The sequence below is a fragment of the Leptodactylus fuscus genome, chromosome 5, assembly GCF_031893055.1.
Source record: "Leptodactylus fuscus isolate aLepFus1 chromosome 5, aLepFus1.hap2, whole genome shotgun sequence".
In the NCBI taxonomy this organism is placed as follows: domain Eukaryota; kingdom Metazoa; phylum Chordata; class Amphibia; order Anura; family Leptodactylidae; genus Leptodactylus; species Leptodactylus fuscus.
The window spans coordinates 81816993-81922346 of NC_134269.1; the positions used below are offsets into that span (position 1 = coordinate 81816993).

At 42.0% G+C, this 105354-nt stretch overlaps 1 protein-coding gene across 1 annotated transcript; it reads left to right on the plus strand.

Moving 5' to 3' along the window:
• The first annotated feature begins 40226 nt into the window (after positions 1 to 40226).
• MINDY2 (MINDY lysine 48 deubiquitinase 2) lies at positions 40227 to 101191 on the plus strand. Its single transcript, XM_075273523.1, has 9 exons — positions 40227 to 40956; positions 55605 to 55662; positions 72426 to 72490; positions 79286 to 79444; positions 86027 to 86129; positions 89870 to 90012; positions 95253 to 95426; positions 98648 to 98827; positions 100290 to 101191. The coding sequence occupies exons 1-9, from the start codon at positions 40294 to 40296 to the stop codon at positions 100410 to 100412; spliced, it is 1668 nt and encodes a 555-aa protein (XP_075129624.1). The 5' UTR covers positions 40227 to 40293; the 3' UTR covers positions 100413 to 101191.
• Positions 101192 to 105354: the final 4163 nt, after the last annotated feature.

The window sequence follows — 105354 nt, forward strand, 5'->3', positions numbered from 1 at the left end:
TTCAGACCTGTTACGTGACGTCAAAGACTGCTGACCTCAGTTACAGGCCTTAGTGATCTGTGGCATCATTGAAGAGGCCCAAAGACTCAACCATGAGCCCAGGAGAGGTGATTAACACTGTTAGTTATTTTTAAACCACAGGAAATAGGGAATAATAATTGCAATTTGCTTTCAGACATGTTCAGTCCCAATTAAACCACCAGACAAACCAGATGAGTCTCGCAAGGTTCACCTAACTCAAGTGCCGCAAGAAAGGGTGATCCAGTACGCCGTGGAACTTTCTTGAAGTTAAAAAGTCATGTTTTATTAATGGAGACTTACTCCAATAAAAAATAGGATATACATAGAACTCCGAGTGCAGATATGGGTAGGAAAAAAAAGGCTACGCATTTCGAGGAAACATCCCCTTAATCATGGCTTGGTCTGCTGACTTGTAACCCCAAATATATATACTAATTAAAAACAAGATTAAGAACAAGGGCCCCTCCCATCTGCACTTGGACGGAAGTTCAATTAAATACACATTATACTTCAGCTGTTGCCTCAGCATTGCGATAGGACAGAAAAACATAAGCGAATACAAAAGTGAATCCACACATTAATGAATGTACATAATGAATCATATATCAAGCATAGTCTCTTCTTTGCATACTAATGTAATACACACAATTTCCATTACATTCAGAAAAAACCCTGTTACGTGCATCACAAATTTCCGTTTACAACAATCTAATATTAAAAGAAAAAAAGATGGAGGAATATTGCTTCTTATTTCCTACGGACAAGATGAACACTAATATACTCCCTGATGCGTACGATTGTCCCCTGACCCTGGTCTATAGTCTCTCACTCTGCCAAATCAGTATTCCTACGCTATGCTGAGGATGGCCCAATAGGCCGAAACAGTGCTGTCCATAGCTGGGAATCTGTTCCTTTTGGGATAGAAATACTGATTTGGCAATTAAATCCACATCATGATTAAAAAGACTTTATAACTGAGTCGTTCATGATGTTAGGGATGCTGCCCTCTATAGGGTGGTGTACAGAGTGCACTGTTCTCCTAATTACATCCTGGAAAATAGATTTGCATATTTTTTACCACTAATATAATACTCATGCATTTAATTCAACCCAATCTTTTATGGATCCCCGGATTGGAGATTCCCTTATCAATTATGGCCGAATAAGCTTTGTGCGCATGTGTAGAGAGGTACGCCTAATCTTACAATGGCTCCTCGACGCACTCCACTCAAATTTGCCAAACAAGGATTGGACGCGATTGAGGAAGTCACGAGACAATAGAATGGGGAGTGTCTGAAACAGGTAAAGGAACCGCGGGAGAATGTCCATTTTAAGGCCGTGGATGCGGCCGAACAAGCAGAGTTTTGTTTCATGCTCTTTTGCCTGAAGTTAAGGCTGTATTTCAGTTTGTGCCTGAAGTGAAGGTTTATTTATTTTGCTGGGTTTTTTTCTGAATAAACCTGTTTGCTACAGATTTTGTGTCCCTGTCTCTGGATTGGTTGGGTCCGCACCATTGCTGCAACCAAGCTACTTTCCCCAAATATATTAAAGGGATTTTCCGGGCAGAATTTTTTTTTTTTTTTCTGAAAAGTCTGTTACTGCTAGTAATGGGTTAATAAGTACACCCATATACCTTTAGCAGTGTTTGGAGTGATTTGAATGTCTCTGCCAGCTACTAGCATCTTCTGCCTTTGTTTACTTGTTGTTAGCTTCCTGTATAGCTGCTACACTAGTTCCCTCTCACTCAGCCCCCCCCCCTCTCTCAAACAGAAAGCCACCAGATTATCAGTGTTCCTGGGGTGGTCACATGACCGCTCCAGAGATATAGGTAATTATAGATTTTTTAAAAAATTTACAGTCCTATTAAAAAGTTTGGGCACCCCTATTAATCTTAATCATTTTTAGTTCTAAATATTTTGGTGTTTGCAACAGCCATTTCAGTTTGATATATCTAATAACTGATGGACACAGTAATATTTCAGGATTGAAATGAGGTTTATTGTACTAACAGAAAATGTGCAATATGCATTAAACCAAAATTTGACCAGTGCAAAAGTATGGGCACCTCAACAGAAAAGTAACATTAATCAGGTGGCTCCCTCCAAATCAAGTGTGGTTCTCTGCCCTCCATCACCGGTGTTCTGTTACCACTCTACAGTGGCTTGCCACTTCCACTGGAGGAGGTAATTACTAACCAGTGATAACAAATACTACACTTGATCTTAGCCAAAAGACAAACACTCCTTATTTTGGTAATGAAATTGTGGATTGTTCATCTTTTTTCAGCCACCATTCCAAACTCCTGTAACACATGTTGCACAGATGTCTGTGATCTCAATATCACGAAACATATGATCCAGCTCCACTGCTTGTACCAGAACTGCTAGACCTTGTGATGAGCCAATTTGTTGTCTTCAATATTTTGCCTGGAGAGACTATTATTGATGAGCTGGATGATGCTGTTTCTCTTTTCTTGGGAAACCTTTGCCATGGTTGTTTCTTGATTTTGAACCAGTTACCTTTCATTTGGGATCAACCTAATAACCCACTGAGCTATTAGGGAATGTGAAAACAGTAACAATACAGCTCCATGACAAAAATCTGCATAGCTAATCATATGCTAAATAGTTGCAAGTCAAATTTATGTATGAGATAGCCAAGATGATTGTCTATAAAATGATGGTGGTCTCACATTCAAAGTTGTAGTGAATGGTGAGATGGGGAGTAAAAAGTTCAACACAATGTTTCCCTTTTACTTATCAGTGTGATACAGCTCTATGGAGAAAGGATAGATGGAAAGGGATTTTCTTTCTGGTTACTTAATTGATTTATTGCCTCATTCTGTGTACTAGCAGCCTCTTGTCTACAAACAGAAGTGTTAAAAGTGTACAGAGTAAGGTCTCTTGCAGACGATCGATCGTGGGTTCAGTCTGGAGGTCAGTCTGCCATCTGGGTTTTCCCGGATAGCCTACTGACCTATTAATTTCTATCGGCCCATGTATATGATTGTGTATTACATGAGTCAGTGTGTGGCAAACTCTGGACAGGCCCTATTCCTATCCGCTTTTGCGACCGTGCTTCCACTACTCCCCTTCTACATATATTAATATGTAGAACGTTACTCTGTCTAAAAAGTGGAGAAGAAAACATGTTTCTTTAATGAGATATATTTTAAAGTTTCTTATGTTCACCTGTACTATTCATTTATGCACAGTTGTTTATACCTGGAGGTACGCCTTAACTATCGGAATCCTAAACATTGGAATGTTAGGGGATGGTGGATTCACTTAACACTAAAGGTACATGTAAAATATTATTTTCTTACATTGAAATTAAAGACATACAGTAACCAACTGGTTTTGAGAGTACGTAACCTTACGCTAAAGATAGGAGTGGTCCAGACCAAAAAACACTTTTGAACTCAAAATAAAATTAAAGGAATGTTAATAGATACCTAAGAAAGATATGTGAATTCAGGTTTAAACTTGGTTCACATCTGCACTGGGTGTCTGTCTGGTACAGGTCTATCAGAAATCACCAGATGATTTCAGCTTAAAAAAGAAAAAAAAACGAAAAAAAAAAACAGACATCTGACACCTGACTGATTGGAATCACTCGGACTCCATTTATGCCTGCTATTTTTTAATAGTTCTTCTGGTACTCTGATGAAGGTGCTGATGTGAACCCAACCAACGCAGCACATTCAGAAGTCTTTAGATTTACATCACTAACTACTGAAGAAAAACTCAAGGAAAGGATCAGCTATATTTTATTTTACTAATTAAAACCAAAAGTGAAACATACTACTTTTTACTAATCTGTTTTCACTTTCTGATTGTAGATTTTTTTCCTGTTTTTTATACATGTTTATGGGGGATGCTATCTTGCCTAAGGGCTCGTTCACATCTGCGCCCGGTCTCTGTTCTGCAGGTTTCAGTTTCCTGCACAAAACAGGGCAGGAGACGGAAACCTGCCGGCATCTTTCATACCCATTCATTTGAATGGGTTTGAAAAGTGTTCGGCCGTGAGCGTTTTATGCTCTCCGCGGCAAAACCGTTTTTTTAAAACCAGACACAGAGTCGGACATGAAGTACTCTGTGTCTGGTTTAAAAAAAACGGTTTCGCCGTGGAGAGCATAAAACGCTCACCGGCGCTCATGGCCGGACTTGGCATGACAGGTTTTGGAAACCTGAGAACGGAATGCCGGAAGCTGGTGCAAACCCAGCGTCAGCTGTTATTTTAGGGGTATACTTTATTTTAGGGATATGTTTTAAAGTAGTCGTGTGTACTATAAATATAATAAACTCAAAATGGAATGGTGGAGACTTGAGAAAAAATACCAACTACCCTGGAATCAGTTGAGTAGCCCCTATTCATGGATGGTAAGAACTTATATTGGTGAAGGTAGTTAAAGGTTCTCTTCAAGACTGAGGCCCCACCTTGGGAAACACAGCTTTTTTTGTTGCAGATTTTGCTGCATTTTGGTTTTTGAGCCAAAGACAAGAATATATACACACACACACACACACACACACACACACACACACACACACACACACACACACACACAGAGTATAAGTGGGATGTTTTACATCTTTATTGAATGATATTTGCTAATGAGATCTACAGATGACAATACACATTAAAGAAATGTCATTAAATGGGTATTACATGTGTTTGGAGATTCCACCATCAGTCTTCTATCCATCAGTAGATCTCCTTTTGCTCAGTAGTCAATGCCAAGCTGGTCAGAATGTATAAAAAGGGATAAGGTTATTAAAGGGGATGTCCAGGATTTGGAACAAGCTCTGGGACAGCCCGGGTGGGCTTAATAGAAAAAAAATACCTGCACCCAACGCTCTGTTGTCCAGTCCCCTTTATGTTGCATGCCGTGATTGACAGCATCAGAAGCCATGAGGCTCATATAACAGGTGAGACCAATCAGTTTCAACAATGATCACTGAGAAGGACTGGCAACGTCACTCATGTATGTCTCCGGTTCCTTACCTGTCACCAATTTCAGGCATGAAAACTGTGTGGAGTCACCTTGCATGGAGGGGAGGAGCAAAACTGTGACCATCACCTACTATCAATGGAGGATCGTGTGTGATCTTTGCATTGCTGTTACCTTGCATTATAATCCTGCCTGTGATGCTATAGAGATAACGACTAAAAAGTGATCTCTAGAGAACTAGATCAGTCCATTATGAGACTCAATGGCTAGAGTGAAGATTGCAAGACTTTAGAATGAATAAAAACAATAGGTAGTGACATGGAACTAGAAATTCTTAATGATATGTTTAACATGAAAGTTTGATTTAAACTATAGGTCATTCTCTAAAAACACGTTTCTTTAATTAGAGTGACCTATTTATCCTGTTGAGATGCAGTAACTGTAATATAGCCTGTAGGTGTATGTGGCTAATATGGTTACCTATAATTAACAGCTCTTCACTGCTGGAAAAGATTACATCTAGCTATGAGGCTTCTTAAAATATTGCATACAGTTTAAGGATTAATTTCATAGACTTAATCATTCCCTAAGTATCCGCTCCATGTGAATGGCAGCAAATCCTTAGATCAGACACACCACTATTCAGTTCTCACTGGGACAACCTTAAAGACTTAGCAAATCTTTAAAAATAATTAGTAGATCAGGGTGACAGCAAGGTACTAATTCCCAAATAACATGACATTGCTGCAAAGCTATAAGAAGGTGACTAAGGAAATTCACACCTTTAAAAATCAATTTGAAAACATCAATCTAGCGATCCAGATCACCCTCCGGTCAGTGGGCTCATGCTGCAAGTTTCTGCTCCGTGACGCCTCTGGGGTATTTGTAGGAAACGTCATAGAAACCTTTGAGAAGTAATCATTCTTAAAAAGACAGGTAAGCAATAGGAGGTAAATTGACCATATAAATACACTATGGGGGAATATGTCAGAACTTTGTGCCAGAAAACTGGCTTATAACAGTTGTAAATTTGGGCACAACTCTCACTTGCACAAACATTAGTTACTTTTGGGAGGCGGGGGGGGATTGCCACTCTTTTAATTTTTTTTCTAAAAAGTGGGCAAGAGGGAGAGAGACCTTCCTGAAGTGGATTTGTTTTTCTGGCACAAAGAAAAAGATGCAAGAAATTTATTAAAGGGGTTTTGATACGTTCACTCAATGACCTAAGACTTACATCCTCTATTATCAGAACCTCCCACACTCATATACAAGACTTCTCCCGAGCTGCACCACTTCTCTGGAATGCTCTACCCCGGACAATAAGATTAACTCCCAACTTCTACCGTTTCAAACGCAAACTAAAGACGCATCTTTTCAGACAAGCCTATCACAATTACTAACGTAAACCCTTCCACACTATAATTAGAATCCCCAAAATTTAACCCTCCTCTATCCCCGCTCCCACATTTCCCCACATGATATGATGCCATCTCAGGCTAACATTATAGGTCCAAGCTCCATCCACATGTTAAAGGACACCACTAGTGATGGCTCATAAAGTTTTAAGTTTGTGTAATGACAGTAACCTCTATTACAAAAGTGTCTGACCTCTGCATAAGCAATGCCGCCCCTGCTACCTCTTGTGTCACCCCTTCTACCTCATAGATTGTAAGCTCTTGCGAGCAGGGCCCTCAGTCCCATTGTGTGAAATGACTTTCTTTGTAATGAATCTTTCTGTCTGTATTTGAACCCTACAAATTGTACAGCGCTGCGGAATATGTTGGCGCTATATAAATAAAATGTATTATTATTATTATTATGACTTGTTCTCAAGCCACATTATCAATATCAAATACATGAGGTCCAACATCTGGCAGGGGGGCGTGGCTAGCCGGCGAAGCGAGCGGACGTGTGTGTGTGAGCTCCGCCACCGTTCTTCACAGATCGCTGGATATTAGACACCCAAAGCCACCGAAAACAAGTGTCCCCGTTCCCGGGGTATCCCCCTACACCCTACCATCATCTGAGAGACACTTAGCTTCCACGGACTGTGTGGATGCGACGGAGCCTGTTGCGGCCTACGCGACTAATCCAGGCGCTGCTTCCGACCCGCCTTCCGCAGTCTCCGTGCTACGGCCTACTTACTGGGACACCTTGCTAGCAGCCGACACCCGCAGTATTGCTCCGGACCCACTGGCTACGGCTGAGTCGTGAACCGGACTACGTACATCGCTCCATCTCCCTTGTGGAATTGTAGAGCGGCGGCCATCTTGCGGCCTACCCACCACGCTACCTCTCTCCCGCATCCTCATCACTCCTGCGGAGCGACACACCTGCTGGAGCGAAGGAAGCCATTAACATCAGACGGTAGGATCTCCTTCATTATAGTGGGAGGCTGCACGGAGATTATAGACTGTGGGGACTTCTAGCCTCTTCTCCCTTATCTGCATCTATTTTTCTCAGGAAAGTATTCTGCCTACCTTGTGAAGCTATATTTGACTCCTTAAACGGAACCCTCAGCTCTCACTAGCCATATCATTACCCATGAAAACCCAGACACAGGAGCCAGTGACTTTAGTTCCTATATCTCACAGTGATACTTTCCTTTATACTTTTTTTCGGTATCTCAGAGGGCATATTTTTAGGATTATTTTTAATTCTTTTTGACCTACACCTCAAGTCTGATGATTTGCTAAGAACTGCATAATTTGCAAGTACACCTGTCCTCTCATTAGCGCTGGTAGTTTCTCCCTCATAATGGTTAAAATTGGCAAAGATAGGTCCGGTGAAACCGGGGCCACCTCCAAACTACCAGTCCTACAAGCAGATATGCAGAAGTTCCTTAAAAAGAAAAACACAGGCACCATGTCACCTCTGCCTAAACCAGCACTAGGTGCAGGCAACAGCCCGAGTGATGCCACCATGGACTCTGATGATGACTCTGCTCAACCAGATAAGAGCTCCACAGTAATAACGAGACATTTTTTGTGCAAAACTCTTACCCAAGCTCTGGCCCCATTGAAGCAGGAGATTAGTGATATGCGTGCTGACATGAATGCGATGGGCTCTAGAGTAGACAACCTGGAGCAAGGGCAAAATGGATTGGTGAAAACCAGTAAAATCTTGGCTCGAAAGGCTGATTTACAGATGGAACATCTAAACAAAACCTATCTTCTATTAGAAGATCTGGAAAATAGAAATAGGCGCAGGAATATACGTATAAGAGGCCTTCCAGAGAAGTTTACCACTGACTCCTTGCACTCTGTAGCTGCTGATATCTTCAAAACACTGGTAGGCGAAGATAAAGCTGGAGACATACAGATTGAAAGGATCCATAGAGCGATTAGGCCCAAACCTGATTTGAATGACCCCCCTAGGGATGTGATATGTGCGCTGCTGTCCTCTGCTCACTCCACTGAGATTCTCAGAGCAGCTAGAGATCATAAAGAGTTGTCGCATGACGGAGTACCCTTACAACTGTACCAAGACCTTGCTCCGGCCACTTTGCAGAAACGTCGCACCATGAAACCGCTCCTAGATGCTTTAAAAAAGAATGGTTTACAATACTCATGGTTATTCCCGTTCGGACTTTCCGTTCTGAAAAATGGCAGGAGAATCAATATCTACACTCCTAGAGACCTGGATTCTGCATGGGACACTTTGGGCATTGATCCGATTGACGTACCTTCCTGGCTTCCAGTGGATGAGGAGGCCCCTTCGGCTTCGGTGGCCCGAGCTCTTGATCTACCACATACCCCTGGGCGATTCAAGTCCCCCAAATCCAGAAAGTCAACGCAGAGAACACCGGACGTCAGACGTGGCATACTATAGTGCCTGCACCACATCATCCGGGTGAGCTACCCTTACGTGCAGCTGAGTTATTTTCCTGAGAGACTTTGTTGCATGTGATCGGCAAACTGTGTATCCCAGGAGTATTTACGTGGATGAGGTACTCTGTCCGCGTCTTTACCTACTGTTTTATCTCGTTACATATGTTTTTCAGTTTCTCTTTGGTAAGGCATAGTATAGACTTGATGCTCGCTTTACATATTGATGTTCCTAGATGGTCAATTAAGGGTACGTAATCCAAACCTCTAACAGCTGCCGACAACTAACACTGTTTTGTGTACTCTTAGCTCCGCGGTAGCAGACCCGGAAATTTATTTTCTTTTTCTGTTCTTCCAATGTCTAGTTATTGCAAGCGGATAGGTGTTACTTGCTTGTAGGTTGCTTATACTTTTGAATACCAATTTCGACATCTTGAGTGTAACTAAACCGTTTTCAGATACTGGAACTAAGTGTCATAGTTTAATTGTTGCACTGATATTACTTGTTAACATACGATTTGTTTTAACCGTTTTATAACAACCCATCTACTCCATTTCTTTTTTTTCTTTTCTCTCTTTGTGTATTTGTCGCCCTCCCTACCTCCCCCCCCCCCCCATCACTAACACCACCCCCCTAGCTCACCAGATCCCTGTCCCCCAGGTCAGGAATAGTTGACGTGACAACCTATTGAGACGCATAATGCCCACATCAGACCCAGAGTCTCCAACTTTACTAACTTGTACCACCCTTAGTGTAAAAGGTCTGAATTCGCCCAACAAAAGACACCATATTAGGCTCCTTCTTAACAAGCTGAAATCGAATGTGGTATTCCTTCAAGAAACACATTTTAAAAACACTAAAATACCTAAACTCCCCACAAAGAGCTTCTCACAACATTTCTATAGCACAAACCCTGTAGCTGCGTCGAGAGGAGTGTCCATACTTATAGGTGAAAAAATCCCTTTCAAACCCTCACAACAATGGTCTGACTCAGAAGGTAGAGCCATTTTCATTAAGGGTTCAATCGCTGCAGAACACTTCACTTTTGCGAATGTCTATGCCCCAAACAGAGGCCAAGTATCCTGGCTTATTGACACTCTAAATACGCTGAAACTATTTCGAGAGGGTCATCTGATCTTGGGAGGCGACCTTAACATAGCACTTCATCATGCAATGGATTCGTCCTCCTCTGCGACACCTTTTTCCCAGAGGTCTTTAAGCGCACTCACAAGAACCCTGCAGGAGTTGAATGTGGTAGATATATGGAGAATACAGCATCCTTCTGTTAAGGACTACACTTTTTACTCTCCGACTGGCCTTTCGTACCACAGAATCGACTATGTTTTTGTTTCAACTGAGCTTTTGCCTCTTGTACGCAACTCCTCAATAGGCTCTATAACCGTTACAGACCATGCTCCGGTAATAGCAAATGTAGAACTTAAGCGCGTACCGAAGGGGGTGTGGTCGTGGAGACTGAACGAATCCCTCTTGGGCACAGATGAGAATGTTGAAACACTGTCCAAACAGCTCACGGAATTTTTTCAGATAAACTCCGATCCTGAGATCTCGCCATCTATCATATGGGAATCACACAAAGCATATATGCGAGGTATATTGATCGCGATGGCCTCCAGAATCAAACGAACCAAACAAAAACACCTGGATGATCTTCTCACTCGCATTGCCGCCTTAGAGAGGACGCACAAGAGAACTAGGACAGCAATGGTCCTGTCAGAATTGACGTCCCTGAGAGAGCAATTACTGGACACTCTGAACACCAGATCGACAAAACTTCACCTTCAATATAGGAAAATATTATACGCGCACGGGAACAAAGGTGGACGCTTGATGTCCTCTTTGATTCATAGAGCCAAAGCCAGATCTTACATATCGACCATAAAGAAGAAAGACGGATCCCTAACCTCAGATGTGAGAGATATAGCTGACGAGTTTGTTTCCTACTACACAGACCTCTATAACCTTCAAGATCATGACCCTGCGGATGCCAGCCAACTCAGGAAAGGACTAATATCAAACTTCCTCTCCAAGTTTACCCTGCCTGCGCTCACTGAGGACCAAGCTAGCACCCTTCTCGAACCAGTGACACTGAAAGAAGTCTTTACCACAATAAATAGCTTCCCACCTGGGAAAAGTCCAGGCCTGGATGGCATGCCATTACTCTACTACAAAAAATTTCAACAAATCCTCGCCCCGCAACTTGTCTCTATGTGCAATGATTTACTCAGAGGTGGGAAGCTCCCAAAACAAACTCAAGAGGCACATATTGTCTTGATACCGAAGGAGGGCAAAGACCCGACAGTTTGTGGGAGTTACAGGCCCATCTCGCTACTGAATCTTGACCTCAAAATTTGGGCGAAGATATTGGCGACAAGAATGCGCACCTTGATTCCCCACCTTCTGGATGCGGAGCAGTCAGGCTTCACAGTAGGAAGAGAGGGGAAGGACAATACCGCTCGCCTTCTCCTTCTGTTGCATCGGGCCCAGTCCACTCGGTCACCTCTCCTACTGCTGGGAATTGATGCTGAAAAGGCATTTGACCGGGTGGACTGGATCTTCATGAGAGCTACGCTGTCCAAGTTTGGTTTTCCTGACCGGTTTATTGATGCAATCTTCTCTCTCTATAGTTGCCCACACGCAGAGATTAAGGTCAACGGCACACTATCCAATACCTTTTTGATAACCAATGGTACGAGACAGGGATGCCCCCTCTCCCCCACCCTGTTTATTTTGGTACTTGAGACCTTGTTGCAATCCGTACGTCAAGATGGCAGGATACGGGGATTGACAGTGGGAGACACCACGACCTTCTCTACTGCATTCGCGGACGATGTCCTGTTTGTAGTCACCAACCCGCATGAAGGCCTACCGGCTATCACCGAATTGCTTCTTCAATTTGGGAAGATCTCCAGGTATAAAGCCAATCTGGGAAAATCAGAAATACTAAATGTTTCTCTACCCGAAAAGGATGTTGAAGCTCTAAAGAAGTCCACCCCGTACCATTGGGCCTCATCGTCCCTGAAGTACTTGGGAGTCAACCTAACTCCTCGAATTGAAGACCTCTATGCCCATAATTTCCTACCTCTCCTTCGAGAACTCAAGAAAGACCTAGACTCGTACCAAAACCTGCCCTTATCCTGGTTCGGCAGGAAGAATCTTTTACAAACCTATATCCTCCCCAAAATTATTTATAAAATGTCCATGTTGCCAATTTACCTTCCTCAATCTTTCTTCTCCTCGCTACATACTATGTTTTCTCGCTTTGTTTGGAAACAAAAACCCCCCAGACTCCCGTGGTCCTTGCTGACCAGATATAGATGTCAGGGAGGTATAGGCTTACCAGATGTACGAAAGTATTACCAAGCGATCCAACTTAGATGGTGGGCTCACTTAACACACCCGATTGGCCCAAAAGTATTTGAACCGTCCCTTACTGAACTTCAGAACCTCTGGCTCCCACCCAAAATCCTCAGGTCAGTGTGTTCTAGAAACCCCTTGCTTAGAGGAGCAATAGAAACCTGGAGGGACTATGGTCGCTCACTTGCCTCGTACCCCTCTCCCTTAATGCCGGCGAGTGTGATTCCAGCTTTGATGGGCACCCCACAGACTCCCTACGACGACATGTGGCTGAAACTACGATCCACATCTCTCAAAGACTTGCCACTCTCCGCATCACCCACTCAAGACAGCTTGGTTCTAGCTTCTGGGATTTCGCATCGAATATTGTTCCTGCATGGGCAACACCTAAAACACTTTCTTGCACGCCTGAGGGAGAGGTTCAAGATTCGACTTGAGTTAACGAATTTTGAGAAGCTTTTGCAGTCTAACACTACAATGCTACGTAAAATAGCGAACCTGCTCAGAAGGTTCATCTCTCCGCTGACACATTACAAACCGGCATTTCTGAGTAGCTGAGAGATCGACCTCAATATCACGTTATCTGAAGAAGACACTCAAAAAGTTCTAACTTCCTCCCAGGGATTCTCCACCTGTATTAGGATTAAAGAAGCTCATTACAAACTTGTTTCCAGGTGGTACAGGACTCCTGAATGGCTATTCCGAAGGGGCCTCGCGGATAATGACAAATGTTGGAGATGCTCTGCACACACAGGGTCTCTGTTGCATATCTGGTGGACGTGTCCACTAATTATCCCATTCTGGGAATCAGTAATAAAAGAGGTGCAGAAAATAACCAGGACATCTCTCAAACTACCTCCAGAGGCGATATTTTTAGCTCTCCCGAATGCAACGTATTCTCCAAGTAAAGATACCCTGGTTACACAAATGTTGGAAGCGGCCAAGCTGATCATCCCCAGATACTGGCTTCAACCTGTCACACCGCCAATTACAGAATGGATAGCCAAGATTCGCGAAATCTCTAGATTTGAGGAGCTGATAGGTTGGTCTAATAGGTCTCTGGACAAATATAAGAAAATTTGGTCCCCGTGGCTGAGGTCCCACAACTCGACCTTGACATAAAGTTGAAGATTATGCCTCGTCTCTATGGATCACGCCAGTCGCCAAACGGCCCCCTAAGTATATATCCTCCTACACCTCATTTTGTTCGGCATCTATTGATTCTTACTCTCTCATATTCTACCCTTTCTATCCCACACATCCCCATCTTTCCCTTCCTATTCCCCTCCCTCATCACTGCTACCTCTTATGCTTCAATCTGTTGTAGCTATATTGATGTTATCGAAGTTTATAAACAGAGGAATTGTTGGTACCAAGCTGTTAACTGTGGTATATTGTAACTCTTGATTTCGATGACAATTTTTCAAAATGTTCTGATGTTTACCCCCCTGTGTGTCTATCCCCCTTTTCTTTCTGTACCCCTTATTTTGAAAACCAATAAAAAAGTTTGAATGAAAAAAAACAAAAAAACATCTGGCACCACCAATGATCAGCAGTTCTCAGCAGCCACTGGTTAAGGCTTGGTCTACTGTGGCTGTGCAGGGTTACTGCAGATCAACTTCCATTTACATACCAGAGATCTTAAAGGGTTATACAGGGAACTAAAAAGTTTGCCAGTGCAATCTGTGCACTGAAAAAAACAATTTAATATATAAGCTATCCAAGTGTACTTACATCTATGGGGGCTCAATTTTCACACTCAGGTGTGATCATGGAGCATTAGTTATTTTGCTATGGAATATTACCTCCTTGTGTCCAAGCGCTACATTCAGACTTTCATGTTTTCTCTACTCTTAGGCACAGTTCACATCAGCATTCAGCTTTCCATTCGGGGAGTCCGCTTAGGGACCCTTGAATGGAAACCTATACGCATTAAAAAGCGATTACCTAAGAAACCAGATAGACCCCATAGATTATAATGGGGTCTGTGTGGTTTCCACTGGGTTTCCTCACGAAACATGCAGAAAGAAAAGTGGTGCTTGCAGTACTTTTCTCTCCGCATGTTTCGTGTGGAAACCACATGGACCTCATTATAGTCTATGGGGTCTGTGTGGTTTCTTAGGTAACCTCTTTTTAATGCGTATAGGTTTCAGTTTGGGGAGGGGTCCCCAAGCGGACTCCCCAAACGGAAACCCTCATGCTGATGTGAACCGGGTCTGTGACCGAGCTGAGTCACCTGGGCCGAGACATGTGACTTACAGTTAAGCATTCACCCACACTGAGCATGTAACTAAGAAAAGACATCCCAAAACTGTGTGAGACTACTGTGACAATAATCACCCTACTACTATAGTTGTCCAGCATGTCTTGTCCATGTCCACTTGTCCATACTATTGAAACCCTTAGGTCACATCTTTCTTATATTTCCAAACAAAGCTATTTGAGACTAAATACTGTTTCCACCATCTAACAGATCTGTCCCTGATATATCCATTGCAGTCTCAGGCCTTACTATAACTCCTAGGCAGCATGCCCGCTGCCTCGGGGTCATATTTGACGCAGACCTTTCCTTCACCCCTCATATTGAATCACTCGCACGTTCATGTCACCTCCACCTCAAAAACATCTCCAGAATACGCCCTTTCCTTACCAGAGATACACTAAAGACACTTACTGTCTCTCTGATTCATTCTCGCCTTGACTACTGTAACTCCTTACTTATCGGTCTTCCCCTCACTAAACTCTCCCCTCTACAATCTATTCTGAATGCAGCGGCCAGGCTCATCTATCAGTCTAGACGCTACAGTGATGCCTCTGGTCTGTGCCAGTCGCTACATTGGCTGCCTATTCATTATAGAATAAAATATAAAGTTATTACTCTCATCCACAAGGCTCTCCATAAAGCCGCACCTCCCTACATTTCTTCCCTCATCTCTGTCTACCGCCCAACCCGTGTTCTCCGCTCACTCAATGATCTAACACTTACATCCTCTATTATCAGAACCTCCCACGCTCGTATACAAGACTTCTCCCGAGCTGCACCACTTCTCTGGAATGCTCTACCCCGGACAATAAGAGTAACTCCCAACTTCTACAGTTTCAAACGCAAACTAAAGACGCATCTTTTCAGACTAGCCTATCACAATTCCTAATGCACAAAATTGTCTGAACACTGTATAAGCAATGCCGCCCCTGCTACCTCTTGTGTCACCCCCTCTACCTCATAGATTGTAAGCTCTTTTGAGCAGGGCCCTCAGTCCCATTGTGTGAAATGACGTTCTTTGTTATGTATGTCTGTCTGTATCTGAACCCTATAAATTGTACAGTGCTGCGGAATATGTTGGCGCTATATAAATAAAATGTATTATTATTATCATTATTATTATTATTATTAAATACGTTTCAGGGTTAGGACACATTCCACCATTTAGTATGGGTTTATTAATACATATTGGGACAGATTTATAAAGACAGGCTTCACATCAGTCTTCATAGCTCCTGAGCCAGTGGAGAGTGTACCTCATATATTTAAAGGTGCACCCTCCACCAGGCTGTGTGCCTCGGGGGAAATTTACATTTTCTGACGTATATTATGGCAAATCTGGTAGGGCCAAAGGCCAAGTGAGTTTGGTGAGTGTGGCACAGAAATTAAAAAGTCACAATGGTGTACAAGGCATAATAAATCTGCCCCATTGTTTACTAATGTGTATTTGGATCGTTACATATGATTTATGTGTACATGTTAAACTGCTATGCAAAACCATCTAGTTTTTATTATGGGATGAAGACTATACCCTCATTTTGTATTGAGTCACACCTGCTCTGTACCCTTTACATATATGGAATTGCTATGGTGAAAGAACATGGATATGTAATTATTTATATCTTTTTATATATAATGTAATGTAAAAGTATATTGGATTGTTTAAATTTATGTTTTTATTAATATTCTGTGCATGTGCTATATCTCTCTGAGTATAGGATTGTAGTCTCATGTGTATAGTCAACTTTAGTAAAAAGAGCTCTGACTCTCCGAAATATGTTACTGCTGCTGTCACAGAAGTGTAGGATGTAATGGGGTAACTTCGGAAACTGTCTATAAGAAATGCTTTGTTGCCACTACAAACCAGTCACTGCTAAAATGTCAGTTTCTGCTCTTGGAAAATTAAAGCTGTGCTGCAATTAGTTGCTATGGGCCACAAAGGTTTTTTTCATAAAATCTTCAGAAATGTGACCCAATGTGAATATATTCTAAAGAGGGTAATAAAACAAAATCAAACTGAGCATCAATCTCTGTGCAATCCAATATCCTGCAGCTGCTTTGTATAATAACAGATATTCGTACACTACTTCAACCCTTAGCTCATTTTGTCGTAATGAAGCAAACCCTACAGTGCTTCATTCTTTTTATACCAGCAAGTTAATGCATTCAGCTCAAAGTGCTCTGCGCCTTTAAGAGACAGTCGGTCCTTCTCATTTTGCGCATGCTCAGTGTCCTTTCTCAACTTCCTGCCAAATAGTGATCCACACTGGGAGGCTCTGCTGACTGCTATGGGCGGGGCTGTTTGGTTTCGGTGACATCACGGGCGTCGACTCCTATAGCGGTTAACCCCCTATTCCCTGGAGTGTTTCGATCTGATGGCTGTCTAGGACAGAGCGGGGGTGCACAGCAGTGACGTCACATGCTGAGATGAGAACAGAGTCCTTGAGATAATGGATGCAGCGCGTTGTCTGCGGCGTATTGTAATGAAGAGAGTGAAGTGCGCCTTCATGGAATGGTAGCCTAGGGCTACATGGAGTGTATAGGACATAGTAAGAGAGGATGTACTGTGTATATGGCACCGTACTGCACACTCATAGACAGGGAAACGATAAGCATGGTCAGAGGTAATTGGGGAAAAAACTAGTCATTTAATCCATTGCTTATTAGGACAAGTTGGGTTTTGAGCACCAGAATTTTTTTGTTTTGTTTTCCGTTTTCCATTCCAGTTGTCAGAACTTTTTATTTTCCAACATGACTGTTATGTGTATACAATAATAATAATTATATATATATATATATATATATATATATATATATATATATATTATAAAAAACAAATTTTTTTACCACCATTTATATTACTATTTTTAAAGGATTTGTACCACAAATTATTCATACCCCCTATCTCTGCAGTTAGACTCCCAACCATCATAAAAACAGGGATCCTGTCCCCGTCCCCTATACTAATTGATTGATGAATGTGACATCATCTGCACAGGGAGGAGGTAGCAGCATTTGCGGGGCTGAAGCCCCACATTGCGGAAAACCTGCTTTTTTTGTTGTGGATAAGCATAAGAACTTTATGTATATCTCCCATTCCTTTTGTAGCCACTCCTGACTTTGGCTAAAAAAAAAAAAAAAAAAATCTGCAACAAAAAAAGTTGCATTTCCGCAACGTGGGGCTTCAGCTTTATGGGGATGGCAAAGAGAAGTATGAGTGAAGCACAGTGTTTTCATCTTCCACACTGCAATGTTAATGCATTTGGGGTTGCTGGAGACAAGTCCTGGAAAAGTTATTAAAGTAGCAAAAGGAAGGAAATTTGATGACAGGTTCCCTTTAAACAATGGAAATCAGAAGGTTCTCTGTTCTCTACCGTTAGAATGGGTCTGTAGCTTTGTGTAACAGCCATTGCCATATCAAAGGACCACACTAGCAGTGCCCATGCGATCAGCTTGTCATCATCAATGTGTTATTACTTATGGCAGGATCACTACAACAATACTGTGAGGATTGGGTATGACATGGACAGTTTGGATGTGAGAAAAGTTTTTAAAATGTCACTAAATGATAATTCACAGACAGTCCATTAACACATGAGGCTTAATTCCAATGTCTGTAATACAAAATAAATGTCACGTTCGAGGTCACACTTGTGATGTTTCATTTGCTGCTGACAGGGGGATAGTAGGTTTGTAAATGAACCATCACAGCAGCATGTGACCTCAGACGTAGGAGTGATTTTGTTAGGGACCTGATGCAATAAATAACGCAGTAAGTCTTAGACAACTAGAATCCCCAAGCACTGGGGCAAAAATGGTCCTGGGTGTGCTACGCTCCCCTAACCGGAATGGAACCAGGCCCCGGAGTTATTCACCAGAGCTCCTGATGGTGGAGTGGGACTTGGTAAAAGTCAGAGGCCCAGATCCGTAACTGACCAAAAAGTGACACACAACCAGCGAACCCCAATTAGGTGGACCCAGAAACCCAGACACTAACCTTAGCATGTAGTCGCAGAGAGCAAGATGGTCTGGAGTCGTGGGTGAACAGGAGGGTAATCCAGGGAATTCACGTAGATACTCAAGGAGCAGATTCGTGGTCAGGCAAGCCGAGACGGTAACTGGAGGTCACGTGGTAGCAGGAGGCAGAGGCAAAGTTAAGGTAGCCAGGTCATACACAGGAGTTAAATGGAGTAGCTAAATCGGGATCCAAATGGGAGGTCAGGTGGAAGCCAAAGGTCATACACAGGAGCTCAGGAAGGTGTCAAATCAGGATCACGGAGAGGAGGTCTGTAAAGCAAGCCGGGTCATACACATCCAGGGAAATCCAGGTACAGGGAAAAAGGCTGGAGGAAGTAGGACAGGAGACAGGGAACTGGAGAGAGGCTCGTCCCTAGGGGAGCTGATACTGCAGGGAAATGAATAACCAGCAACGGTCCGCAACCAAAATGAGGCCTAAATAGCCTCAGGCCCTCCACTGAGCCCGGAAGTGCCAGGCCCGGTGATAGGGGGAAACTAGAACCTCGGCACACTCAAGCAGAGGCTTCTGGCATACCCCAGCGTCAGAACAGGCCATCACAAGGATCAGGTCAGGCACCTCTGTGCAGCACAGCGGAGGCCCCGGCCCGTCCTAACAGATTTATTACATGTGATTTCATTGCAGTAGACAGAGGAGAAGGGAGGGGTACACAGAGAGCGAGAGCAGGAAGATGTATAATGGGAAATGTAGTTTGTCCATAGATTCACTGCATGCAAATGCAAGGAGACTGAAACCTGCAGTCATTTTTCAAACCCATTCATTTGAATGGGTTTGGAAAGTGTACGGCCATGAGCGCCTGTGAGTGTTTTGTGCTCTCCATGGCGAAACCGTTTTTTTATACTGGACACAAAGTCGGACATGCAGAACTTTGTGTCCGGTTAAAAAAAAACAGTTTCGCTGCAGAGAGCACAAAACGCTCACGGCCGGACACGGTCTGTCATGTTTCAGTCTTCTGTTGGCAGAAGACGGAAACCTGAAAACGGAGATAGGGCACTGGTGTGAACCCAGCGTAAGCAATACATGAGTATTTAGCACTACTGTGGATGTATTTGCAGATCATTTTTGGAAGCTGGTTAACTCCTTTAAAATGCAACAATGTGCACCAGAAAAAAATAAGCGAAATAGGTGTTACATATATATGGTAATTTATTATAACAGATTTATTATCAAGGATCAATTGCTGTAATAAATCTGGCTCCAGGCTCCAAAACTGGTTATAGGCTGTACATGAATGAATCGGCTCTATGTACTGGCTATTTAAAGTGAACGACGGGAGTCAGCTCTTGATTGGGACCTGACAGCTCACTTTACTTCACCCATTTTATGATTAAACCCCACCCACATGTGCATAACCACATCCCCTAAACAGCTAACCCCATCTCCAAATGGGTCATTCAGTCTTCTTATAACCTAATATTATGACGTCCTGTTGCCAGTGGGTCATACTATTCAATTAAAAAGTCATGGATGGTGGTTTCTGAGCATCTACATATGGTAGGCAGGAATAATTAATAGGGAGTTGTTTGGCAGCCAAAAGAGCCAACTCTTTTTAGTGAGCCGATCCAAATGATCCAGATTGCTAAAAAGAGCTGAGGTTCCCGTCACTAGAACACCGATCAGGTCAGAATATAAGCACACTTACAGTAATTTAGCATGCTAGAACCTTATTGCTCAGGCTAAAGACACAGGTTGGAGTATACTTAAATTAAGTCAGCAGGGATTGACTGAAGACACAAATGCAGACGAGCATGGGGAGGAGCAGGGCAACAGGGGTAGAGGGGTAAGGTGGCGCATACTGACGCCAGGAGAAGCAGGAGTCCTGCAGTAGTACACAGTTGGCGCTACAGAGCACAAAGCCAAGAGAGTTTGTCTTATCCCTGCTGCTAACGTGCTCATGTCTTTATCTATCTTGAAAACGGTGTCTAGTTCACAGCTGCAGTGAAAGGAGAGAGGCCATGTTTGGATAGCTCATTTACCTGTTTAGGACTTCTGGAAATAGCCACTCTCATTCAAAGCAATTGCTTGTCTATATAATACAGTACAGGTTTGCCACAGCAAGATAGATTCAATTTTTAGCCACTCTCCACTCATTTCTCTAATGGCGTATATTACAAGGGCTTTCAAAACTGGACACTCTGTTTAAAGGGATTAATCAGCTTCCAAAAATAATCTGTAACTACTGTATATCCACATAAGTGCTAAATACTCACTGTTCCCTTATGCAGCCTTTGTTTGGCTTTATTTTACTTGCTTCTCCTTGTATCAGTGTTATTTAATGAGGCTACACATTGGAAGAGTGAGCATGTATTTGCAGATAATATTTGGAAACTGGATAACCTCTTTAACCCCTTCCCACTGTGGTCATTTTTCGATTTTGGTTTTTCGTTTTTGACTCCCCTCCTTCCAAACCCCATAATTTTTTATTTTTCCTTTCTCAGAGCCATATGAGGTCTTAATGTTTGCGGGACACATTTTTCTTCATGATGCTACCATTTATTATTTTGTATAATGTGCTAAGAAGCTGGGAAAAAATCTGAATGGTGTGGATTTGAAGGAAAAGTGCATTTGTGCGACACTGGCTTCGTTTTTACGTCGTTCATTGTTCAGCCAAAATGACATGTCACCTGTATTCTATGTTTAGGTACAATTCCAAGGATACCAAATTTATATGGTTTTATTTACATTTTAACCTCTTAAAGAGGCGCTTTCACGTTCTTGGGGCACATGTGGGGTAATATATCGCTAGAATTCTGACAGTGCGCTAAATTCAGGGCACTATCAGCTTTCCCGTTATGTACCCCCACTGAAGAGCTATCGTGCCGTTACTTACTGCCTAGCGATGACACTAAGTGGTGAGGAATGCCTCCCCTACTCCTGATAGTACTCTTCCATAGACGAGGACTGGGGGGGAGCATTTCTCACCACTCAGTGTCATCAATGGGCAGTAAGGAACACCCCCTCTCACAGTACAGAGCAATAGACGCTACTGTGAGGAGGGGCGTTCCTGACCAGCTATCAGAAACACCCTTCTGACACTGAAGAGCTATGGTAAGAGCGTCAATAGCTCTTCAGTGGGGGCACAGGACGGGAAAGCCGATAGTGCTCACTGTCGGCTTTCTAGCAGTTGTGACAGAGTGAAGGGTGTAGTCTGGGAAGGGGTGTATGGTGAGACCCACACCAGGGAGGTCAGCTGACTAATCAAGGCCTGATAATAGTCTGAGTGTGAAGACTAGGAGTGTGGCACCACACTGACAGAGCTGACTTGTCCAGATCGGACCTCCAAAGCAGGTACTGTGCCACCCGTTGCTGTTGCCAAGGTGGGAGACTGGTAGCCAGTCTCCTGTATAGTCAGGTAAAAGTTTCCTTACGTTTAAGTTAATTTCTCAGCCGAGAAGGGTTTTGTTTTGTTTATTCTGTGCCTTTGCAAAGGCAGTGTATGCGCTACAAGTGAATAAAGCCTGAACGTGTGTGCAATCCAGTGTCTGTGTCCCTGTTTCCTGCACTGCTACAAGCATCTATCTGAGCGATTCCCCACACAGTGTATTACACTGCATATGCCCCAAGGACGTGAAAGGTCCTCTTTAACAAAACTCCAAAACTGTGCGTCTTTTTTTGTGGGGCCAGGTGTACTTTTTAGTTATACCATTTTGGGGAATTTCTATTGCTTTTATCACTTTTTTATTCAAATTTTTATCAGAGGCAAAACAGTGAAAAAACGTTGGTTTGGCACTTTTGACTTTTTTCCTGCTATGGCATTTACCGTACGGGAAAAATATTTTTATAGATTTGTACAGTAGGTGTTTTTGGACACAGGGATACCTAATATGTATGTGTTTCACAGTATTTAAGTAATTTTATATGTGTTCTAGGGAAAGGAGGGTGATTTGAATTTTTTAATACTATTTATTTACTTTTTAAAATTTATTAATTTTTTTTTTTTTTTTTTTTGCATTTATTAGAGCCCCTACGGTTGTTGAACCCCAGGGGGTCTGATCACTAATGCAATGCATTACAATGCTAATGTATTGCAAAAATCCAGCATTTCTATTGCAGGCTACATATAGTGGCCTGCAATAGCAAGTATAGAATGGCAGACCTGAGAGCCTTCACAAGGCTCCCGGCTATCATAGAAATGGGATACCGGCCCTGGAGCTTGCTCCAGATGCCTGTGATCCCTGGGAAGAGGGCTCATTGGTCAGCTTTGACCAAAGCGCCAGAGGGGTTAATGCCTGTGATTGAGGTTATTGCCTTTGCGGGCACCAATCATGGGCAATAGCACCAGGTGGCTGCTGTATAAAGCTCCACAGTAGCCCCTCTCCCCACACAGGTCTAAGTAACCTACCTGGTATTCACCCTTTAACTCCTATAGAAGTATCTGAATTTTCTGTTGTTCTATTGTAGTGGTCAAGAGACACCAGTGCAAAGCATTAGTGGTCAGGCAAGACCAAAAGAATATTCCAGGTATAGGCCAAGGTTTGAGGAAGGCAGAGTGAGGGGAAGTTCACACAGGGTTTTTTGGTCAGGATTTTGAGGCCGTAACAGTCTCAAAATCCTGACCAAAAAGACGACTCCCATTGAAATCAATGGGAGCCGTTCAGTTATTTCTTCCCGGAGCCGTTTCTTCCAGCTCCCAGAAAAAAGAAGCAAGATGCTCATTCTTCAGGCCGTTTCGCCTCGCGATTCGGCCTGAAGACACACCCTCCTCCGGACTAGGCCCATTCATTGGGCCTAATCCGGAGCGGAGTGTGTGACTGGATGCCGGTGCAGTGCACCAGCTTTCAGTCGTGGCTACCCGTTTTTTGGTCCAGAACCTGAGGCAGCCTCCACCTCAGGTTCTGGACCAAAAACCCCCGTGTGAACTTACCCTTAGGGTGAGAGGCACAGGTGCACTGGTCAGGAATGAACCAAGGTCAAGGACAGATTTCAAGCAGGGATAAATGGTAGAAAGCTGTCTGTCAATACAGAGGTGATGAGGTCAACAGAGAGTACATTTTAGGATTAAATATAGCAAACTAGAACCAAGTCTCAAAGGTAGTATTTTCTAAAACTGCATCTATTGTACACACATTGTATGTATGTACTCAGAGGCATGTACTTATATGTAATTTTCTGTGCAGCTGTAACAACCACACTCGTGCACGTACTCCTACAGGACTGTAATAAGTGCCAACTGCATTTCAGATAAAGGAAGGACTCCTTTTGTCCTTTTTTCGCTGTCAGCCCCAGCAATGCCAAAAATTATGACTTGTATTGCAAAAATTCAAATTAGCTTGGTATTTAAAAGGATAGAGAAAAAAAAAATCAAGTTATAAAGGGGTATTCCAGCCATATTACCACATGCAGTATAATTCTTTTCTTAATATAGTGTATGTATTATTGCCTGACCTTATTTAATGTGTAGCTAGCTACTAAAAATATCTAACGTAAATATCTAATAGTTGCCTTATATTCCTTCATACTGTTATATAATGAAGACAGAGGATTTGTATACGTGGAAAGGTGAACAACAAAGCCTAAGGTTTTATTCCAAATTTTGCATTGATGTTTGATAACAGATATTTTGTGCAGTGTTTACAGTACATTTTTTGAGCACTATGTTCTGTAACACATGCTGGTCACATGGTTATACAGCCAGTGGAGGCTACTACACCCTTAGCACTTTGACAGTTTATGCGGAATAAATAACCTAAAAGGCAAAGGGCACTGAAGGAAAGCTTTCTGATAAGGTCTTACACCCCCTTGTGGCTGGACTAGAAAATATACATGGGAATGCAAATAATGATTTAAACATACATAGAACAAATGTATAATATTGCATCTATAAACAACCTTCTTCTGTAGTGCAGATTATTTCTTTACATATACAGAAACCTTTATGATCTGAATAAAATGGATGAACTGGTCTGAATTTGAACAAATGCTAATAAAATTGACTCCACAAATTTACCACTTTCATTTTATTGATGCACTTTTCTTAGAAATTTTACATTTTTTAAAAATAACTAAGAAATATAATTATTTCACTTCTATATATAAAATTCTACATTTCTATACTCATTGCAAAAAAGGATAAGTTTATAGTGCCTTGTTGGGCCTCCTCTAACCTGCATGCAAAATGTTCAACGTGGAGGTTCCACATGGTGTCCTGATGCTGTGCCTATAGATCCTGCACAGTCATAGGTTGCAGAATGTGTGGTCCCAGCTAGTCCATAAATGCTTGATTGTTGATAAATCTGTTGAACAAGTAGGCAACTGAAGTGCTAAAATCTAGTGGAGGTATTCCTAGGAAGCTCATGCTGTGTGTTTGAAGCTCTGCTGTGAGAATAAATATAAGTGGCTACCAGATACCCTGTACATATCGTTGAGATGTTAGTGTTCCTTTCTATCACTACTATGGATGACCAACTGTTGTATATGATGGCTCCCCAGATCATGACATGATCACTTGGATCAGTATGTCTCTCCACATCATTGGCAGGAATGAATTGCTCATCCCTAGGCCTCATACTCAAACCTGACTGTCAGATCCCAAAAAGCCTGGATTCCTGGCTAATGACCATATTGTTCCAGTCCACAGCAGCCCAGGTATGTTGTTCACAACATTACTGCAAACAAATGCGTTGGTGATTGACTGTCAATGACAGGACATTAATAGGAGCTGTGACACCAAAATTTCCTACTGCTAAGCGGAAATGGTTTGGACAGAGACAGGGGTATCTAGTGATGGTGCCATCTTGTGTCTGGATGGTGGTCAAAGAAACGTCAGAGTTGCTTGTGTTTCTTGACAGATCAAATGATCCCTCTCTGTCAGCCAGACAAAATGTCCTCAAACGCATTGCAGTCAATCATCTACCCAAAACTAGCTTTTAATATAGGGCAGCAGGGAAAGCCCTTGTATGGCATGATCCAGTGTCTAACCAGACAACCCCTGTAGTCCTTTACATATCTTCCTGAGACATAACTGCATACTGTGTTTTGCATTACTATCTGGGTGTGTTATTTTTTGTGAATGAGTGTATGTCCCTATTTTGGCATAAACATTAGCCCTGGAGCAGGGAAAAGTATTCTCTGAAGTGATGAATCATTCCTCACCATGTCAGTTTAGTGAACGTTAAGAAAACTTTCCTTGTTCAGATGCCCAGAGACAACTATAAAATTTCCTGGAGGAGGAATAATGGCTGAGCAGGCTTGGCCTGGCCCACCATGATACAAGTGAATCCCCATGTGGGCCCTGTGACTTTGGGGTGGGCAGACTTGGCACCAAAGAGGCCCCCAGGACCTGAAGAAAAAAACTGGTAGAGACAACGGAGCAGCAAAAGAATGCCCAGGAGAAGTACGGCAAGTCGAGTACAAGTGTTTGTTGTTTTCCCTCACCTCCCCTGGGATTCCAATTAATATACTTTGGAGTCTGAAGAAACCATATAAACAGCAAAAGCTACAGATGACAAGGAAACTCAATATCCACAGTAGCAAAGCCACAATTGTATAAGGCCTCACAGAAGAGTGGATAAAACTTAACTTTTAATTCTATTACTGAGAATAAAACCATGTGAACAAAATAATTAATAAAAACACATGGATGTATATGGTACTATCTACTGCATGAACAACTATATGGTTACATATCACATGCAAACTCCTGAGGAAATCATGAACTCAGGAAAAATGTAGCAAGTTCAAAACAGAGGTGTTAACATATAGTTGTATCTGACCATATGATAATAGATACATAATAGATACAAGCTCAGACAGATATATCCACAGTCAAGGCATAACAAGTTACACAACCACACCTCATGTATAGATAAAAGGACCAACATGGAGACCAAACAAATAATGATAATAAAGGTTTGATCTCACCAAGGGCAGGAGCGTTAATCCAAGGTGAAGGCAATGGGATCATCCATCCTTGTATCAGGCAGAGCTGCAGTCTTCCACTGACCCTATAATATGTCTATACAGTCCCTAGCCCCAAGAAACGCTCCTGCCCTTACAAAGGCAGTCCACAGCTGTCTCTCTTCATAATGTCACCTTATTTTCTCACCCTACGCGTTTCGTCACCGGTATACTGTGATTCATCAGGGTATGATCCAAGGAAGGAAACTTGGTTTTAATATAACTAATGCATAACTAGCAAAGATGATAGACCGCTGTAATATCGTAACACCATGACTTGCAGAGTTGATAGACTACTCTACAGCTATCCTTTCAGTGGTCCAAGAGTTCAAAGATGGCGCTGAAGGTATCCCACATGTGATTTATAAGATATGTTCACAAATACTTCCAGGGTGAGAAGGTCGACACCATGACAGCTCACACCCAAACAAATATCCACTTACTGTTTTGAACTTGCATTTTTGCATGTGATATGTAACCAAATAGTTGTCCATGTGGCAGATAGTACCACACACATGCGGTCTGAAGGGACTCCAGAGTATAGCACTGAATGAATGGGAAAACGTCACGAATATTCGTAAAAATTTATTTCAAGGGGATTAGTTTGAAGCAGTGCGAGGCTCTGGGAGTATATCATACTAGTTGGCTCACTGTGGTATGAAAAGAATTGTCTTGGAAATTTTTAAAATGCCAACTACACTTCAAGGCTAAGAGCCCAGCAACATAACTTTCTAAAGCTTCAGGCACACGAGCATATGCTTTGTCATCGTTCTAGAGTGTCTTTAATGGCTAGCACACGACTCCATATTTTCTATGGCCCCATACAAACACTCATGTATTTGTATGGATATGTCTATGGAGGACAAACTGAACAGGGCCTAGACATGTCTGTTTTGCAGCCCAGGCTAATTTCAGGAAAGAAATGGGTCCCTGGAGGGCACTGACAGAGTATTCAAATAAGACTGCTGCTCAGGAGCTGACGTATTCCTGTGTCCAAAAATGCCCAGCTATTAAAATATTTTTCCCATATGTAATGCTGGACTTTTCTCTCTGCATTTTTCAGATGCAAACTGGGCAGAAATCAGGTGGACCCCATCATAGTCTATGGTGTTTGTGGATAACCGCTTTTTTAATCAAATTAGGTCTCAGTTCATGGCGTACCCAAGTGGAACCCACGAACAGAAACCCTAACATAGGTGTGACCCTAGCGTCAGAGAAGTAGCCTGTTTCTGTAACTCCTATGGGGTCAACAGAGAGAACTGGGTGCTTGTGGCTAGCACTCCTTAGTTGACTAATTCACTTTGCATTGACAAAGAGGTGACAGACCACCATGGAGGTGGTGCATGGTATGTGTTTTAAACATTTATTTTTGATTTCTCACATTTCTGACACTTTTTGTTTTTGTATCATACTTTCTGTTTGTTTTAGGGTCAGTGTTTAGTATATCCAGATTAGGGACAGGTTCCAGACAGGGCACACGCTTACTAGGGTGGTGACTCTGGGTAGGATTTAGGGTATTGCTAGCGCTATTCCCTTACAATTAAGGTCTAGGCGTTTTTTCCTCTATACAGCTTTCTTCTATCCCTTTTTCTCCATTAGCATGTCATTCCTGCAGCCTAGTCTGGGATGTCCCTAGCCATACATTTTTGCACTCATTTGGCGCCTCTTCACATTGGAAATGGTAAGACCTACTGGTTTTATTTCTAGGACCGCCGTGTCCTGTTATATACATATTATGTTTTGGGAGGACCATGAGTGTATATGCAATTTTTCTAATACCTGACCCTGGTGGGACACACGTTGTTATTAATGTTTAGAGTGCATGTTTTTTACCCTTGAAATTATTAAAGGTTATGTTTTAGATGCCATTTTGTTGTTCTTGGACCTGCAATATCGCAGAGACAACGTTGGCAGCCACGTAAACCAACACACCGGTCGACCACAAGTGTTCAATGAACAGACGTCACATCACCTCCGCAGAGTCATACAGGGCTCTTGACGGTCTACTGTGGGTCAAATCACTGCCGATTTGAATGTGGGGTGCCAGGACCCCACTTCCACCAGGACTGTACGCCGAGAACTGCACCACATAGGCTTCAACAGTAGGCGCCCGATCCGTGTCTCTTTGTTGACGCAGCAACACAGAGCTTGAAGACTGGAATGGGCCCGTGACCATCGTCATTGGACCATGGAACAGTGGCAGCATGTGGCATGGTCTGATGAATAAGGGTTCTAGTTGTACAGAGCCAATGGGCATGTGAGAGTGTGGTATATGCCCCATGAAGCTATAGATTCTGCATGCCAACAGGGAGGTGGGTCAGTCATGGTCTGGGCCATGTTCACAAGGTCGTAATTGGGTCCCATTGTCTGGGTGCAGGGATCAATGACCGGTGCTCGATATGTGCAACTTATGGCCATCTGCACCCCTTTATGGTGTTGGAGTTCCCTGATGGAGATGCTGTGTACCAACAGCACAATGCAACATGTGATCGCTCGTTGGTGGCACGGGACTTGCTTAATGAACACAGCAGTGACCTCACGACCCTGGATTGGCCTGCCCACTCACCCGACTTCAACCCCACAGAGAACTTATGGGATGCTGTGGATAGCAGTGTCCGCTCCATGGACCCAGTGTCAACTTTACAGGACCAATTTTGGGCTGCAGAGCAGACTGCGTGGATCAATATCCCTCAAGAACTTTTCCAACACCTCGTGGAGTCCATGCCTCGTTGTCTTGCTGCAGTTATCAAGGCTTGCAGAGGGGCGACCCGCTATTAACGATGAATCTGGTACCTTCCCATGACTTTTGCCACTCAGTGTAGCACTCAACCACACAACTACAATCCATGAGAGAGGAAAGTGAGAAAGGGGGATACTTAAATTTCAAATGCACACAGTTAAAACATTTGCAAGGCACTGTCACATGATAATGTGAGGTGTGCAGCACCAAAAAAAAGCCTATTGGTCACGCCCATGTTATTAGATTGGCATTGTAAAATATCCAATACTCGAGTGAAACTTGTGATCACGTGTTGAGAGGCCTTAAGAGATAGGACACATAAGGTAACATGATAGGAAGAGTCAGCTTCTTATAAAAACAATATATAGGTTTATTAATGTCTTCAAGGAAACACAGGAACACAGGGAAAACTTCAAGAATAACAGAAATATCAGTCAATGTCCCATTAGCTTACATCATCAGATAAGCTCTTAGTTAGGTTTCTTCATCTGGATATCTTGTAGAGTTACAGCTTGGTTCATACTTGATCATCATGGACTCTGGGATGGGCACGGTGTCTTGTCCAGTATGACAGAGAGAGAGATAGCAGGCAGACCTGACATAGATCCCCCATGGATGACCACCACCACTGGCCCCCAAGACCACCCAGACGTGTGTCTGTCACTCATTTATGTTCATGAGAGAGGGTGTTGCTCTCCATCTTGTTGCTTTATAAGGACAACTCTAAAATGGTGTACTCTAACCACACCCATGTACCAAAATATAGAAAAGTGAAGTCAGCAGAGTATTAATCCTATGTATGCCATGAATATTGTAATATAATAATATTTAACAGGCATACCTTCCAACTTTCGAAGAACAGAAAGAGGGACAAAATGCGCGGCGCACCGCAGCAAATTGATTTCGGCCCACTTTTATGCTGACTCCACCTATTTTCATTCATTTATCATGTGCCCCCACACAGTATAATCCTCCTACAGTCACCCGTAAATTATATGTCCCCACCAGGGGTGAACCATTTGTTTCTGACGCCTGAAGCAGACGTCAGAAAGCTGCCCCCCCCCCCCGAGGAGGGGGCAGGCCGAGTGGGAGGTGGGGCCTAGCGGAAGGGGTGGGGCCTAGTGGAGCGAGCATCTTAACAGGCAGAGAGCAGGCATGGAGAAGACCTGCTCTCTGCCTGAGCGTGAGGGGCGGCCGCTGGAGCAGCGCTGCTCCAGTGGCCTCCCCAATCCACTGCTCAGTGACGGTGACCCTAAGCCAGTCCAGGACAGCTTGTCCTGGATTGGCTTAGGTCAGCAAAAATGCCGCCCTCCCTGGGGCCCTGGCACAGCACCGCCCGAAGCGGTCGCTTCAGGTCGCCTCATGGGAGGTGCGGCACTGGTCCCCACATTATAATGTTCCCTTCCAACTGCCCCACAGTATTAAGTCCCTCTCCTGGCCCCCCAGTTTAAACTGGGGGAAACTAGAGGGGGACATGAAACTGGAGCAGCTGAAGGGTGACATTAAACAGTGGGGGTATTTGGAGAGGGACAATAAATTAATGGCAGCTGAAGTGGGACATTAATCTGGGGGCAACTAGAGGGGGACATTAGACTCAGGCGTCTGGAACTGGGGGCAAATAGAAGCAGACAGGTCCCCCTCCAACTACTCCCATCATTTAATGTCCCCCTCCAATTGTCCCCAGTTTAATGTCCCTTTTAATATCACCACAGTTTAAGTGCCCCTTCATCTACCCCCAGTACGGCCAGCACTGCTACATCTCAGCATAGGAATGCATTGACGAGTGTTGATTGGCCGAATGCCATACAGAGTACAGCATTTGGCCAATCAACGCTGGTTCTGCTGGAGGAGGCGGATTCTAAGATCGGTCCACAGCAGTCTCCATTCTGGTTTGATCTTAGACTCCGACTCCTCACAGACGAGCCTCCAGCAGAACCAGCGTTGATTGGCCGAATGCTGTACTCTGTATGGCATTCGGCCAATGAACGCTGGTCAATACATTCCTATGGGAAAAAGTCCGCTCACGCGCATCGCAAGCTGCCAGGGATCCTGACGTAATACAGTGACTTGGGCATGTTAGATGCCCCCAGACATGCTTCCCCTGCTGTTCCAGTTGCATTCCAGGGTGATGGCATCATTTCCTGGGGTGTCATAGTGGACTTTGTGACCCTCCTGAGTCGAATATTGGTTTCCCCCTAAACGAGTATTTATTCCTCATAGACTATAATGGGGTTCGATCGAACAGTCGAGTATTGAGTGGCTACTCGAATCGAATTTCGAACATTTCACTGTTCGCTCATCTCTAGACAGCACACCATAACAGAGGATCGGATATAATTGAGAAGGGAATTATAGGAGAGCGAGAGTTCACAGCAGGGCAATCCCACATTTTTTATTTTAAAGAATCATTGTAATGGTCCCATCAAAGCATAACACATGTCATATTTTTGTCTTTTTTCAGTGATCCCTAAATAGACTCATGACTATGTGGAATACATGAAAACAGCCATAAAAAAATTCACTGTTGCATCGGTTTTTCATGGTCATTTTTTTACAACATTCATTTGAATGTAGCATGGCATTAGGTTCACGCTAGCACCATGCTCTCCGTTGTTCAGCTCTGTCAGGATATATGAACAATGGAATGCTGGACCACTACAATAGTTATCACACAAGGAGAACAGCTTGCCTACACACATGAAAAAAAATTGTTGGTACCCCTTGTTTAATGAAAGAAAAACCTACAATGGTTAGAGATGAGCGAACACTAAAATGTTCGAGGTTCGAAATTCGATTCGAACAGCCGCTCACTGTTCGAGTGTTCGAATGGGTTTCGAACCCCATTATAGTCTATGGGGAACATAAACTCGTTAAGGGGGAAACCCAAATTCGTGTCTGGAGGGTCACCAAGTCCACTATGACACCCCAGGAAATGATACCAACACCCTGGAATGACACTGGGACAGCAGGGGAAGCATGTCTGGGGGCATAAAAGTCACTTTATTTCATGGAAATCCCTGTCAGTTTGCGATTTTCGCAAGCTAACTTTTCCCCATAGAAATGCATTGGCCAGTGCTGATTGGCCAGAGTACGGAACTCGACCAATCAGCGCTGGCTCTGCTGGAGGAGGCGGAGTCTAAGATAGCTCCACACCAGTCTCCATTCAGGTCCGACCTTAGACTCCGCCTCCTCCGGCAGAGCCAGCGCTGATTGGCCGAAGGCTGGCCAATGCATTCCTATGCGAATGCAGACTTAGCAGTGCTGAGTCAGTTTTGCTCAACTACACATCTGATGCACACTCGGCACTGCTACATCAGATGTAGCAATCTGATGTAGCAGAGCCGAGGGTGCACTAGAACCCCTGTGCAAACTCAGTTCACGCTAATAGAATGCATTGGCCAGCGCTGATTGGCCAATGCATTCTATTAGCCCGATGAAGTAGAGCTGAATGTGTGTGCTAAGCACACACATTCAGCACTGCTTCATCAAGCCAATACAATGCATTAGCCAGTGCTGATTGGCCAGAGTACGGAATTCGGCCAATCAGCGCTGGCCAATGCATTCTATTAGCCCGATGAAGTAGAGCTGAATGTGTGTGCTAAGCACACACATTCAGCACTGCTTCATCAAGCCAATACAATGCATTAGCCAGTGCTGATTGGCCAGAGTACGGAATTCGGCCAATCAGCGCTGGCTCTGCTGGAGGAGGCGGAGTCTAAGGTCGGACCTGAATGGAGACTGGTGTGGAGCGATCTTAGACTCCGCCTCCTCCAGCAGAGCCAGCGCTGATTGGCCGAATTCCGTACTCTGGCCAATCAGCACTGGCTAATGCATTGTATTGGCGTGATGAAGCAGTGCTGAATGTGTGTGCTTAGCACACACATTCAGCTCTACTTCATCGGGCTAATAGAATGCATTGGCCAGCGCTGATTGGCCGAATTCCGTACTCTGGCCAATCAGTGCTGGCCAATGCATTCTATTAGCTTGATGAAGCAGAGTGTGCACAAGGGTTCAAGCGCACCCTCGGCTCTGATGTAGCAGAGCCGAGGCTGCACAAGGGTTCAAGCGCACCCTCGGCTCTGATGTAGGAGAGCCGAGGGTGCACTTGAACCCTTGTGCAGCCTCGGCTCTGCTACATCAGAGCCGAGGGTGCGCTTGAACCCTTGTGCACACTCTGCTTCATCAAGCTAATAGAATGCATTGGCCAGCGCTGATTGGCCAATGTATTCTATTAGCCTGATGAAGTAGAGCTGAATGTGTGTGCTAAGCACACACATTCAGCTCTACTTCATCGGGCTAATAGAATGCATTGGCCAGCGCTGATTGGCCAGAGTACGGAACTCGACCAATCAGCGCTGGCTCTGCTGGAGGAGGCGGAGTCTAAGATCGCTCCACACCAGTCTCCATTCAGGTCCGACCTTAGACTCCGCCTCCTCCAGCAGAGCCAGCGCTGATTGGCCGAATTCCGTACTCTGGCCAATCAGCACTGGCTAATGCATTGTATTGGCGTGATGAAGCAGTGCTGAATGTGTGTGCTTAGCACACACATTCAGCTCTACTTCATCGGGCTAATAGAATGCATTGGCCAATCAGCGCTGGCCAATGCATTCTATTAGCGTGAACTGAGTTTGCACAGGGGTTCTAGTGCACCCTCGGCTCTGCTACATCAGATTGCTACATCTGATGTAGCAGTGCCGAGTGTGCATCAGATGTGTAGTTGAGCAAAACTGACTCAGCACTGCTAAGTCTCTGCATTCGCATAGGAATGCATTGGCCAGCCTTCGGCCAATCAGCGCTGGCTCTGCCGGAGGAGGCGGAGTCTAAGGTCGGACCTGAATGGAGACTGGTGTGGAGCGATCTTAGACTCCGCCTCCTCCAGCAGAGCCAGCGCTGATTGGTCGAGTTCCATACTCTGGCCAATCAGCGCTGGCCAATGCATTCTATTAGCCCGATGAAGTAGAGCTGAATGTGTGTGCTTAGCACACACATTCAGCTCTACTTCATCAGGCTAATAGAATACATTGGCCAATCAGCGCTGGCCAATGCATTCTATTAGCTTGATGAAGCAGAGTGTGCACAAGGGTTCAAGCGCACCCTCGGCTCTGATGTAGCAGAGCTGAGGGTGCACAAGGGTTCAAGTGCACCCTCGGCTCTCCTACATCAGAGCCGAGGGTGCGCTTGAACCCTTGTGCAGCCTCGGCTCTGCTACATCAGAGCCGAGGGTGCGCTTGAACCCTTGTGCACACTCTGCTTCATCAAGCTAATAGAATGCATTGGCCAGCACTGATTGGCCAGAGTACGGAATTCGGCCAATCAGCGCTGGCCAATGCATCCCTATGGGAAAAAGTTTATCTCACAAAAATCACAATTACACACCCGATAGAGCCCCAAAAAGTTATTTTTAATAACATTCCCCCCTAAATAAAGGTTATCCCTAGCTATCCCTGCCTGTACAGCTATCCCTGTCTCATAGTCACAAAGTTCACATTCTCATATGACCCGGATTTGAAATCCACTATTCGTCTAAAATGGAGGTCACCTGATTTCGGCAGCCAATGACTTTTTCCAATTTTTTTCAATGCCCCCAGTGTCGTAGTTCCTGTCCCACCTCCCCTGCGCTGTTATTGGTGCAAAAAAGGCGCCAGGGAAGGTGGGAGGGGAATCGAATTTTGGCGCACTTTACCACGTGGTGTTCGATTCGATTCGAACATGGCGAACACCCTGATATCCGATCGAACATGTGTTCGATAGAACACTGTTCGCTCATCTCTAACAATGGTCACAAAAATAACAAATGAAAGTCAGACATTTCTTTTTAACCACGCTTCAACAGAATTAAAAAAATAAATAAAACTCATGAAACAGGCCTGGACAGAAATGATGGTTCCCTTAACTTAATGTTTTGTTGCACAACGTTTTGAGGTAATCACTGCAATCAAAAGATTCCTATGAGACTTCTGCACCTCTCAACAGGTATTTTGGCCCACTCCTCATGAGCAAACTGCTCCAGTCGTCTCGGGTTTGAAGGGTACTTTTTCCAGACGACATGTTTCAGCTCCTTCCAAAGATGCTCAATAGGATTTAGGTCAGACCTCATAGAAGGCGACTTCAGAATAGTCCAATGTTTTCCTTGGATGTTTTTAGCTGTGTTTTGAGTCATTATCCTGTTGCACGACCCATGACTGAGACCAAGCTTTCTGACACTGGGCAGCACATTTCTCTCTAGAATCCCTTAATAGACTTGAGATTTCATTGTACCCTGCACAGAGGCAAGACACTCTGCTAGATGCAGCAAAGCAGTCCCAGAACATAACAGAGCCTCCTCCATGTTTCACAGTAGGGACAGTGTTCATTTCAAGATATGCTTTATTTTTCCATCTGTGAACATAGAGCTGATGTGCCATGCCAAAAGGTTTGATTTTTGTCTCATCTGTCCATAGGATATTCTCCCAGGAGCTTTGTGGCTTGTCAACATGTAGTTTAGCAAATTCCAGTCTGGCTTTTTTTATGATTTGTTTTCAACCATAGCGTCCTCCTTGGTCGTCTCCCATGAAGTCCACTTTGGCTCAAACAATGACGGATGGTGCCATATGACACTGATGTCCCTTGAGCTTGATGTTCACCTTTAACCCTATGTCCTCCCTACTAATGCCGATATTTCTGGACTGCATCAACATATCTTGATGCTTTAAAATGCATTTTAAAGAAGAGACTCTCATCTTTAAAATGATACCAGGAACTTGATGATTTTTACTTACAGTTTTGGAGTGATTCACTGTTGAAAACACTATTTGGCATTGAGATCCAACTGCAGATCTCAAATCCCGACAGCATTTCAACAGTGAATCGCTCCAAAACTGTACATCCAATCATCGAGTTCTTGATATCATTTTAAAGATGAGATTCTCCTCTTTAAAATGCAATTGAAAGCATCAAGATATGTTGATGCAGTCCAAAGATATAGAGCTCCAAAGTGTCCCCCCCTCCTGTCTAAGCAAGCAATTTGCGATCTTTAACAAGAAAGGAAGAGGGACACGAGCAGTTCAGCAGAGAGAGAGAGAGACAGAGAAACAATCTGACCCTCTGCATAACTTGTATGTGACAGCAGGAGGGGGGTGGCAGGGACTCTATTGTCCCTATTAACCCTTCTCCTGCCAATCAGAGCGTATACTATACATTTGTCTCTGATTGTCACATACAGTTATAATGTAATTCCCCCCTGAGCTTTACTAGTGGGGTATTCTTATGTTATACCTCCTGAACATAACCAGGAAGTTTATTGGCGCTGTGACCCAGACGTTTACCATTGTTCAGGTCACAGCGCCAAAAAAAAAAAAGTCGCACCAAACACTTACACAACATATACATAAAGTCGCAAATAAAGTTTACATTTCACCCAATCCCTGTCCTGTCTATACCTGAGCTTTCTACAGTAAAATACGTCTCTAGTGATATCCGTTACACACTAAAATAATAGTAATAACGATTATCACTAGAGATGAACATATAGATTGCTAAAATTTTTATAGGGGGATGGAAAATAACATTTTTATGTAAAGTCCTATTTAATTTGCATGCACAAAATGGGATGGCGCATTTCTGCGATTTTGTCGATTCTTTAACACCCGCCCCTGTAAATATATACATGTGTGGTATGTATGAACTCCTCACATATTGCAGTTTTATGTACAGTACATTATGTTTGCAGAAAGGGATTTCTTGAGCCGCACTTTAGTGGCAAATTTGAATTTTTGCGCAATTTTTGCTAGCAATCTCTGTTTGCCGCAAAGTTGAATGAAGGTGCTTGTATATATAAACTATTAAATTGTGTTTTTAGATACGGTATGCTGTGTACTCTGAAAAAAGTTAGATTTTGGTATCACAGTCACCGTTTGGTATGTGCAGTATAGCTTTTTAACATATTAGTGAACAGCAGCAAAATCCTGCTTGTCTTCTGTATTCGTGTTTTTGGGAGTCCGAGCTCTTGTTGTAGTTGATGTTTGCGGTACATATAGTATATTTACACATTGTATACACCATAAGCTATTATTTTAAAAGTATTTTGTATATGAATCTGAGATTGAACATGAGTTTTAGGTACAAATATGTGTTTTAGCGTATTTTTTCAAACAATTATTTGTGTTGGTCGCAAAGTTGCATGAAGGTGGATGTGGCTATCGATGACCCATTAAGACATTTGTAATCTTCAGGTTGTCTACTTTCAAAAAATATATAGGGTTTAGGGGTTCACTTACTTTTCATGGTGTGTAATCCCTACATTTTATAGGATGATACTTTTTTAACATTTCCAGCTTCAAAGCAGATTTTTGTTCCTTCCAGTTCTAGCGATTTTCTGAAGACACGTGCATGCGGGTTCAGGCCATAGTGATATGTATGAACTCTGCACATGTTGAACTCTTATTTTTAGGAGGTTTGGTGCATTTAATTTTTTGTTTGGTTTCCGCTTTTAACAACTAATATATATTTATTTGCATTTTTTCATAAAACATTCACTTTAAATCAAAATTGCATGAAGGTGCCTGTTCGTATAAAGTACCAAGTGGCATTCTGACAATGCTGCAGGTGTCTACTTTAAGAAAATATATAGGTATGGGGGGGGGGGATGCTTTTTTAATGTTGCAATTTAGGTTTGGATTTGTCCATCTCAAAACTGTGAAAATTGCTCTGGCTACTGGAGGTGCAAAATTTCCAGAGACCCTTGGCAGCGAAAAGGTTAAAGGGGCTCTATCAGCAAAATTATGCTAATAGAGCCTCACATATGCGTGAATAGCCTTTAAAAAGGCTATTCAGGCACCGTAAATGTTACATTAAATCCCGGTCCCGTTTTTAAATAAAAGTATTAAAACATATATGCAAAACTTTCCTATCGTGCACCATGGGCGGGGATAAACGATGCGACGTCAGCTTCGGGCACGCCTGCCTCTTCTATCTTCTTGGAGCGACAACCTCTGGTTCTGTGTCTTCCAGCTTCTTCTCTTTAAATCCCGCACCTGTGTAGTAGCGCTTCCCTCCGAAGCGCTACTGCGCAGGCTCACTCGCCATTTTACTTAATGCCAGTTTGCGAGTGAGCCCTGGGTGTTCCCCCAAGCCACCGTGAACCCCCCCACCCTGCATCATCACTTGAAACCGCCCCTTTTTAGTTTATGCTCTGAGAATTCCTCCTCCACTGTCCCTGTAACCACCTCCATCATCTCTAATCTCACTACTGCGCATTGAAATCTCAGCCATGTGCAGTAACGCTCCATATTGAGTGTGGTACACGCCATGTCACCAAACAGCACAGTGAGTATATGTAGCCCTATATACAGGCCACTGACTGATTACAAGATTGTAGACACCTGGGATGTCAATTAGTGGACTAACCTTGATTTAACCTGTCCCTTTGGTTACATTATTTTCAGGCGTCCCATCATTTCTGTCCAGGCCTGTTTCATGAGTTTTATTTTTTTCAAAAATTCTGTTGAAGCACGGTTGAAAAGCAATGGCAGACTTTCATTTGTTCATTTTCATAAACTTTTTATTAATTATTACTTTTGTCAAATTCAAGTTATTTCTGTGACCATTGTGGATTTTTCTTTCATTAAACGAGGGGTACCAACAATTTTGTCCATGTGTGTATAATGGGGTCTGCTGTTTCCAAGCGAAAAGCAGCAGAGAAAAAAAGTCCTCCACTAAAGAGGACCTTTCATCAAATCGGGCACATGCAGTTTTATATACTGCTGGAAAGCTGACAGTGCGCTGAATTCAGCGCACTGTCGGCTTTCCCGATCCGTGCCCGGTGTAAAACGCTATTGGTCCCGGGACCGTAGCGCTTTAGTGTCAGAAGGGCGTTTCTGACTGTTAGCCAGGAACGTCCTTCTGCCTCGCGGCGCCTATCGTCCTGTACTGTGGAGCGGGGAGGAACGCCGACCCCCCCCCCCCCCCCCCCCTGATAACACTTGTCTATGGACGAGCACTGAGAGCAGAGGGAGGGGGAGTCCTCTCTGCTCACACTGTACAGCGCCGCGAGGCAGAAGGACGTTCCTGGCTAACAGTCAGAAATGCCCTTCTGACACTAAAGCGCTATGGTCCCGGGTCCGATAGCGCTTTACACCGGGCACGGATCGGGAAAGCCGACAGTGCGCTGAATTCAGCGCACTGTCAGCTTTCCAGCAGTATATAAAACTGCATGTGCCCGATTTGATGAAAGGTCCTCTTTAAGGACTTTTTCATCTCTGATGTTTGGCAGTCTCTACAACGGAGTCTCCAATGGAGACTCTGACAAAGATGTGAACCCAGCTTTAGACAGTAATGGCACTTGAACTATTTGCCTACTGTTATAGCATATCTGTGCTAAGGAACAAAAGGAATTCAGACATACTGTATGACGCTAGGTTTACACTAGCGTTCAGGTTTCTGTTCTTCTTTAAGTCTGCTTGGGGACCAGAAAGACGAAAACCCTAACCCTATCCGCTCAAAAAGCAGACTTTTCGGGATGGCAGATCTTGAAATATTGCCCCCTGGGTAGTGTAGCATTGATGACCATGGCTTGTACTACATCTCTTAGATTGCTGGATTTTCCCAATGTACTGTGGATTCATAATGAAGCTGATCCATAGAAAACTTGCTCACTTGAATGTATGCTGCACCCTGGGGTCATTGTCTAATTGCCTCTGATAGAGTGGCCAAGCACAGTGACAGTGCACAGCATCACTCACAGCAAGGAGAAGATTTATTAAAGTGTCCACAAGAACTGCATTACTTGTCCATAGCAACCAATCATAAGAACGCTTTCATTTTCAGGCACAAAATGCAAAATGAAAGCTGTGCTGTGATTGGTTGCTATGGGCAACCAAAACAGTTTTGCTTTTCCAGAGCGCTGGTAAACCTGCCCCAGTGCACTTGCATTACACTGACAATTCACCAGCTATACAGTCAACGTCCTATCACATCGCGCCCCCCTTTGCAGCAGCCGCTTGGTTATAGCCCTCGTCAGTCACTGCTCACAAAACTTTATTGATACCGTGCAAACGTGAACACTTCAAACTAGCCTCCTGTATACATCCGGAGATGGGTTTACAGCTGTGACATGACGTCATTAGGGGCGGGGCTGTCATGGCGACTGGGCCAGATGCTGAAGAGCCGCTGTGGTCCCGGTAAACAGTAGGCGACTCCCGGTAATGGAGGTCCCGGGTACGGCGGCGGTGGTGTCCAGCGGGAGTACGCTGGTGGAGACCTGTGACACTGTAGCCCCGGACCCTGTGAAGATAGATGTGCAGGCGGAGAAGCCTCTGTGTCCCGGGGATGACAGCGCCCGGCAGCGAGTACCGGCTCCAAGCAGCGGACAGGCGGCGGCCGCAGCAGCGCAGAAGGAGGCCGTACAGGCCCAGGGCCCGGAGCAGTGTCAGGATGGAGCTCCGGCAATAGGAAAAGCCATGAATGGGAGCAGGGCAGAGAGTGGTGTGCCGCCCGCCCTGGAGACAGGACTCGCTGCCCAGCCCGTGCCCGCTGCCCTCACTCCAGAAGAGCCGAGCAGTAGTGGCCAGAGCATCCCCTTAGGCTCCCAAAGCGTGGACTCTCTGGAGTCCTTCTCCAACCTCATCTCCTGCCCCAGCTCCGAGCTGAACAGCGAAGGGGCAGAGGAGCGACTCATCGGGGCAGAGGAGGAGGACGACAGTGATGCCAAGGAGGCACAGGCTGCCAGGGACAGGTTCCCCGGACAGTCCGTCTATCACATCAAGTGGATCCGGTGGAAGGAGCAGAACACCCCCATAGTCACTCAGAACGAGAATGGACCGTGCCCGCTGCTGGCCATCATGAATGTGCTGCTCCTGGCATGGAAGGTATTCAGCTCTAGGGACGTGGTGCTGTGTAGTCTGGCAGTATTAAGCATAGCTCTCTACATTGTCATGTCCTGCAGGTATATAGCTGTCACCCGTGCTGCCTGACATACCTTATGTACATGCTATGTATCCCAGGGTTGTTTTGGATCTGGTATGAGCACTATCCCAGAATGTCAGGGTTGTGTTCACACATGAATTTCACCAAAATCCACAACACATCTGATGACAGCTCACATCCCATGCATGTGAATGAGGTTTCCACAAGCCTGTCACATTCTATGGAAAGTACTTGTGCCAAAGGAAACATCCTTGATAAATAGCATGCTAAAAGTTCCTATGTATTCAGAATCAAAAAGTTGGTGGGTAAGAGCCATAATCCTTTTGCAGATATGTAGCACATCTGCCTGTCCCTTACTTTATAGTAAAATAGGCAAACATATGGTTATATTTGGTAGAGTACCAAGCCTCAGTAACATCCTACTGTCTTAGGGTGCATCCACACGGAGTAAAATGGAGTGTAATTTGGAGCGTTTACGGAGCGTTTACGTAAACGCTCCAAATTACACTCCATTTTACTCCGTGTGAATGCACCCTTAGAGCTACACGGCACTGTAGTTGTGTAGGGGGAATGATTCTCCAGCTATTGTAAAACTTGCGTTGTTTTACCCACATTGGGGTAGTCACAAGGTCACACAGCAGCCATAATTCCCACAAATCTCTGGTGTGGCCTTTTTAGTAACTAGGCATTCTCCACTTGGTTGTCCCCATATTTAAACTATACTATACAGTACTAAAACCACGTCACAATCCATCCTCATTGGCCTTTATAGGTCCAACAGGTTTATGAATTTGCAGTTCTGTGGACCCGCTATTGACAATACTAGATTATCTGAGTATACATCCAGAAAAATTGTTAGTACACAATAACAGAATACTGCCATGAGGAGCTAGGCGCCACCACCATGTTATCAAGGATGATAACAAGTTTACAACAATGTGCCATCATGCATGAAAAAGACATTGAGTGCTGTATAAGTGAAAATGGTGGGGACTCTGGAGTTTTCATTCTGGCTGACTCGCACATCATGGTTTGATGTCCCTAAAGCAAGGGATATCATCAAGAGTCCCCACCAGACACATCTGGTGCATTTATAATGTACTGCTGATGCTCAGGCCATTACACCTTGCTTTGCTGTGCTTCAGATATGTTTTGTGATGTTGAACCCAACCAAAATACTTCAGACAAACCAGATTGGGGAGCAGCCAGTGCAATTTCTCTAAATTGTAGCTTCACGTGTTAATTTCTATATGCACACATTGAGTGTCATATAAGAATGCATACAGAAGCTGACTTCCAGTCCACATATACGAGTCTATATGATTCAGTGAGTCACAGTCACGTGCACTAAAAGTAAAAACATAACTGAGCTGATAAATCAGCAAAAAAGCCATCGGTGAGAAAATTACATTAGCAACAGTTAGGCTGGGCAATTAATGAGCTCAATTAATGGAAATATATTTGCTGACATAGGTTATTTCAATTATTTTGCATTCATGCCATGCTGTCTGACACTACCATTGGCTAAAGGGTATGTCACTAACTATGCACCATCCATTCAGGATTGCTGATATATGAGTAACCAGAATTCAGTGGCATACAAATTGGAGGAGTGGTATATAAAATGAGGAGTGGTATATAAAATGAGGAGTGTTCTAAAATAGTCATTGAGTAATCGCAGTCAAGGTAAAATGTTCAAATAACTTTGATTTGGGTTATAGTCGTCCAGCCCTAGCAAAAGGGGAAAGGATAAAGGCTTTTCTGGGATTATCTCTTGAAGGCTGGGCCTCATATGGCATAAACGCCGCAATTTGTTTGCAGCGGAAATCCTGTGGACATAATTGCTGTATTTTACAGTCAGAGCAAATTGGATGGGATTCTAGCAAATCCTATGCCCACTTTGTGGTAAAAACCGTGCTGCAGACACGCTGCGATTTCCAAAAACGCCACAGTTTTGGAAATTGCAGCATGTCAATTATACCTACGTTAACACCAGCGGTTTCCCTGTAGGTCTTATTGAAACAGAAAGTCCACAGACGAAACCTCTGCAAACTTTATTTATTTATTTTTTTATTATTATGCTCTGCAAACTTTCTGTCTAAAGCACTGTGGGAAGAACTGTGATGCGTTGCCACTGCATTTTTTCCTACAGCGCTTTTTTTTTCTGCGGGACGCCATGTGGGGCCTTAGCCTAAGGCTGAGGCCCCACGTTGCGGAAATGCAACTTTTTTGTTGCAAATTTTGCTGCGTTTTTTTGAGCCAAAGTCAGGAGTGGATGGAGCAGAAAAGAGAAGTATAAGAACTTACTTTATATTTCCGATTCCTTTTGTAGCCATTCTTGGTTTTGGCTCAAAAGACCGCAGCAAACTCTGCAAGAAAAAAAAGCTGTGTTTCCGCAACGTGGGGCCTCAGCTTAAAGGGGTATTCTGATTATTTTAAGCTTGATCACTAAGTCTTGAGCATATTCTGACTTCACAAGTTCTCCAAAGCCCTGATACCCCCTAATATGGAATAATCAGATTATTCCTTTAAGTTACATGAGTAGTTCATCTAGAGCAGGGGTAGGGAACCTTCAGCTCTCAGACTGCTGTGAAACTACAACTCCCATCATGCTCCATTCACCTCCATGGAAGTTCCAAGAACAGCAGAGCAAGTATGCATGCTGGGAATTGTAGTTTTGCAACAGCTAGAGTCCAAAGGTTCCCTACCACTGATCTAGAGTGTAATATGCTAGAGATTTTTCTTCATATAGTTCTCAATTGTAGCTCAAGACTTGTGACCTACTTTAGCATTCAGGAATAATGTATAGGCTATGACAACATTTTATTTACATGTGCTCCAAAAGAGAGTTGGAGACACTGTCGCTTTTTCTTGCAGAAATTTTGTTAAGCAATATTTTGAAATTTATAGTACTTAATAATAAAGAATAGGGGTTTTTTTACACACAGACCTGCTGACACAACCTTCATCTACTCTCCCATACCTAAACATTTCCCTAAGGCTGAGTTCACATGTGCGCCAGACTCCGTCGCAGAAAGTGCTGAAAATCGTTGGAGAGAAAAGTCTTGCATGGCAGACATTTCTCTCTGACACTTTCAGTTTTGAAACGGCAGACGCCCATGTATAACCAACAGTGTATCTCCTAAGTTTTTTTTCCTTAATTATTTCCCTGTCAGGATATATTGCAGGCTCCAGTTACAACAGTGTATATGATCTCTGTTATAAAAGGAATTATAAGCCCCTTTAAGGCCTCGTTCGCATTGGGCACGGGACTGCGTATTTTGGTCGTGATTCTGATGTGGGAAGCCGTGTCTGAATAGGACCAAAATGTGCCTGCCGCGACTGTCGTGGTTTCCCGCTCCGGAGTAGTTCCAAATGAAAGGGCCTAGTCCGGAGGGTGATGTCGTGAGGCGGACGGCGTGCCTGACTCAGCTACGGAATCTGCCTGAAGAAAATGCAGCTCGTTTGTTTTTTCTGTGAGCCAGAACATGCCATTCTCCTAAAAAAGGAAGCTAGTGGTCTACGTAGACCTCCATTGTGAGGGGACTGATTCTGAGGTGGATTCAGTGGTTGCTTGTAGTACCCACATTACAGTAAAAAACTGCAGCCGCTGGCATGCAGGGCCCTGGCACTGTCAAACAGACTGTAACAACCGAACCAAAATATTGCCTGTTATTTAGGTTGACTTTCTGTTTTTGTTATTATACGATAAATTGCTCATCCCTACAACTCAGTACTGCAGTTCTTGAGTAAAGAAGCCTCATGTAGAAAGTCCATTGGACCTTCTGTTACCCCAGGACTTGGGTACATTGACGACTTCTGCACCCATTATATTTATGCCCCTAGAGCTATGCTAATATAATGTGCAGTAACTGAGTGTGTTCCAAGATATAACTGTAGAATGTGTAAAAAGAAATGAGTCATTTCCATAATAACCTATAAGTGTGGTTGATGGCCTTTCATAACGTAATAGTTTATATCTTTTTCCATGGTTGTTACTAGCAAAGATTGAAAGCAGTGATATTTCTCTTCCGTTTTCTTTGTACATTATCCCCTTTTATATTTGATCTTTTACATTTACTATTACAATGTCATGAATTTTTCAGGAGGGTGTATATACACTGCTCACAGTCTAGTATCATTGATCCCAGTGGAATGTGGTTCAAGGTTAGGCTGTGCAAAACTGTCTTAAATTATTTACCAAGAACATTTCACCAGGTATAGTCATAAGCCATACTACTGAATATCTTGTAACCATTATTCCGCTTTCATATTGTGATTGGAAAACCTATATATTACTTCATCTCAATATGCATTGTAGATACAATCCATGTATGTGGTCTGTGACAAAAAACTCTCCAGGATTTTCTCGCTCGCCAATAGCACTTCCTTGGGTGCAAGGAAGCAGAGTATGACTCCGTAGGGGAGCCGCTGTTGCAGCGTGGTCACCTCCTTCTTTTCCTGTACCTTTCTGGGTCCAGCCTTATGGAGACCTTCGGGTAGGGCCCTGCTGCCTTGATTGGGAAGGGGGGAACTCTGCTTGAGATATCTTATGGTGCAAAGGATAGGGTGTGGCTGCATCACTGCATCTGACTATTGAGGCTCTTTGGTCATGGTCCTACCAGAGAAAGACGATCGCTTTGCCCAGGCCCCAGTTCTTCACCCATGAGCCTCGAAAGGGGGATCTTGAAAAGTGAAGGATTGTTTGAGCAGGTAGTTTCTACCTTTCTGGTTTGTCACTAATCTTTCAAATATACCAGATGATTTGGAAATCTTTCCTTCCCTTTTCTGGCAAACCACTCCACTGTCTTAACCACTCCTGATCTTCCTAATAGACTTCCTTCTAGACCTAGTATGTTAAAAATACAGTTCTCTTCTCTTAGTGCTCTTTTTGACTTCTGCCTGGCGGATTACCCCTGGGTCAAGAGGTTTTATAGAACAGCAGTTAGGCTTTCCTTCTTTTATCAGATCTAGGGTCCCTCTGACCCCCATCCCATTACCACCCTAATCTAAATTTGATTTTTATTGTCCTGGTACAGCCCAAAATTGAGCCCCTGGATGAACTCTCTCCTTTCTTGGAAGATGGCCTTCCTTTTGGTCATTATGTTGGCTAGTAGGTAAGAGAGATTACAGCTGTCTCTGTCAGGTTGTCCCTTCCCACTGCATTCTGTGCCCACTCAACTAGTTCTGCCTGTTTCCTGGGCGGAAAGGGCTAGAGCTTCACTACAATGTATTTGGTAACTTGGTCTTCATCAGCAGACATATATGTTCTGATGCAATATGATTTTCTATCTTTTGGAAGATAGATATTACAGGCAGTGGTCCCTCTCATTATTCTAGCTTATTTTCTCCAGGTGGGCTGTCATTGACTTGGAGGAAAGCCGTAACTACTTACTTGTAATCTACTTTCCTTAAGACAACCACACAACTGATAATTATCCCACCCACATCCAGTCACTTAGATTGCCTGATTAAGGGGGTAAATATATAGTTAAAACAATATTTGGATATGTGTATATGTACAATGTGAAAGCTCCTTGGATCTCGCTAAAAAAAACTGGAGAAGAGAGGTGGCCACCCTATATTTAATGAAATCCCGGTTTCTGTTGGTCTTGTCCTATGGAGGAGGTGATCTCTGCCGGGGTGCGGTTGTTGACTCATTGCAAATAGATTACCAGTAAATAATCATTACTTTCCCAGTGCAATTTCTGGCCTGTGTGAACATACCTGTCTTTTTGCTGGATGGCTAATTATTATGTAGCAAAACTACACGTGATCTCTGCCATCTCTGGTTCTGTTTCACATGCAGAACCTTTGCACACAAAGATAGTATTGCCAATCCATGGTAAAATTTATATGCTTTTGCCTAGCGGAAATGAATGGTACAGTACATGTGTAAACAGCCTGAGGCTGGGTAATTACCAGTAATAAGTGCATGCTATTTGTTAATTGCAGTTATGAGTAGCACATATTCACTATGCCAGTAAATCAGAGGCTTTCAGCTAAGCAGTTATTAATATAGAGGTTAAAAGAATAGTGAGGCCTAATTCACATGTCCATATTTCGCATGTGTATATTTTCTATGATAATCAGATTGTAGATTGAACACTACCCTGCTTATTTTTTTGTATTATGTTCTCTCTATGATTGATCCATTTTTGGCGGACCATCAAAATATAGGTCACGTACAATTTTTGGTTTCCTCCATACCCTCAAAACAGGTCCCCCCCCCCCCATGTGCAAGATGGCCTTGAAAAATGTATATATATTTTTTTTTCATGGAGCTTTTACACCTTGGTTGTCTGAATAGCCTTAGAGATCAAACGGATGTGAATGGGGACTCATGTTGTTCATCACAACAATTAAAAACTTAATACCAGTTTTTTTCCTAGGCTCTCTGATCAGCTGTTGGGAGAGGCGCCATGTTTGGACGAGCGCTGCAGTCTCTTTACTGTTCATTGTTTAGTAGTAGCTATCGTGCATAGTGCATCGTGTTGCAGCTCAATTCTGTACCTTTTAATGGGAATGAGTAGCACCAGGACCCTGAGAACTATTGAACAGGATGTTACTGATCTGAGAAATGGAAATTGTTCGCTGGACGTTCCAATTGTTGGACCCAGACAGTCTGATATTGCTGACCTATCTCAAGTATACATCATAAATATCAAAGTTGTTGAGAAACCTCTATTTGTATAACAGAGCATAATCTCGGATGTGTGTTTAATGGATCTTTGTGTGATCAGTTTTAATTTTCCAAAGACCCTTTCACCTCTATTTATGTTATTGACAGCACAAAAGTTATTTGAAAATCATTCTGTCCTGTGTCTGTCCGGGCAATGGAGCCGGTAGCCCAAATCTTCTACTTCATAAATGGCTGAGAGAAGCCATAAAGCTCCTCTAATACATTAAAAAGCCATTGACTAAATTCCTATGAGAATAAATATGCATCAAACTATGAATGTAATTAATTATACAATATTAATAATTGTATAATATAATGAATCTTCATTTTACTTTGAAGCCGGAGTTGGTAGCATTTTTCTCTTGGTGTTTGTGATGTATGACTGACAATTCAGGCTGGGTTCACACTTGCATTGTGGTATCCATATGGAATCAATTTCTGTGATCCATCTAAAGATTATACAAACTGATTTGGAACAAGTCATTGAAAAAACAATTCATGTCAATGTTGTTTTTTTTTTGTTTTTTTTAAAACAAACCACAGATATGTTTTCAGCTTTTCCACCATTTAGCCACGGAGAAGAAAGTCAGACTTGCTACACTTTTGCTCCATCCAATAAATAAGGATACATGAGGGAGGGGCCGCAACAAATCCTTTTTTTTTTTTTTTTTCCCCCATTTGAATAGGTTTGCAAAGTGTCCGCCCGTGAGCGTCTTCTGGTCTCCGTGACAAAACCGTGTTTTTTGTTCTTTTTTAACCGGACACAATTTGGACATGCAGGACTTTGTATCCGGTTAAAAAAAAAACGATTTTGTCGCGGATACCTCAAAACGCTCACGGGCGGTTTCAGTCTCCTGTCAGGGTTTCTCGGGCAGAAGACGGAAACTCACAAAGCGGAGACCGGGCACTGGTATGAATCCGCCCTCACCAACAGATAGTAACGTGTTTGTTTTACAATCCGTTTTTTCTCTCTTTATTCTTCTCTGCTCATGCTCCGAGTGAAAGGAAAAAAAAAACGGATTGGTCAAAAACTGACATCCATTGACTAGTCCATCAAAAAAGACTGTATGCACAGTGTAACTGTTTGACAATTATTTATTTTTATACAGATTCACAACAGGTGTATACCTGGCGCAGATGTGAACATAGCCTGAGTCAGAGAAAAAATGTAAACTTATCTGAAATCTCATTTACAAAACAATTGAAAAACACACACTTGAGGGCAGAGAACGACGCCAGTAGCTGCTTTGGATTAGATCCCAGTGTTCAGACTCCAACTGATCAACATTTATTGTGTATTTCATCTGCTGTACATGTTTCTGGTGAGAAAACACTTGGCTGGAGATTGCAATATTGGTAACCGTGTCACCATTGGATATCATTTTATGGGCAGTTTTTTGTGATTTAGCTATTGCTGGAGGTTTTGTTGCTAGGAAACCTTGCCAGTTGTTTTAGAATACTGAGGATTGTTTTAGAAGAATAAGATTTTTTTTTAAAAAAAAAAAATTTTTAATTATTCACGTCACTTACCTTACGTGTAAAGATCATAAGAATTCTAAGTAAACTTGAAAACATCTGGTCTTACATGTCTTCTGTGATGTTCGCTTAGTTCCATAATGATCAACCGCACTCAGGAAATCAAAGTGAGACATACTTATATGTAATATTACTGAAGGGATTTCAAAGATTTGTTTAATCTGTTATTAGGAATGCAGGATGTGAAGGCAAGTATAATGACATGTGATATGTTGAGTATTACATATATATCGGTGTTCTGTGTTCTTGATGATTCCATACACTTTAGCGTATGTGTCACCTCTCCTGACATGTCTACCTTATAAGAAAGATGCTACAGAAATATTATTGGTTATTCCTCATTTATTAGTAAACTAACTGTTACCATTCCCTTTGTCAAGGGGCTTGCCATACACCGTGATGGCATCAACTAATGGTCAATTTATTCATAAATTTTCCTAGAAGGAATAACAGAAAAATGACACAGTAAGAAAAGGTGTTCTAGAATTTTTTCATGGAGTATAAACTTTCTTACGAAATTATACATATCAGGGAAGTTGGTCCTCTTTAAACTGGCTGGAACAAGGCAACCATTTGATATGCATGGCAGATGACGGGACGTAAAGATCTGGCTATTGGGTTTCAGCTTGCCATAATCTTTTGTTTTAGTTCAGATACAATCCATTGCTGGAGAAATTACCATGCAGAAGACATGCAAGCTCAGCTAATCATGGGGCAGTAGGGAGGGATGGCAGTTGCTGACCAGGCATTCATGTGACAGCTGTCTGAGCCAGCCTTAGAGTATGTCCACCTCTCAGAACACCAATATATATGTGCACTCTGTTTGGCACAGTGTGCATGCTGCCAGACCCTTCTGGTGTCTGTTTACCTCCTATGAGATCACAGGATTGGACAGGTAGATCGCCAACATTCCCAACCCTTCATTCTTCGACATCTATATTCAGATATTGATAATATAATGCATGTACATTAGTGTCATCTGAAAAGGGGCAAAGTGTTGCGGAACTAGCATGAGTCTGTAGAATGGAAGTGAACAGAATAGAGGCTATAAAACTGAAATTCTCCAATATAAACTTCATAACAGTACCTAAGGTAGATAGTGGCTGTAGTAGCAACTACTGACAGTCAGGTGACCAACATTACCAGATAATTCATCATATTTGTAAAATATGATATATGTATACTGTTTGTGTGTGTATGCATATCTATATCTTATGATGAATTATGCTGGTGTGATGTTTGATGTTGGTATATTTTAATGAGATTTTCCAGCTAGATAAAAATTCACTGATATACATTCAAATTGGGTTTCCTTATGATCATTAATTCCTGCACCACTACAGTTCCTTGCTGTTTTACTTCCTGATGCCTCTATTATGGCCACTGACCAACTGAGCAGGGCATCTCCAGGCATCTCCTGTAGAGATGAGCGAACAGTGTTCTATCGAACTCATGTTCGATCGGATATTAGGCTGTTCGGCATGTTCGAATCGAATCGAACACCGCGTGGTAAAGTGCGCCATTACTCGATTCCCCTCCCACCTTCCCTGGCGCCTTTTTTGCTCCAATAACAGCGCAGGGTAGGTGGGACAGGAACTACGACACCGGTGACGTTGAAAAAAGTAGGCAAAACCCATTGGCTGCCGAAAACATGTGACCCCTAATTTAAAAGAACAGCGACGCCCAGCTTCGCGTCATTCTGAGCTTGCAATTCACCGGGGACGGAGGTTTCCATCCAGTTAGCTAGGGCTTAGATTCTGGGTAGGCAGGGACAGGCTAGGATAGGAAGGAGAAGACAACCAACAGCTCTTGTAAGAGCTAAATTCCAGGGAGAAGCTTGTCAGTGTAACGTGGCACTGATGGGCTCAATCGCCGCAACCCAGCTTTCCCAGGATCCTGAATGGAATACACTGACAGTGTATTCCCGTATACCCCATATATACACCCCAAATCCTCGTTCCAACGGTGTGCCCCCCCACCTTCACCCCAGAAATACCCTGCAAGTCCCCTAGCAATAGAATTGGGGCTATATACACCCACTATTTTTGCTACTGCCATATAGTGCCATTGTCTGACTGGGAATTCAAAGAATATATTGGGGTTATAAATACCCTCATTTCTTGCTACTGGTATATAGTGCCATTGTCTGACTGGGAATTCAAAGAATATATTGGGGTTACAAATACCCTCATTTCTTGCTACTGGTATATAGTGCCATTGTCTGACTGGGAATTCAAAGAATATATTGGGGTTACAAATACCCTCATTTCTTGCTACTGGTATATAGTGCCATTGTCTGACTGGGAATTCAAAGAATATATTGGGGTTACAAATAGCCTCATTTCTTGCTACTGCCATATAGTGCCAGTTTCTGACTGGGAATTCAAAGAATATATTGGGGTTACGTGCACCCACAATTTTTGCTACTGGTATATAGTGCCATTGTCTGACTGGGAATTCAAAGAATATATTGGGGTTACAAATACCCTCATTTCTTGCTACTGGTATATAGTGCCATTGTCTGACTGGGAATTCAAAGAATATATTGGGGTTACAAATACCCTCATTTCTTGCTACTGGTATATAGTGCCATTGTCTGACTGGGAATTCAAAGAATATATTGGGGTTACAAATACCCTCATTTCTTGCGGCGCATGTGCGCCCACTTTCGCAAGTCGACAGTAGCCACTGCTAGCTTAAAATCTCTCCAGCAACGCCTGCATGTGCCTCAACACCGGCTTTTGTGCGACGTCCCCACACGCTGGAACTCAACGTTTCAGATGTTGAATAGAGTGGTTGAGCAGCAGAGACCTTTGATGGAATACCAGCTACAAAACCCTAGGGTGCCACAAAGTCAGCTGCCTCAGTTTCACATCCATGAGTGGCCATGGATGAGAGACCTTTGTGACATCCTACGGGTCTTTGAGGAGTCCACAAGGAGGGTGAGCTCTGAGGATGCGATGGTGAGCCTTACAATCCCGCTCTTGTGTGTTCTGAGAGAATCCCTGATTGACATCAGGGATAACTCAGATCACACAGAGGAGTCGGGGATAGCATCCGATCCGTCACAGCTGGAGAGTAGGTCCACACATCTGTCCGCTTCATCGCGTTTAATGGAGGAGGAGGAGGAAGAAGAGTTGTCCGATGATGTGATGGTGATACAGGAGGCTTCCGGGCAACTTCGAATCGTCCCATTGTTGCAGCGCGGATGGGTAGACATGGAGGATGAGGAGGAAATGGAGATTGAACTTTCCGGTGGGGCCAGAGGAGTCATGCCAACTAACACTGTGGCAGACATGGCTGAGTTCATGTTGGGGTGCTTTACAACCGACAAGCGTATTGTCAAAATCATGGAGGACAACCAGTACTGGATCTTTGCTATCCTTGACCCCCGGTATAAAAACAACATCTCGTCTTTTATTCCGGTAGAGGGGAGGGCCAATCGCATCAATGCTTGCCACAGGCAATTGGTGCAGAATATGATGGAGATGTTTCCAGCATGTGACGTTGGCGGCAGGGAGGGCAGTTCCTCCAGTAGGCAACCAAGTTCTTACCGGTCCACACAAACGAGAGGCACACTGTCTAAGGTCTGGGACACCTTGATGGCACCCCCTCGCCAAAGTGCCGCCACGGAGGGTCCTAGTGTCACCAGGCGTGAGAAGTATAGGCGCATGTTGCGGGAATACCTTTCCGACCACAGCCCTGTCCTCTCCGACCCCTCTGCGCCCTACACGTATTGGGTGTCGAAGTTGGACCTGTGGCTTGAACTTGCCCTATATGCCTTGGAGGTGCTGTCCTGTCCTGCTGCCAGCGTCCTATCTGAGAGGGTGTTCAGTGCAGCCGGTGGCATCATCACTGACAAGCGCACCCGTCTGTCAGCTGAGAGTGCCGACCGGCTCACTTTGATAAAAATGAACCACCACTGGATAGAGCCTTCATTTTTGTGCCCACCTGTGTAAAGCACCCCAACATGAAACTCCATGTCTGTACTCAACCTCTCCAATTCCTCCGCATCCTCATACTCATCCACCATAAGCGTTGCACAATTCTGCTAATACTAGGCTCCCTCCACCCTGATTTCCCCCAACTCTGCTGGTTAGAGGCTCCCTCCACCCTGATTTCCACCAACTCTGCTGGTTAGAGGATCCCTCCACCCTGCTTTCCCACAACTCTGCTGGTTAGAGGCTCCCTCCACCATGCTTTCCCACAACTCTGCTGGTTAGAAGCTCCCTCCACCCTGCTTTCCCACAACTCTGCTGGTTAGAGGCTCCCTCCACCCTGATTTCCACCAACTCTGCTGGTTAGAGGCTCCCTCCACCCTGCTTTCCCACAACTCTGCTGGTTAGAGGCTCCCTCCACCCTGATTTCCACCAACTCTGCTGGTTAGAGGCTCCCTCCACCCTGCTTTCCCACAACTTTGCTGGTTAGAGGCTCCCTACACCATGAATTGGTCCAAACTGGGGGTTTTAGAGGCTCCCTCCACCATGAATTGGTCCAAACTGGGGTTTTTAGAGGCTCCCTCCACCATGAATTGGTCCAAACTGGGGTTTTTAGAGGCTCCCTCCACCATGAATTTGCCCAAACTGGGCTGTTTAGAGGCTCCCTCCATCATGAATTGGTCCAAACTGGGCTGGTTAGAGGCTCCCTCCACCATGAATTTGCCCAAACTGGGCTGGTTAGAGGCTCCCTCCACCATGAATTTGCCCAAACTGGGCTGGTTAGAGGCTCCCTCCACCATGAATTTGCCCAAACTGGGCTGTTTAGAGGCTCCCTCCATCATGAATTGGTCCAAACTGGGGTTTTAGAGGCTCCCTCCACCATGAATTGGTCCAAAATGGGTTTTTTAGAGACTCCCTCCACCATGAATTTGCCCAAACTGGGCTGGTTAGAGGCTCCCTCCACCATGAATTTGCCCAAACTGGGCTGTTTAGAGGCTCCCTCCATCATGAATTGGTCCAAACTGGGCTGGTTAGAGGCTCCCTCCACCATGAATTTGCCCAAACTGGGCTGGTTAGAGGCTCCCTCCATCATGAATTGGTCCAAAATGGGCTTGTTAGAGGCTCCCTCCACCATGAATTGGTCCAAACTGGGCTGGTTAGAGGCTCCCTCCACCATGAATTGGTCCAAACTGGGTTTTTTAGAGGCTCCCTCCACCATGAATTGGTCCAAACTGGGCTGGTTAGAGGCTCCCTCCACCATGAATTGGTCCAAACTGGGGTTTTTAGAGGCTCCCTCCACCATGAATTGGTCCAAACTGGGGTTTTTAGAGGCTCCCTCCACCATGAATTTGCCCAAACTCTGCTGGTTAGAGGCTCAATCCACCCTGATTTTCAAAACAAATGTTGGTGCCAACCTCAACTTACTACAAGGGCCAAATTCACTGCTGGTGACAAGCTCTCCTCACTCCAAGTGCCAAATACACATGTTTCAAGGTGTTTTCCTACTGTCAGAGAGGTGGTATTGAGTGTGTAAAGTGTGTAGTTGTTAGGCTGTGATGTTGGGGTAATAGAGGGTCTTTGGTGTGTTAGATGCCCCCAGACATGCTTCCCCTGCTGTCCCAGTGTCATTCCAGAGGTGTTGGCATCATTTCCTGGGGTGTCATAGTGGACTTGGTGACCCTCCAGACACGGATTTGGGTTTCCCCCTTAACGAGTATCTGTTCCCCATAGACTATAATGGGGTTTGAAACCCGTTCGAACACATGAACAGTGAGCGGCTGTTCGATTCGAATTTCGAACCTCGAACATTTTAGTGTTCGCTCATCTCTAATCTCCTGTGTATCAAGAGACCCATTAAGTTGAGATCAGCAGGGTGACCTAGGCAGTAACTGAATGTGAGTGATACAGGCTTGTTAAGAGTATGTGTCCTTTTTTTTTTTTCAAAGTTTATTGTTTTTTCAAAATATATCTCACACACACACACACACATATATTATATAAATATATTATAAGTAACATAGTCTGCATACAGTTGACATAGCAAAGTAGAGGGCAGGACCAGACAGAAAGATTATTTCAGGTGTAAGAGAGACATTTGTGCCTTTGAGTTATGTGTCCCTTTTTTTTGTTAGAACTCCTTATTTGAGCAGTTTTAAGTATTTTTGTTATTTAGCATAATCAACCAGTTAATTTTTGAAAAATAGTTTTATCTTTCTCTCTCTCTCTCTCTCTGTATCTATCTATCTATCTATCTATCTATCTATCTATCTATCTATCTATCTATCTATCTATCTCTATCTATCTATCTATCTATTATAAATCTGCAGTGACAAGCATATAAATCTGTTTATATTGGCGACATACTACATAAAACCACCTGTCTAATGGGATTAAACTCGGTACAGTTTTCAAACAATACTTCTCTTGTTTACAGGTGAAATTACCCCCCATGATGGAGATTATCACTGCCGAGCAGCTCATGGAGTATCTGGGTAGGTGGATATTTGGTTTCAGCTAAAAAAACAAACAAACAAAAAAAACTTTGTTGTGCTTCACATGTATTTTATACATTCTCTAAAATGTATATAATATATAATCTCTCTATCTGTACTCAGACACGTATAAATCTTTTGATGATTTTCCAAAAATAACCTGAATATCTTGTGTAAACAGGGAGTTCAAAGCGGATTGTGTGTCTTTGACATTGCTAGTTTGTAAAGTCCTGTGATGACAGCAGCTTCAGCACAGATATAGGCAGTGTGTGGAGATGGTACAAACTGGAGCTGCAATGGGACAGGAGCCGTACTGTATCTCTATACATATTTATATAGCGCCATCATATTCCGCAGCACTTTACAGATATATTGTCAACACTGTCCCAAATAGGGCACACAATCTAAATTTGCTATCAGTATGTCTTAATTAGACAACAAGGGACTGTACATGAGGATCTAAGAGCACTGTGAGGTTTTGGTATTTCTCTGGAGCTGAAATTCAAAAGGATTTCATTATAGCTGTTAGCCTCATACGTATCCTCGTCACTAAACTTAGATTATCACAGGTTAGGTATATAGATGTTCACTCTTCATACTAACAAGGTTTGGTCTGCACCAACATTAACATAATAACTTGCACCAGTTATTTGGAATAGCACTATAGTAACATATTTTGTGCATTTTAGGTAGTTACCTTTTAAGAAATATTTGTGTTGTGTAATCTCTTCCCCAGTCTATCACTGTGACTTCTAATGGTTTCACAATTCTCTATATAATTTATAACTGTTCCCCATTCTGTAAAACATGATTGTGTGTAAAAATATAATATGTATACAATGTAACATGATATACTATAACTATTTCACACAATACTTCTTATTCATTCTGATGTTTTTTCATTTTGGATTCCTTTACATCAATGTGGTTCTCTGAGCTCGCAAAGGACAACAATTTAGTTGCTGCTTTTAGGCTTCTGATTACAGATGTGAACAGGCTTCTCTTACTTGGCTTTGTGGCGCTATGATATTCTTTTGATGTGGCCTGCTCCAGAACACTGACAGCTCTGAGTGACCTCCCGCTTATTTCTGACTGACTGAAAGTCGAAAATGCCATTATGATTTAACTACAAAAATGTCTTCGTATTTTCTATAACAAACTAGTTTCTGGAAATCAGGGCTCTTGAGTTGGTAGGCCAAACTGCCGACTCCAACTCCTCCTCCATTTTTCTGCAGACAGACCGACTTCAACTTTAGAGCCCACTCCGACTCCTTCACAAAAGGTTGACAGCCATGGTCAGTCAGAAGCAGCAAAGATTTGCTTAATTTATTAAAAAGCTAGTGATTGAATTCCTATGAAAGTAAGTATGCAACAAATCATGCATCTAATTATACAATATTAATAATTGTATAAAATAATTAATCATTTGATTTTTGAAGCCAGAGTTGCTTACTTTTTTTTTTTCCCGACTCCAGTCAAAATTAATTTAGTATGTGAATTATATAGTAGACGTTGCTTAGTGTTAAGTAAATAAAACTTGTATAATCATTATACAATATATTCTATAGTCATTGTGCACTCATTGACAAAAAATAACACATTATGGGTGGGTTTAGATCTGCGCCCCAGTGTCCGCTTTCAGGTTTCCGTCTCCTGCCGCCCGTGAGCGGGTAAATGAATGGGTTTGAAAAGTGACTGCCGTTTTCCGTCTCCTGTCCAGTTTCTCGAGCAGAAGATGGAAACATGAAAGCAGAGACCAGGGCGCAGATGTGAACCCGCCCTGAGAAGTAGTTGTTGAAAACCAAATAGCCAGAAAGCCAAGGGTCCATAAAATCCTTCTCTTGTTTGCATATCATTAACCCCTTCCCGACATGCGCTGTAATAGTACGGCGCATGTCGGGTCTGTAACTATGGCGACCGCCCGGTAGCCGGGCGGCCGCCATAGACGCTGGGTGTCTACTGCTTTAAGCAGTAGACAACCGGCTCTAATGCCTCCGATCGGTCTCCGGACCGATTGGAGGCATTAACCCCTCCGGCGCCGCGATCAAAGGCTGACGTCCCATTGCCATGACAGCCGGGAGCCTTGTACAGGCTCCCAGGCTTGTCTGCAAATCCTCTCTTTTGCAGGCTGGTCTATGCAGCCTGCAAAAGAAAGGATGCTTTTTTGCAATGCATTAGCATTGTAATGCATTGCATTAGTGATCAGACCCCCTGGGGTTCAGCACCCCTAGGGGGTCTGATAAATGCAAAAAAAAAATTAAAAAAAAAGTTAAAAAAAATATAAAAAGAATTAAAAGTTCAAATCACCCCCCTTTCCCTAGAACACATATAAAAGTAGTTAAAAACTGTGAAACATATACATGTTAGGTATCCCCGCGTCCGAAATCGCCCGCTCTACAAATCTATAAAAATATTTTTCCTGTTCGGTAAACGCCGTAGCGGGAAAAATAGTCGAAAGTGCCAAACTGCCGTTTTTTCACTGTTTTGATTCTGATAAAAATTTGAATAAAAAGTGATCAAAGCAATAACATTTCCCGAAAATGGTAGAACTAAAAAGCACACCCGGCCCCGCAAAAAAAGACGCCCTATGCATCCCCGTACACTTACGTATAAAAAAGTTACGGCCGTCGGAATATGGCGACTTTTAGAAAAAAAAATTTTAAACACAGTTTTGGAATTTTTTTTAGGGGTCAAAATGTAAATAAAACCATATAAATTTGGTTTCCCTGGAACCGTACCGAAACACAGAATATAGGGGACATGTCATTTTGGTTGCACAGTGAACGCCGTAAAACCAAAGCCCGTAAGAAAGTCGCAGAAATGCATTTTTTCTTCAAATCCACCCCATTCTGAATTTTTTTTCCTGCTTCCCAGTACATTATATAGAATAATTAATGGTAGCATCATGAAGAAAAAGTTGTCCCGCAAAAATTAAGACCTCATATGGCTCTGGGAGCGGAGAAATAAAAAAGTTATGGGGTTTAGAAGGAGGGGAGTCAAAAACGAAAATCAAAAAAATGCCATCGGCGGGAAGGGGTTAAAATAACATCCAGACCAGGACACTAGCTCCACAAGCTATGCATTTTCCCCCACGCCTACCTTCTAAAACGCATGAGCATAAATGCTTAGCTTCTTGGGCTGGTGTCCTGGTCAGGATGTTATTTTAATGATATGCAAAAAGGATTTTATGGACCCTTAGCTCGTTTGGCTTTTTTTTTTTTTTTCCTGACAAGGAAGATTTTTCTCTTGATCTTGCAGTGCATCAGAGTCCCTGACAGGATCTTATATCACTGGTGGGGACCAATTGTTTTGTGTTGGCTTCCCAAATCTTCCCACCAGCAACTGTGTCACTCCTTAGCAAAGGCAGTATTCAAGCGCTTACCAAAAGGCATCCATACTTGAACCTGACTGTTTTCTGATCCCAGACAGAATCTGGACTTGTTGCTAAAGACTATACAGCTCCAGTGTAAAGTGGTCCAGGTTTCTTGTTTGCGACACCACTGGGGAAAAAAAGGTGACAGTAGCTAGCTGTCAATGGCAGGACATGTAATGGGCACTGTGATTCCAAATGTCTTTTTACTAAGTGCCTGAAAATTTTCCAGCCAGAGTCATTGTCTTGTAATAAAAGTGCCACAATCTACTGGTGTGCTGTCTGTTTGGACCATATGGAGCTTGTTCTCTGTATGAGCATGCCCTCATGTAACCACTACTTCCATTTTTTCCAATAATTAGGTCATGACGGCTTAGATAACGGGCAGTTCTGTTCTCAAAGTCTGTCAACTGGGAAAAATGTCTTTGAATGCATCATAGAGGCGTGTTTAGCAGTCAGCAATCTCACATCAAGAGGCACACTATCCAAAAGTAGCCTCAGAGTTTTTGGGGTTTTTTTATGACAATGGATGAAGCACTTTTACGCCCTCTTGTGGCAAGATTCAATCTCTAATCAGACCACACCTGTAATCATTCACTAATCCGCCTGAGATATAACTGCATGATGAGTTTTGCAGCATTATTTTTTTTTTTTTTTTGCCAAAGAGTGTGTGTGTGTATAGATAGATGGATAAACAGACAAAATTGTATGCTTTATCTTTATAATAGGAGTTTAGGAGTCCATTGGGTGGCCTCATTATTTATTAACAGCTTTCATGTATGAGTTTTCACAGATAGCTTAGTCGCTGAGTAGGATTGCATGTGGAGGATTGCAGGGCTGTCGTAAGAAAATAACTATAGGGGCTTGCCTGTGGCGGGACTCAATGGTTAAGCAGTGATTCTGCTATAGACTGCAATACAGTTGTTTTGTAATATATGGAACAGTCTGTATTTGTCTATGGGGGCTTTGAAAAAAATAAAAAATTCAAAGTCTTTAACCTCTTCCAGACCGCCTCTACCTAAAAAAAACAAAACAAAACAAAAACCCTACAAACTATGCAGTCTCTACCACAAAAATAATACGCCAATAAAATGCCCTTCTTATAGGTTCTAGCCCCACCCCTGACAACACCATACAAAGTAAAAATTACTGTAACGAAAAAGGAAAAGTATTATAACGTTTTTGGGTTTTTTTTAGTAGCATTTTGTACTATTAAATAAAAAAAAAATAAAAAAAGAAAAGTGAAAAAGACAGGTTTTCCCTCCTTTTTTTTTTTTTTTTTTTATATCCAAAAAAATATACAGTAATATAAACATGCAAAAATAAAAACAACTTAAAAAAAGCTCTGTGTATCATCGAAAGAGACGAAGAAAATAGTTTAATAACACAAATGATAAAAATGTTATAACCCTGAAGTGGTTAAAAAATACTTAAATTAAAAAAACACACAAACAAACCCTTTCTTTAGATCACAAGTATAAAGAAACAAAGAAAATTAGGCATCTCTGCATCTCAGAATGCCTGAGCCATAAAATTATTTATCCCATATGAGGTAACACTGTAGCAGTAAACAAAAAAAAAAACTCCTCAAAATAGCCAAATTGCCAGTTTGCCTCTCCGTACACAAAAATAAAGTTATGGATGTCCGATTATGGCAACTTAAACTATTTTTTGCTTTTTTAAAAAGTTTTGGACTTCTAACAAAAACTGTATAAATTTGGTATCTGTCATCTTAGAGATGAGCAAGTACTATTCGAAACTCCCGATTCGAATAGCACACACCCATAGGAATGAATGGACGCAGCCGACACGCAGGGGGTTAAGCGGCCGGCCGCCGGCAAAGTCAGTGTGCCGACCGCTTCCATTCATTCCTATGGGTGCGTGCTATTCGAAACGGCCGTTTTGAATAGTACTCGCTCATCTCTACTGCTAATCCAAAGGCTATAAGGAATGTGTCATTTTTACTGCACAGTAAAAACAAAACTGTAAAATCTGTAAAATTCTCTATAAGCATTCAGGTTTTTGTTTTTTTGGTTTTTTTTTATAAAGCATTTATTGTAAAAGTACCTCTTCCCTCAGTATATATAAATGAACTACTATTACCTTATTTAGTTATTTCTTTCTATCTAAAAGTTCAGGGTCATCTTCTCTCCATTTGGGTAATGTAATTTCAGGATGATCCCCTTACAATGACATGGTTTTCTTTTCTCTCTCGGGGAACACCATCCCAGGAAACAGATGGTTCAAACAGCATACATTGTACCACACAGGCTATCCACAGAGGAACAAACTCTGCTATCACTAACTACTGCTGATCTAAAACAGCTCATATCTCACACCTGTAGTGGAAGAGATCACAGTACAGCACTACATAGAGAACAGAGCTGTCTGCTTCCTGCTCTATTTTCTGTGTATCAGCTGCTGGGAACAGTTGATCATTAGGAGTAGCAGGTTTGAGATGCCCATAGACCTGACATTAATGACCTATCTTCACCAGTGCTGTGGAGTCTGAGTTGGGAGACTCTAAAAAAAAATTTCGGACTCCAGCTTCAAAATAAAATGTGTATTTTTAATTAGATTATAAAATAACATTGTATAATTAATTTGATACATAGTTTGTTACACATTTAATTTCATAGGAATCCAATCACTAGACTTTTAATTAATTGGTGTTACTGCTTCTGACTGACAATGGATGCCAGACGTTTTATGAAGGAGTCTGAGTCGGCGTGTGGAAAAATAGGATAGTAAAATATTATCTTACTTGTGGCTGTATTTGTGACTTATCCACTCCCTTCTGGTCCTCAGCGGTATCATGTGACTGACATTCCAACTCTCCATCTGCCCCAGCTTTTATATGTGGACAGGATACCAGCCTCTCAGTGGTCTCTGACGTCCGTCAGAAGGCCCGAAGAGAACAGAGTCACATTGGAGCCCAGGAGAGGTGAATAACACTATTTTTTTTTTCATGTTTGATCACCTCATCTGGGCCTCCGCTAATTATTCTCTGGGGTCTGATAGTAGTTTTGGTTCAGACTTGTTCGATCTGCTGGGCGAACCTCACAAGAGGAATCTTTCGAGATTTACCCCACACATACCCTTACATAAAACCACGCCCTTTTAAAGGAACGCGACCTAAATAATCACCATTCTACTATTGTCCAATCAGTATCAGAATAATTAGGACACACCTCTTTGACAAGCGAAATGGTAGCACCCAGATGTCATTTGGGGGCTCATAATAGCCGAATATAGAGTTCTGTGAAAAGATTAATCAAATCAATATCTAAAATTGCTTTTTTTTTAATACAAGTATTACCTAAGACAGACATGAGGAGTCATGTGGTCCTTTTTGAAAGAGCTTTTTTGTCTTATGTATAAAAACCTGGAAGTTGCCTGAATTAAAATATTTTAAGGGTTATTTGGTTTCTAAGATTGATCACCTAACCTTAGGAACTCAGACGAGTTAGCAGCATGGCCTCGGGACCAGTGATCTGTGGGTGGCTCCTGCAAATCTAATATTGATGGCCTATTGGACGGAAAGGCCATCAGTCTTAGAAACTGGATAAACCCCTATGGACAAGTACTGTCAGAAGGGGAGGGGGCGTTCCTCCCCAATACAGCGCTATAGGTGCTGATGTGAGGAAGGGCGTTCCTGGCTGACTGTCAGAAACGCCCTTCTGACGGTGAAGAGCTATGGTACCGGCACCGATAGCTATTCACCAGGGGCACAGATCGTGAAAGCCAATAGTGCGCTGAATTCAGCGCACTGTCTGCTTTCTAGCGGTGTATGTGCCGCAGGTGGTGAAAGGTCCTCTTTAACCTTACACACTGTCTTTATGTTTTTGTTGTTGCTTAATTCTTTGCTAACAGAATGGTCACCACCATTTTCAGTCCTTGTCGGATCAGATGTGGTGGTGCTTTGTATGTATCTTGCTGTCTCTACAGTGACCTCTACACAAGTGGCATGTGACTGTCACTATTGAAGTGATTTGCAACTAAAAGCACTTTTATAGGCAGCTTTTGCATCCTGTTCCAGCATTATACATTTATTTTACCAAAAGAATGACACAAATGACCACAGGTTATATGTCCTGCTTCATTCATTAACTTGTGTTGGGTTTGGCTGTTGGTCATGTTATTTTAACAGAGCTCAGGGACAGATGAGCAGCTGCTAGACACATCTGGTGCTGCATCTCTGGTGAAACAAATAACGGGAAAGGAACAATTCATCTTGTCAGATCCTTGTTACTCCAAATGCCAGTCCTCGTCTGAGGATCTGTCAGGTTAGATGTAGATTGTCAGGAGATTGAAATCAGACCAATTGACAAAACCAAAAAAAAAAAAATAGAAATCTGTCTAGCTTTATGGAGGGATCTTTCAGACTGATTATGTGTGTGTGTGTGTGTGTGTATATATATATATATATATATATATATATAATATATATATATATATATATATATATATATATATATATATATAATGTCTGTTCTTTAATCCAAAATACAAGAGGACTGTATACAGCCCAATCACGCTTGGACGCTATCAGTCTTGCAGAATTGTTTGCCTCTCGTCGAGGAAGAACGATGGATACATCGGGTCATCCCCTCCAGTTGGGTAATCAATCCACAGATAAAGAAGGAAAAAGATACAGCATTCCAATTCTTTATGAATAATACTTAACTTTTATTTCATCTTGTGTCCACCAACAAGAACGCTAAAAAGGTTTCATCCCCTGGAATATGAGAATGTTCTTTATGCACGACCAACGACTGGACCGATCTTCACAAAATTTGACACAAATATAAATCTGGTGTCCGAGAAGGTTTTATACAAGGCCTCAACTCTCTCGGACCTACCGTTCTAGAAATATAGAATTCACAAAACAATAATCAGGGTTAGCCAATACAAACCTGCAAGTCACTCATATTCCAACTGCCATACACACGGTCACTCCACATGCACAGTCCAACACTAATATCCAAACTGAGATACATGCATCAGAGGATTACGTGCCTCGGCACACAGTACCACATGCCGGAGGATTAGATAAGCGCCTCGGCACACAGTATCACACATCAAAGCTTTACTCCAGGTTTCCATAGAAACCCAGCCATTTTACTTCACTGCTGTATGTCGGCTTTAAAGGGGCAGGGAGCTGTGAATAACACTGTTACAGAAGGTCACATTCACACAGTTTTACTCCAGGTTTCCATAAAAATCAATTGCAGGTTTTTCACTGATATCCAAACTGAGATACACATGATCACATGACACTTATGGACATACACACAAACGATATACAAAATACACCAGTGCTAAACTGGGCAATTCTTATGGGGCCAGTACACCATCAAAAAATGAAATATACCCGTACAAAGCTGAGTCCTCCTGCTTATTATAAAACCAAACATGTTCTCTGTATGAAATTTAGAGCGTTGGAAAAACAAATGTCCAGGAAGGTTTTCATAAAGTTCCTTTCTCACTTGTCCTCGCCTGAATTTGAACTGACAGTTTAGTCCTCCCTGCTGGTGGTCTTTGTTATTGGACAAATCACAGAGGGTGTGTTACCATTAAGGGCAAATAGACATCACAAAAGTGAATGGTCAGTAACGAAAAAATATAAAACGTAATTTTTATTAGTAGATACTAAAATGAACTTCCACAATTGGCGTAAGCGTACATCAATTGTGGCTGTTCATTTTAGTATCTACTTCTAATAAAAGTTATGTTTTATATGTTTTCGTTACTGACCATTCACTTTTGTTACGAACTATTATTATAGGATTGTATATGTACATACTGTATATGCAGCATTGGCTTACTGTTGTTCTCAGTTTTTCTTTCGCACCATTTCAGGTAACTAATCTGTCATGACATCTTTTGCTTTTTGGACATATACTATAATATAATATAATAATATATATAATACTCCTGACTTCAGTGTGATCCTTTGGACCTACACTATATACCTGGTCAGTGCTGGGTACTTTCTCTAATGTGTAGGTATAATATGAAACTCTGTGATCAGCTATATGTTTAAAAAAAAATTCTGTGCTGACATCAGGTTATCGTAAGTTACTGTCTACTTCAAATGAGAGGTTATATACATGTTTTTATTGTTATTTATAGTCTGAGAGTAAGACATGGTTTTGATAATTGGCATCTACTGAACATCATTGCCACCACAACATACTTTTGGTTGACTGTTAGTAAAACATGAAGCAGAATTTTAAATAGCTTGCCATATGCTCATGTGCTGGAGGTATTGTTATGACCCGGTGTGTAACAAAACAGACAGAAATAAAATAAAGTGAAAACAGCAAATCCTTTAAATAGACGCTGTCATTTCAACAAACTTTGCATAAATGAATAGTACAGGTGATTATAAGAAACTTTGTATTATGTCTTCTCAGAGGGAAATGTCTCTTTCTGCTCTTATAAGGATGTTTCCCTCCTTTCCATTACTCTGCTAAATTACTGTTCACCCTGAAATTCACTGTACTATTTAGAGAGAAACTGCAGGTCTTGTGACTTGGATGACTCATGTCTATGGAAGCCTATGGAGAGGAGTAAGCAGGCAATGCAGGGGATAGCAACAGATGAAAGAAGATTAGACTAATGCTTTAGCTTTCTATAACAACCAAAGTGCCTTATTTCTTTCAATACAGGTGATTATTTCTCCATCTATATGTCCTTCATGGCCCCAAGAGAGACATTTATAAAGCAAATGTGCAGAATACAAGACCTATAATGACCAGAAATAGTGTTGCTCCTCATGTACACACAAACATAAGGGCATTAGGGCAGCACGGTGGCTCAGTGGTTAGCACTGCATCCTTGCAGCGCTGGAGTCCTGGGTTCAAATCCTGCCAAGGGCAACATCTGCAAGTTGTTTGTATGTTCTCCCCGTGTTTGCGTGGGTTTCCTCCGGGTACTCCGGTTTCCTCCCAAAGACATACTGATAGGGAATGTAGATTGTGAGCCCTATATGAGACAGTGACTGACAATATCTGTAAAGCACTGCGGAATATGATGGCGCTATATAAGTAAGCATACTAATAATAAACATAACAGTTTATCCTGAGAAGTGAAGTGACAGGTATATGATAAGTTCTTAACAAGTGAATTATTTTACCCCTTGAGGCCAAGCTTTACGGTCAAGGCGTACACTAAGAGATTTTAAAGCGTAACTAAACTTTTGGACAAAGTTTGATTTTTCTGTCAGAATTTGTTATTAATAAATTGTGTTTATTCTTTATTAACAAATAAATGGCTCTCTTCTGTGAAATCCTGTCATTTTTTCATTCATTCATTCCATTGTTTCACTAGTCAGAGCTGTTCCTCCTTCTACTTGTGTATAGTGTACGGGCTGTGTGACATGGAATTAAACATAGAAATTTGCTATTGGTGTCATATGAAATGGGAGATTCATCTTTCATATGGTACTAAGGATACAGTTCTACAGATCACTGGCTGAAAACACTGTCGGGATTTGGATGTTTATATATAACTGCAGGTCAGTCAGCAAGGATTTACCTGTACATCCTCGCAGTGTGAGCAGCTGCACCTTTTTGGTTGGAGAAGCCAGCTGTTAGTGACAGCTGAATATCCCAAAGAGAAGGCGGGGATGGTTTATTGCCGTCCTTGCCTTCCCTATCACTGTATACACAGCGCACTTTGATCATTGTGTGTGCAGCTGTGTTAGCTGCCATGATGGAGCTTCTTCCCAAGCCAGTAGTCATGTGATCCATCTGGTGCTGGGAACTACAGGAGGTGCTGGGATCTAAAGGACCCAAATCAGCTCTCCATTGTATACTAGGGGGCTGTATTCCTATTGCAACTTGGGCTAATGTATCAGTATATAGGAAATATCAGTAAAAAAATGTATTGTTAGAATACCTCCTAAAGAAGAAACTACAGAATGAAAATTATATGAAATGAATCCCTATGTATCACCAAAAAACCCACAAAGATTATTTGAAAAACCCTAAATGAATAGAAAAAAGTTTTTCCTTCAAAACCACATGAGCCAAAAAAAAAACAAAAAACGTCTGTCATGAGCCATGGAAAATCTCCTGGTCCTGAAGTAGTTATGTACACAAACCTAGGCCTGGTTCACCTCTGTGGTCGGTATTCCATTCAGGGAGTCTCCAATGAAAGCCGATGGACCTTAGAGACTATAATGGGGTCCATGTGTTTTCTGTGTGATGTCCACACAAGTCATGTGGAGAGAAAAGTACTTCATAAACTACTTTCCTCTCCGCATGACTCGCATGGAAAACACACGGACCCCATTATAGTCTGTGGGGTCTGTGCGCTTTCATTGCTCAGCACTTGTCTATGCGTTTGGTATTCCATCTGGGCGGTCCCCAAGTGGAGTCCCCGAACGGAATACCGAACGCAGATGTGAACTGGGCCTTATACTTCTGACACAAGTGTAGTATTATCATGTGATGTTGGTCTACTTCCTGAATCCTTTTATGCTTTGTTACACAGGCATTATAAAGAAAATCTCCTGCAGCATTACATTGCATCTTTAGTAACCTTACTCCAAATTACTTGACTAACACTCCTTGCTCTAATGCTGGGGACTGGTGGCCTACTCCTCCTGCACAGTGCATAGAGGAATAGTGCTGGGGGTGCTTTTAATCAACAGTATCTTATAGGATTGCTTCTACGATTCCCAAAGATGTCCTTATCCTGCATTGCAGATGAGTTTCATGAAAATGGAGTGTTTTATTCTTAAGCAGAGTAGTTGAAAAGTGCTTTAAGCAGGGTCGGACTAGGGTGTCTAGGGCCCACCAGTGGAATTGTTTTTAGGGGCCCACCGCCAGGACCCCTGTAGATGAGCAGTACAGAGACAGGGTGGCTAAAGGTAATAACAGGAGCCCTGCTGCTCACCTGCCATACGATGTGTACCACTGCTAAACCCACTGCTACATCCTGTATGGCAAGAGAGCAGCGTGGCTCCTAGAATTGTCACCATTACCTGTAGTCGCACTGTAATGAAAAAACTCATCTGCAGAGGTCCTGGCTGTCAGACTCGCACAGATCTAATATTGATGGCTTATCCTAAGGACAGGCCATAAATATTAGAAACATTGATAAATTCTTTAAAGATATTGTCCAGGAATTGGAGCAACTCATGTGCCGGGCGGGAGGTTTAAAATAAAAAAGCATATTCACCTGTCCTCAGCAACTCGTTCTCCTCCGCCAGTGTCCATTCAGTCTCGTGCTGGCACCTTCTTGCTTGGGAGTTCTGCACCTCATGTGACCGCTAAGACTAATTGGGTACAGAATTTCCAGAAATGAGGTGTTTCCATGAGACCGAACAGATAGAGGCAGAGGACAACAAGGTGCTGGGGACAGGCGAGTGTTTTTTTTTGTTTTTTTTTTAAACCTCTGTGGCTGAGATGTAAAAATGAGGGATGAATCAGCTGTTTGAGTGAATCGTGGCATCTCTGCAAGCGCCGTGACCCCTTCTCTGTTTGCACAGTGTCGTACATCTTATAGTGGCCATGTCATGTAACTACAGCATGCTGATAGAGCCCAACCGTAAAAGTTAGATTAAACTACCCCCCCCCCCCGTTTTAAAATAAAAGCCTGAAACAGAATGTGAAACTTACCGAGCGGTGCAGGGTGGGCGGGCATTCAGGCCTCCTCTTCCTCCGATGTTCCGTCCTCCTCCTCCGCCGCTCGCTGATAATGGCCTGGGCGCATGCGCAGTAGTAGAAGCATTATGATATTGCGCATGCGCCCAGGCCATTAGTTCGCGAGCGCCGGAGGAAGTGGTCAGGACATCGGAGGAAGAGGAGGCCTGAATTCCCTCCCGCCCGCCCTGCACCGCTCGGTAAGTTTCACGTTCTGTTTCAGGCCGGCGTGACAGCAGGGCTGCCGGACACTTCCCATTCATTTCTATGGGAGCCGGCATGCGAGCGCTCCCCATAGAAATGAATGGACTCCTTTTTTCCATTCATTTCTATGGGGAGCGCTCGCATGCCGGCTCCCATAGAAATGAATGGGAAGTGTCTGTCCATTCATTTCTATGGGGAGCGCCTGCATGCCGGCTCCCATAGAAATGAATGGGAAGTGTCCGGCAGCCCTGCTGTAACGCCGGCGTGTACGGCTGTGATACACGCCGGCGTTCCGTAGTGTGAATGCACCCTTACGGTGCCTTTTATGTATGTATGGAAGCGGCACGCAGACTTTGCCGCCGCTTCCATCCATATATAAGGCGCACCGGACTATAAGCCGCACTTACGATTTCTGAGGAAATCGTAGGTTTTTATGTGCGCCTTATAGTCCGGAAAATACGGTAATTATAATTTCCCCCTCCAAACAACCCCTTGTACTATTAAAATACTGACACCTAAGCTTAATAAAAAAAAAAAAAAAAAAGAGTTATAATCGCCTACCTGGGATCCTGATGAACGGAGTCGCCAACTTTACATCCAAGCGCAGGACGTCTGTGTATCAGCACAGTCGATCTAGTTAAAAATAAGGTATATTAATGGCGGTGCCTGGGCCCAGAGCAGCCGCCATTGGTGTAACTAAAGTTTTGTGGGCCTGGGTACAAACTTTTGTCCGGGGTCCCTTATCCCCTTACTAGAGCGAATTCTTGATAGTGGTGGTTATGGGCGCTAAAGCAATATCTCAGATACTTAAAAGGGATAAAGCTTTAGTACCCACAACTGCAGTTATCAAGAATGCGGTGAGCAAGCAGCGCAGCGCCTCACATGTAAGCAATACTGGGACAGTACAACGTGCTCCATAGTGACCACCAAACAGTATTATGTGCTCCATAGTGACCACCAAACAGTATTATGTGCTCCATAGTGACCCCCATACAGTATTACGTGCTCCATAGTGACCCCCATACAGTATTATGTGCTTCCCAGTGACCCCCCCACAGTATTATATGCTCACAGTGCCCATCCCCCAGAGCCGGAACCCCCCATTCCCCCCTTCTTGCTCACACAACCTGCACCCCATGTCTCCCCTCTTGCTCACACAACCTGCACCCCATGTCTCCCCTCTTGCTCACACAGCCTGCACCTCCATGTCTCCCCTCTTACTCACACAGCCTGCCCCCCATGTCTCCCCTATTACTTACACATGCTGTCTCTTCTCTCCTCCATCAGTCTGTTCCCGGCAGATTTATCTTCCTGTGTAACATTACACTGTTCTATACGATCCGCGTAACCCCGCCCACATATGACATCATCACAGGTCCTTCAGGCTCTGCAGTACGTAATCTCTCTACCTTCACACAGTGACTTGCCCGGGTGCTGACACCAGCCCTGGGCAGACGCCTTACCGAACTTCCTCTGTTTATTTAAAAAAAAGGCAGTGGAGGTTCGGTAGGGCCCCATAATGAGGTTTTAATGAGGTGATACTTCTTTCTTAATTTTATGGTTATTCCTCCCCCTAAAACTTGAAACAAAATGAAAGCCACTATAAAATTTGTACCGCACGGTGCTGATTTTGGTGCAGATTTTATACAGTGAATTTCAACAGTTTGCAAAAAAAAACAAAAACTAAGCAGAACCGTTTACTCAGCTACTTGCTCCTGTGCCAATGTTTCTGTAGTCCCAATCTGGTCTTTGCCAACCTCATTGACCACATGTCACTGTTGCAGCCTGTAATTGGGTACAGTGGAAACATGTTAACAAAGGGGCTAGTAAAATAAGACCTGCTCGGGGACCAGGGAAGCCCAGGGGTGAACCTACCCCTTTCGCCCCACTTTTTTGCCTCTTTATTTCACTCCAGTTTTTCCTCAGCAGGCAAAGTTTTTTTTTTCCGTACTTTTACTAATCCTTATTTAACCCCTTCCCGCCGATGGCATTTTTTGATTTTCGTTTTTCATTTTTGACTCCCCTCCTTCTAAACCCCATAACTTTTTTATTTCTCCGCTCCCAGAGCCATATGAGGTCTTAATTTTTGCGGGACAAATTTTTCTTCATGATGCCACCATTAATTATTCTATATAATGTACTGGGAAGCTGGAAAAAAATTCAGAATGGGGTGGATTTGAAGAAAAAATGCATTTCTGCGACTTTCTTACGGGCTTTGGTTTTACGGCGTTCACTGTGCAGCCAAAATGACATGTCCCCTATATTCTGTGTTTCGGTACGGTTCCAGGGATACCAAATTTATATGGTTTTATTTATTTATTTTGACCCCTAAAAAAAAAATTCCAAAACTGTGTTAAATTTTTTTTCTAAAAGTCGCCATATTCCGACGATATTTTATACGTAAGTGTACGGCGATTTCGGACGCGGGGATACCTAACATGTATATGTTTCACAGTTTTTAACTACTTTTATATGTGTTCTAGGGAAAGGGGGGTGATTTGAACTTTTAATACTTTTTATATTTTTTTTTTTATTTTTTTTTAACTTTTTTTTAATTTTTTTTTTTTTTTTTGCATTTATTAGACCCCCTAGGGGTGTTGAACCCCAGGGGGTCTGATCACTAATGCAATGCATTACAATGCTAATGCATTGCAAGAAATCATCCTTTCTTTTGCAGGCTGCATAGACCAGCCTGCAAAAGAGAGGATTTGCAGACAAGCCTGGGAGCCTAATACAGGCTCCCGGCTGTCATGGCAACGGGACGTCAGCCCTGGAGCATGCTCCAGGAGCCGGCAATCCCGGGCAAAATGGCGCCCATGCGCCTCCGGGAAAATGGCGCCTCCGGCGCCTTTGACCGCAGCGCCAGAGGGGCCCCGGACCGATCGGAGGCATGAGAGCCGGTTGTCTACTGCTTAAAGCAGTAGACACTCGGCGGCTATGGCGGCCGCCCGGCTCCCGGGCGGTCGCCATAGTTACAGACCCGACATGCGCCGTACTATTACGGCGCATGTCGGGAAGGGGTTAACTGTAGGTACAAAACAGGCTATAGCAAATTAAAGAGGACCTTTCATGGGTTTGGGCACAGGCAGTTCTATATACTGCTGGAAAGCCGACAGTTCCCAGAAATCCCTTTAACTTACTTGAAAAATTCCATAAAAAGGGTAAAAGTTGAAAGCCCTTTTCGTGGCGTGAAGTTATTGACAGATCTTCCCGATTAGCTACCTGGTTACTGAATGATACAAGTTAGTTCTTTGTGCAGCCAGTATTTAGCGGATATCCCTTTAAGTTCAGATTCCCCTCTTTGAGCTGTTGGTTATGTATTATAGCTGTAAAATTTTAGCTTGTTAATTGAATTCACCAGTGTCAGGGAAGACCTGATAAAAGAAAATGTCAAGCATGGTTTTTTTTTTATCTTCGCTTTGATGCAAAATTTATTATTGTTTCTTATTTTCTTCATGCTTTTACTCACTTTTCAAAAATGGGAAAATGAAAGCTTGTGTATACTTATATATAACTTCAACCTTGTTTTTTAGGAGACTACATTTTAGAAGCAAAACCAAAAGAGATTTCTGAGGCTCAGCGACTGAATTACGAGCAGGTAATGGCTTCCATTTTATCTCCTTCCTATGTGTAATGGCTTGCTTTCTCTCAACCTGATCAATAGTGATTAGAGCTAATTGTTATTTATAATGGTTATTTCCAGCAGCTTTGCTCCCACTCTATTCTTTTCTTTATGTCACCAATGCTTTGGTTGACAGGGCAGGCCACAGCTTTTTTTTTTTTCACTTTTTTTTTAAATTAATGTAATTTAACCATATTGTAATATTTTTTGGAATTTCTAACAAGAGTAATGTGTACAAGTACTGCCAATGTATTTGAAGACTGAGTAATATTCCAAATGATAACAGTAAAGCCCTACTCACATAATGTTAGTGGTGGGGAAAGTCTTCTGCCCAAAGCATAGACTAAGAGCTAAGCCTGGGCGATTAGCGCCTAAATCAAAATCATGATTATTTGAATATTTTACCTCAATTACAATTACTAAATGATTTTAGAACACTCCCCTTTTTACTTGCCACACCATAGAATTTGGTTTTGCTTATTCACTTACCAGTAATCCCAATACTCTTAATGGGGTTTTCCCATCTCCCTCTCATCAGTTTTGCCTGTTGTCTCTTGTCACTTTCTGTATTCTTCCACAAGGGCATGCTTTCACTGTTTGATGGATAGGACACCATGAAGTACCTCACTAGATATAGACATTGCCTTTACCACAAGAGATTATGTATTATCATCACTGGAAATCTAATATAAATGCAGATCATATAATATGCACATTACATTACACAGCTTTTTGTAGAACACTTACAAAGTCAATTTTCTTGCAGTAAACTGAATGTTATCTTTGTTCTTACATATCTACTCACTACAGCCATAGCATAGGAAGATCTGCAATTAATTTCATGTTATACTTTATGTGAAATATGATATCACATATCCACTACTGGTACAGCGAAAAGTTAGTGTAGTAAAATGGAGACTGTGTGCTTTTGCCTGAAATTTTGTTTGTACCAAAAATGTCTGATCCAGGACTTCTATTATACTCTAGGTTTCTTCAGAATAATTACGGTAGCTGAGGTCCATGGGAGTTAATCGGAAAAAAAAAACAACCCAAAAACTATTAGACCCCCCTCAACGCCTCCCAACCCCTTACGCATTGTCATGTGAACGCTGAGGCCCAATAGTGTTTTTTTTTTGTTTTTTTTGTTTTTTTCTTCAAAGTTTGATTACCTCCCATGGGCCTCCACTAATTATGCTTTGGGGGTCTGAAGAGACCCCAGAGTATATTAGCAGTTTAAGTTCGTACGGTTTTGGTCCAAATTAAACCCCCAGATGAACCTCACGAGGCTAATATCTACTTGCCAACACCAACTCAGTTGAGTTGATCTGTTTGGTGCCCAGTTGACTCACCCCAATAGATCACATATGGATGGCCGATCTTATGAATTGGTCATATGAATAAGTCATCAGTATGAAAACTTGATTTAGGTCCCAGAAGACCCTTTAAAGTAGTTTTGCGTTCATGCTTACATTTCTGTACTGGAAGGAATATAGACAACTGGCAGCTGGTTAGCAGTGTTGCCTTGTGGCATTAACGCTTTGGATCTTTGTTCCAGCACACTTACCAGTTCTGTCCTTTTTAGAACCCATAATTTACAAAATCATAAAATCCTACTTGCCACTCCTGTTCCGATACTACTTGGTGCATCGCCATTTTCTACCGATAAAAATTCACATAAAGGGGGTTATAACAGCCTATGACTGTCATGGTATGACAAAAGTTAAAAATCTCAACAGAGGGGTGGCCTTGGCAATACTCTTCAACCCTGTCTGACATTGCACATGCAGAGTTACAATAATACATTGAGTGGGACTCTTGTCAAGGGAACTGTGGGAATATAAGATAATCCTTTAATAGTCCCACCTTGGGGAAATTTCAGCGTGTTACAGCAGCATAGTAATACAGATACAAGATAATACAGAGTAATATGTTACAGACGTAGACACAGATAAGCTGAGAAGAGAAGATATACTAGGAGTCCATGGCAGCTAAGGAAAAACAGAAGAGAAAGAGGAAGACCTCATGGTCCTCCTCATAATCATTAGTTCTCTGTGCGGAGAGCTCTTCGTTTGGTCTGATGTAGATTATACAGCCTGGTCGCGGTTGGAAGGAATGACCTGCGATAGCGCTCCTTCTCACACTTGGGGTGAAGCAGACGGTCGCTTACAGTGCTGCCAAGTCCCATCAGGGTCCCATACTGTGAATATTGTGAACAGATCTTATTAATTAGAATAGGACCCATGAATAATACTTACTCTGCACTGGTTGTCAGTGTATGTCTCTACAACCCCTGAAAGGGTTTATTCACATCACTATAATTATACTTTCTCACATATTAATATGACTAAAATGTGGCTCTAGGTCAGGGCAGACTTCAAAAATAAATAAAATGTTCCATATGTTCAGTGTATCTACATGTAGGAAATGCATTGCTGTCAGCTTTCTATGTATTACCTATGAACATATTAATAATTACTATTTAATCTAGTGGTGGATGATCCTGGTATCTTGCCTTTTCGTTTTCCTTCTTACAACATATTCACATCTCATTTACAAAAAGATTGTACGAGTATAATATTGCTTTTTTTCCGAGCCACTTTGTGCTGAAGGGGGTAATTTGTGAGGTTTCTGCATAAAGGGGCATTTATCACCGCTGCAGATTTGCTTTATTGTAGGCTATAACCGAGCTGTAATTTTTATCAGGTGCTTTGTGCTGTCAAAGCCTTTGAAAGATGTTACTGTGACTGCACATTAGTGGGGAAGTTTTGCTTTTTACTTACTGCATTCATAAAAGTTCCTGAAGGTAGGAAGAGCCTGCAATGTAAATCTATAGTGAATGAAATACGGACTTGTCTGATAATATCTGGCATTCTTCCCAAGGAAGTATTGCGAAGTGCTTGATATTAACCCTCAACATAGTAACACATAGTAAATTGATTTACTATATGTACCATTATTTGGATAGCAGCAACATATTCTTTATTGGCATACAGGAAAGTAACATAAGGTAAAGAGATACCTCGGTTCTCGAACATAATTCGTTCCGGGAGGTCGGTCGAGAACCAAATTGTTCGAGAACCGAAACAAAAAAACCCATAGGAAATAATGGAAACTGGATTAATTCGTTCCAAGCCCCAGAAAATGCCTATTTACTGGCCTAATTTGTATATAATATGTAGAAAAACATGAGTCTCAACAAGAAATAAGAAATAAAAGTGTATTTATTAAAACAAAAAAAATAAAATGTACTGTACAGTACAGTAAATTGTGTTTCATTTACTGTACCTGTACCAACCTTTATGGCAGGAGGGAATGAATGTGGAGGGAGGAGTACAGTAATTTGCAGTACAGTGCAGTACACACAAAGCGTGGCTCTCTCCACAATGTGACTCTCTCTCTCTCACTGACTCACAATGATGACGCAGGCAAGGCGCTGGGCCGAATGAACGCCATTCGGCTCAACTCGGCTAATCTCGGACGTTCGGCTGTTCGAGTTCCAAATATTTGTTCGGATTCCAAGACAAAATTTTCTCGAATTTCCTGTTCGAATACCGATTTGGTCGAAAGTCAAGGCGTTCGAGAACCGAGGTATCACTGTATTTACATAGTATTGCAGACAAAAGAAGCAGTTTGTGGCAGGGATGTAGAATCAGGTTTAGTTTTGGGTGGAGTTTCAGTAGAAAGGTACCAACTTCAACTCCAGTTTTAGAATCAAATTATTAAAGGGTAGTTGAGTTTTCATCAAATGTTGAAATATATGCAAGTTCTTGCTTAGGCAGTCTATTTTATGGCTGTATAAGCCTTCATACATGGTGTCCTATTGGTTTTTGTTTTTTTTTTTGGTTTTTTTTTGTTTGTTTTTTAATGCTAATAGTCCCATTATATCTACAGCAGAGAAAACCTCCCTCCTCCCCATCTATTATTATTACTGATTGCTACATGTATTACTTTCATAAGTGACTGTAAAATAGCAAACAAATAGCTGAGAAAAGCCCAAGTGAGTATAATATAGGAGATCCTGAAACACTGGACTGCAAATCCAGGTTCTGATGCAGCTAAAAATATGACTGACACAGAAAGAGAAATCTGATCACAATCAGGAAAGCTGCTTCCTGTCTATGAATAATATCTGATCAACTATAATAAAAACAGCTAGTCCTGAGTATATAGAATAGCATAGATTTGACTTACACACACTTGACAAGCTGTGGACTCATTTCTGTTCAGTGTACAGGCAGGGAAAGCTGTGTGGAAACCTGTACAGGCTGTGTAGATGGGCCTGCCCCTCCACTTACAGTGTTCCACTCTTGAGCATGCTGATCTCTACGGCTACGTTCACATCTGGGTTTTTTCCTCCTCTGTTTTAAGTTTTAAAATGGCGGACACCTGACTTACTTCTGGTATAGTGAATAGGGGTTTGGTCTTCTGGCGGACCAGAGCAATTTAAAGGCAGTGCTAGTGTGAGCCTAGTGTTTAGAGGGATTTTCCCAAGAGAGACACCTAGTGGCTGGAACTTAAGGCTAAGGCCCCACCTTGCGGAAATGCAGTTTTTTTTGTTGCAGATTTTGTTACGTTTTTGTTACTCTGTCTTCCTAATTACATCATGGAAGATAGACTTGCACATTCTCAGTGAGCGCCCTCTATTGGTGTGCATTCTTCAGGCACTGTCTTCCTAATTACATTATGGAAGTCAGATTTGCATATTCTTCCCATGTAATTTTTATTGATCACCAATCCTCAGAATAGGTGATCAGAAAGGGGTCAGTTGGGGGACTGAGATTCAGGATCCTTGCTGTGCATCTGTATGAAGTGGCCATGGCATTCATCTATTTTATAGAGCATTGTAATTACACTTTCATGTTATTCACTTCTTTGGCAAGTGGCTGTAACTACATTGCACAGACACTATATAAACAGACTGTGTGATGTAAACTGTGAAAATAAAACCAAATCACCATTGGAATAAGAATATGGAGTGGCAAAGCCTAGCCCACACAAGGATTTCCAACATCTTATTTGTCTTCACAACTTTGTTAGTAATACCATAGCTTTACGAAAAGATACTGCTTTGCCATTAACTGTCAAAGGGGTTTCTGTGCAAAAAAATCATCTTTCAAAAAAGGTTAATTAGTGCTATTAATAAGTACAACCAAATATGTTTATAGTAGTGTTTTGAGTGATTTCTAGGTTTCTCTGGGAGCTCCTGGCATCTTCTGCATTTGTTTACATGGGTAGCTTCCTGTTCTGTTTTCCTACAACTACCATGATGCAATATGCTTAACTCAGAGCTGACTCGTACTACTTGCCTGTCTCACTCCCTCCCCCCTCCCTCATACCCCCTCTCTTTTTCCATAGCTAGCCAGCCCAGTACTAGCCCTTCCCAACTAACTAACTCAGCCCTCCCACCCCATCATACTTGCTTATCTTACTGTCTGTATCTTCTGGGTACAGGAGATCACTTACTTCTGGGGGTGCCAATGACTCCTCTTCTAGATGTCTGCCTGTGCAATAGAGCCGGAGCGACAGCATGCGCTGTAGCCGGAACTCCGGCTCTGTTGCAAAGGCGTGGGCGGCCGTCAGACAAGGAGAAGCCAGAGTCCGCCCCCCCCCCCCCCCCTGAAGGGAGTGATTTCCTGTGCCCAGAAGATCTGGAAAGGAAGACAGATATGATGAGGTGGGGTTAGTAGAGGTGAAGTTCGGGTCACAGATACTCGAAAGGCTAGCAGTCAAGAGAGGGTTAAACTGTTGAACTAAACTCCCATGATGCATTGAATAACTCCTTGAGCAATTTCAACTGTTATAGTCACATATGTCCATGCATTGATGCATGTCTTGCGTGTTCTGTGCTTTTCTAGCTGTTTGTGTAGTAGTTCACTTGTATTACACCAACTGAGTAGAAGTACCTATAAAAAGAGCACATTAACCTAATTTTTCCACATGAATAGGTTATAACACTGATGTACTGCTGAACTAAATAAAGCAGCCGGAACAAAGCTTCTATATTTAACTGCTGGGACTGGCACAAATTTACATTCACCACTGCTTTCTAAACCTTTATGGAGTTTGTCCAGAATATTTATTTATTTTTTTAAATCGGGCCAGAGAAGGTGAAAAAAATAAAGCAAAAAACATGCTCCCCTGTTCCCGGATACTCTGGTGCCAAACGGCACAGTCCGGTGCTGCTCCTGTCTTATTTTGCCGGAAGTCCTCACTGGCCATGATGTCCCACGTCCCTTTCCTTAGGCTGTTGATTAATCACAGCGGTCATGTGCAGTAGGGACTTTCATAGTAGGACCGCACTGGGAGGCATCTGAGCTCTGGCGACAGGTGAGTATGTTTTGTTTATTTTTTTGTTTTTTGACCTTCTTTGGGCCTAAAATAATAATTTTTAATTTTCCTGGACAACCCCTTTAAATGTGTTTCACAAACCAAAAGATTTATGGGAACTTTCACTGTGGAAATCTACTGGGGAATAAGCATCATTGTAATATATGCTTGACTTTCTCCCCAAAGAGTTCTGGAGTACAGAGCTTGATAAAATTGCCCTCCCCCTGCCAAATTATGTTTTATTATCTTATTTGCTTTGGGTATGGGTGTGTGTATATATGATAGCACTGAGAATCTGTTTGACTGTAATATAAGATTTTTGTTCATTCGCTTTTTTGTTCAAAATAGCCCTTTCTATATTGTGGGAAAATAAAAAAAAATTCCAATATCAAATACTTCAGGAAATGTATAAAAGAAAATCAAAATTCTTTTTCTGTGCTGCAGAATATGAGCGATGCCATGGAAATCCTGCACAAGTTACAGACCGGCCTAGATGTCAATGTAAAGTTCACTGGAGTGAGAGTCTTTGAGTATACACCTGAGTGTATTGTGTTTGATCTTCTTGATATACCATTGTACCATGGCTGGCTAGTGGATCCAGAGGTATGTGCTCTTTTAATGTTTTGTTTTTGGGTATTAATAGAATTAAGTTTTTAAGTTTGTTTTTTTTTACGTTTTGATGCTTTCTTTTTTTTTTTTTTTGTCACGTGATGATTGATTGTGTGTATCTTAGGTACATGTACTAGACCCCATCAGCCAGGTGTTATGCCACCCAGTTACAGGAGAATAACATTGTGCTATCCCCACTAGACTCTCTTTCTTCTAGATTGCATAATGGAGATTAAACTAATGGGCCCCATGCCTCACAATTTGCATGAGAGCCATGAAGTAATCTATCTCTCTATACTATAAAAATGAGTTTGTCTGTTCTTTATGCGCGACCAAACGACTGGACCGAGCTTCACCAAATTTGGCACACAGATACTTCAGGTGTCTAGGAAGGTTTAAGACCAGTCTTCATCTCGTTTGGACATACCGTTCCGGAGATACAGTATTCCCAAAACTATGATCCCCCTTAGCCAATACAACCTGCAAGTCTTTCACTCATATTCCAACTGCAATACACACAGTCACTCCACATGCACAATCCAACACTAATATCCAAACTGAGATACACGCATCGGAGGATTAGATACATAGTTCAGCGCACAGTTCCACATGTTGGAGGATTAGATACGTGGCTATGCACACAGTACTACACTTCGGAGGATTAGATATGCATGTTTGCACACAGTACCACACGCTGGAGGATTAGATACGAGCCTCTGCACACAGGACTACACGTTGGAGGATTAGATGCTTTCCTCTGCACACAGGACCACACGTCGGAGGGTTAGATACACGCATCTGCATACAGTACCACACGCCGGAGGATTAGATACGTGGCTCTGCACACAGTATCACACATCAGAGCTTTACTCCAGGTTTCCACACACACACACACACGATACACCAGTGCAAAACTGTGTAATTCTTATGGGGCCACGACAAACAAAACAAAAAATTAAATATACCCATGCGAATCCGGATCCTCCTGCTAATATGCTATATAAAGGGCACTTCACTTACAATAAGTTAGCTGCTGTAGGACAAGGGGCCTCCATCTTCTGTTCTTCTTTTCTCACTCTCTGTTCTCTCTTCTAGTAGTATACAGTTAAGGTTTTATGCATGTTAATGCACAAGCCATAACTACTACTTAATGATCCTATTTTTGTTCCACATGTGTCCCAGAAAGCAAATGTTTTGTGCCACGAGCCAGTACAAAATAGCTGGAAATGTGGGACATGCTGGCACTGCTACTTCTCTTCTTCGCTGTCCAGGTACTAACTAATGATTGCACCTCCTCCATTCTATCAGCAATTCAGCATACAGCATTTGCAGACATCTGTCCATAGATTGGCAGCAAGGGAAAGACCATGTGACTCCAACTCCTCTATTGAGACCCAGCGCTATATAAACTAATGCATGTCCATGACAGCCGGGAGCCTACCGAAGGCTCTCACGCTATACATTGTGTTATAGCTCTTGAGACTGGTCTACGACCAGCCTCAATACCAAACTAGCCAATCTCCCGTAGACTGCAATACGATTGTATTGCAGTCTATGGGACTTGCAATCAAATGATCTTAGGTTCTGCGGTGAACGCTGTAGTGGGGAAAACTATTTTAAGTGCTGAGCCGCTTTTCACCTCTGATAGAAATTTTTTTTTAATAAAAGTGATCAAGCAATAGACATTTCTGAACATGGTATAATTAAAAAGTACTCCTGATGCAGCAAAAAAAAAAAAAAAAGACCCTGTACATAGAAATATAAAAAAGTTATGGGTGTCAGAATATAATGACTTTTAAAAAAAAAAAAAAATTGTGGAGTTTTAGATTTTTGTTAAGGGGTTAAAATATAAATAAAAAAATCTTACCAGACTTGTATTGTGCTACCCGTGGTCTCTGAATCCCTTCCTTCCTCCTTCCCTCCTCCCTTCTTGTGTCTCTCTGTCTTTGTCTCTTGTCAATTTTTCCTTTTTTGCATTGGTTCTTATTGCAGCTTTGTATTGCAACTTTGGTTTTGTTGCTCTAATATGTGTTTTACTCGCTATTTCTGGCTCTGGCGGTAATCTTTACCCTGGTTTGTTTACTGTTTATTTGAAAATTTCAATAAAAATCACAATTTAAAGAAAAAAAAAATCTTTCCAAAACACAGAATATAGGTGATGTCATTTTGGCTGGAGAGTGAACACTGCAAAAACGAAGCCCGTAAGAATTTTTTCCAGCTTCCCAGTACATTGTACAGAATAACAAATGCTAGCATCATGAAGAACAAATTTTTGCCACAAACATTAAGGTCTCATATGGCTCTGTAAATGGGGAGGGGGATGTTAGGAGTTTGAAAGGCAGGGAGTTGACAACAAAATTTTTAAAAAATTCTGGCAGGTAGAGGTTAAAAGTAAAACCGCTGGATGAAAAAGGTCAGACTTGCAGGACTTTTTTGCCCGGTGATTTTGTGATAGATTCCAACGCATATGTGATTGTAGCCTTACCTGCAGTGGAAGCTTCTAGCAGAGCATCCAGTGTGCAAATTTGGCCAGGCTCACAGAGCTGTAATACTGAGTAGAGATGAGCGAGTATTGTTCGGATCAGCCGATCCGAACAGCACGCACGCATTGAAATGAATGGACGTAGCCGGCACGCGGGGGGTTAAGCGGCAGGCCGGCATCAAAGTGGAAGTACCAGGTGCTTCCATTCATTTCAATGCGTGCGTGCTGTTCGGATCGGCTGATCCGAACAGTACTCGCTCATCTCTACTACTGAGGTAATCTCCTCTCTGTATTACACCTGGGAGTTCCTTTATAATGGCTTGAATGTAGGGGCTGACAACCTGCTTTGTACAGAATACCTCATCATTTTGGTTTTGTTTAAATTTAAATCTGCATGCTGTACAAAAAAGGTTGCCTACCCCTGTGCCACACCATAGGAGGATGTAAAGATGTAGAAAATAAATGGGACCCATATTCCATACACCTGAAATCATTATATCAGCCTCCAGTATGGCTTTTCAAATAGTTAACCTCATTTAGTAAAAAGAAGTTTGAGGTTTTCTATGGAATACTTTTTTTTCCCCACCTTTTTAAAGCACTTGTGCCTAATCTCTAAAGTCTGTAAAAGCTTCAATAGTATACTGGGGCTAGTAAGAATAACGATTGTGTGCCTTCAAGAGAAGGGGATTCATGCCAAGTACCTTTCATTATAAAAGACCAAAGTACAATTCATCGCCCATAATTAGAAATCCCTGCCGTGATTTCTTGCACTTTCAGAATGTGAGCCTTTCATTGAAGTCAAATTATATACCAAGAATCCCGGAACAATGGGGCTTATTTATAACAATTAGTACAAAAAATATACTGCCTGTAACAGTCAAGTTCTATGTATGGTTGGAATTAAATGTATATATTCGTTTACCCTGCGAATTCAGATTAGGGAGTAGTCAAATCCTTATCTAGTGACATTCATTAGGACCAAGATATGGGCTGCCATATGCTGTGCCCTCATAGTGTGGAAGCTGCATAAGGGGAATGTGTCGCCAATTATTAAAGTTCCTTTTTTTGTTAAATATCTTTTAAAGAATTTTTGGTGATGTTGGTTCTTCCAATTTAATAACTATATTTAAAAAAAAAAAAAATCCTAAAAATCTTGCAATTGGGCATCTATTGTTTTTCATTGACTCCACACTGTCAAGAAACTTGGTCATAGAATAGAAGGTTTTCACTTAAAATATAAAATTTGACATATATAAGGAAATCAAACGTTTCCGCAATACCGATATATGCTTTACCTTCAGGCATGTTTCAGTAACATCTAATTTAGCTTTTTAGAAACTAAAGGTTTAGCCTTAATTTAGGACTCGTTCACATCTGCGCCCGGTCTCCGTTCTGCAGGTTTACGTTTCCTGCACAAAACTGAGCAGGAGACAGAAACCTGCAGGACTCTTTCATGCCCATTCATTTGAATGGGTTTGAAAGATGTCCGGCTGTGAGCGCTGGTGAGCGTTTTATGCTCTCCGCCGCAAAACCGTTTTTTAAAAATCGGACACAGAGTTGGACATGCAGACGGAAAGCTCAGAACGGACTCTGGGCGCTAGTGTGAACCTAGTGTTACCTTTGATTGAAAAGTTTACAATAGGTAATCTAAATGTACCAACCAATATGACTGCATTTCATTTTTGCTCATTTTTCAAAAATGGCTTTCACAACAAAACTGAAATGCAGATATCTCAGAATTAATAATATATTATGTAATGTTTGTCTGGAAAGATCACACGCTGTTTTCTATGAATAATTTGTGACCCTGTGTCAAAATATAGCCAGCAGCTGGTTGTAGCCTTTGAGTGACTATCTCTGTAGACTTCACAGTACATAATATCTCAAATGATCACACTGGCAATCAGCAAAAAGCTGCTTACAAGGTTTACATAAAACTACTATCTAATGCACAAGTGCTGAGGTTCTACTTTCCTTTATCCTCAAGACATATTCATAGAGTGTATGAAAAAAGTGTGAGTGGAGAGTTGGAAGATTGGCGTCAGCTGATCAGGCATCTGATGTGTACACTTAGCCGAAGATTTTTTTTTTGTCCCTCTACTATACTGTGTGAACAAGGCTTAAATAGAAATTAATCTGACACTAGGTTCACACCTGCATACAGGTTTCCGTTTGGGAAGGAGGGTTGGGGACCCCTGAATGGAAACCTAATTCTCTTAAAAAGCGGTTACTCACGGACTCCATAGACTATAATGGGGTATACCCAGTTTCTGACCAAAAAGAGCAAAAAAATGTAAAAAGAAAAACGCTGCTTGTAGCTCTTTTCTTCGCCTCATTTTTCAAGCGAATGGGGGATGGATTCCCCAGGTGGCGTTCAGGCATGGGTGGTGTGTACCTAGCCTGAGGTAGTATTTGAAGAGAGTCCATCACCAGGATTTTCACCACTATCCCCACAGCACTGTCAGGTAGGGTATCAATGACCTTTTTTAGCTTTCCCTCTTTTATGTAAAAAATAAAAATGAGTCTCATAGAGATGCCGGTGGTAGTGATCACTTCATATGCTGGGTTTTATAGCACTCAGAGCCATGGTTCTGGTGTTATATTAAGGTGGAGAATCTCAGCTTTAAACTGCATTATCAGACTGCTATATCCTATATACTAAGCAGAGAAACAGGCAGTTAACAGACACACTAATCTTCAGCTTCTATTCTCCATTGTGCCTTTATCTGCTTATAGTTCTGCTTGTGTAACATATAGAACCACAAGCCTGCTGCATTTTGGAAGCTGAGATTCAGAACCATAGTTCTCTGTTCTATAAAACCAAAAATACCAAGTGATCACCCCTTCCAGCATCTTCTGTGGTGATTTATGTAGGTAAACAGGGAATATTGTTTTTTATAATAATAGAGGGAAAGCTAAAAATTATATTTTATATCTTTTCTAAAACTGCTGTGGGTTTAGTGGTGAAAATCCTGTTGAGAGGTTCCTATTTCATGGTATAGCTGGCCATGCCTTCTAGATGCACGTTGGGTGAACCTGCCTATCAGCAAATTATTCTGTGTATTGGGGGTGTTCTGAGGGGCTGTATGGAGGAGAGAAGGACTTTGGATTGCAACATGCCTGATACTTTTGTGCCTGTCTCTATTGAGAACACTTGCATGCTCAGCAGAGCTTGCAAAGGTATCAAGAATTGGAAGAAATGGCTGTCATCTGATCTGGCATTTCATATACATATATATATATATATATATATATATATATATATATATATATATCCAGAATAAGGGTGGGTTTAATAATTATTATTATTATTATCAATAATAATTATTATTATTAGGTTTATACTGCCAGTATTCAATGTGACGGATAACCACAACGGACATTAAATAACAGATGGAGACTGAGCCCCCCCATTTAAGTGTTTGTCTGCATTCATCCTTATGCAAGACTTTTTCTTCCGTTACAAAAGTAAAGGAACGTGACGGAAGGATGTTTACATTAGAGTCAGTGGGAACAGACACAGATGGAGGGGGTTCCATCTGTGTCCATTACTCTACCATTAATGTCGATTGTGGTCCTCCTATGATGAATGACAGAGACAAACATTAATAACTGTAGGATTAACATAGACCAAGACCAGTCAAGGAGGTTTTCCAAGCCACAGAAATGTGCATATGATGCTCTTCCGGTCATGAAATGATTTAGTATCTCTGTAACTTTCTCACATACAGCATATACTCATCAGTAGTCATGAATGGGTTTAAAGCAACAAACTCTTGTCTCCTTCAGATCTGGTAACATTCATCAAATTGAGTGTAGAATGGTGACCACGTCTTGTGTAGAGAATGAGAATTTGTCATTCCTCATTCATATGATTCCTCCTTTCCCCAGCATTCTGAATTTGTAATAGAAGTCTTTTTGTGCATAGATGCTTTGAAATGTGGCGTATTTATTCTTGTTTTCTTTGCAGCCTTTAAGTTATATGTTTATTGTCACTTCAAAGTTTATCTGGGAACATAAATCACATCTCTGCTGTTTTCATGCAGCTTCAGCAATTTTCTCATTATGATTTCTTGTTGTATTTCATCTCCCAGATTGCCGAGGTTGTGACGGCCGTGGGTAACTGCAGCTACAACCAGCTGGTGGAGAAGATTATTTCTTGCAAGCAATCAGAGAACAGTGAGCTAGTTAGTGAAGGTGGGTGAGTGATTTTGGCTTATTATTGCTCCATTGTATGTCAGTGGGAACTTGACTTTCAGATGTCCCCTAAGTTTATGCTAAGAAGAACACATCCATATAAAACAAATCTATGGTACACAAACACACCATAACCAAAAAAAACGTACTTCAGATAATGTCCTGAAGGTAACGTAATTTGCTTATGTTTACAGCTAGCGTTAAGCTAGTCATGTTTATTAAGTGAAGGTTGGGTGACCTTACCTATTCCAGACAACTAATATGTTTGTGCATCTTCCGACTCTTCCCAAAGCGAGAAGGAATGGATATTATGGATTTCAGCATGCCTGATCCTTTGTTCTTGCAGGAGATTAGCGGTTTCGAGTGGTATCTGACAGCCCTAGAGAAAAAAATATATAGTTTATTAAATTGTACCTTGAGTAATAAAACCACTTTTCATTAAAAGTACAGGTGAATACAAGAAATTTCAGATATGTTATCAAAGAAATCTATTTCCTTTTCCCTTTTATCAAGCAGAGTTACTTTTTACCGATTAGTCTATAGAGAGGGGAGTGGGGAGGAGCAGGCTGCTGGAAAAGGCACTAATAACTGCGTCTGCTATAACTTGAGTGAGGGGACCCTTCTGACACTGCTGTATCTTCAAGATAAGACTATACCAATGCACAGAATGATACAATCAATAATCATCCTTCTTCTCCCCTTCCCCTCTCCATAGAGATCTGCATGCAGGATGGATACTGATACAAGCCAGAAAAGTAGGACCAACTTCATATAAACTCTATTTGCCACAATATGAGTTAAGAAGTAAAAGATCCGCGCTTACCCTCAGGATAGTTGAATAATCGCCTTTATTTAAAAATCACAAACAGGGATCTTCATCACTACGCGTTACGGGACACCCTGGTCCCTTTTTCAAGTGCAAAAATAGATCAATGTTCCACAGTTTAAAAACACTAGGTTTAAATAGATCAGTAGCTGGGGAAAGCCCTTCCCTATGGGCGTTTCCACATCACATGATTCATTGTTTCTATGGTCACAAATATAAACAGACAGGATATACATATAAAAAACTTATCCAGCTTCAAAATAGTAACAAAACATGATAGTCACCTATTAGTGTGCGGATACATATTAATAAAAAGAGGTCAAAGGCAACTGCCCCAAAAAATGAGGCACTGCAAAAATATATATCGGAAAACACACATGCATCTCCTCATTAACCCCTAAGCGGGGGTCTAGTAGGAGAACAAAGGGTGTGCAATACCTCTGATATATCAGGGAGTTTATCCATCGATTCTCCATCCCCGATATGTTGCAGTCCACTCCAAACTCTTACTGTCCATCATTTACCGTGGAACGCTACTGCGCTCCACCGGAAAAGAAGAGGCCGGTGCATGCATGCATCATCCACATAACAGGCGCATGCATGCTATCATGCCCCATACAGATAGAAAAAACTGATGTGCGCATGCGTCAGCCTACTGACGGGCGCATGTGCACTATCATTAATAAACCCATCTCAAAAGCGTTCAAACGCTCGAGACGGCCAATAGTTGTGTATACACACCCAAACAAGCGCCACCACGCCATTATCAATACGGGTATGCGCTTACAAGCTCTTTGTATACAAATCAGTCTGAGTGAAGATAGAGGAGAAGAACAACCTAATAATTGTATAATGAAACAAGATATAACACAATGTTTCTAATAGTAACCTGTATTATTCATTTAGGAAATAATAGGAGGTAAACTTTAAAGGGCTAGTCCAAGTCCTATCAAAAATAACCTGAGTGCTGGAAATTGTTTAAAATAAATAGGAAAAAACCCTGTACTCATGATTTGACTGTCCCTTTGTTTTAGTATTGTTCCTCCTGTCCCTGTCTTTCCCTGCTGGCGTTGGTTAGCATCATGTTCTTTATCACATGAGCGCTGTCGCCAATCAATATCCTAAAGTGGCCACATTTGCATGAACAGTACCATGCGAAGGAAGGTGATTGAATACAATGGTCATGTAATAATGAACAGGATGTCCTTCTGATCCTGCAGAGACAGGAGTGAGAGTGATGAAGAGGATGAATGCTTTTTTTATGTTTTAAACATTTCTTTCACTTAGGTAAATTGTATATAACTAGCACAAGCCTTTTACATTTTTAGCTTTCTTTAGACTGCTGTATGTGCTCCTTTGCTTGTCATGTGGTGAGGCTTATAATACAAGGCTGTTCTTTTCTTTTTGCCTATTTTTATGGTGTCAGTACAGGAAGTATATGCTGCTGGTCTGCAACTGCACTTCACAGCAAAAGCACTTGTGCTTGGCCAGTCGCAACAGTATTGCCCAAAGACAGCCTTTTGCCCTAACCTGCGCTGTGAAAAGCATCAGATGTATTAATGTCAGAGAGGTTTAATCCCTTAAACACAACTATAGACAGCTGGATAGACCCAAAACATTATCTTAAGTCTATGTGTATGTCTGATTTGGAGGAAAAAACAAAATTGTACTGGCTCTAAAGATATTTTAAGAAATGAATCTATCATGAACTTTGCCATCACCGCGGCAACATCCGCTTCACGTTTGTCTGACGCTTCTTCCAGGCCTTTTAGACTTTATATGGTAGGCGTTGCAGCTGGTTTTATTTATTGAATTGGTTGATGGATGTAATTAGGAGAACAGTGCCTCTGTATGCTGCCCTCTAGGGGCAGCCCCCTTAACATCATGCATGACTCAGTTAATAAGCCTACTGACATGATGCGGGGTTTATTGCCAAACTAGTATTTCTATTCCAAAAGGAACAGATTCCCAGCTATGGACAGTGCTGTTTCGGTCTTTTGGACCTCCACAGCATAGCGCAGGGATACTAGTTTTGCTTATATATTGATTTTTTTTTTTATTTTTTTTTTTTGTAAAGGATTACCATGCATTGTCTTTCAGTTAGGAGTAAGACTCCTAGAATAGATATCATTCATGTAATTCTCTTACATAGAACAGTAGTGGAGAAAAATGGCAAACCTCTATTTATATGTGATGTGCAGTACAAAACACCATTATTATTATTATTATTATTATTATTATTAATTTTTTTTTTTTTTTTTTTTTTTTTTTTTAAGACCATATACCATTTTGTGCGAACACAATGCTGCAATGAAATAGTTTTCCAAGCTACAAATATTGATGACTTATCCTAAAAATCATGAATATCAGATCAATTGGAGTCTGAGAACAGCTGATTAGTGGGAGTGCTGGATGTCAGAGAATAGGAAACTGATAGCTATGTTCCCTTTGTAGTAGCCAGACCAGATTACTGTATCAGCTCTCATTCACTTGAATGGGAACTACGCTGCAATGACTCGTTCCAACCAGTACATAGAGAGCAGAGCTGTCTGCTTCCTGCTCAATTCTCTGTGTATCAGCTGATCATTTGATCTATCAGTTGATCATTTACATTGACAGGTGTCGAGCCACCTACTATCTGATAATGAAGACCTATCCTTAGTATAGGTTATCAATATTTTTATCCTGGAAAACCCATGTTATCTAGATCACTAGCTAGAACATGTATCAGAGGTGGCAAGATCCTTCCAGACCTCAAGAGTAGTAAAAAACCTCTTGACTTGTAGGTGATGCATCTTAACACATATGCCCCACAACATGTATGATTTTTGGTTCGGGTTACCAGTCAAACTATTGTGTGTTACAGTCCATTGTGTCTGCCGTGTGCTGACTCCATCTTTGTGCTCTCTTGTAGGCTTGGTAGCAGAACAGTTCTTAAATAGCACAGCCACACAGCTGACTTACCATGGACTTAGTGAGCTGACCTCAACTCTACAGGAAGGAGAGCTATGTGTATTCTTCAGGAACAATCATTTCAGCACTATGACCAAATATAAGGTGGGTTTCACATAAAATGATCTGTAGAAGAAGCTGCTTTTTGTGGTAGTCGTCCTCGCTTTGTTCATCAGTTGCACTTTTAGCCGATTATACACAGGGGCCTTGGCTACAAAGTGAGCAGGCATAGTGATGCTGGAATGCTAGACTCCATGCTAGTTTATAGCAGTGTTTCATGGTTAACATTATTTTACCTCACCATTTTCCTATGATTTGTTGTTTTAAAAATTTCAATGGTCAGAATTATTCGTTAATATCACAGCTTTTTTTCACCTATTGAGGTTGTGCAACCTGCCCTGTTATTGCACCAGTCCCATGGCCAAAGCTCTCTGTAAAAGCCTAGCCTTAAATTGTTTCCCTTTTTTATTGCAGATATTATGCAAGGATACGGTTTTTCTTCTAATCTTTACATTCTCATTTTCTTTCATCTAAAGAATGCTACAGCTTTGCCTTTTAAACTGAAATTTCATACGTGTTTCTGATATGTAACGCACACAAATCACTGATGTTAGCAATGTGATTATATCTAGAGTTGTGAGTGGATGATTGGTGTTGATGGTAATGGAGTCTTATCTCTAGTCTACAGCACAAACAACGTGCCTACACATAGTGTGTGATAAACATACTCTGAGATAATCAAACAGGCTGCCTGCTGGGTAGAGCCAACTGCTGTCCTTGTACTCCCTCACAAGGAGAGCCCAGTTTTGGACCTGGACAAGCACATAATGAGGGACAATGGCCCCATAATCTCTCCCTCTTCTGATTTTGCCATGTATATTCAGTTTACCAACTATCATAACCACACTGTCCCACTTCTGGCACCAAATGTATTACTGTACGGATCTAAGGTTAGTGAGAATCATGAATGCCACACACCACTCACATAAGAGATTTAAGTACAATCCAAAGTAAAAGGCAATAAACAAGAATATTAGCAAACTTTTCCTGATTAAGGGGATATTGTTACTCCTTAGGGAGAGACCACCATGTAGGTGTTTGGAGTCTTATAAAGCCATTTTCGCTCCACTGTGGGGGATTGTGAGAAGAATATGCAAATATGTTTCCCAGGATGTAAATCGGAAACACTGCATCAGTATGCTGCCCTCTATTGGAAGCAGCTCCCTTGAACATCATGCTCGACTTTCTAACAAGCCTTTAATTGCTATGATGTGGAATTTTGCCAAGTCCGTATCATCCCAGCTGTGGACGGCCATCTCAATCTGATTGGATCTCATCAGCACAGTCTAGGGAGAAGTGACTTAACTAGAGAACTAGACTGTGCTGATGAGATCCAATGAGATTGAGATGGCCGTCCACAGTTGGGATAATACTGACTTGGCAAAATCCTGGATCATTGCAATTAAAGGCTTGTTGAAAAGTCGGGCATGATGTGCAAGGGAGCTGCTTCCAATAGAGAGCAGCATACTGAGGTGGTGTTTCCTATTTACATCATGGGAAAAACATATGCATATTCTTCCCACAAACGTTTCCTGGCATATTAGAATGTGTTCACTTCCCTCACACAGATGGAGGGTATTCTACTATATAAATCCTATATGAATTGCCAAAGACATCACTAGATCATGTATTTTCATCTGTGCAACTCTTATTCTGTCCCAGTATAAAACACTATTAAAATCCCATTGTGTTATTTTGTTAAAACTGTAAAAGTGTAAAGTGCAATCTCTAATTGTACACTTCACTATCTAGGTATGAGAAACTCTATCAATCTGTAGTATTGGCTTGAGTAAATATTGTATCTGAGACTGTCCCACCAACGTGTTTTGCTGTCTTAGTGGAGTCCTGAGGGGTATTGTAGATATGATGGCCTGGCGTATACTGGGGGTATAAATTTAGATGGTAGACTACTAGAGGTTGCATTTTAGACTATTTTTTTAGTTTGATCAGAAATTACAGATTCATTGGTATATTAATAGTTTTTATTTATTTTTTTACACTGAAAAAGAATAAAAGTTACTTTTTAGTTGTATCTATTAGGCTGCACAAATAGTAATACAGAGGACTAGTGTTGCCTTGACATTTTGGATATTAGCTTCTTGCCTATTCACCACTTTTTGAGGATAGTATTGAGATCTTGGGCTGTTGACCTAAAAATTCAATTTTTTTGCTCATTGAGCCACTTAGTCATTTGCTTTTGCCTTGTGACATGGTGCCACATCATGCTGGAAAAGCATAGTTCATCTCCAAATTACCCCCGAATCATTGGGAGAAGTTGCTCTTGGAAGATGGTTAAATACCATACTTTATTCATGGCAGTTTCCTTAAGCAAAATTGTAAGCAAGCCCAGTTCTTTGGATGAAAAGCAATGAATAGTCTCAGAATGCTTTGCTGTTGGCATGACACAGGACTCGTGGTAGCGCTCACCTTTTCTTCTCCAGATGATCATTCTTCCATTTGTTCCAAACAGTTTGATGGGGGCTTCATCAATTAATATAACTTTGCCCTAGTCTTCTGTAGTCCAACCCCCGCACTTACTGCAGAATGTTAGTGCTTGATGTGGCTTCTAGAAGAATGAAAATGTGAACGCTACCAGGAGTCCTGTGCGCCGACAGTAACCGCTGTGTGATGCTTCACGCCTGTTTAGCGTACTGCATATGAGACTAAGGCATGGCTTCAGCTTTCCGCCATGGGTTCTACAAAGTGGGCCCTAACAGCAGCGAAGCAAAAAAAAGAGAGAGAATGAATTGACATAGATCAAGTGGTAAGTAATTTAAGTAATGTCACATTTACCGAGATGAATGTTTATTTACTAGTCAGAACAAGATTTGGATAATGGAACACAGTTAGGAGGACGTGTCAACTCTCCTGACATGTTTCTGTAAATACTTGTATTCTCCATGAAATAACAATTGTGCCATATCTTTTGTTAGACACAATGCAGTTTTCTGTTATTCTTCCTTTCTTGACAACTGGTTGTTGCTATGTTCCTTGTCAGAAGGCTGTTCCTACACAGTCTGAGGCTGGCAGCATTGATTAGACAATGTCAGGCTGTGTAGGGTAACACCCAGTTGTCAATTTTTTTCATAAAATTGTAGAAAAAATAACAGGGGAACAGCGCAAAGCGAAAAGATGTTCCATGTTATTCCTCGGGGTCTGGAAGTATTTATTGAACGTCAAGGCCAGGTCTGGTGTGACTGCTCACTCGCTGGCTTTAGATATAATTATCTGCTGATTGATCTCTTGGACTATAAAGCTCCCGTTCCCATTTATTCTCTCTCTCCTCCTTGGTGAGAAATGAATAGCTCTATAATTAGCCGATCATATAAAAAGCCTGAGCTGCGAGAATTTCAGGATCCCTGTTGATTGTCATTAAAAAAATATTAATTTTTCATTGGATAAAGAGAGGTGAAATTTTCACGGTTTCTGAGCCAGAATTAATTGGAAAGCGAAGTCGCCTAATTTAATCTTGATGTTGTAGCGTGTTATTATATCAGTGTGCTCATTGTCATGGGCAGAGAATTGCCGTTGTTCACGGACTGTGAACTTTCTTAGTTTTGTTTTAATATGGCAAGATACATTTTGTGCTGAAAACTACCTACTTAAATGAACATATTTCTGCTGAGTAGACCCCACAAATAGTGAATTATATGCTATTTTTCTAAGCTATAATTGAGCCTCTGAATTATTGCTGTAGAGCGAAATGCTGAAAAGGCTGCGCCAAAATACCTCCTAAGATCTTTCTATCAAATTATCACATAAACAGCAAAATGCACAGCGTGGAAGATAAATGTTCTCAAAGCAAGAAGAGATACAAGTGTAGTTATTAGTAGCCTGTTTTAATGGCTCTACATTTCTATTGCTTTGTGTGATGTATAACCCCCAACCTCCCTTGGCATTACCTGTATTCCATGTATTAAGCACAGATAAACGTGTTGTTGCCACATAATGTTCAGGTATGTTGTATTAACCCATATAGATCTAATTGACACAGTTTTTCCTCGATGGCTCATCATTTAAAGCACCATTGATCAAATGTAGAATGACATGCTTGACCTAGAGGTAGAATGGGAATTTGCATTTAAGAGGAACCATGAAAAAAAGCATTTTTACCATGAAGATGTTTAAAACCTCAGTTACACCGTTTGCAAGGGAAAAAACAAACTTAATAGCAGTGCATACTGGAGTCACAAAGTCACCGGGTCAGTGTGAGTGCCGAGTAGACTTCCAGGGTCATACCCATTTCTTTTTGACTGACATCTCCTGGGTAAGAGTTAAGCACTAGCTGCAATGAAATTGTGCCCAGGGGTCTGATGGTCAAAGAGGAATGGACATGATAACTGCTATGTAATGCTATGCCTTACCCACACTGGACTGGTGACTCCAGTATGCTCCGATATTAAATCCTGTTTTTATTGCAAAATGTGTATCTGAGGATTTTTAACAATGGCTTGGTATGAATTGTGTCTTCAAGCCTTACAGTACTATGCTGTTAGTTTAAAGATGGGAAAATATGACGACGGGTTTCCTTTATAAGGAGCCTGTCCCAGGGTGAAGCATATTAAACCAGCAACGCAGATGGGGATAGGTCAGGCTCATCTGAATGTAACGCCTTTGCTGAGATATTTATTTCACAATGTGCATTTGAACAGTCTCGAGCACCGAGGGCGACCCTCTTGCTCCAGAATGCTATGGCATTACATTGAGATGAGCCTGACCTGTGTTGCTAGTTTAATATGCTTTACCCTATTAACAAACTCCTTGTAATGAGGTAGGGATTGCTCATACTTGCATACTATGTCCTAACCAGCGAAAGATAGATGGAGCTGTCAGTTGAGAGCAGAGGGAAGGGGTTTGTAGCTGAGAGACCTAGACACGCACTCCTCTTCATCAAAACCCAGCAGACAGTGGTCAGCGTGCGCGATATAAACTCTACATTCTCTGTGATCTAGTACTATCATGAGCAACATAGATATGATCAAACTTTACTCCTTGACCTGTTCGGCAGTATTAGCTGTTTGGTGTGGTCAAAACTGCTGACAGATTCCCCTTAAAAGAAAAGCAATCTCCGTAAAATGTATGGCAACACCTGGTATTAAGCGGACCACGCAAGGTTTGAGAGCCACACTGCACATGTATTGTAAGGCTATATCAACCTTGGAGCTTTGCTGTTAGAGGAGATATAAAATGTTCACGAAACACGAGCTTTAGGGCGCCATTTGTATGGTTTTTTTTTTAGTTTTTTTTCTTGAAATGAATAGTTAAAATCTGCCCTTGTCATTTAGGGACTGCTATACTTGCTTGTTACGGACCAGGGATTTCTAACAGAGGAAAACATTGTCTGGGAAAGTTTACATAATGTGGATGGAGATGGAAATTTTTGTGACTCAGATTTCCACTTAAGACCACCATCGGACCCAGAAACTGTGTACCAAGGACAGCAAGACCAGATTGATCAGGTATGTTGTCTATTGGATGAATTCCCATTGCTGCTTATTATCCAGCCATAGATGTGTGCTTGGCAGTCAGTGCTTGGCAGTATCGGCCTCTTTGATAAAGAGAATGTTAATGCCTAGTTGTCATTTATCATACAAAGGGACGCCACAATGCAGAACTGGAAATTTGATAGGAATTATGTTCTAACACAGATATGTCAGTACTGGTGCAAGGACTTTGCAAATGATAATGAAAGAGTTAATGTGACTAAGCAGAGCCATGTTGTCCTTTGTGGGGTTTCAGTCTGTGGCAAAGCCTCCTGTTTAATCAGATTTTTAACAGATTCACAACAGGGCTCTTTTATTATCTTTTTATTCCAAGAATCATGTTGAAAATTCTATTTGATTTTTGCCATTAGTAGGGGCCTCCTACTGATGTGAGCAGTGATGGAGCGCTGTTGTCATATCACTGCCTGTGTTGGAGCAAAGCTTATGGGGCTGGGATACATTATTTATCAGCCCTGCGACAAGCGCTGATGACTTTGGCACCCTATAATTATTTGTTGTTTTCATGTTTGCTGCCTGGCGCTGAGACTCCTCTCAGTTTAGTAAAGTATAGCAGTTAGCATCTCTAATGCACTGAATTGATGACAGCCTCAGTGTGTGTTTCCATTCAGTGGACGCGATGAGATGTTGTTGTGTTTTTTCCTTCACGTCTGTGAAATGACCAGTAATGGCCGTCAGTATATTCTCCTAAACTAAATGCAATTTTTATAGAAAAAGACTTTTAATTGCTACATGACATTTCTCCAAAATGGCATCACAACAGATTAATTGTTGAGGCCCAAGTCAAAAAAGAAGCCCTGTCCTTGCTTTGAGAAAAGCCTTGCGGCCTACCCTATCTCGCCACATAGGGCACCCCTGCACTCCATTGGTGTTATTATTTACGAAGTGTAAATGGGTTGCTTCCTATGTTTCCCCAAAAAACATTTAATAACCCAGGAACACTGCAACCCAACCTGCATTTGATTTGAAGGCCGTACTATTGAGCCGGCAACAGCAAATGTGTTTGTGAAGCTCGTGTCAAGGATCTAACCAGTTTGGCTAAATGACCCTTTCACCAATACATGGGGCTACCCTGGAGGGCCACTTTGTTATTCTATAAGCTAACAGGTTGTGTGAGTGATGTCTATGTGTACCCAATATGTGTCAATTTACATATTGGTATTTAGAAAAGGATACATTAGAACCAAACATAAATGAAGTGTGGGATTAATCTTTCCTTTAGTGGACACACCAAGCCATGCACACAGACCTGATCTAGCTTAAGTCTAGTGCAAATACTCCTCTTCCAATACTGTTATATTATCCAACATGACAGACCTTTCTGTCCAAGATCCAGAGAGGCGTCCGAGTCCATAGCCTCAGGTGTCCCCTCCTGACATAAACAGAGGCGGAATTCCAATAGGTAGCGGCCAATAGTTTACACACCCATTCACACTCCTGTCCTAAGTCACAATTGTGAAGAATGACAGGACATAACATCCTTGTGTTCTTCATCCTCTGGTACAGCACATCTCAGAGGTGACAGCCAGGCTGGCCCGGACGGGAGCATGGGTGGAGTAAACTGCTGGCCAAATAATCCAATAGGTAACGGCCTAACATATCGCTGTATGGGAGGCTACAAAAAAGAGGGGTCATATACTGCATGCGTACACAAAAATAGGGATCATATACTGCATGCGTACACAAAAGTAGGGATCATATACTGTGTGAGGCCCACAAAAAAGAGGGGTTATATTCTATATGGGGCCACAAAAACCGGTGGTCATATACTGTGTGGGGATGGAAAAAGGGGTCATATATTGTGTAGGGGCCATATTTATGTTCTAGGCGCCAGTAGAGGGGCATTACACTATGTGGGGCCAAAAAAACTGTTGTTTTTTTTTTATCTGTAAATGGTGGGTGTGGTCTGCAGTTTTAATTAGGGTATCCTCATTACACGGGCTCCTTTCTATAGCTTGCCTCAGTCAGCAGAGAGGCCAGGTTTACCCCTGCCAAGATCATATCTATTTTTTTTCAGAAAGGGTCCCAGAAGCAGTATTTTATTATATTTTGTCATATTTGGGTCAGTAAATGCAGTAAAACAATATGTGTTCCATCTGAATGCAGAGACAGTGAAGGCAGGTATTTGGAAAAGGCTGATGCTTGTGCCCAGTGGATCAGCGCTTTTTACAGAATAAATGGAGCACTGACTCGTAATGGAAAGCATATTGCAGATTCATCCCCCTGGGTCACTTCTATTTGATAACAGAATTTTGCTGAAGTCGGAGATACACACATATTGTTTCCAGAAGAAAGTAGCAGAGCAGTTGTTTGCTTGGATTGTGTGAAAGTATATTTAATTGGTCATTTGTGCAGGGGAGGGGGACAGGGGTGAGAAAACAGCAGTAAGTGTATCCCATAGTGTGTATCCTAGACTAGGAGCAGTATCTGGCCAAGCACAGCTTTTACCTATAAATCGGGTACACCCCCATTCCTATGTGTTATTTCCCCAGTAACAACAACTATTTAGTAATATTGTCTAAAATGAAGACCGTACAGACCTAGAGGAGACAGACAGATGTGCCAACTTATTCACAGTGCCATGATGCATGATGGAAATAGGGCCACTATTCTCGTCCATGCACCCCCTCTTGGATGACTTACTTTAGACCACTATTTTGTTGCAATATGATGGCACACATCTTTAATAAATTTGTTTTTAGGACTGTGCTTAGTCATTCTCCCTTTTCCAAACACTTTTTAAAAGTTTGTAGTAAGGCGCAAAAACTATTTGTGTAACCAATCCGTTGCGGGGCATGTAGGCAGTTTGCCCATTGTTTGAACCTACATGGTCACAAATAAGACTCCTACATTACAAGGTCCCCAATGTATATATCAAATGTATTCATAGAATCCTATTTACCTTATGACCTCTGTCTGATATCCATTTGTTTGTTTCTTCGCTATATAAGATTGTGTGGTAGACAGTGGCATTCAGTATATTTTGTAACATGGGAGCCTATGGGTGACGGGTGCCACTTAATACATATACAGTGGCAAATATTGGAGGGGAGGCACACTCCAGGAAATCCTCCCAAGGTTTACCGCTGACCAAACACTATTGAAGCCCTCACTGTCACTGCATTTAGGACACTAAATTTGGGAAGGCTTTTCTCAATGATAAGCTGTGTCTTTCCTAGGACTATCTGATGGCTCTATCACTACAGCAAGAGCAGCAGAACCAAGACATTGACTGGGAACAGATACCAGAAGGAATCAGTGATCTAGAGTTGGCTAAAAAACTTCAGGAAGAAGAGGACAGAAGAGCCTCGCAGTATTACCAGGAGCAAGAGCAGGCAGCAGCGTCCGCCCCTCAGCCGGTAAGTTAGCAAGCAATCCAGTCCCAAGTTCAGTATCAAAAGTGAATTGAGGCCATAGATTAAAGGGCGGCTGACTTTGATTTGGAGCGACCCATGGGGAGTCTGGAAAATTAAAAAAAAACACAAAATACTAACTTGCCCCTGGTGCACTGATATCTGTTGCCAGGGCCACTTTGCTGAAAGTCCTGAGGCTTGTGTGACTTCTGGTCTCATCTCTAACATACTTCAATGGTTCCTTACAATTGACTGCTGAGGCCACTGATTGATCAGGCAGCCTAATACCATGATGTGGGATTATTGCCAAACTAATATATCTACTAGTTTCCCTACACTGTGCTGACGAGATCCAACCAGATCCAAACAGCACTATCCACAGCTGGGAGTTTGTTCCTTTTGGAATAGATATATTAGTTTGGCAATAATCCCACATCATGGTATTAGGCTGTCTGAAAAAACCATACCTGATATTCAAGGGGGCTGTCCTAGAGGCAGCAAAAAGAGGCATTGTTTTCCTAATTACATTCTGGAAAACAGATTTGCATAATGCTGTCAAGGAATTGGTTCCAACTTCATTCTGCAACAGGGCAAAGACACAAGCAATATCTTCAAGGAGTTGCCTCTTTCCCTTTTGAGCGTATATAAGTGTCCTAGAGGGGAGATCCCCTGCTCTGGACCCCATCTTTGAGGCAGACATGTAGTATCATCTCCTATCCTGAAGGCCTTGGGCCTACTAAATATTACTTTTGAATGGCCACCACACAATACTACTCTTCCCAGATGGTTGTTGTCTCCTCTGGCAAAAGGAAAATTGTTTGTTCTCGTACTGTGTTAGCCAGTGGGTAGGAAGTATTAAAAAAAAAAAGAAAAAAAACTTGAGTCTTCAGTAGTTGATACCTTTTTAATGGCTAACTAATAATGATGACAGATTACAACGTTTCAGAACTCTCGGCTCCTTTCTCCTTTCAGAAATGGTTTTTAAATTTACTTGAGAAAGGAGCCTAGAGATCCGAAACGTTGTAATCTGTCATCATTATTAGTTAGCCATTAAAAAGGTATCAACTACTGAAGACTATCACGTTTTTTGGTTTTTTTTTTGTATATTTCTTCTGGCAAAGTCATCAGTTTGCAGGGGACTCCAGGAGGTTATATCTGGTGCAGTCAGATCATCATTGTGGGGGCCATGTTCTTTGGCAGATGTATGGCCTGCACACAGTACAGGTCTCTTCCGTCTTCCATTACCTGTACAGATGCATGAAAGCAAAATGGCAGATGTTTTCAGGATATTTTCTCCAGGATACTTGGACCTAGGTAATTGTTGAATTGTTTCATCAAAACTCAGGGGAAGGCACAAAACTCTCCATTCCTAAATGTTGTCATGTGTCCTGAATACCTATGTAGTGTATGAATCTATCCATACACCGGTTACATGTATGATCTAATGACTCTTTCTGCTTGCCCACAGCCGGGGCAGCCACCTCAAGCCGCTGCCAGTCCCTCCAGTGGACGACCACCAGGGAGCAGCGAGAAAAAGAGGAAAGAGCCCAAAGAAAAGGAAAAGGACAAGAATTCTTGCATCCTTTTATAACGGAAATAAAAGTCCTTTTCTGCAATCATGAAGAGGCATGCTAGTGTATAGAGAAGAGGAGACACCGGTTATAAGCCATCTGTGCCTGAAAACCCCCCAGCCGTGTTTCAGTTTGGAAAGGGGGGATTTGTTACAGACATGTTTAGAATCTCTCTTGTCATTTGGAGTTCTGTGATAATATCCTGTGTCCTTGTCCAACATTTTGGAACAAGAAGTGCATCATTGCATCTTTTTAATAAATCATAACTTCTTTCATGATATTTAGCCATACAATACTGCAGACTATTGTGACCACAGGAAGCAATGAAGTGGTTACCTCTTGTCAGGTAAGTCTTACACTTGGGGATATATACTGTATTATACGGGGCACATGAGGAAGCGGAAGCTAGAGGAAGTGTAATGTCCCAGCATGCTTTGCTCTTTTACGTTCAGCCCTTTCTTCCACCACCCGTGCTGTATCACATTGCAGTATCTGGTTGGCTCAAGTCCTCTTTCTATTCCTTAGCCCATAGCTACATAGACTTTATTCAATGTAAGTAAGGGAATATTTACTCATCCACTGTGTCATAACCCGGGCTTTGTGCCTAGAAATATCAGGTTTGAAGATTTTGTGAAAAATACACTTTTTTTAATATTTAGGACCAGTGTGACTTTTTTCCTGTATATAATGTTCTATATGTGGTGACACGGTTGTACAAATGGATTGCTTTGTGTTTGTCTAGTCTAAGAATTTACTTAAGGAAAAGACCTTTTAAACCAATAAAAGTGAGACTGTTACATACTGCGGTATGCACATGTTGTCTATGGGCAGGCTGGCTGGCTTGACTTCTTGGCAAGGCTGAATTCACACACAGCATTTTGCTACGTTTTGGTTTTTTTTCACAATATTTACGTTGAAATTTTGACCAGGGTTTTCTTCTTTGGGAGCCTGCACACGGAGTAAACGCTCGCTCATTGTGAACGTAAAACTTGTTCAGAGTGAGCGGCGTTAAAACAGATCCCATTGACTTCTATGGGTGTCAGCATATGCGCGCTCTTCATTGAAATCAATGGGAGGCTTTTTTATCTATTGCTTTCAATGTGATACGCGCATATGCCGGCACCCATAGAAATCAATGGGATCTGTTTTTACACCGCTCACTCTGAACGAGTTTTACGTTCAGAATGAGCGAGCGTTTACTCCGTGTGCAGGCTCCCTTTGTCAGACATTTTGTATTTTGTAGCCAGGACTCCCTTTACAGTCTGTAGTGAATTATTTTAAAGCATTTGTGTCTTTTTTATTTTTAATGCAGCCTACTCTGGCTATTGTATTTTATCTGCCATTTTCTCATAGACTTCTCTATAGGATGTATTTATATAGGGGAGAAGAAGCTCATGTTACACTATAAAAGCCACACAAACACACTATCAAAGGGCTTAAACTTCATGGCATCTAAGTTTCATTTTTATTTACAAGCCCTCAAAGACACTCAAAAAGCGTGTGTGTGTGTGAAGGAGGCCCAAGAATGGTCGGCAGGATCTTAGTGTTGTCTTATAAAGGGCAATAGTGTTGCTATGTATTTATGTTCTTGCTCCTCGGGGCATTTGGGGTAATGTGATCATTCTCAGTGTTTTATGGCCCTAGGATTGACAATCAGTCTGTGATTCATTCATTTTAATTTTGTTTTTTTTATAATAACCTATAAGCTAAGTTTTTTGCTACAATTGCTAGTTGGAAGATTTTCACATAATGTTAAAGCTGCATCGTGATGTAAATATAATTGGACGGTCTTGGTTCCCGATGCTTTACTTCAAATAACAGGTTACACAAAATGTTCATTTGCCGCAAGATTTGCCGTTCATATTTTCTTCTTTTTTTTTTTAAAGGGATTTTTCATGACTTTAAAATTTATTGCCTACACTTGAAGGTCTGTGGGGTCTGACACCTGGGGCTCTGTAGATCAGCTGGTTGAAGCGACTCCCTTAGCGCCGCATCTGCTTCACAGACCATATGATATGACGTTCACCGGTCCCATGGCCTGTGAAGCAGCTCATTCCTATTCAAGTGACTGGGCTGAGCTGCAATACCAAGCCCAGTACAGTATTGAGGAGGTTGCAGCCTCTTCCTATAGCTGTTGGACCAGGTGTCGGACCCCCGCAGAGCCTCCCCTCCTGCTCTGTGCCCGCTCATCTTTGAGCTGACAGCTTGCCTATACCATTAGCTAAATCTATATGTCAGATTTTATTAATAGGAAGAGGAAGTGGAAGTGGAGGCGCATTACTTTGGTGGAAAGTCTTTTTTTTTTTTTTCTTGTTATTTTTAAAGTATATGATATAATTGACAAAATACACATAATTTGTGTATTGCATTTACTTTTCACATGAGTAATATTTCCAAAGTCTAAAACTTAAAAGTATCAGAAACATGAAGGAAGCAATCTTCACCTGAATGATGTCCTACCCCTAACCCTTATCAGATGGCTGGTATCCCCTATTATATACCCACAATTGTACAATGGTGGCATACTGCATGTTATAGACCATGTACAGACTATGTGCACCTCTGCAATAGTAATCTTTTTTTAGTCTAATATATTCAGAATTGCAAATCATTAATAGATTTGATTGATGAGAATTCCTACTGATTGGCATATGATGATTCTAGATTCTAGAAGGACCTGTGGTCGACAGGTTTCATGTGTATAGTCTGCGTTGTAAAACCATCTAATCCTCCTGATTCTTCTACATACTCCTGAGTACTTTGGAGGCAGATCAGTTCCTTGTATTGGCAGATTGTATATTCTCAAGAATTCTTCAGGTGTATTTGTTAACTTAAATCACTGCTTTTACAGTAAATTGTGTGAAATGGAGAGCAGCATCACAGGGAATACCCACTGTGCTCCGAGTCTGGAGCTTCAGAAACAAGTATGTTAGGAAAATCAGAATAGAAATTATTCTTACCAGTAATTGTGTTTCTAGGAAAGCACCACAATACACCAGACCTGTAGAAGGATTTCTAAAATCCAAATTACTGCCTCCCAAAGAAGGGGTGTCCCTGACCATTGGGAGATCAAGGCCTGCTTACAGAGCTGCGGGTCTGCTGTATACATGCACTTGTCCTTCTAGCCCTACAGACCTCTACCACTCTAGTGGAGTATGCTTTGATGTTTGTTGGTGAAGACTATTAAAGAAGGTACTTTTGGAAACCACTTTACCTCTATTGGGTCTATGAGACTAGGCAAATAAACTGATCCCGCCTTCAGAAGTTGTACACTTGGTAGTTAAAGGGGTTGGCCACTTTTTTTTTTTTTTTTTATATCTCTGCTTGCTGTCATTCATTCTGCTTACCTCTAGTGGATAAAAACCAGTCCATGGTCATGTGATGGTCACATAGGTGCATTATCAGTCAGATGTCTGATTACTGTGGTGTCCATCACATCACCCTGGACTGTAAATCACACGACCACAGACTGGTTTTTATCCACTAGAGGTAAGCAGAATGAATGACAGCAAGCCGAGATCTAGAAAACCGTGAGGAATTTATACAAAAATGATATTGGAACATTGTAGAACTTATTATACAAACAATAACATTTCTTTGAGTGTGGGCAACCACTTTAAGAACAGATCTACAAACATCTAGAGAGTCCAATTCACAAAAATAGAACAAAATATTTCTCATCTTGTTTCTATTTTCATTCCGAAACATTCTTGTGTAACCACAAATAATGCTATAGGAGTCATCTGTTGTCGTTTTTTTTTTTTTTATTTATTTTTTTTTAAATGTAGATTGTGAGCCCCACATAGGGCTCACAATGTACATTTTTCCCTATCAGTATGTCTCTAGAATATGGGATGTAAATCCATGCAAACACGGGGAGAACATACAAACTCCTTGCAGATGGTTTAATGCCGTTGGCAGGATTTGAACACTAGGACTCCAGTGCTGCAAGGCTGCAGTGCTAACCACTGAGCCACCGTGTGGCCCCCTCATCTGTTGTCTTTTAGTAGACATATAGCCACACAATGTCCCTAACATAATTCACAGACCTTTGCAGCAGGATTGTGGAGTGTGGGACAAGAGAATTTAACCGGTTAAGGACCAGGCCCAAAAGTATGTTAAAGACCAGGCCTCTTTTTTCAAAACTGACATGTGTCACTTTAAATGGCAATAACTTTGAGACGCTTTAACTTACACAAATGAATTTGAGATGGTTTTCTCGTAACACATTATACTTCATGTTAGTGGTAAACACTAATCAATATTTTTGCATTTATTTATAAAAAAACTAGGAAATTTGATGGAAATTTGAAAAAAATTGCAATTTTCAAAATGTGAAATTCTCTGCTTTTCAGGCGGATAGTCATACCATCCAAATACATGAATAAATATTATCTCCCATATCTCTGCTTTATATTGGCATCATCTTTTGATTGTATTTTAATTTATTTTGGACGTCACAAGGCTTACAAGTGTAACAGCAATTTTCCAGATTTACAAGAAAATTCTCCAAACCAATTTTTTAGGGACCACTTCAGTTCTGAAAGTAATTATAAAGGCCTGTATAATAGAAACCCCCATAAATTACCCCATTTTCAAAACTGCACCCCTCAAATTATTCAAAACAGCATTTGGGATGTTTGTTAACCCTTTAAGCATTTCATAAGAATAAAAATAATATGGCAGTGAAATTTAGACATTTCATTTTTTTTCACTAATACATTCATTTAGACCCAAAATTAACACATTCACAAAGGGTTGAAGGAGAAAATGCATCTGACAGTTTATTGTGCAATTTCTCCCGTGCACAGAAATACCCCATATGTGGGTGTAAACTGATTTTTGGGCACACGGCAGTGCATGGAAGGGAAGGAGCGACACTGGGTGTTTGAACAGCAGATTTTGCTGGAATAATTTTCAGCGCCATGCCTTATTTGCAGAGACCCTAGAGTACCAAAACAA

What these genes read in the sequence shown, in the direction of transcription:
- MINDY2 (XM_075273523.1), top strand. Translation starts at nt 40,294, where the DNA reads ATGGAGGTCCCGGGTACGGCGGCGGTGGTGTCCAGCGGGAGTACGCTG. An exon ending in TGCTGCTCCTGGCATGGAAG is followed by an intron (nt 40,957 to 55,604) that starts GTATTCAGCTCT and finishes TCTTGTTTACAG; the next exon opens with GTGAAATTACCCCCCATGAT. An exon ending in GCAGCTCATGGAGTATCTGG is followed by an intron (nt 55,663 to 72,425) that starts GTAGGTGGATAT and finishes CTTGTTTTTTAG; the next exon opens with GAGACTACATTTTAGAAGCA.